Source organism: Rhinolophus sinicus, linkage group LG09 (assembly GCF_036562045.2).
Source record: "Rhinolophus sinicus isolate RSC01 linkage group LG09, ASM3656204v1, whole genome shotgun sequence".
In the NCBI taxonomy this organism is placed as follows: domain Eukaryota; kingdom Metazoa; phylum Chordata; class Mammalia; order Chiroptera; family Rhinolophidae; genus Rhinolophus; species Rhinolophus sinicus.
Window position 1 is genome coordinate 108304211 of NC_133758.1, and position 144179 is coordinate 108448389.

Genomic DNA, 144179 nt, shown 5'->3' on the forward strand with positions numbered 1-144179 from the left:
AGACTTCAGTAGTTTTGAAGCTCAAGTCATTTCGGATGTGCAGGCAAGTCTGAGAACGACTGCCATAGGTCTTGGTGAGAAAAAGGCAAATGCATCACAGATATAAAGGACCGGAAGGATTACCAAACTGCACTTGCTAGGAGGAGGATGCTCTAGGGCAAGGGGGAGGCCTCTGCATCTGGGCTGTGGTCAATAAGCAGACACCAAGAGTGAAGATCTGAGGGGCCTGGCCAGCAAGCAGGGTACCATCCCCCAGAGGACACAGCCAGAGCTGTGACCTGGGTCAGAAAGCGGAGCTGAGGAGCTGGCCTTCAGGTGCCTTTTTTTAAAGATCAGTGTTGATGGCCTGATGTCAAATCTACTTGGAAACAGTGATTTATTTTCATTTCTATTTTTTTTTTAGAAATAGGAAATCCAAAAGCTTAAAGGACAATCAGAACAAAACCAAATGAGCTAAATTTTGCTTCAACCTTCTTTCAAATTAAATATGCATGCAGAAAAAAAATGCCCCGGTACTTAAAAATCAATGAAAGGAGATTATGCTGAATTAAAAACATGCCTGCATAAACAGAATACTCAGTAGCACTGCCATTTCTGTGAAAGTCATTTTGACAACATCTTGCTTATTTAATTAGAATTTTGGGTTAGAGATCGTCAAGTACAGAAAACACTGCTCTGAAAACAGAGCCAATACCAATCTCTACAAAAAAACAAAAATCTACCTTTTAACTACACCACAGTGACTCAAAATCCTAAGAGAAAAAGTCTAACTCTTCGATTCATTCAGAATTTTAAAATCTCTCTCATGGGAGGAAAGTTAAAAGGAAAGAGTTTTCAAGACCTTTCTATAAGTTAATGTCCTTCTCACCTTCAAATGTAAAAATGTGTTTGTCCTGATACAGTACTGTGAAATAAAGACCGATTTAAGAATGTAATGAAGTATAAAAGCAGCTCCTCCTTTCCTGCATAAGGCAGTTTTTACTGATTTAAACCAGAAACTTCTACTTGGAGGAAGAGAAAGGGAAGGCAGAAGAGAAACAAGTGATGTGTGACCCAGAGCTGATCCTGACCAGCTCTCTAACAGAGGGAGAAGAGGAAGCGCTTCGTTCCTGGGGCCCAACGAAAGCAATAAAGTGGAAAATGGAAATCCACACACGTCACTGACTTATCTATTTTCTTCCAGACATAGTCATTTTACAAAAGGAAGTCCCATTTCAAAGGATTTCACTCTTTTTCCACCTCTAAATTGAAACAGGTCCAGGCCCAGTCTAGTTTACAGCTTCAAAATATTTAAATGACCCATAACTCGCCTATTTGGCAAATACAATGCGAAAAAGCTGTATGATGTTCTGGTGGGAAATTACCGTATCTGTGCTTTGCTCCTTGCAAGTTCCACTGAAGCAATGTCCTCTAAGACACAAAAAGGGACTCCGCAAACTTCACTTCCCAATAGTGACCTATGGGTAAGTGTTGCCGGAATGGAGCGTCCCCGAGAGGCTTCATTCAGTCCTTTCCCGTCCATTAGAGCAGGGTTTTCAAGTGTGGTCCCTGGAATAACATCATCAATCAGCATTACCCGGAACTTGTTAGAAAGGCCGATTCTGGGGCCCTACCTGCCTTAGTCTGTTTGGGCTGCTATCACAGAATACCACAGACTGGGTATCTTATACACAACACAGTTCTGGAGGCTGGACGTCCCAAACGAAGGCGCTGGCTGATTCAGTGGTGAGTCCGTATCCTGGTTCACAGAGGGCATCTTGGAGCTATAACCATACCTGGTAGGTGGGGCGAGGGAGCTTTCTCTCACCTTTTTCTAAGGGCACTAATGCCCTTCATGAGGGATCCACCCTCATGATCTAATCACCTCCCAAATGTCCCACGCCCTAACATGTAATCCACCTTAGGGGTTAGGATTTCAACATATAAATTTGAGGGGACACACAAATATTGAAACCACAGCACCATCTGAGGCCAGTTGACTCCGAAACCTCTGTTGTAGGACCACAGTACATTTGAGAGCCACCGGACTGGAACACTTCATTCCCAAAGATGTCACAGAACGAAGGTGTCAGCGTGTAAAGAAATTAATTATACAGGCAAGAACTAAGCTCAACTGTCTTCCTTCCAGGCAGACACACAAATAAAGCTGATGCGTGTATCAAGCAAAAACACGGAGCTGTAATTTAGGAAACACCATGAGACTGAACTGTGGTTGCATGCGTGAGAAAAAGATTTCAGCAAGTCTGGAATTATCCCCAAAGCGTGGCTTTAAAGAATGTGTCCCTTGATGTAATGGATAAAATAATGTAAGTGGGCAAGGCCATAAACAGAGTATGGGTGACCCCAATCACTACACCAGCACCACTGGAGAGGGCTAAGTAGCCTCGTCGCCCCACTGTTACATCTCTTCCCATCACTCAGGACGGCAATCTGCCAGACCAGCCACGGTCACATGACTACACACAGGCTGAACATGTTCACAGTCCAGGCGGAAATGAAAATAACAATCCCAAACCACTTTCCATATCTTTCATGATCATTTTTATTTAACATACATAGTACATGTAAACAACTGGCATAAAATTCATAAAAATACAATACTCCTATGTATTATCACTTTACTCCTGAAACATCCGTTCATTTCCTCCTTAATATCTTTGTCTTATTTTAACACGACAACTTTTCTGCTAAGCATGTCTAGAGACTTGTCTTTTTATAGAAATACTGCCCCAACTTTGTTTTCCATGTCATAGCAATAGCTGTTTTTATCGCCTCCTGGCCCATCCTTACCTTCCTCACATAAAAGCAAAAATATTTTTAAATGCATGAAATACTGCGCTGTAATACTGCTTTGTCATGTATATCAAACGTACTACTACACTATGTTGCCATAAAAGAGATTTATGATCTACAGCACCGGCTGCTACCAGTTGTGACCCAGACTGAGTGTGCAGCTTAGCTCACGGCCCTGTTCTGAACTGTCTGGCCTACAATAGAATCACAGCTTGCTGGTGGAGTTCCATTCATAAATACTGCTACAAAAGGATGCTTCTCAAGTCAAGTAGTCAACAAACTTGACTACTTTTACCCTTTCCCAACAGTATTTTAATGTTTTTGCCCGTACAGAATTTCCAGTCATTACATGTGAACTTATTAGGAAGGAAATGATCAGAAGGTGAGAAGAACAGAGACTAACTCTAAAAGTACCATTTTTTTAAAAACAGTTAACTGCTGAACGTACGAAACAGCCATATTTGGGTGAGAAACAGTTGTAGACAGAGCGGAGCAGACTTCCCTCTTCCCGCCCCGGCGACGCTCATCTACCTGGGCTACTTCCCTATTTTCTGAAACAGGCAAAAGCCAAAGAAATAAAAGTCACTCAGCAAGCGGAAAAAGAGGGGGCAGACACCTGAAGACACTGATGGAACTCCGGGGCTGGCAGGAGGCTCCCCGGACATGCGGGCTGCGGGCGGGGAGGCCAGGGGCCGCACACTCCTGAGCCGAGGCTGGGTCTGCAGCTGTCTGCTCTGAGCGAGCTGGTGCCTGCTCCAGACCAGGCCTGTCCTTAGGCTCTGGAGAGAAGGCAGAAAGAGGACAGCTCTTCAGTGGCTCCCAGGAGTGGGCACCGGAAACCATCCCTGAGGACTCGGCTCTTAAGGACAATCCACAGTGAGGTTAATCTGCCTGTGGTTAATAAAGAAAACACTGTATAATTAAAGGTGTAGTCTGCCAGAGTCACGGCTGGCTTAGAATTGAACATCTTAGAGCCATTTTTCAGAACTAAAAGGATTCACTGTTTTGAAGAATCTCATTTCACACAAATTAACTTCTAGAAAACAAAAATTCATACTAGGAATTCAAAGTAGGTTTGGAAATTTTTCAAAATAAACATAAATGGGGAGAAACATATTAAGAGGAAGGCTGAATATATTCATTCCTCATACTGAAATGATGGTTTCCGGAACCAAAATTATAAGGCTTAAGGCTTTGTCTTATTAAAGACAGGCAATTTTAAAAGTAAACTATAAAAATACCATTCGCTTATCATTTTTCACTCACTTTTTGACAGAAAAATTAGTCATGTTTTATTATATCTTAATAGTAAAATTACCACATACTACAGTCTACTGCCACCATAAGTTATATCTACAGAAATATACACTAGATTCTAATGTGAGGTTGTTCAAAATAGTTTTTCTTAAAACTACAATTATACATGAAAAAATTTTAAAGTGGTTTAAAGGTATTAAAACGTACACATTTGAATAACACTAAAAACGAGAAAAATACACAATTGCCATTAATTTTTTTTTTAACCAAGAATAAGTACTTGCTAAGGAACTAAATGAGTATACACCACTTATTCGAATATTGTGAGAGGAAGGGAGCGGGGAGAGAGAGAGGAGAGACACGCTAATACCACACGCTGATAAGTACAGGAATTTGGTCCTGACCACTAGGTGCAAGAGTTTGGAAGTGATGGGCAGGAAATGGCTCACACACAAAGGCAACAGAGAACAAAAGAACATGAAGACATGAAATTAACAGATGACTCCACATGGTAAACACCCACGTCTGCCCCATCTACACAGGGACCAGCGTGACTGAGGAGCTCACAATAGTCACTGAAATGTCCAAAAGAGGCAAAAAAAAACAGTACGGGTCATCAACAACAGTCCATGAACTGTAAAACCAGCCCCGACACAGTTCAGAGTTGACTATGTTTTCATATCATCCTTGTCATGACCCATCGTGTTTTGGATGCACATAGCTTTGCTCATTTTAGCACGAATAATTCAAGTCAAGTACAAGCACATACTCATTTGCATAGCAAATTGTAAGGGGTGCATTGAAAGAGTACCCAAATTGATAATAGTGTATTTTTACAATCAGAATGACATTCAAATTGAGCAGCTAAAACATTTTCTACTTGAAAACAGTTACCTATAAAAGTTTTTGGGATTTGAATTAAAAACAAGGCATGAGTTATTAGCAAAACATGAAAACCATTACTGATGTGGTTCTCTGTGGCAGCAGTCACTCTTCTATAACTTCTAAGACTTTGTAAACACTGTTCTGGAATACAGTGGTAAAGTGAGGCTGCGAGTCCTGCACCAAGAGGCTGCATAAGGGGGGTTTCCCGGCATTAGCGGGGTCTTCCACGTCCCAAATTTCAGGCATACTGCAACCAGGCCTAGAAAAAGGAATGCACAGCTTAAAATCCATGTACATTATATAATGGCAAAGAAAGCAGAGCACAATTTTTATATTCCTGCCCTCATTTCATTTTCTTCTGTTTAATTTAACTTGGTTTTTCAAAAATCTTATCCTAGTTATTTCTATTTATGTAAGCTGCCATAAATCCTCTTTAGAACAAGTTGAACGCAGCAAAGATGACGCTAAAGAAAGACACTGACTTACAAAAGAGGTGAATTCAGGTGGTGGGATAAAAGAGATCTCGGCTAAATGCTGCCTCAGCTAGTTGCCAAGAATGTGGTGGTGGATGGTTGACTCAGTCTCACTCTCCATGTTCGTAAAATGGGACATACCCATGACATAGCTGCATTCCAAGGATTAAGAGAGAGACTGGATCTAGCATTGTGCCCCGTACATAGTAAGAGGTAATATATTAATTTTTAAAATTATAATTGGCAAATATACTTAGTTCATACTTATGCAACTTCCCATTAATTGTATGCCAGAATGAGTCAATTTAAAGAAAATCCAGTAGTGTTAAGTTTACATCTTAACTAAATGCATAATTAAATCTTAAAAATAATATATATATTTTATTATGTGATATTTGCCCAAATAAGTTCTTCAAGATAACTGTAACATTTACTTTAAATCTAGAACGGTTTTACAAATGTAACTGTTGGCTTTTGCTAGGGTTCACAATTTCTTGCTTTCTTCTTTTTTTTGGACTTTTGTTATATTGAAGATTTTTATATTAGTATACTCCAAAATGTTAGTCTTTTCTTTTAGGGCTTATGATTTTTATGTCTCGTTCAAAGAATCCTTCCCATCACAATTCATCAAAATATGCATTGTGTATTCTCCTGTGAAAGTTTTAGAGTTTTGCTTTTCACAGTTAGAACTATAACTCATCTGGAATTAATCTTTCAGTATGGTGTGAGGTAGAGATTTAATTTAAATTTTTTCCACATAGATAGCCCAACAGCTCTAGGTCCATTTATTATTTATTATTATTTATCAAATCCATCCTTACCTCCACTAAGCAATAGGTGATATGTGACTTTCAAATCTATATTGACTATTTTATAATCTGATGTAGTGACAGATTCAGCCAAGAATGAAAACTGGATGGAAGAACTCTCTGGTGAAATGTTGCTGAGAAAGCGGATAAACAAATGGCCTCTAAGTATCACTCTATCAACTTCTTATTCATTATAAAGTAAATCTGTCTTCTTATAATGGAGACTTGGGGGACATATTTGAATTGACTGATTCAAATTTGCCATCACTAATAACAGAACAAGAGAAGTGTACCTCCAGAAGTGACGTAACAGAAACTACACAGCACCCCCCATGTAGTATTCTTGCCCAAGTTTGTCAAACTGCATCTAACCACGAGGAATGAATTAGGTAAATCCACTCCTGAGACATTCTCACAGGACAACTGGCCTGGACGCCTCCAAAATATCGGTAAAAACAAAACAGGGGAAAGGGAGTTCGCAATTTCTTATTTGTTTTTTGGGAAATTTTAAAAAATTGAAAAATGTAAGGAAAAACTATAGAGAATTGACAACTGCTTATGTTTTATCATAGTTGCCTCGCTTTTCTTTTTTCACAAGACAAAGAACCATTCCCAGCAAGTCCCTTTTATTCCCAATGGCAATTCCCCTCCCTGCTTTCCACCCAGAGGCAAGCAGCAGGGCAGGAAGGCACACGCCTTCTCCATTTAAGTAACATGTTTAAAGGTAACTAATCATCCAAAAAGTGTCAAAATACAGGCCTAACAAAATAACAAGGTGAACGACATCGTCCCCTCCAGTGCCATATCTCAGAGGTGACTTGTGTGAACAACCCAGCATACATTCTGCTAGACTGTATGTTCAGACACACACGCATACAAATATAGGCACAGACATGCTCATATACACAAATGCTCTGGGTTGCTTTTACAAAAATGAGATTATTCTGGGTCTCCTCACTTAACAATAAATGTGGCCATTTTTCCATCTCAGTACACACAGACCTACTTTATTCTTTTTAATTGTTGTTAGTACGCCTATGTATTACTTAACCACTCTTTTATGGGTGGATATTTTCATTGTTTCCCATTTTACCATTATAAAACAAGGCTTACATAAACATGTCTGCGCCTACGCGTATATCGTTCTGCAAGCTGAACTTCTAAAAGTAGCTCTATTGCTATGTCAAAAGACTACACAATTTTCACTCTGCCTCTGTCAAATTATCTCCCAAAAAGGTTTTCCCAATGAGTGTTCCCATGAAGAGTATTCAGTGCACATTTTTTGCACACCCTGGCAAGCACCAGATTCTACTGACATTGAACACATATGATAACACTGGGCTTGGGTTTCCTACTTTTTAATTTTCTCACACATGCCAAGGCCAAACTGTTACTACACTGTTGGCCAATGGCAGTAGAAAGTGAAATATACAGGAAATAGAAAATGTCCCAGCTCCTGGGTTCAGTGCTTTCAGGAATAAAAGAGAGGGCGAAGCCGCCTCTGCGAGCTCTGTCTGCCTAAGTGTAACATCCTCTAACCCTTCTCTGAGTTTCCTAAAGTTTCCCCAGACCAGCCAACCACATCTTTACACAGCATTAGTGAAAACCTGAATCATTTTCTTCTGAATTCATGTATTTTAATTTTATGTCAACTCTATTATTGGGATTAATGAAAAAGAAAGCCGAGAACTGAGAATAAAAGAGTAGTTAATTAAAAACTCATCTACAACTTGCATTGGAGTGTATTTTCGTACTTGTATTTGAATACAGGGTGTTGAGTGTTTAAGGAATAATCAAGCTACACAATTAAGACCCTTGTAAATGAGATCACACAAATACAGTGCTCAGCAACATGCCGGGCACAGTTTAAGCATAAGATAAATACTAGTCCGTCTTCCATTTCTTCTCCTATGTGGGTCCCTCACTGGCTCCCCTGCTCTGACATATTTTTCAAAATGCCATGCAAGGGTCCAGGAAAAAAATGGAAGAATCGTGAACCAAGGCTCATCATTAGCTTGGGGGAAAAGGTCATGAAACATCACTCTTCTTCTCCAGCTGTGTCAGGCTGGCAAACCTGAACGGGAAGCGAGGGCCCAGGCAACAAAGCAGATCTCGATGCTGCTGGAAATCTGTCAAGAAACCCAGTTCTTCCGATGGCAACTATCAGCCCACCATTCATTTATTACAATGTCCTTCTAAATTGTTATGAGAGATGCTTATGACTTCTTTGTCCTAAATTTATGCAGCAAAGTTAATTGAAGGTGAGTATATGAATTTCATATATATTCCTATGTTCAGAGGACTTCCAGCATTTTCTAAATTATGACTCTAAGAACAATAACATATCTATAGCTCTTGATTAAATTCAAGTCACTTGGGACATGTTCACAGAAAACCAATCAACAATGAACAATTGTTTGAGTTTCCTTGTGGGCACTGCTGATACTGTGTCACAGAACTGTTTTCACTCCTGAGTCAATATTTAATATTTTGTATCAACTCTCTTGTGTACCATTGAAGTACATTGTGAATGAGTATGATTAAGCCATAGACATAGCAATCTCCTGAAGGCTTCTGTTTAAAGACTAGTGAGGATTTTTAAAATAGCATTCCATAAAATATCTTGATTTCTGATGAAAATGCTGATGTCTGTGCTCCTTGTGGAGCAAATGCTTTGATATTTTAATAGCAAGCTACTGTCATCTGCCATCTAGTCACCCAGACCCAACATTTCTAAATAGTCAACTTCAGAGCTCACATTAGCTTTTAAGATCTTACTCTTGTTGCCACACTCTGCTTAGTGAACTTCTCTGTGGAAGTAGATACTTTTTAAAACCAGAAACCCAAGAGAACATGGGTCAGAGTGAAGTTAATTATTTTCCCACCCAAATAAGATGTGAAACAGCAAGAAGGAAGTTTCACTCTAAGTGGCCACTGTGAGGGTCCCGTCCACCACAGGACACTGTGTGGCTGGTGCAGGCATGTGGTTCTGGACAAATGAGGCTTTGACCCTCAGCAGCCCGACGTACTTCATTACAATGAGACGCTCTGTTACTTGGTCTCAGACTCCACAAGTCTTTTGAAAGAAAATACATCCACCTTGAAATAAAAGATCTTGAAAACATCACAGGCATATATGAATACTTTGGGAAATTACCAATCAGTGCCAATATCATACCTGTAAGTGTACACGGTGTACACATGGAAATCACTACAAAAGAAACAGATATTTATAACGACTAGAAAAGAAAAAAACTCCAAATGACTATCTAAAAATGTTTTTTTCCACTTACACTTTGCTAAATGTTACATACATCCCACACATACGATTAGTAACGCACTTGCCATGACACTGAGTGAACTTTTCATGTTCCACGAAGTGAAATATCAACTGTGTTGAATACTCACTTGGATCTTCTTACACACCATGACTCTTCTAGGATGTAATAATTCACTTGTAACTTTATCAGTTCTCGCTTCACTTCCTCTGCTGCTTTTCGACTATACATGGAGTACACTATTTTCGTTCTGGCTCTTTAAAGAAAAATAATTGGGTGGAAGGATGTCAAGATTAGAAGGACGCAACCAAGAAGGCACTGAATGGGGCTGGAGGAAGACGACACAGAAGATTCCCCAGAGTTCTGCTAGGGGGCACAGGGAGGTCAAAAGAAAAAGGCAGAAGTGGCACAGTGACAGTGGTTCTGGGGGAAGAGATTCCGTTACATGCAGCCCTTCACTTCCACACTTAAGTCTGGTTCTGAGCTTGTTTTTGTTTTAAATTCTTTACCACTGTATCACAAATAAGAGTAAGGTCCTGTGTGGGGACGGGATGAGCTACACAAACACAACCACAGGACCACGGTAAAGCTGCACTGGCTCCAACTTTTGATACTGACAGTAATTGGCATTAAATGGCTCTCCATTTTAGTCTGAGATTTTTTAAAAGCTGAATTTACTCAATATAATTGTGCTGGAAATTAGCTTGCCGAAATTGATTTTTTAATGAAAAAGCTTTTTATTTATAAAATGTATGTCCCACGGTTAGCCAAAAGACTATATTAATAGGATTCACCCAGTTACTTAGGAAATTTGTAAGTTGACCTACACTAGAAATTGCATGAAAATTAAGTCTATTTCCTTTTCAAAGAGAATACATTTAACGTGTTTATGAAAAAAATAGTAAAAAACAAAAAACAAGATCATTCTAGCAGGGTAATTTGTGAAAAACAGAATAAAACCTTCTTTGAATGCTATTCCATTTCAACTGATTCCTGAGAATTCAAGAACAATGGCCCACACGCAGCCTTAATAAAACCCAAAGGCTAATGCATTTTTGGGGGAATGTGAGGGTGGTGGTAACTACCAGGGCCCTGCAGCTTGTGGAGCCCTGGAAACCTGTACAAAACCGATACGTGGGGTTTCTTTCTGCTGCCTGGTAGAGAAGATGACCCCAAGGGTGGTAGTTTTACTGCCCCATGGAGCCTTATCAGTTTTGTGTCTAATTTAGCATCTTATTTCAACATTCCACCCTAACTATAAATCCCAATTCACCATATCCTTTTTGAAACATGTCTCATATTTTGCTGGTTCTCGCACTCACTATTTAGAGGAAAAGTTTGTTTCCAGCAACGTGAGAATTGTGTACTAACCTCAAACCTGCATCTTCGTAATGCGGATGATTCACAATGGGCCGCAGTGCGGACAGTTTGACACTTGCCATCGTGGGCATGGCGCCCGCAAACACCGCGTCTGCAAAGCAGGAAGCGAGGGCTCAGGAAGACACTCGGTGAGCATTACACGGGGTCTCCTCCTCGTCAATTCAATTACTTCCCAGTGAAAAGCTGAGACCCAGAGAGGTTTGTAACTTAAAGATCTAGTGGCAGAACCAGAATGAAGTCTGATGGCTGACAATGTAGTAAGCAGTCAGCAACCAAGCTTGGGTAACTGTTTTCCTTGGAAAATAGAGCCTCATGGTTTCACCAATGAGAATCTCTGGGTTTTGGTTTTTTCTTTTGTAAGATTTTGGAAATCTTTCCTGATTCTAGGAATGAAGCATCAAATTCACTTAAGAAAGTTTCATAGCACCAAGGAATTATGGAGGGTGATTTAATATCCAGTTATCTGATACATGAGTGACAACAAAATCTCCTTTTCCAAACATGAATAAATTTAAGATTCTATGGGCTTATTTCAAGACAGAATTTGAAGGACTAAGATTAAAACTTCATTAAGGAAGTAAGCATAAAAATTATTTTAAATTACGGCATGTAGAACTTTGAAAAAAATTAGAATTTGTAGAAAATAGCAAAATTAATTACTAAGAAAACACGTATAACATTGCCTTTGCAAAGCACTTAAGTAAAATTGACATCTCTCTTTTTCTGGATAATCTAGAAGCAACACTAATTAGAAAGAGTAACACCATTGAAAGTTATTTGGGCTTAGGATTTTGCAGTGGTATATAAAATTTGGGAAAAACACCACCTAAATAACATTTTTTTTTTTTACCTGGTTTGGTACTGTATTTGATCCATTCTATAAGTTCTTCTTGTGGCAAATTGCTGAATTCCCCTACAATATTCCACTGGGTTTGCAGATTTGCTGAACCTTGTATGGACATGGCTGCTAATACAGCAAGAACAACAGCGCCAGGATGCACTTTGCAAAAGAGCCGTCCGAACAGCTGAAACCAAATCCAAAACACATGGATAATTATTAATACGAAGCAGCACGTGTCCAATAACCAAACAGAGAAGAAACTGCTAGGGTCCCAGATTAATTTCCAGAAGGAAAAATTCCAGAAACAATGACATAGTAGGAATCAAAAGAATTCTACCCTTTGCCTTATACAAGTGGGACATGATTTAAGAAGCTCTCCCTTCAACTTGCTCTCTCCTACTCCAGATTCAGGGGAGGCCAGGCCTACCTACATGATTTGCCAGGCCCCGTGCAAAATGAAAATGTGGGGCTCCTTGTTCGAAAATTAGGAAGAAATCCAAAACAGCAACGGCAGAACAACACTCGGTACAGGGTCCTTCTCAGTGTGGACACCTGTGCACAGAAGTCCCACCTGTCAGGTCAGCCTGGGGCACCCACCTCCAGCAGTCACACTGCAGGTGGGATTTAGGAGGCGACGCTTCCAACCAGCCTCCTTTCCTGTCCAGGCCTGGATGAGCCAGGAACGGCGGCCTCACCCTTGAATCAGCCTCCGGAAAGCAGTGCGTCTCCAACTAATAACATTCCACCTGGGAGCCTTGAGACTGGCTCATTTTTTCCATATTCAGTGATATGGAAAAATTAATCATTACAGTGTCTCCATCACTCTCTCCTTATGATTATTTCTCTACATGTCTGTAGCGCTAGATTTGAAGCTTCTTGAGGACACATATAAAAACCTTTGCTTTTGGATTTTTCTATCTACCACTCTGCCCTCATCCCTAGGGTGGTTTAGATGCTTAGTAAATATTTGCTAAATTTAAAAGAGGAACTGCTGGTGCACCTTGGCTGGTTGATTGATGAAAAGGTGACACCGTGTAGAAGCATCAATCTATGAATACAGAGCAAGGAGGCAGTTACCCGGGAAAAACAAGCAGCACATAACCAAGATGGCTTGAGCTAAATTTAAAAAGTAAAGTCAGGGCTGTGTAAGCAAGTGTATACTCAAATAAATAAAAAATAATTTTTAAAGCTGAATACTAAAAAAGAACATATAATTTAAAAGTACTTGTAACTCGAAATCAGTTGTTAAAATTCTTTGTGATATGAATGTCAAAACAAAACAAAATTTCTACAATTAAGCTCTGCTTTCTATCAATATCTATAGTAATCATTTATGAATTCAGATTGCACTGAGTGTTTGCTGTATGTCAAGGACTCTATCAGAAGTTAGAAGAATAAAAAATGATCACTTCTGACCCTTTAGGAAAGATGAGCACAAAACTTTAACTGTAACAGTTTAAAGGACTTAGGGTAATTGAATATTATTTTAGGGTCACTCAATAACAAAGGCTGTAAAATTATTATAGCAGCTATAATGCCAATGTAAATTACCTGTCTTGAGCAGATCAAGGAAGCCATAACACACATGTGTGGTGTCAGAAAGAGTTTCAGTCTCATAATTAAAATGCCAAGCACTGTATACGCTAACAGTTGTAATGCATGATAAACCAGCTGAAAGAAAAAGAAGGCATTTTTTACTCCTATGACTTGTGAAGTTGAAGACTATATTGTTAAGACTGTGAATATACAGAAAAGGGTGCTTTTTCTTCGTAACAGCACTTTGATTTCTGAAATAAGTCCTAAAATTCACTTTCAAACTCCTGCCTTTGATTAGAGGACTAACATAAAATCACTAAGGCCTGTGGTCCTGCAGCTCTGCTCAGAGCCAAGCCTGTGGGTGATAAGCACACATTTCTGAATCTCCCTTGAGGCTCCCATGAGATCCAGGAAGGAAAGTGGTAACCAGAAGTAACTGCTGCTGAAGATCCCGGAGCTCCACCGTGGGAAGAGCCATCAAAACCAGACTGAATATGCAATACAGTAGTATTAACTATAGTTACCATGCTGTTGCTAAGAGAGTAAACCTTAAGAGTCGTCATCAGAAGAAAAAGAAAAATAATAATGTTTGTAATTAAGTTTGGTGACAGATGTTAACTAGACTTGCTGTGATGATTTCGCAATGTATACAAATTCAAATCATTATGAAACTCATATAATATGTTACATGTCAATTACACCTCAATTAAAAAAAGAGGGGAAAAAAAAAAAAAAAAAAAAACCAGGCTGAAACACCAGGGATGGGAGCTGCAAGCAGTCACATCCCTGAAGCCTGAGGCAAGGTGAGCAGAGAGGAAAGTTATTGCCAATCATGCAAAAGACAATCCACATATGCGTCTAAATGGGCTCCAGAAATAAGCTGCTGTTACACTGAGGAGGATCAGAGCAGAGCAAGTGCATTTCCTACTTGTTTTTTTTTTGTTTGTTTGTTTGTTTATTTTCCAGTTTTATTGAGAAATACTTGACATACATCACTGTATATGTTTAAAGCATACCATATGATGGTTTGATTTACATATATTGTGAAATGATTACCAGAATAGGTTTAGTTAACATCCATCTTCTCATATAGTACAATACAAAGAAAATAAAGGAAAACAATTTCTCCTTGTGATGAGAACTCATAGTATTTACTCTCTTAAGCATTTCCTACTTGTTTTAACAAATGAATGGTCACGCTTGTAGTGTTATTATAAGAATATATGCAGGCTTATTCTGTAGATGATTAGGGATGATGACCAATAACTTCAGAAACCGGAACTCAAAAGAAAAGTCCAAATACATAAAAACATTAAAATAAGGTACATTTCAGTAATGTTATGTCTTTACCTCTCCATGATCAAACTGGTGTTTTCTGAAATGAAGAAAGAAATACTATTATTGAATCATTGTTGAAGCACTTCAATTATTTGCATTTTTGTCTTACAACTTCTATAACATTCCCAGGATACATATATGTAAATCAAAGTAAGTTAAGAGTCATGACCCCAAACTGGTGCTACAATCTTTTAAGACGGTTTACTGGAACAAGCGACAATGTTGCACAGTCTTCCTATGAGACTACACAGACATTTATGAGGCCAACAAAAGGCTTGCTGGCCATATCCTGGCAAAGCAGGGGGTGAAGCGGAACTCTGAAGCCTGCAGTCCCCACCCCCTGCTTCCCATCCCGGTGGTCCCTCCGCTCCCCCCAAAACTGTAGCTGCTATGGAGACAATTCAGGAAGCCACACAGGAGGATTTTCTCAGCAGCAGCTCTGGAATGTAGACACGGCCTCAAAGTCCCACCTTTAGCTTTGCTTGGCAGTTTTAATTTCCTGAGAAAGGAAACATGCTTAGAGCCCCCCTTATCCTCCTCACGTCTCACTCTGGCCCTCCCTCCATCCATTCTCATCACTGTAGTGAGAGCAAGCTTGTGAAAACGGGAATCCAGTCATGTCACTCCCTTACTTAAAACCCTCTAACAGCTCTTTTGCAATTAGACTGAAGTCCAAAATCCTCACACATGGTGCTCCTGTTCCTAAGCTGCTCCCCACTTCTCATCCTTGAAACTCACTTTCTACCACGTGCCCTCTCAACCGCCAGGCTCCAGTCACACTAGACTAATGTTACTCTTTCAAACATCAGAGCGGCTCCTGCGACTCCCACAGGAGTGCCGCTCTCCTTGACTGCTCTACTCCATTCTATCTTCTCACAGAAAATGGTATTTTCATTTATTGGTTTATTGATTATCATCTGTCTCCCCCTACTAAATTGAACATTTTTGGAGTATGGAGTACAAATCCATCCATCCTCTCAATTTCACTGAGTACTGATGACACTGCAGATAGTAGTAAACAAGTTGGAAAAACCCTTTGTCCTCGCAGAGCTTACATATAAGTCAAAGGCGACAAAAAGCAAATAAACATGTCATATAGTGATAAGTACTGTGGAGTAAAAGATGGAGGGAGTGCTGTTTGACCCAGAAGGCATATATTCATCAGGGTCACCAGCTGAGTGACCTTGGAGCTGGGCCTGAAGGAGCTGTGAGCGGAGCCTAAGGATCCCTCTGAGCAGGGCAGAGGCAGACCATGCAAAGCGCCAGTGCAGGAAGGTCCTTGGTGGCTCACAACACAGACAGCAGGATTAGAGAGGAGAGAGCTTGGTGGAGGATAGTGGTACCATCTGGGCCCAGGAAGATCCAGAATACACTCAGAGGTCCAATTTTGTGTTCATAAAATTTAACATTCTCACTAGACACCCAAGTAGAGATGACAAACAGGAAGTCCATGTATAAATCTGGAGTTCAAGGGCAAAGTCTGGGTCAGAGGCACAAATGTGTGAGTTGATAACACACACCTTCTCTATCTTAAGCACTGATATATTTCTAAGACCTAGAACAATGCCCGGCATATAGAGCTCAATTTTTTTTTTTGAACCAATGAATAAATGATTCAATTAACTCTTAATCCAGATAGCACATGATCTTATTGGAGAATTTGGTAAAGCCAAGTCTTTATTTTGACTGATTTCAGAGCCAACATATTTTCTACTATATCATGGTGCCTCTCTCCTACTTTACCCTCAGGTCCTGAATAAAGAGGATGCTAGCATTCCCATCTGGATAATTAAAATGTACCTCCTATCCCTTCCCTTTTTATACTGGCATATGACTTTGATAATTATACAGAATGAAATATCAAAGTGCCATCCTCCTTTCAAAAAAGCTCTGATCCTACCTAAAAGGGCAACCCCCATGACGTTCAGTGGTTTTCTGTAACTATTTCTATAGTTTAATTATTCTTGAAAGGACAGCTTTGTTTCCATGAAATGTTCCACCTTTTTCTTCCAGAGCTGCATATACTACAGCTGTAACTTCATAGCCCCTTACCAGGCAATTCAGAAAAAAAAAGTCACCTCAAATAAAGAGAAATTTTGGCATCATACATCAGTCCCCAAAGGCTGCAGTTATAAACAAGGGCTCAGTTACAGCAAATTGTTTCTAAATGAGAACAAGGATTGTGTCAGAGGTACATGCAATAATTTATCACTGGTTGGTAGAAATCTGTAGGTGAGAGAATAATATATAAGGCTGTGTGTATTCAAGTCATAAAAGAAAATACAGACACATCAATTCAACAATCTCTACACCCCAAAAAATCCAAGAAAAGAATGAAAGAATTAAAATTTCCTTTACTCCATCCTTCAATCCCATGCTCTTAATTGTTATAGGTTTTATCTTTCCACATCCCTCCTATACACAAATAAACACAAAATCTTCATATTTTAAACAAAAGTGTAATCATCCTATATATTGTTTTGTAAATTTTTTTATATTCAATGATGTATGATGAAAAGATTTCCATAAACGTGGCCCAGCATTCTACTCAATGACTGGATCATAATTAAACCCTTCTTGGTGGGTCTTTTGGTTGCTTCCATTTTTCACATTACACAGAACACCCCATGAGCATCTCTGCACCATCACCCGTGCATTCCTGGGAGCACACTTAGAGGATAACATTGCATTGGTGAAGGGCTGGGTCAGCAAACAGGCCCATTTTATGTTTTGCTAGGTATGGCCAAACTGCACTCTCATCTACTTCCACCCTTGCAAGCAGTGGGTATTATTCACCTTTACAAATATGGTTAAGTACAAAGGTTTTCACTTTACCATGGGATTAGGCACTTTTCTGTGTATCTATTTGTCGTGTGTAAGTCTTCATTGATGCAATTACTATTCTTCACTATGTGCCAGGCATGGCACACATAAACACTGAATTGAACAACAAAAAAGACCCCTCCCTTCAGGAACTACAGTATTTAAGTGTAAATGGTGATAAATGCTGAGAGACATAAAGTGTGTGATGGAGGAACATAAGCAAGGAGACAAGGAATCTACTCAGAAATGATGGTCCGGAAAGGCTTCCTGGAGGAGGAAGCATTTACATAAGGATTGAAGGAGTAGCCACTCAGAGAGCAGGGCTGTGGGGAACGTGGGGCACAGTTATGGGCTTAGGGCACAACCACTGCCAAACTGCAGAGGCAGGAAACAACTTCCACGGTTCAAGGGCAGAAAGAAGGGTCACAGGACACCAGTGTGGTGGGAGAGGGAAAATGAGAACTTACTTTTCTCTCAATTGCCTGTTTGTGTCCTTCATTCATTTTTCTAATGGGCTTTTAGCATTTTTCTTATATATTTATAGCTCTGTATATGTGAGGGTCATGAATCCTTTGTCATATATTACAAATATTTCTCCCAATTTGTCTTTCTCTTTGAACAATGCTTACAGTATCGTCCCAAACCAAAGTATTTATCTGGTCAACCTTGTCAATCTCCCCTCGTAGCTCACAGGTTTTATGTCGTACTGCACAAGGCCTCTCTAACCCTAAAATTATAAAAATAATCTCCTGGTCAATTAGGGTTTCATTTTTTTCTATATTTAAATCTTTGTTCCATCTGGAATTTATTTTGTGTAAAAAGTGAGGTATGGATCCAGTTTTATACTTCCCTGCTCTTCTCTCAAGAGAGAGTCCATTGGTCCTAAAGCCAACAAAAGAATAATTTATTTTCCCTGCTAAACAGAGGCAGAAAGCTGCGCCCTGCACGTATAGATTACGTGTAGAGCTGCTGTCAGGGTGTCGCGGGTGGGACCTGAGGTACGAGAAAATGACGTGCTGAGCTCTGCACAGAGGAGAAACAATGAGGAGAGCAAAGAAGAGGGACGACAACAACAGAAAGCGTCAATTGTCGAATGCTGAGTATATGACTATGAAATTAACACATGATAAATATCGGCTTAATAAATGGACAAAGTAACAAAATCATTAATAGCATATTTACCTTATATGTGTCTGTTGTTTAGTTAAGACACCCCACATGTCACTAATAATCTGCAAATAGATTTTTAAACAATTTAGAAGAGGTGTTTCGGGAAAAGCAAAATTTTAACTAAAGCATCTTCTAAACTTACAAATTTTTACTGATATGGAGATAAGAGGTAACTCAGAAAGTAATAATTACAAAAACAAAATCTTAAATTTGCACAGTTGCACCTGATCACATCTCATACCCAACAACCCTGTCCAGGTAGACGTTATGATCCTCATTTAAGAGCCACAGGCTCCGATGAATTAAACGATCTCCCTGAAGGTGGACAGCAACGAGGAAGCACTGCTGGACCTGGAAACCCGATCTTTCGGCTTCTGGTTCACACTCAGTGAATTCCAGCACAGCCCGGTGGTCGGCAAGGCCTCTCCTTGATTCTGGACACAGGTAACTAACTGGCCCAGAGACTCAGTAGCACAGCCACCTACCATTGTGTTTTCACACTTCGCAGTCACGGAAGGTCATCTAACCTGAAATCCTATCCCCAGTATGATGTCCTCTGTGCCATGCTGACAGGTTTTCATCCAGCCCGTGGACGAACCACCCAGTCACTCGCTGCCTGACTCTACGACACGTTCCCACTCAGTCCAGTCAGTCCAGATCAGTTCTGCTCAAAAGTCCCACCTCCTGGAATTGGCCGCAACTCTCAGGAGCCGAAATGAATGTAATTTTATTTCCAAGAGGCAGGCTTTGAAATATGTGAAAATACTGATCCTCTTTCCATTGGAATCTTTCTTCCTTAAATCGAACATCCCCGCTTCTTTCACCCAATCTAATAATTTGCGCCATCTCGAGCCATCCAGGTTGCTGTCTTGTTAACGCATTCTGGATTGCCAACATCTAGGATTTTCCTGCCTGCTAGGTGCACACCCACACACAGTGTGCACGAGTGCAAAGGCAGCATCGAGCTGGCAAACAGCAGGCACTGACTCACCACACCTGACTAGGTTTGAAAAGGGCTGTGAGACTACAAAGCAGAATCCTATACAAAGCCCAATAGGGCGGGGGAGAGGAGGACCATTTCAGAGTCTGATTCTCGCTCTTCCCTTGCTTTTTCATGAACATGATATGAGACCGGTAACAGCCTCTCTGATCTTTCAATTCTGCATCTGTCAAAATGGGGATAATAATGTGTATGTGCACCTCATAAGCTTGTCAAATAACCAACTGAAATAATACATATGAGATGTTTTGGGATAGTACAAATATGTATATATAATGTAAACAATAATCACAGTACAGAAAATTCTGTAAATATATGACACTGTGTTAACACAGAAATCACTAGCTACGAATCAGAAAACTTTTAGGGTCTATCATCTATTTTTCAATAACAGATTAATCTCAGTTCAGTCTCTTAAGGCACTTGCAGTTAAGAGTTCACTGACCATTAAAAGAAAAAAGAGAGACTAACACACCTGCTCTTTGCAAAAGATTATAACTTCCCTGGCCTTAGAGTTTCATTATTAAAGCCAAGTTGGGGGTCTAACTATTTTATTGAGTTTAACAGTGCATTGTGAATATTCTATTTTTTCCTTTTGATTAATAATAAACTCGATCCAGGAGTTAGTGAACACTGCACACATGACTTAGAAGGGCGTATATTAAATATATTAGGTAAATGTTACATACAGGTTAAAAGCAAGTCAGGTATAATTTACATAGGGAAAAACAACTGTATCTGGGTCAATAAGGTCTCTTTGATCATGTCTTTCAAATATGTGACTATCAAAACTTGAGCCATCCTTTCCCTATGTCTATTTTATGTTGGCAGATAGCAGAATATTTTTAAAGCTTGTAAATGTTCATCAAAGGCTACTAGCAAGAAAAACAGAATGTGTTCCATTAAATGTATGCAAAATATTGTGTCAGATTAACACAGAGCCTCGTACATGTAACTGCCACGTAGAAAAAGGAAATGTTTTATTGTAAGAAAGAGCGCTTAAGGGACAGACGTACCTTTCTAACAATCGCAAGAAACACAACAAGAACGACTGGAAGCAGCAACGTCTTCGTGTATCTTAGTGGAGTCTGAAATTCAGAGATGTTTTGTTAGAGTAAAATGGTATTTTAAAAACACAAAATTTCATTTCAAATGATGAACCAAGTGAATTTTTAAAGTATAAATACAGAAACGTTCACCCACCTAGGGTCCAACCTGCCCACTGACTCCCGTCATAAACATGAAGTTGCATTTCCAATGGAAACAAACTTCCCCAAAAGGTTGCGTTGACAACACTAATAAATACAGTTCCGAAACCCTTGGAAGTGTAAACTGTGACAGAAGGGGCTCCTGCTCACTTTTTGCACACTGCTTTCCTAACTGGGGGGCCCAACTTAATATTCATCAAACGTTAGCGAAAAGAACTTCTTTAAATCGCATGAGCTTTTCCTATACATTTTGTGGAGGATAAAAAATCTTAATCATGATCCCATGACACACACACACACACACACACACACACACACACGAATAAAAACATTTTTACGTTTTCTTTAGTAGCTGATAAACTACAGGAAAAATTTAAATAACAAAGCTCTGTGCAATCCTAACCACCTCTCAATAACTGGAGGTCACAGTCTTAAACAATCCTGAACTGGAAATTTCTAAATTGTCACTGATTTGCTTATTACCAACACTTTCCCTTACAAAATAATCCCACATTATTAAGTCAAATAAAGTATACTTTCCCAGATATGTTTGTAAAGATAAATCTAGCTTAACCATACTAAAAATACTGGTACATTTTAATTCTACAAAGTATACAGTAAGTAGCATTTTCTGATTGTCCCTCTCATTAGCCCAATCTTTTCCATTTATTATTCTGTGTTAGACAAGTAATTTTGATTAAGTTATTACACAAAATGCATATTTCATGAGTTAGAAGTCCTATTAAAAGAGACATTTTATGTTTTTATCTTACTATTTACCTTTATAAACATTTGCATAGTACTTAATGTTTTTAAATACATATGTATATTGTAAAATTTAAATTGTCATTAAGCAACAATAATATAACTTAAACTGTTTTATTATTTTAAAAATTAGGTATTTACTAATAACAACTAACAATAAATTTAACAAAAATTGCAAGATACAGGTGTTTACCTTAAAAAAAGCAATGTGTCAAAATTGTGTTAAAAGTTTTTAACGAAATTTAACAAAAGAGTTCAAACAATTTTAATACTCCAAAAGTTTGAAAGGTATTTAAAAAACATTTCTCTTAAAAAAATCAGATTAGCATCAGACTTTGACAGCAATATTTCAAACCAGAAGACAGCAGAGTAACTTATGTAAGATACTCAAGCAAGAAACTTGAGCGAAAGCTTTGTGTCTAGCCAAACTGACCTTCATGTATAAAAGACACTGATAAAATATTTTGAACATGTAAAAACTCAGGGCTTATTTCGATAAATGAGCCCTTCCTGAGGAATCCACTGGTGAGCAAGCTTCACACAACCAAGAAACGGCAGGAGGGGCTTCACAGTGAGCTTTAAAAATACTGAACTATGAAAATAATGGGGAAATAAAGGTGACAGGATAGTCGAGTGGTCATATGTGTGGACACTGCAGATACAGGGGGACTCTCAAAAATGGGGCTCGAGGGGGAAGAGTACAGAGGAAGTAAAATAATGTCCCTGACTGCAGTATTACAATACATTAGAAATGAGTGAGCATAAGGGAGGAGCAAGAAGTGACTAGCTAAGCTCAGTATAACGCTCAGCAGGAAACTAACAGAACAGACTAAGGTTAACATATGAAAGTATAATATAAAACAAAATTATTGCACTCCCTCTATATCAAAAGATATACCAGAGAGAGTTCATGCACAAGAACAAATGCAAAGGAAATAAAACACAGCGAGAGATGTGTGTGCATGTGTGTTCTATTACAATTACAAATTCTTTCATTTTACTATTTCTTTGTAATTCTTGATTTTATTCTAAGCATATATAGTGAGTTATATGTGCTCACTGTAAAAGCTAGAGAATGCAGGAAAAACAGAGGAGATCATCAATTTCACATTTAATCAGCTGTTCAGCATTTCCTCCTCGATGCACTGTCTGCTCGCATCCTTCACCTTTCTCTGCACGTGTCTGAGGGGGGGATGTGTTTTTGGTGGCGGGGGAAGGATGAGTCCTTGCTCATTTTTTTATTCATCCAAACAAGCTCCTATACTAATTGCATTAATCTCGTTTCATTTGTTATATTTATGGCAAGAATCATCCCAGTTAGTCGTTTTTCTATTTTTACAGTATTTAATGGTCAGATGTTTTAAGTTACATGCAGACAAATCTATTAATCATTCTCATATGCGTTTTGCACTGGTATCATGCTCATTAAAAAATGAAGTTACTGTTCATTGAAATGTCTCTCAAATTTATTTTTCAGGCTTCATTTATTTTTAACATGTTAATTAACTGAAATGAAGTTTGGTGTATAATGTGATACAAGGCTTTAACATGACTCCACACCCCAAATGCAATTTTTCAATTAATGTTCAAGAAATAATACATCTTTTATCCATTTATCTGTGATATCCTCTTCATTTCACATTAAGTCCATACACACATAGTTAAGAATACACATGGGTCTATCCAGCATGGTCTATTTTGGGCCATAAAATTGTTCCTGTCTTAGTATCCCTGTACTTTAAATCCTGTTGCTATCCATTTTCATGTCTGAAAGGGAAAGATCCCCATAATTTTTTTTAATTTTCTTTTAACAGTATAATACACTTCATACATGATTACTGTAGAAAATTTAGGAGATGCAAATTACAAAAAAAACCACGTCATCTATCATCTGTCTACCCAAAAAACAGTGTTAAAATTTTGCTCTTACACTTTATTCTCTGTGTGCTAATTGTAGGTAAATAAGGTCGTACCATTTTGCTCACTCCAATACACATCTTAATTGTCTTCGGTATCAGTAAGACATCATGTTAAATTGCTCCCTCCCCACCACCATAGGGACGTACCATACAATGGACGCACTCTCTGAACTGGCACCATGACCCGTCTCTACAGCACGGTCTCTGTGAAGATACCCAGGGAGAGGGCGTGGCAGGCTGGAAACAGCTCTGCCATTTTCTCCAGTGACCGAAGTCATGGTGTGTCTCAATAAAGTTTCTTCTATCACGTAGCTGACAGTTCGTACTCTGAGGTTGCAGTGACACGTACACCCTCATTAATCTCAAAGGACTTCTGCTGTGCCCTCATTCCCTGCTGGTGCTTGCCCTGTGCTCCCTTTACTGCTTCCCTGAGGAGCCTTCCTATGCTACAACACGCGTTTTAATGCCTTTCAACAGACTCTTCCTCAGTTTCTTTCGGCAGGGTGCACACTATCACTCGTATACTTTACTCAGCCACTGTGTCAGAACCGTCTGCCAGAACACGGGGAATGAAGTCAGATAGGCCACTGGCAGTAAACACCACATGTGCAGGACATGCCCCACTCAGAACGTCTGGTGGATAAGAGTCTGCAGTGTGGTGCGCTCTCATCCACTGGTCTGTAACTCAGGACACGGGGCTCGTCCAGTGGGGGGCAAGGGCGAAAGTGATGTGTCAACAGAGTATGTTGGCCAGTTTAACACATACACACACACAGCTCTGAAGGAAAATGTTTCACACATAGTATCATCATAAATCAGGGCCACATAGGTAATGTTAAAAAAGAAACATACACCAGGATGCCAAAACAATGTATGCAAGGGGACACTTTGGCCAACGTTGCTCAAGCAGTAGTTCGCCATCATCAGAAGTGTCTGGACGCTGAGGGTAACCACTTTGAGCACCGCTTGTAATTGCAGAAGTCAAACGTGACTTGTATTCATCTTTTGTTATTGGTATATTTTGAGTATTATAATTTTAATACAGGTTTTTCCTTTCTTAAAATGTGTATACATTTTTTGGCACCTTCAGTTTACATAACTGTTGAACCAAACCAGCTCCTAAAGTAGTGCAAAATAATATTTTATATAAAATACCATTAAACTATCAAAGTATTTTCCTGTGTATCTCAATTTGTCGTCACACTATCTGTTTGTAGCACACTACTAGAAACTAGTAGCTATGACACAAAGAATGAGAGTCACTTGCTCAAGTACATTAAGTAGTACTGCAGACTTCTGTCTCCATCTAAACATCTGAATACAATTTTGGAAAGAAAAACGTTATTGGAATGAAAAATGTACTCAATGATATTTCAAAGCAATGAGATCATTCAAACAAACCACCACAAAGTGAGTGGAAATGTAAGAACATGAGCTTTGCTGAGTTAATGCTACCCCTAAAAAGCAGCAAGTTGAAATGCCGCTGTTTCCTCATCCACAAAACCACTGCTAGTCTGAATGCATGTTTCTGAATTACTAAAATGGGAAAAGATCATGTATTTCAGGGAGCTATACTAATGTAAATAGGAACATCTTTCTCTAAGCTGCCAGATTTTCCTTTCCCTTCAAACTTAGATAACACAGAGAGCTAAGAGTCTGAAATAACAGGAATACCCTTTTAAAAAATGAATGAGCTAAAAACCTAAGGGGAAAAAATAACTTAGAAATCACATCTTACCTCCTTTTCCATAAAGTCAAACTCTGCTGCACAGGTATATAATAAAGTATCAAAATCCTTGTAACTGAAGAATTTTGATGTCAATAAGTTGCCAATATGAGCCTAGCAAGGGGAAAAAAAAAAGAGGTACCATGAGATTAGGCCATGCATGGTCATGACGCATTTGAATCTTAATGGCATCTAAGAATAATCCTCACTACATCACACAGCTCACTGTTCTCATACAGTGAGCCTTCGCTAAAGCAGAAAGTACTGTCCCCTCAACTCCAGTTCTCCCTTCCTTTGCAGATAAATGATAGCTCCAACCGTACCCTGGTTTTGGTATGTTGATTTATCATCAAAGAATGAGAGTCACTTGCTCAAGTACGTTGATCTGTCATCAACATACCACAGTCTTTTATCCTTGGGTTTTCCCTGCTCAATGTGCTAAACCTGGCGAAATACAGTCTCTCCTTGGCTACCGGGAGAGATGGGCTTGGTAACACAAGGATGTGTGTCCGTCATAAAGGGGCAAAGTGTGAGAGAGTAAAGAAAAGGAAACACTACTTCAGATTTCTGAAAAGGGGACTGAAGGAACTGAAAAGACCTTTTGCAAGAAGTAGAAAATGGGCAGGCCTATCAGCATGCACCTTTTGACTGACAAGCAACATCTGTGTAATTCTTTACATATTCCCGAATGCTCTCACTTAGATCCCCTCTTCTCCCCACAAAAACCATGCGAGGATGGTGGAATTACTTCCATTTAATAAATGAGACAATGTTGGCCAAACTTTTAATTCATTATTGTCTAAAAAAACAGGGATCCAAGAAAAGGGGGAAATTACACCTAAAACAAACTACAACTAAAATCCCAAATGGTATCTCGATAAGGTGAGAGTAGGAACTAACGGGTGGTGGGAATGTGCTGAAGAGTTTCAAAACACTGCCTTGTTGGGGAAGAAATGCATGCTGGTAAGTTTAAGAAATCAACAGGGAGATTATACAGCGCCTAAAATAGCATACGGAAATTATCTGCCCAACTAAAAGTAGAAAAAAAATTTAAAAAGTAAAATAGTTGGTAAATCTCAAATACAACAGAAGAAACAGGTCCCCAAATAATGATAATTGCCTTGCCATATATGTAAAGAGCTTAAATTTACTGAAGGACAAATGCTCTAATTGGACTTAAGGGGGAAAATCCAATATTATATTGTCTATAAAAAGACACACTTAAAATAGAAGTATGCAGGAAAGTTCAAAATAAAAGAAAACAAGATACACCAAAAAGATTGAACCAAAGAAATCTAGGTTAGCAATTGTAAAGTCTCATGAAATTGCATTCAAGCAAAAAAAATTATGTAAAAACCAATGAATGACATTATATGCTGGTAAAATAAATAGCAAAGCACGATTATATATATATATATACATCATGCACATATTTTCAGTTAACAGTATAGATTCAAAGTGTATAAAAAAACTGAAGAAACTGTAGGAAGAAATAGATAAATTGACAGTGTTTAATAGAAATGTTAAATATTTGTCTCTAAAAGAGAAAATGCAGACAAACATTAATATAAAACCTGAATATTAAGCTCACAAATATAGAGTACAAATTTCACAAAGAATACATGTTATCTTAAACACAAAATACATTTTTTAAATGTTCACAGATCATGCTACAATAAATTTCAAAGTCATATAATACAAATTATTTTTTCTAATCATAAATGCAATGAAATTGGAAATGATAACCAGAAATGGCTTTAAAAATCCTTTGGGGTAGAAACTAAGTAATGAAATTTAATAACCTTAGGTTAAAAAGAAAATCATAAAACAGTTAATTTGTAAGACACACAAAAGTGCTACTTATAGGGAAATTTATAGATTTAAATGCATTTATCGGAAAATAAAAGGTTGAAAACAAAAGAGCCAAGCATTTTCACTCAAGCATCAGAAAAAGCTACAGAACAAGCATAAAGAAAAGGAAGGAAATGAGGATGACAGAATTTGGTGACAAACAGAAATACAACAAAGCCAAAATGGACTTATAAAAAGGTGGTACTTTGAAAATATTAATACAATAAATAGAAAGTAGGAAAACAGCAAAAACAAACAAAAAGCACATCTCTTTATGACTAACATAATATTAGTATAAAGAAATTTAAATAAAAAACCATAAAAGACCATTTCACATATATGTAAATATTTCAGTAAGAATTTTTCACTAATTGAATTCTACAACATATTTTTTAAAAAGACACAATCCATTTGATGACATATATGAAATGGATAGGTGACCTCTAAAGACATAAAACTACCAAGAACTTCTGAAAGAAACTGGATTCATAGCTGAAAATCCTCCCATGAAGAAAACTCCAGGTCTTGAGGGCTTCACTGTCGAATTCCACCAAACATTTAAGGAAGAAATAATGCCAATTCTGCACAAATTCTCTTTGAAAATATGAGATTGAATGTGTCCCAATAATTTTAGGAAGCTAGTATTGCCTTCAACCCAAAATGTGACAAAAACATTACAAGAAAATAAAACTACAGAATAAAACTCATGAATATAGGCAAAAATCCTTAAAAATAGTAGCCAACCAATCCAATGATACATAGAAAGAATAACATCATGAGCAAGTGAGGTTATCTGGGAAATACAGGCGGGATCAACACTCAAAACTCAGTGAGTAGGGGACTTTCAGACGTGGCAGAGGGAGAAGCTGGCAAATCCCCTCCCCCACTAAAAACTATAACATCGGACAGAACTGTCAAAAACAACCATGTCAGGTTCTAGAAATTAAGCCCAAGTAAAACAATTTGAGATGCATTCATTCTTAAAGAACACTGACGCACTCTGGGCAGGAATCTGGGGGTCTTGCCCAGGCTGCCCCCTTCCACCATCGGCAGCACCATCACCTCCCCTACTGGGCTGACCCAATAGTTCTCCCAAGGCGGGGCTGGCCTAGAAAAGCAAAATATTTGCTACTGTTGGGAGCTGATGTGTTTGGGGGCAGAGAGCAAAAACATCTATGCTCAGGGGCATTGCCGGTAGAAGTAGAAACTCAGTTAGGAAATGCCCAGTGAAAGCTCACAGCTCTGCCAGCCTAAGGCTGCAGTGCCAGTGCAGCGAACAGCAGACTAGCTAGAAATTTCAGGGATTCTGGAAATGAGACAACCAACGAGGGGTAGATAAGTTCTCACACACGTGCTAGTAGAGCCAAGAGCCCAAGCTCTCCCCAAATCTACGACCGAATCCACCACCGACTGGAGGTGGTGGTGTGCACACTTATGGAGGAGCCAAGGAGGTGTGGCAGGTAGGAACAGGGGGGACACACCTGACGTTCCAATCAGAGTTAACTCAGGAGGCCTGCTTGCAAGGCTGGCCCGAGGCTGGCGTCCGGGAACTTGGATTTCGGAAGGCTCCCGCCACCTACATGATAACAGTGGCTCACTGAACCTAAACTGTACAAACAGTGTGGTTTACGCTCAACACCTACAATCCTTCTGGGAGCCGGGAATTTTGATACGCACTGGGCAGAGGGTGCCTAAGTTACCAGCACCCAGTAAAAACCTTGGGGCACTGAGCTTCCCTGGCAGACAACGTGAGGCTTCTACCAACCAGTGTTGATACTAGGAGCAGGGATGGGAAATCCAGATGACACTGTGAAAGGCTCACTGGATCCCCTGAGGACAGGGAGGTGTGGCTAATTATCTCAATAGACAAGGGTGGGAGGAAATGCTTGTCAAGAGCTGTGCGGCTGGGCCATTTATGAGCTGATGTCCTTGATTAATGTTACAGATTTCTAGAAATATCAAGTTGCCACTGAATTATTTCTAATTTGGAAATAACTGTTTTTGTAGCCCTTTTTGGGGGCCCAACACAAAATTCGGCTGTGAGAGAAAATGACAATAGTCATTTTAACCTGAATCAATACCTTAACTGGTTTGTCTTCCCCCAGTGAAGACACAGATTCCAAAAACCTAAGACTTGGGCCCTTTCACTTTCCTTCCTGCTCACTCTCTGCATCCTGGTGACGCACTCGCCTTTCAGCCCTCACTGTCACAGCTGGCTTCTGGAAGCTTCCAACTGTCCTCTGTACATTCCTGCTGTACTTATGTGTATCACAGCTTTCATTCCACTGTATAGCAGTTGCTACGATTTGTTCTGATCTCCCACTAGACCATGTCTTATTCAGTTTTGTATCTCTAGGATTCATTCTACCGCCAGGCACACAGCAGGTACACACTGAATGAAGGAATAAATAAATACATTTTAGACCACAGTTTTATACTTTCAAAAATCTTTCAACAGGTTGTAAACTACCCATCTAACAGCCCAGTTGTTTTCAATCTTTTTCAGCAAAAAATTCCCTTTTCATGTGAAAACCTGTATAAATGTCCAATACGTAAGAGATTAAAGCTAAAGTGCCCTGGTGAAAGAGGGGTGGGCGGGGGGACTGGGAAGTGACAGACCCCACGGAAGAGTTCACAGAAGGCCGAGATGTCACAGAACCCAGTCGCAAAACCACAGCGTTAATCTATTACTGGAGGATCAAAGACAGCCGTTAAAATATATTACAGAAAAAATATGTGGTTTACTTTACTCTTTCCATGTGGGTTCCTATGTTGCCTTTTTTTTCCCCTTTTTTTACTAAAATACCAAAGTAAAATAGGCAAAGCAAAATAATGGACAGCTAGAATCCTTAAAGTTATAAAACAGAATTATTCTCATTTTATTTTGTCTCCTACCCAAACAGCAAAACAAAACAAAACAAGAACTTCTCTCCAAAAACTTGGATGAAATGACTTATAATGGCTTATAAATAAACCTTTTACAAACACTGACCATAAAATTGAGGCAAGAAAGAATAAGGCTATAACATGAGCGACAGTTTAAGAGACTCTGAAGATAGTGTCTTTATCTGTTACAAAAGGGAATTATAAAGAAACCAGAGAAAAATGACTACATACAATTTGAGCGTTAAGTCTCTAAAGCTTTCTTGCTTCAGTATTTTAAAATCTTTGTGATATAGAAAGACCAATAAAATAACTGTGTCAAGAAATTAATTTTGGAGAATACAGACTGTATACAGTGACACCTTCTGTTATATTAAACATAAAATAACAGACTTCATCTTAGAATTTGGTTTAAGTAGTGGTTTTAATAACTCTTGTAATTCATTTTCAGCCTGTTTGATTCTTTTCAAGCTTAAGCAAAATGCACTTACATCATCTGCAATGCCAAAGATTTTAGATGTCAGGTACTTGAGTACGACAGTTCCAAATAACCAAAAACATCCTTGGATAACCTACAAAACAAAAATACAACAAAAAATAAATAAACTGATGCTTCATATAGCCATTCCACAGACACAGTCTAGGAAGAAAAAAATAAATACTTTAATCACACTTGAAATAAATCTCCATACCCAAGGAAAAAACGCTAAAAAATGCACCTAAGTTAAAATAAATAATGTTACTCCCAAATCAAGCGGCTATCACTAAAAACAAAAATATAAACACATAATCTTATTATCAAAATTAATATATCTTATAGAATATTTATACAGCAATTAGTTAAATCCCCTTTTACTAACAGTTTCTTACACATGCACTGTTCCTTAGGAAAGAAACATGGAATTCTTTACCTATCAAATATTAATCTTAACTTGCTTATGAAAGGGCAATTTGGCACATTAAAACTGAGCCTTAATATGTTATAAAATTGTTAGATGCCCTGCATTCCATAGATCATTTCTTTCAAAGTAAAACATTAAACCAATGACATATTTTAGAGAAGGAAAAAACGTATGCATTCAAATAGATTGATTCTTACCCATAAACTAAGTTCAGAGACATTTATTTTCAAGAAATGTGGTTTCACTGCCAGTATACCCTGCATGGAGAAAATTACATAGCATACAGTTAATACTTACTGACATAAATTCAAGTACCAAAGAATACTTCTGACTAATAAGACTCTCAAGAAACTAAAATTCAGTACACTGTTGATGGTCCACACAGCATCCCCACAAGCTCACTGCCTTGAAGGAACAGCCCCACTTTAACTGCAGTAGATGAGGTCAGTCAGTGGCTTCGTCAAGTTGAAAACAGAATAACCACGTATAAAATTTTATGGCTGATTTTACACCTCCCTGATTTACCTAAGAACCAAGAAGTATAAAGTAATTTCAGAATTGTATGAGTTCTCCTTAAGTTAAATATTAACTCTTAGAATAGACTACAAATGAGTTTTTCATGAATCAACTAAATACTCCTCTATCAAATCTTACGGTAAATAGACTCCCAAAATACAGTACCTATAGGGGTCTAAATCTATTATACTTCAAAGTTTGCAAAAATATGGTTGGAGACCAAAACGTAAATATAAGAACCCACATTAAATCTTTCCAGAAGTTTCTGAATATCCGAGAACACAAAATGTGCTAAGATTCAGGTTTCAAAGTGATAACTATAAATAAAAATAGGCAAATGTTTGTTTATAGTTCAATATGCAGAAACATGCTATATTCTGTAACTGTTGGCATCATTTATTTTTATATACCAAAATCTATGAAGTACATAAAATATGCAAAATTCATAGCTAAGATCCACCTCAGTGTCATGCACCCTAGTAGGAAACCTGACACACTGTAGGTGCACAAATGAACAAAAAGAAATTTCCTGCAAAATGCACTTAGATTCAATTTTATCGTACGTGATCTTCCCTCCAATGGCTCCCGGGTACAGAGTCCCAACAGTCACGTACTTTTACCTGAGTCATAGCAGTCCCTGTATACACATGTAAAATAGGGAACTGAGTACCTTTTCACAGTTCCTAATTACAAACGGAATTCACTAACTGTAAGAACTATCATTAATCTCAAAGCACAGCAACTCAGCTAACGATTCCTTTTGTCATTGGTGAAAACACAGCATCACCGCATGGTCACTGATAATTTCTATGACTAAGTACACTTAAGTCACACAACCTGAAAAGGGTGGTGGTCCAGATTGGGAAGAGGCATATCCCTGGGAAAGGCGACCTTAAGGAAACATTATTTATAAAATGGGACAAGCAAACAGATTTGCTAATGAGATCTAGAAATCAAGACAGCCAAAATGATCTGAGTAACTTAAATGACTATTTAGGAAGTAGAATACATTTCAATTAAGACAGTGCAGTATTTGTTTGTCTTCAGGACATGAGCCTCTGCTAAAGCACATGCATTTTATATGTAAGGAATAAATTCTTTCCTCTTAGGGTTGCAAAACACTGGACTGGTGAACCAAATTGATAAAAATGGCATAAACATCTCTGGAAATCCTTAAATTCAGGGAGATTTACATTTAGAAGGTCATCCTGCCAAAAGTGTCAGAGGAGATAGGTGACCTTCCAGCATTTGCTCTAATTCTGTAAGACAGGCTCCCGATAATCTAAATGTGTAGTGATTTAGCAAAATATAACTGAATCATCACCTGGTCTGAACTATCTGAATATTTCATACTAACAAACATGGTGGGGCGGGGAACCTACAAAACCAATGCCTCTGATCACAGCCATACAAGGAGGAGACACTGCTGTGATGATGCCACAGGGGAGGAAAGGGGGGCTGGAGAGTGGAGCGGAAACAGGATAAAAACTACAAAGAGAGGAAAAAGAAATCTTTCTGAAACCAACCCTGGGACCAAAACTTAGGTGACAGAAAAGATGAGGATGGAGAACGGTAGGACAAATTACACTGAGGTCAAGCGCTCTGCTTTCCAATATTACCCTTTGTTGTGTTTCTTTCCTGTTCTGGAAGTGAGTACTTGAGTACTCTATCACGTATAGATGCATTCCGTAAAACACCGAGATGGTTCTTATAGAAAAACCACCACGAATCCCAAGCCCGTGATAAAGAGATGAACCATTAGTTTCAAAAACAGGCGTGAGCCATGTACTTAAAGAACACTTACCCAAATAATCACCAAAGAGGAAGCATAATAAGAAGTTAATAACATTGAGTTTCCAAACATCAAAACAAAACAAAGTGCAAGAGAAACCTGGAAAAATCCAAGAAAAATATAATTAATGCACATAAAACAAAACAAAACAAAAAAACATTGCACATGCCCACAATAAAATTCAAACTGTTCGAAAGAGAATATGTAATGAAAATAGCCCATGTCCTATCCCACACTTCAAACCCCGAAAGATCACTATCAGTAGTTTCCTGGGTCTCATTCCAGGCATTCAACGTACAAATTCTAGTTTCTAGTTTTTAAAAACCACAAATGGAAACTTAACCCATAAGTTACACTATTGCTTTCTTTTACAGTTGTTTCAGAGAGCTTTCCATAACAACCCAAACCAATCTAATTATTTTTGTTGAATAACTGAAAAAAGTATTTTACTCTAGACTTTTACCATAATTTAATTAACTGCTCCTCTGACCGCTGCTAAACATTAAATACCTTCCAGGTTTGTTTCATTGTTATTTTGTTTTTCCTATTTCAAACTCGGCTATGATAAACACCCTTATGAGTGTATCTTATGTGCATTTCAACACATCTATGGGATAAATTACTGGAAGTGGAATTGATGGATTAGGGGTACACACATTTTAAAATATGAAAAAAATATCGAAAAATTGTCATACAAAATATTGTACGAATTTACTCTCTGACCAACAGGGTATGGGAGTTCCTACTGATACATTCCTGCCAAACCCATGTACTATTCTTTTAAATATCTGCCAATCTAATATGAGAAAAATGTGCCTTCACTGTTTCACTTTCCATTCGTTTACTGGAGGGTAGGATACAGCATCTTTTCTTCTATTTGTTGATTATCTTTGCGATGTATGTGTGTGTGTATGAACTGCCTACTCCTGTTGCCCATTTTTTTGGTTATTTTCCTTAAGAGCTCTCTTTACGTATTTTAGAAAATAGCTTCTTATCAAGCAAACATTGTAAATAATTTTATACACATGGATATTGAAAATGTCTTATATATGAATATTATTCGGCCATAAAAAAGGAAGTCCTGCCATTTGCATCAACATAAACGGACCTTGAGAATATAATACTAACTGAAAAAACCCATTCAGAAAAAGATAAGTACTGCATGATTTTACTTATATGAGGTACCTAGAGCAGTTAAAATCACAGACATGGAAAGCAGAATGGGCAGTTTCCAGGGACTGGGGGGAGGAAGTAGAATAAGGAATTAGTGTTTAATGGGTACAGAGTTTCAGTTCCGCAAGATGAAAACAGCTGTGGAGCTGGATGGTGGTGACGGTTACACAACAATATGAATGTACTTAATGCCACTGATATGTACCCTTAAAAAGATTAATATGGTAAATTATATGTTATGTAGTTTACCACAATAAAGTGGGGGGAAATCCTGTTTGGAGACAAAGTCTATGTATTTTTTTCCTTTACGTAACTATAGGACTTTGTAAAATGATAATGAAAAAAGATATTCCACAGTTAGTAACGAGTTCCACAGTTAGTCACACCATAAAGCATATACCATTTACCCAAAGTAGGTCTACTACAAAGTAAATCTGTGTCAGGTTAGTACTTTTATACCTATAACTTTGACTCAACGTCCTCATCCACATTTGCCTGCGTCACTGTGTGATTGACCATCTAAATGCTTAATAATTATTCTGATTTTTACTGCAATGTAAAACAAAGAAACAAACCGATATGAAACAATTTGGGGGGGAAATTAAGCCAAGTGCAAAAAAAAAAGATGAATTACTGCCCAATCCCATTCATGAACAGGTATTTAAAAATCCTAACAAAATGCAAGCAAAGTGAATCCAGTAATGTATAAAAATTGTGTTTACTCTAGAAAAGCGAGGTTTCTTAGTGTAGAAAATCAATCAATAGAATTCATCATTGTAGTATATTAAGGAGTAAAAAATATAGAGGATCATCTAGAAAGATGTAGAAAAGCGTTTGATGAAGTTTAGCCTTTATTAATTTCTTTTAAAAAGCGCTGAAAGCATGAAGAGGACATGTTAAAAGGATAAAGAGGCCAGCTTGAAGGAGGAGGCCAAATCGGGACCAATTCAAGCATCAAAATAAATAATGAAACAAGTGGATTATGCTGCAGAGCATAAAACAGATGCCATTTTCTCTTAGACATAAAAGAAAAATTGGTAAAAGATATGAATAGAAATGTCGCAGCAAAAGGAAATACAGAATCCATAAAAATACCCAAAGATGTTCAGCTTTACTAAAGAAAAAATACAAATTAAGACAAGATACCATTTTATACTTACCAGACTGATGAAATATAAAAGGCTATAGAAAAACATGAACTGTTATATATTACTGCTTGAAGCAGTCCAATCACTTTGAAAAACGATGTAGTATTAAATGATGAAATTGAACATGTATATAATTTACCACCCAGAAAGTCTACTACCAGGTAAATGTTCAAGAGAAACTTGACGCATATGCCCCGCAGGTATGTATAAGAATGTGCAGCATTATTTAAAAAAAAGAGAGAAAAAAAATCTAAATCCCTTCAATAAGAAAACAGATAAATAAACTGTGCTTTATTTATACAATGGAAAATATAAAGCAAAGAAAACATCTAAACTCTAGTAACATACAAATCTCAGAAACCTGAGTAAAACTGTTAAGTCTCATAAAAGGACACCATTTCTACAAACCTTAAAAACAGTACTAATATTTAATAATAAAAATACACTATTTGGGAACACATATGGCAGTCATAAAGAAAAGCAAGTGAATTATAATTTAAAGTCAGGATAGTGGTTCTCACTAGGAGATGTAAGGGGGATGTGTTCAGGGCACCCCGGGGCTTGTTCAAAGTAACGACTGTCCTGTGTTTCAGCTGGAGGATAAGCTCATGGTGTTCATTTTATAACTTTGTTCCTAACTTCGTTATATATTATAAATGTCCTTTTATATGTATCAATTATTAGAGAATGAATAATTATAATGGCATATTATAATAACATTAAAACTATAGGGAGAAAAATCATCAAAATTGTAAGAACTAATGACAAAGAGAAGACAAAATGTTTTTAAAGAATAAGCACTCATCAAAACTGACCATCCAGCCTTAGGACCTTTGCTCCAGCTGTCCCACCAACCTAGAATATTCTTCTCTGTGATATCTGCTTGGCTAACTTCCAGTCTTTGCTCCACTGCCCCCTTCTCAATAAGACCTGCCCTGACCGCCTCATTTGATACCTCAACCTCCCACGCCGACCTGGCACTCCTGATCTTCCTGGGGTACCATGACTTGATCTTTCCTTTTTTTCTATAGTCCTATCGCCTTCAAACATACTGTACAATTTACCTACTTACTGTATTTATCATTTGTCATCTCCCCTTCCTCTACTAGACTGTAACCAACATGTGTAGCTATACTCACTGGTATGTCCCATGTGCCCGGACATCTGGCACTCAGTAAATGAACATTCCACTTCATTTTAACAGAAGGCTCCTGGATAATATGCCATTCCATTTTCTCTTTCATGAATGTTCTCTTTTAATGATAACATGTAAGTAGGGCACAACTTCAATCAGATAATGCACCCCAAAGTAAAATTTTCTGGGTGGCCTATGTTAATTATATTACAGTTTTTGATTGACATTTGTTTTAATTATGGAATCATGTTATGACCTGTTTCAACCAAAACTAAATAAAATACTAATCAGGAATTTGTTTTAAGGTCAAATTCAATGGGGAAAAAAAACAAATTTAAAAACCATTACCATGTGTATATAAATGATCTTCTGTAGTTTGCATATATCAATGTATCCCACAACATGTACTGTGAATAAAGATGCAATCTGAAATTTAAAAAGAAGTTAAGTTAAAAATAAAAACTATACATACAATGACTATAAGAATGAAAGAAAGATTATCTTTATTTTTCTTTCAAATTGATTTTATTTATTTTGAAAGTGAATTCTTCAGTTTCCATCATCTTATCTGCCAACTTATAATTTAATTGGTTCATATATTAATATAGCAAATACTGGTTGATATTTTCGCTTCCATACGCAGCTCTCTCAATTAACCATGTAAATTATCTCCTTTGTGGATTATCCAAAGCAATACTCATTTTAATGTCAGGATGACTCTACTGTCAACATGTATAACTAAATTACAAAGTGCCTTGCCAAATCAAAAAATATGAAAATTTAATTACAACATATGACAATTAGAACATAATTGTAGAAGATACATTAAACTGAAAAAATGATTATGTAATAATGCATGGGTGTGTAAAAATACATTAACTCCTGCTTGTTAGTCACTCTTTACAAGTATCTCCATTAGTGTTCTCTTTCCTTTATTCAAATATTCAAGGGTTCGTTATAATCAAATTTATCAAATGTAAAATTAGAAGTACTTAACAAAGGTATTTTTAACTTTCTTTACAGTTTGGAGAAAACTGTGTACATATTTACCAAGAACTCTAAGAATGCTGGCATGATTTAGATGAATTGATTAAAATGATGATAATGCACCTCTTAGTAAAACATAGAGATATCATCCCAAACAATACTTCTCCGCCCTCATTCATGGAGAAAGCAATTCAAATTAAATTCTGTGCTTCTCCTACTACGCAAACATGGTTTAAACTAACTGTTAAACAGCTAAATACTTAATCATATAACTTAAGTTCCCTTCATCAAGTGTTTAATCTCCAAATAATCTACTACAAATGTTCCCATTAGCAAGAAAACCAAGGTTTGCCTTTATCCAGGCTTATCCCTGGGGAACACTGCACTGCTTACGAGTGACAGATGTGAGTAAATGTGGAAAAGTGTGTGTTGTTATTCCACATAAACCCCACAGAGAAGCACACTACCTCCTCCCCTCGTCCATGCAAACCCCCACCCCCACCCCCCAAAAAGCAGGCCACCGCCACTAACTGGAAGTAACAGGAACTGAGCGAGTTCCTGCTGATTCCAGTTAGTGGAGGTGGCCTGCTTTTTGCACCCCAGGGTCTCAGCAATACACAGCAGCCTACTGGGTCGAATTTTAAGGAGTGACTCTCAGGGACATTTTAAACCAAAAACATTTGAAATGTGATCACACTAAAGAAGACAAAAGAGTCTAAGAGATGCTATCAAAGAAAGAATTAAGTGCAAACAGAGCCTGCTTTTTACTTATTTTTTACTTTTTAAATTATTTCTTTTTTTTTCAGTTACAGTTGACATTCAATCTTATTTTATATTAGTTTCAGTGGTTAGACATTTATATAATTTGTGCAGTGATCCCCTCGATTAGTCTCATACCCACCTGGCACTATATGAGGTGTGAGCAAACAATACGGCGAATGTTTAAAATAAAATAAAAATGTATTACAGTAAAAGACACATTGTCATTAATCCCCCTCAAAATACTCCCCCTCATTTCGAACACACTTATCCCATCATTCTTGCCACTTTCTGAAGCAGTTCTGGAAGTCCTCTTTCCTGAGTGCCTTTACTTCATCTTCAATCATGACAACACTGCATGTCTCACTTCTGGTACAGCCATTTCTGTCAAATAAAAGCATTATGGTGTATCCTCATCCACCTTATTCACCGGATGACTCTTCTGACTCTTTCACCAAAGTCAAAATGACCACGAAAGGAAAACATTTTGAATCGATTTGGGACATCGAGGCAGCCACGACAGCACAACTAAAGACACTCACAAAAGAGGACTTCCAGAACTGCTTTAGAAAGTGGCAGGAACTATGGGATAAGTGTGTTCAAAGGGAGGGGGAGTGTTTTGAGGGGAATTAATGGCATGTGTCTTTTTCTGCAATAAATTCTTTTTAAACATTCACCGTATATTTTGATCACACCTCGTACATAGTTGTTGCAACATTGACTATATTCTCTATGCTGTACTTTACATCCCCATGACTAAGTTGTAACTACCAATTTGTACGTCTTAATCCTTTCACCTTTTTCACCCAGCTCCCCTAACTGACATCTTGCTAAGTAGCAGGTAATGTGTTAAGAGTTTTATGTACATTATCTCATCTAATCCTAACCACGACCAATAAAGTAGATTCTTAAATTTCTCTATTTCACAAATGAGGAAACTGAAACTAAGAAAAGGTAAGCAGTTTGTCCAAGTCAAGAAACTAGTAAACAGAGTTAAGACTCAAATCCAGGTCTGACTTCATTCCTCAAGCAAGACTTCTCAAAGAACGTTAAAAAGCAACTCTTAAACTGCTGGATATGAATACGAATGTGAACATGGCCGACACAATGAAGAAGTACAGGCAGTGGGGAGGGCAGGGAGAGATAAACACACGGTTTGCTCCCTCTCTCCACAAGCTAGCTTCACCGTGTTTTACAGACCTCTGTTTGAAGAGCAGGAGAGATGAGTACATGAAAAGACGACACATAAATTACAGATTGGCAGGGGAGTTATATGGAGTATGAACTGTTTAGGTTTTTATCCTGGTACCTATGTGTATTTTTCCTAGGCATTAAGAATTTACAGTATTATTCATAAAAGGAATGCCTTTTACTGAAGAGAAATATTTAAGGTTGTAGCACCAGTCTGCTTTCAAGCACACTAACAAATATTGAATAACAAAGATAAAAGCACTCTTGCAAATTTGAGTTCAATAAATGCATTCTACTAGTATATAAATAATTAATACCCATTAATAAATAAATTTTATGTACTTTCCTACCCTAAACTTTGTTTAATAGTATTAATTACAAAAACATTTTAGGACTCAGAATCATATAACATGTCAGTTCTATAATTTTGTACAAACAAGTTCACATAATTAAACACACTAAGCTTAATAAAGTTGAAATACATCAAAGCATCTTACCTGAGTAAGAAGTACGAACTGAGCAAACTGCCAGGGAAGCATGAAAAACACATTGGAAATGCAGAGAGCAATCAGGCTTCCTCGATAAAGTTTTGTAGCCCTAGAAAGACAAATAAAGACCAGTAAGTTTAACCACCAAATATTCATGCATGGCTCCAAACCACTGCATCTGAGAATCTCGAAACACAATCTGGTTAAAACATACACCAGACATAAAGTGAACCAGTGGGTCAGAAAGTACACCTCCTGACACTCAATTACAATTTTCTATGAAACAAACAAAGCCAGCCTAAGAGAGAGAGGGCATCTGGGTCAGCATATCCATTGAATTTTTTCAAACTATATTTTGGTGAATTCATAATCAACCATATTTAACGCTTCATTCAACAGATTCACGTGGAGAGACAGAGGATGTCTATGAAAAAGAAATCACAGAGAGCAGCACATTCTAGGTGTAAGGACAGTGCAGAAAAGCACTGCAAGAACTCAGAACATGGGCTAAGCAGCTGGGGGCGCGCGGGGGTGGGGGGTCTGTGGAGGATGTGGATGTGGGATAAAAGCTGGGTCCTGTACAGGTAAGTGACAGAAAAGAGAAGAGGAAAAGATGGGGGCATTCTGGACCCCCCTGCAGAGGCCTCGCTTTGGTTCTGACATGTCATTTCGGAGATTTTTAAGAGGGTGAAGTGACCTTATCTTTCATGTTGGTTTGAAGAACTACTTTCTCCCAAATCAGTGAGCCAATACAAAGCCGCCAACATATGTAGGAGCTCCATTAAGTGAAGTGTGTGCCGACAAACGGAGGTTACAAGGTAGGTCGGTACCGTGGACTGAATAAGACCTTTTCCTTAGCATAAACCGACTGGGGCACTGCGTGTCACCATGGAACGCCTTTCTGTATTTCCTTAAGTATCCCTTCTCCAAAGAGCACCTCTAGTCTAATCCAACTCTTTCTATCACACCCCTAAGTCAAGCAGTTTAAAATCCAGGTAACCTACTAATGAGTTACAAAATTAATCTATTAGATAAGAACGAGCCTTTTTAATAAGAGTGTGAAGCAGGGGTTCTAGTCCATGAAACTTCTGTTTCAGGTATTTGTGTACACGTGTGTATGGGAATATTGGGTCACAATGTAAAATGTATTTTTTATTTCTTGTACATCACAGTCAAAACGGTGGAAAGCCATTGTCTAAAATAAAGCCTTTCCCCACCGCTATTGAACACTGAATGTGGTTTTCATTTCATGGGTAATGAGACAGAGTTCTGAGCTGAATTTACTACTAATCTGGCTGCTGGGTACAGAATGCACTGGGGGGAGAGAGGGATAAAGGGAGAGCAAGGAAATCCCACCTGGTGACGGCATGATCAGTACTGAGCCAAGGAAACAGAAATACAAACATAAGTAAGTGGCCAGAACAACGAAGAACCAGGTAACACTGTGGCTGCTACTAGGTGATGTACATAAAACTGAATTTCTAAAAAGATTTAGAACACAAATCCAGTTTCACATAAAACACCTTTCTCACCTTATTTGTGAGTCAGTCCTGGCATCAGGAAGAGTCTCTTTTCCAGCTCTGTGCCAGGCCCTCAGTACCCGCAGCCTACGGCAGCAATGCTCACCTGAGCCATTCACCCGGTGACCCTGACATCGTGAGATGTCAACGACAGGTGGAAACCGGGAGCTAAACAAAATGGCTACGCCAGCAAAGGAGACGGAATTCACTGATAAGGACGAACTATGAGAAGATTCAGATGAGCAACAGAGAGAAGGCTGCCATCCTTCGCAAGAAAGGCAAGAAGTCTGCTATGACTCCAGGAAAGGAGGACGTGGTCTGCCCAGGCTAAAAGGTCCCATTTACCAGGAAAGCAGCTGACACCCCAGGGAAATGAAAGCAGCCGCCATACTTCCGCACCCATGAAAAATCCCCTAAAACTTTGCTGCAAAAACCAAAAGTAAAGACAGGAATGAGCAGGCGGATGAGGCTAACACAACAATGAGTAGGAGGTAAAGACAACATAAAGAGCCTGCCCCCAAAGCCCTGGAGAACAAGACAGAAGACTCTAACAGGAAGGGCAGCCCCACGCCGGCCGGCCGAATAATGGCCTCCAAAGAGCTCCGCGTTCCCCAAAAATTGTACGTCACATTACCTGACAAAGGGGAATTAAGGTTACAAATCAGCTGACCTTCAGATAGGGAGACTATCCTGGATTATCCAGGCCAAAGGTAATCACAGAGGTCCTTACAAGTCAGAGACCAAGGCTGGAGTAAACTGACGGGAGAGAGACTCACTGCACCACTGCTAGCTTTGAAGAAAGAAGGGGCCACAAGCCACGGATGCAGTGGCCTCCAGAAGCTGGAAAGGGTAAGGAAACTGACCCTTGAGCCTCCAGGAGAGCAGCCCTGCTGACCCCTCGAGTTTCGGGTTTCTGACCTACAGAACTGTCAGAGGCAAGACGATAAACCTGCTTGCGGTGATTTGCTAAGGCAGCAAGAGGAAACCAGCAGAACCTCCTGCAGTACATCCCTCAGGGGGCACAGGTAGCTGTGCTTGGCAGGTACAGCAGTGCCACCCACGCTGCCCAGGTCAGAGCAGATGAGCCAGGGAGTGTGAGGAGAAGCAAAGGCTCTCCTTTGGGTTGAAGACAGGAGCAGAGGTCAAAGCAAAGCAAAAATCGGAGACTGACAGGCAGTCTGCTGTGTGTATTATGTTGGAGAAACGAGCTAAGATTCTGGCAGCGGGGAGTTCGACGACGTTCGTACACACAGCATTTCTCCCTGGGGTGTCTGAGAAGGGAACATCGACGCAGGTGCCTCAGAGCTAAAGCGTATGAGTTCACAGAACTCTTGATCTTTATTTGAAGATGCTAAAGAAGCTTGAAATCCCACAGTAAGAGGAATTTAGGAGACAACAATCAGGCTGGAGTTGCAGAGACTGAGAGCTAACATAGAATTCGCCACCCACCTCACATTCTGTGAAAGGCCTGTCTAAAAACACTGCATAATAGCCAAAGCCAAGCAATGGCTCTATTCATGCTGAGATCGTCACAGAGGGGATCGGCCCACCCCGTGTTTGGCGTAACAGACTTCAACCCGGTTCCCCTGAATTCTTCAGATCACTGGTGGGATTGCTTAGTCCGAGTCACCTTCATGTTTTCGTCATGCTTCATTCTTTTTCATAGGCCCCATTTTGTTTTGTTTTTACCCTCTGAATGAAGGCTGCACTCATCTAAACTCCATATTGTCAGCAGAAGAGGAGACAGACAACTGTTCAGTCCGCTCTTCCCACTTGTGTGTTTCTGGATCTCTGCTGGGTCTCTGCTGAAGGCTAGACACACATGGACAGCCCAGTCTAATCCTGAATTTTCAGCAGGAATTCTCCTAACACATCGTTGGTCTACTGAGGCGGTTTCTTTGTATCCCTAACATCTGATTCTCAGGCATCCTAAACAAACGTAGGATGAAGACTTACATGTGTTCATGTGTTTGACCACAACTATTCTACGAACTGTTCTCTGCTTTGAAGGACTTTGTCTCTCTCATAGGGTACACTCTACTGCCACCTGCTTTCCCCTTTCTTCCTGCCTACTGTTGGGAGACTGTGGTGGCAGCAGAAAATGACCTGGGAAAGTGCAGATGGCAGAAGAAGTAGACGCAGATTTGCTGCTCCTCAAGCAGTATCTGCACAGCACCAAGAAAAAGGAAGAAGACTGGAAGGCACATTAGGAAAATGTTTTTGGCAGTGAATAGTTTGAAATTATACTATTAAAATACCTTTATGAATTCAATCTCGCATCAGCATCATCTTAATTATTTTATTGTATTGCTTGTTTTTATTATGGAAGCTTAAAAATTCTAGCGTAAGTTGTTGAATGCAGAACAAACTTGACAACAACTACCAAGGACAAGTCCAAGTTACCTGAGAATATGAGTCACCAGCAACATCTGAAGTACAAGGAATGGATACGAGAAGCTTTCTCGCAGAGGTGGCGTCCACATCACACGGGTACACTGAAAAAAATTCATGGTTATGGTCTATTTGCTAAATTTGCTAAGTGAGATACACCAAGTGAAAGCTACTTGTAAGTACAAAGAGAAGGTTTTTCCCCCCATAAATTGAAATGGTGTGTTACAAAACACCATTTAATAATTACTACTTAATAATAATTAACAATAATAATCAAAGTTTAATATAAATACATTAAAATACAAACTCGACAGAGCTGCTACACACCAAAAAGTTATTCCCACACAAGGAAGTTAACTATACCCATGGCTAGCTTATGTCTATTACAGCTAACACGTGAACTTTCAGTTTAAAATTATAGAAAGAATTGATACAGAATCACTATTTCTTCAAATTATTAAGAGGTATATCACATAAAAGATATTATGATCATGAAAAGTTGACTTAAAATAAATGCTAGTGTTTAAAATTTGAATCAAAGTAAGATCAAACATTTAAAGAATGTTACTGTAGATTTTAAAGAAATTAAATTTTAAAAAGAAACCTATAATTCTGTAAGTAAACGCTCCTAAATTTAAAAAGACTATTTGACTATCTAAAGAAGAAACTTGTATTTCTAGAAGGAAAACCCATAAAGATTTTAGAAGTAAATACTTGTTGACGACCTACCTCTCCATGATTGAAAAAGAAGCACAACACCGTAACCAGGCCTCCTAATTGGCTGCCGCTGGAAAAGAGAGTATGAAAATGTAACTCAAATAACAGAAACCCAGGTCAGTCCTAATAAAACCTTGAGATAATGTAACATATAACCTTCCATCACTACAAACATGTTAGCCACAGTAGAACTCTACTATGCTTATTTACAAAAATAGCTTATTTCCTCTAAAGTACGGTAGTCAAAATAAGTTTCATTTTTTAACAATCACTTCCATCTTCGAATGTACAGAACACACAAACTGACAGGGAATAAGAAATTTTTAAGTCATATTACTGAGCATCATGCAACCTGAACGTTCTTTTTCTTTTTATTTACCCTTTAGAACCACATATTTATGGTGTCCTTCAGCATTTCTCACACTATTGTCCTTGGGATACATGCTATACATTCAGGAAAAGGGAGGGGGGGAGCGTACAGAAAAGGGCTTAATAGTCATAAAGTTGGAAAATACCACACTCCATCCCCGAGCTACTATTCTACAGGACATGCTTGTGAAACATTAGGTTTCAGCTAAATTTTTATCTTTCATTTGTTTTCAAAAAATGAAATACAACACAAATCAGCACAGGTGGCCGGTCAGACTTGGAAGAAGACGGGGTGATGTCTGCAGGTTCAGTGGAGTTGCCTCTTTCCCTACAGAGTTGGAGTCACAGCCACTTGCTGCTCAAGAGAAGAGGAAAGGAGGGAAAACAGAAGGGCCGCAGAGCTGTCTTTAAAGGATCAACTGAAGTTCAAAGCCACAAATTCACAGAGACACTAATGGTAGGATTACGTGATTTTTCCCCACTGGTTATCGACCAGGACTGGCAGAAACGGAACATAAAGGGGCAAAGAAACAGCATATTGGCCAGAGAGTAGTTGAAGTGATGGATCACAGAAATAACAGGGACAGATAAAGTTGCTAGAAAGTAGTGAGAACAGCATAGGCCAGGGAGCGGAAGTCAGTCAGGGGCCTCTCCTCAGAGACGCAGCACGTCTCCTTCAAAAGACTCCAGGCTTCATTGGGGGATGAGACAACGCAAAGGTTAAGAATGAGGTAGAGAGAGAGAGAGAGAGAGAGAGAGAGAGAGAGAGGGAGGGAGGGAGGGAGGGAGGGAGGGAGGGAGGGAGGGAGGGAGGGAGGGAGGGAGGGAGGGAGGGAGGGAGGGAGGAGAGAGAGAGAGAGGCTGATTTATATTATCATAATATTCTGAATTTATTCCAACAAGAGAAAAAGTACAGAGATCAACATATTTTTTAAAAACGGTTTCCTCCTTGCCACCCTCCCCCACAGTATTCACCTGAGAGAATCAGTATTAACATTTGTGTGTGTGCCCATCCTTCCAAATCTTTTTCTAAGCCATGCAAACATATATTTTAATGTGATCATAGTATTAACATCCCTCTGAAATTTGTTCCTCTTCTAATTAATCTATTGTGAATACACGTAACCCAAGGTACTCTTTTTAAGAGAAGTCAAATATTACATAGTGTAAATATACTGCAATTTGTTCATCCCTTTCCCTGTTATTGGACATACAGATATTTCTCAATTCCTTGCTATGATGATAAAAAAAGTTAAAATAAATATCCTTGTGCATGTAGATACTGGTGCTTTTATTTCTACAGGATGGACTGGGAGACTGCCAAGTCAAAGACTGAACTCTCCACACACGCCGCCCCCCAGCGCAGGAGGGGCCTGCTTCTCTTTCACAGGGCACCTGATAGGCCCAGACCCTGTCACGTTTTGCCCGTCAGGTAGGTGGAAACTTTTTTCTCACTGTTATTTTGATTTGTATGTCCTGCCTAGTTGTACAGATCATCAGTTTAGTGGGTTTGTTTTTTGTTTTTTTGACAATGTGCATTTTCTTTTCTGTCAATTGTCTGTTCACATTCTTGTACATTTTTCAGTTGGACTGTCTGTATCCCTATTTAAAGATCAAGGATATCAATTTTTTTACTATTATGTTATGCTTAACTAACCAGGGAGGCAGATTTTCTGGTACCATTTCATGCTTTGTTTATCTACAAGGAATGCTCTGAGTTATAATCACTATCAAAGGATGTGACTTGCAATAATTCTACAATAGTTCCCTAGCATTTACATCCCTCCCCTGCAATCCTTAGAGACTACCGCAGAGGTCATTTCATTTTGCTAAACAGAAAAGATGCAGTAATCAAATACTTAAAATTAATTTTTTTTCATTATAGTTGATCAGCTGATATTTCAGCATTCTCTAGTGGTTTAAAAAAAAAAAAAGATTTTTCTGCAATATTACCACCAACTGTCAGAAAATATGTAAGTTCCTATGATGCAAAACATTGTAAGCTTGCTAAACACATTTACCACACTTACTCATGTCTCCTTCACCTTTGCACCTCCATTGCCTCAGATATAAAATGAGAGGGTAAGAATGTAAAAGACCTTAAAAATACTTTTCAGTTCTGACATTTAATAATTTGATGATTTTCTTCTTAAGTGACACATGGATTGAAAGCAATTGTCACATTTTGGTAAGCTTCATTAATCAGTGAGGGTTTTCCCTCTAGTATTTACCAAAGAATGATGAAACATGCAAAGTTCAACATTCAAACAAAAAAAGAAAAAGAATCACAGCTAATTCAAAATGACATTAAATAACTCGGGCAGTTAGTTTTCTCGCTGTGTAAATGCTTGAGAGAGAGAACATGAGAGAATCATTTGGAAATCACTAAATCAAGAGAACCCAGCCTCCAGGTTGAGATGTAAGGCTTCAGCCCGCAGCAGCCAGGTGAGGAAGTGCGCAGCAGGCCTGCCTGAGAGCTGAGCATCTTCCCCAAACCTGCGGGAGGGGACACTGGAGCACCGAGGGAAGAGACGGTGGGGAAGAGAATGAGAAGCAGGAAGGCTGAGAAACGTTCTCGGCTTAGCCCTCCCACTCAATCTGTTATAAGCAACTAATTAATGGCTTTAATTTCATCTTTGTCTGCCAGGGCCAAGAAACAGAATATTTTATTTACTCGCTTGTGAAGTTCCCAATTCTTCACTGTAGCTGCCCTCGTGTCTAGTACTGAGCTTTGCCCACGGCAGAGACCCAAAAGGTAGCTGAGGAGTCAATGAAAACATAAAAGGAAACATAAGAATTATTCAATCTCAAGATGGATGGTGTCTTTTTTATGAAACTTGAGGTCAAATGTCCCTCACCTTCCTGTCATTACTTCCCTGGGTCCCCGGCCCAGACGTAGGCGCCTGCTGCTCATCAGCGCCCTGTGTTCCATGGAGCCTCTGCTGGGACCCAGCCCCGACCCTCCATCCACACGCTGACGGGGCCTCCAGAATCTCCAGCCCATGGTGAACACTTCCTTCCCGGCACCCTCGGCCTCTAGCCAGGGGCTCCCCTTTCCTCCCGCCCCGAAACATCATTGTCCTCCGAGAAAATGCTCCGCGCGCTCCCTGACCGCTCCAGGCCCGAGGTGACGCCAGGAGCTGCGTCTAGGGCCACTTCCACACCCTGCGCCTGGACCTTTTGTTAAACCCTGCTCTCTCTAGAAGTGCAAGGATGCCAGAGATGTTCTGGCGGAAGAAACCAACAGAATTTTGTGACGAGTTGGATTTAGGATATAACTCAAGGGGAAAGTGATATAATGACATGAAAAGGGGCAGGTTTTCGAGTAAAGACGCCAATATTTTCAACCAATAACTCTCATCAATTTATGCATACTGAAGAGAAATACTTATCTTTTAAATATTCATATACAACTGTTAGGCCAGATGATTAAAGATGTGCTAGCGGGCCAAGCTACTAGAACATGCCAAAAAAAAACAACAAAAAAAAAACAACCCACGGAGCTGGAAAAGTTTGAGCTGGTACAATCCACAACCTATTTAAGACACACCTGCCGCCGAAAATGCAGCCTGCATAAACAGTGAAAGCTTGAATTTTTAAAATGAAAACCAAAAAAAGGTCAAATGAAACAATGGAAGCAAAACTGGCATAAAGAATATGAAATTCAACTTTTCTTAAAATAGGTGGGTACGGGGGAGGAGTAAGAATCGATATAAAAAGCTAGTCTGTGCGAAACCAAAGCCTAAAAAGAATACCGAGTCACTGCGCAGGTAACTTGGGTTGGGTAAGGAGAAGAGAGAAGAGGAAAACTGGGTATATTACCTACGACTGTTCACTTCAGGATAGAAAGGGGACATTGAGCAAAATTAAAAGGGAGGTTTGACATAGAGACTAATCTTTCAGGCCCTCAGGGCTTCTAGAACACATCTAGAAATAAAATAGTGCTAACAGAATTCTTTCTGGAATCAAAGAAGCCACTATGAACTTCTAGTAACCACAGAAAAGGGAGAAAAACAGAAAATCAGAAGATGAACGCAGGGTGCTCTCTGACTGGTTGGTTCCTCAGGCAGAAGAAAAGGCGTCTTTCTGATGACTAGCTATGTCTGCAGAAGAACAGCCAGGTTTTCTCACAAACGCTGAGAAGCAATGGAGAACTGAGTGAAGACAGATCAAGAAAGGTAAATATTCAAAAGAGGAGGAAAAGGTCAGAGTGGCCACAGTGACACTGAGCAGCAAACAGTAAATGTATAGGAATTCATAAAAAGATCATTACAAAGTTTTCTTAAATAACCACCTCAGTACATTAGAGGGAACGGAAAAGAGGGACGCGAATACTGGCCCCTGCCTGGGTGAGTGTGCTCAGGCCTTCTCATGGTAAGTGTCCACAGACAAGAGGCGGGGGCAGGGAACGGTCACTGGTACCCAATGTCACTCCTGCACGAGGAGGTTAAGAATCCTGAGCCCCCTAGACTCTCTTTACCCGTCTGCTGGTAAACAAAGGAGCTACAAGATGAAAGGAGCCTGGGTCTCCTCCCCGCCCCCAAAGCGGCTTACGGTTTGAATGTTCTGATAGAAAACCCACTCCGCAGTAAGTCCCAGCCACCTTACAACCTTCTAACTACCTTTTCCAAGCCGCCTCATTTTAAATATAAATTGCAGATTAAGGATCCACAGACTGTGAGAAAGCTTTCAATGGAAAAATAGAGCCCAATACAAATTCAAGGGGGACCTGGAGGTATAAAGAGACAATGCAAGAGGCAGAAAAAAACTGCAAACTCAAAATTCAGTAGGAAAGTTGGAATCTCTCAGAAAGTACAATAAAAAAATAACATAGAAAAAAAACCCTAAGAAAATTAGGTTTCAATCCAAGAGTTCCACTGTCCAAACAATAGGATTCTGAGAAAAACGAAGACAGTGGAGAAGAGAAAGTCACCAAAGGAATAATACTAGTAAAAGTTTTCCCCAGAATGGAAGAATGGAACTGTCCAGATCAAAAGAATGAAACAATATTTATCACATCATGACCTTTGGGACACTATAGAGAAAAAAAAACCTAAAAGCTGCCAGAAGGAAAAAATAAGCCACATTCCAAAGAACGTGATGGCAGGTTGAACAACACTCAACTTTTGAAAAGCTATACTGAATCTTAGAAGACAGTGGAACAAAGTCTAAGGAAAAATGAAATTCTAAAACTAGCCAAATCAGTCAACAACTATAAAAGTAAAATAAAATTCCAACATAAAAGGTATTTTTTTAATTACCTCCATCGACTCTTTCTTGGGAATTGCTTGAGGATGGGATCCTCCAAAATGAAGGAATAATCAAGAAAGAAGACAGTGTAGGACTCAGGCAACAGTAAATGAACAGGAGAGAACAGGGGGCATTCTCAGGATGGTGGTGACCACATGTCCCAGGACAACAGCTGGGTGATAAGCCTAGAGAAGGACCAGTCTGGGGTCAAACCAGGAGACGGAGGGGTCCAGGAAGGAGGCACCAGAGGTGCGCGAGGGAGAGTTGAAATGATGGATGTTATACATTTGGCAAAGTATAAAAGTTTTACACTTCAGTTGTAGATTTGGAGTTACCTGGCATATAGAAAACTACAGGAAAAAATCTGTTACCAAGTAAACGATGATTTATACTACTTGACTCAGCAGGAAGCAATATGTGTACCATCATAATAACGTGAATATGGGCTACTGGTTTACACACTAGAATCACTGAGGTTTCAGAGACCTGAAAGTGGTTTTTCTGGACAAAGGGATGGTGGATGGTAGAGACAGATGGGGCAAGGGACGGCTGCTTCGTTTCATCACAAAGAGTCAAATAATGCCACAGTCGTTTACGTGTGCACAAAATAATGACAACTAATTTTTAAAACATACTAGTAATATCATACCCAGCTGTCGAACAAAGGAACAGAAAGAAAATTGTTCAATTAACTTATTTGGGGACTTGTTGATATTTGTCAGACAAAAAGCTATGAGGGAAAAAAAAAAATCATAAGAAATTTCCAGGTAACATTAAAACAGATGTTCGTATTCACCATGAAAGAAAACAAAACAGTACATTTTACTAATTTTGGCTTGGAAACCATTAGAAGAGAACCTTTCAAAAAACAAACTTAACCACCAGAAACTGTCGAACCATTCAAAATGCTGGTGTTAGGAGCACAATACTATGTGGAGGATGACAAATCATGGAGATGTATGATCACAAAAACTGACATTCAAGGGAACAGAAATGCCACACACAACATGTTACCTGTCATTCAAATTTATAAAACAGCAACAAAATGAGTCTAAGAAAAATTAATTGATGGAGAAACTATTAGAATAACTATAAAATCACACACATGTATGAGAACTAAAAATGGAGCAAAATAGGATCCTGATAAATGGAAACACTAGAAAGAGTAAACTTCCACATATCAAACGAAAATAAACAATGCCTACAGAAGTACTAGTGTAAGAACAGCAAAATCCTGGCAACCTCAGAACCTCTAGGAAATGAACTATTCCAGAAAAGATAGTGTTAAGTCTAGATCCTTCTAAGTGCCATGCTCTTTTGAAATATTTTTATAAAACGTTTTTCTGAAATGTAAATTCTACTCTCTTTGGAAAGTAACAGCTTTTTCTTCATTACTTGGTGTCTTTGAATACATATTAACTAAAGCTGCAAATAACTGAGTTACTATTAGAAAGAAGATTTCAAATGTATTCATAAAGATAGCAGAACACGGCAGTTGAAAACACACACACTGGAGCCTGTGTTCAAATCCCAACTCTGCAACTGACTAGCTATGTGACCTTGGGAGACATATTTAATGTCCTCATGCCTCAGTTTCCTCATCTATCAAATGGTTAACCTATCTCAGAGGGCTAATCCTCAGGGTTAAATGAGTGTATGATCGTAAAGAGTATGATTGTAAAGAGCTTAGACTAGAGCTGGTACATAAAGTGCTATAGATGTGTTTCTTCAATAAACAAACAGTCCTAAGTAATAGCCTACAGCGGGAAAGCTTCACAAGAGTCCATTGGAGAAGAATCCCTGAATTGGTAAAGGCCAATAAAGCATATGTGATAGATAATAATATATTATTACTGTGCTTTTCATATATGGCAACCAAGAGCTACGTTTTTCTTTTCCATAGTTTATTTACTTCATTCAATTAAAAAATATTGTATGAAGGCAGGCATTCTTCTAGTGCCTTGTAAATGGTACCTTACTCTATTCTCACATAGAAGACAGTGCCTCCTAACTCACTGAGGTCTTCTTCTTCCTTCCCAATCACTTCTTAAAAACTCTGTAAGTCTTCCATTTCAGTTAACCTGATAAAACACTTCACCACCCCGTCACAACCCTGAAAGACCTTTGTTACATTATATTTTCTTTTATATCTAAAAGCAAACCAAAGAACTGGCAGTGATTCTAAGTTCTTCCCACGTCACTGATTCAAATTATATTAAAACTCAATGTTAGCAGGTTCTGCCCACGATTTAGAGCGTCCATAGAGCTCTTGTGTCCTCCAGTCTTAATCATGACAGCCCAGGATAGCCAGACACCCAGGGAAATTCTCTGCAACAGAAATTGTACCTTCAGTCTTTGAAACGATGGTTGTCACAGGCATTTTTAAGAGAATGATACTGAATGATGACTTTAATAAATATATAGAGATTCTTCCTTCAATGAAAAAAGTAGCATAACTATAGATTAGCAAATTGGCAATGCCATGTTCCATATTTTAACTTCTCTTAGTTAACATCTAATCTCCCAAACATAATAAAGCTATCAACAAGACGGATGGACAGTACGCAGCAAAATGAATAAATGGCCCCAAGTTTCTCTTCTTTCGGTTCATCATGATACGCCCTGGCCTCACTTTCCCTAAATCAGCCTCCTCTCCTGATTACCATATACTTAGGTTAAGTTATTTCTGTGTCGTTTCAAAGCCAAAAATTTTCACATCATCTTTTAATCGTGCACTTTCATTTCAGCCTCCCCCCAATTAAATAACTAAAAGAACTTTCTTAGAGCTTAGTCAGAAATGTTAACATGAAAGTACCTTAAATCTATATGCAAATGTATTTTAAATTGATCTAATAACTAGCTCACTTGATAAATATTTGTCAAGGAACGCTACATATTCAAACACTGAGCTAAGAATTCAACAGGTCTTCGAGGAACTAAAATGAAAATGCCACACTTCCAAAGCAAAGAAGCTAATGGGAGAACAGCAGATTCAAGCTCCTTCCCTCCAACTGAAACTCATACACCTATGCTCCTAGGGCTGTACTACAAAGGATCCCTAAGCAGTGAAAAGAAAGAATTCTAAAGATACTCTCATGGTAAAACAGTTCGACAAGTATACAAGGTGGGGCATCGTCAAAAAAAGAGAGACATAAACATAAAAACCCTTAGAAAATGTGTCAGTCTTTAGCTTTAGGAATGTTGCTCCACTACAAAGTAGGTCAGGTCAGACAGTAAATATCTGCATAAAACATGTTTCTATTTTAACATTAGCAAAGAGCCATTAACACCATTTGACAATGGGTGGTCCTTCCCTTTATAGTTTATGGAAACAATATATATTGCTGATGCTCAGATGCCTATGAATATTTAAAAAATTATCATATATCTTCACCATGTTCTATTTAAGCCTCTAAAATTATTTTCAGTTTGGCTAGCCGTGACAATGGTGAAACCATCCAAATGGGAAGTCATTTTATATCTACAAGTAGATATTAGAAAGGACATTGCTATAAAGTTGAACCAAAAGTTAATGATAATCTCACTATTTATATTATTCTAATATATATTATTATAAATGCATATTAAAATATTTTCAATTAATAGTCTTACCTTAAATATGTGCCATATATGAAGAATAATGCCATCATTAGTCCATTCAAAATAAAAATTACAGCAACATAAAAGCAAGCAGGATCTCCCAGTCCTTTAAAAATAAACAAAACATGTGTTTTATAAGTTACTGTAGGTGTCCGGCAATTTATATTAAAACATGCTTATTTTAAAAATAGTCACACTATGCACCAACTGACTGCCTTGGTTCGCAAACAAATATAAGACATTATTGCAAAACATAGATGGAAGAGGGTAGTACCTGTGTGGTTTTAAAAGAGGGCTGCAGATTCAGACACTCCTCCTGCAGAAGTATGGGGTGTGCACCCCAGATTTGAGTCTGGTTGGGATTGAGTATGGCGGAAGCCATTGTATAAGACTTCTGAGGCTAGGTCATATGAGGCCACAGAGTGTCCAGCTTGAGCGCTGAGCTACTGTAGGAAAAGCCCGACTACCCTGGGGTACCATGCTCTACAAAAGCTCGAGATGAATGAACAGGAGATGCAGGTGGTCAGCTGACAGTCCCAGCTGAGCCCTTGCAGCCACCCCAGCCCCAGAGCCAGAGTGTAAGTGTAGCAGCCCCCAGGTAATTGCAGGCTCCCCAGCCATTTGAGTCTAGCAGAGGCCTCTGACATCACGGAAACAACCAGACTTACTATGCCCTGCCCACAATCCTGACTTGCAGAATTCATCAGCATAATAAAATGCTTGCTATTTATACCATAAGTTTGGGGTAACTTTATTCTACTGCAACAGATAACTAGACGATATCACAGACAGAAACTTGCCTTCACAGCTTTCAATTGGACTGAGTCCTTCCCCTCTGGTAACCGTCCAACATATCTTGGTTTGAATGCCAATCAAGTCCATTACTTTGGTATAAATCCGGTACCAGCTGGCTAAGATTACCTAATTTTAAAGAAATAGAGACATTATGGGAAAAGATATTGTCCTTAACAGTTCCATTACCGAACTATTTTTAAAATACTTGATAATTATCAAATTTTCCCTTCTGGTACCAACCACTCGGTGATTTTGAAATCTAATAAGAAGAGCCTCACAACCCCCTACACAGACTCTGCACTGCTGAGTCCTCAACTGTTCACCCACAGGCAAGAATAAAATATAAGCAGGAACGTACAAAATTTATATGTTCAAAAACTACAGAATTCTACTAAGGAATATAACAGATTTGAACAAATTGAAAGATACTATGTCTTCCCGAATAGATCTAATTTTTCAAGATATGAGCTCTCCCTCTAATTCATTCATTCTTAAAACAATACTAACCCAAATCCGACACGTCTGCCTAGAACTGTGATCCAGGAGAATACCAAAAGGAGACAACTGAAGAGAAGGTCCGAACAGATGTTAAAATGTACTACTTACCATTAAAACAGTGCTAGTGGCACAAGAACAGCCCGACAGGTCACAGTAAGGGTTGTGCCAGTGGTGGCCCAGGCCCCCTCTGGGGCTGAGGTGCTCCTTCCCCCTCCCCCCAGCAGCTGGGAGGGTTGGTAGCTGACAGCTCTCAGCAAAGTCCCTCTCTGGGAACTACCCTCTGCTAAGGAGAGTACATTCACTAAAGGTCACACCAGCTACCCAAGGACAACTGCATCCTTTGTCTGACTAGTCAACGGGGGAGGGTGAAGGCCAGCCAGGGCCCTTGCCTCAGGTAGGACAACTCTGCAGGGCTGCCCCAGCTCCAGAACTCCCAGGGGAGTGGCTGAGTCCTTTGCTGTGACTGTGTCACAGCCCAACTCCTCCTGCCTTATTCTGCTTCCTCTTCCCCGGCAGGCACTGACCCCACGGGCTCCTCCCTATACACTTTCTGCATGGAGACCTCCATCTCAAAGCCTGCTTCCGGGGACCTCAACCTAAAGCGACAGTAAACACAAAGTCCAAAAACAAACACGAGCACATATGTATAACAATGTTGTATATAATAATGAATGCTTTTTCAAATCAGTGGGGAGAAGATGCACCATTCATCAAAGTGTTAGGTTTCACAGACGACCATTTTGAAAAAACATAAGATTACATTCCTACCTTTCACTACACAAATTCTAGGTAAATTAAAAATGTAAATATCAAAATCATAATTCTAACAACTAAAAAGAATGAAGATGTTTTACACATAGGAATAAAAGAAAAACCATAAATAAAAAGGATTCATACATATGACATTTCTTACAGAAAAAAATACATACACATACACAAAGCTAAACGGCAAACAAAAAGCTGGGGAAAATGTTTTATCCGTGCAACATAGTGTTAACATCCTCCAGATAATAAATGAGCTCTTACAAAATTTCAATGAAAATATAGACAAAGGACACGAACAACCCATTATTTTTAAAAGTGAAAATGCATTTTTTATAAATAGCATTTAATGAGTGATACAAACACACACACACACACACACACACACACACACACACACACAGAGCAAACGATTAAACAAATTAGCAAGGATTCAGGTAAATAAGCATTTTCAAAAACAACACTGGTGGGAATTTCAATTAGTATAACCTATCTGGAAAGCATTTTGGCAACATGCACCACAATCATTAAAATGCATATTCTGTTGAATTTAATGGTTCCACATCAACACATTTATAGTGTAAAAAAATAAGGATATGTGTAAAACCAGCTTTAAAGATGCTTCCTACAGCTTTAGAATATTTTAAAAGGTCAAAAACAAGCAGAATTTTCATGAATGATGAACTAAATAAACAATGGTATATTGTGCAAAAAAATAGCCATTAAAAATGATGCTGGGGAAGAAAAAATGACAGCGGAAGGTGGCTATAAATAGTCTTAAAAGACAAAAGGAACTTATTTTAAAAAAGCATATGCCATGTGATGCCAATTGTTTTGTGTGATCCTATTTCTGTAAAAGTAAATGTGTACATGGTTACAGAAAATACTCCATAAGCAGTAAGGAGATCAGTAGGAAAACACTGAACCTCGGTGGTTACTTATTGGTCTCTATCTCCTCCACCTCACTCGTCAATCAGGCTAACGCAATGATCTGGAAGGTCACGTCTTCTTCACGCTCAATGGGAGATGAATGACCCAGAGCCCGGCTAAGTGCTGGCATTGAGCCAGGACCTGGGGGCCCTGCAGAGACCAAGGTAGCCATGGCCCTGGCTCAGGCTGGGCTGGCTAGGGCAGCATCATGCTAAGAAGGGTGGGAGGGGGCTTCACTGGAGAACCTCCTGTCAAGTCCAGGAGGGCTTCCTTGAGGAAGGCACATCTCAGCTCAGCCCTGGAGAAGGCTTAGGGAGGTGTCACATGAAGACAGGGACGGTAAGGGAGAGGCCAAGAGAAGTTACTGACGTCACTGCCTTCCTCCCTCACCTCCTGGGTGGGCCCACCTTCCCCCCCCCACCCCCACCCAGAGAAAGCACATTCAGTTAAAGGAAGAATCTCAGCTACGGAAGAAACACTGTTTGGCAAATGACATGTGAAAGTAATGGCGTTCCCCTGCTATAATCCCTACAAGCACACTGAATCTGGACGATTTTCACGTTTTCTATATGACACAATCACCAAAATAATTCCCACAGAATCACTTTAAAGCCCTTCAAACTTAATAATGATAGTCCTTTCCAAAAAAAGACGTATGTTTTCTTTTCCGAAATGAAATAAAATTTAATGTATTGAACCATACCTTAGATTTAGAAGTAACATTTAATACAAATAACACTTATTTAAAAAGCTAAAAAAAAAAGTTTACAATTGAAAAAGTAACTTACCTCAGGGTAAAGATTGAACCTTTTTAACGTATTGATAACAAGGGGGTATTCAGTCAGCTTATCATTCATAATCATCCATACTCCATTCAAAAACGAGGGTGCTTCCACAATAGTCTTGAAGTAGGAATAATATAACCCCTGAAATAAGCACATGTTATAGTTGTAATAAAAAGGACATAATAACTATTAGCTTTAGAAAAGTTAAAAGACACTGTTTTTGAAACAGCAAGCAAGCAAATAATAACTATAATCAATTCCAGACTTCTAACCACTGACAAATTCTTAGGTTGCAAAAAAACCTACATATTTTAGAATAACATTGTCTTCACTGAAGCAATCGAGCTCATAATAGCTGCAAAAGTAGTTTCAACATTTACAAAATAGTACAACGCAGACAGCATACTTCCTTTAAGAAAACCCTATAGCCCATAAGAATGTAAATGTTAGAAAAGGCTGCCTTACGAATGAGTAGTGATGAGCGGTTTACTATGCAACTCAAACTTACCATGAACCAAAAATTCTTCTCTAGCCAAAAATGTTTCCCCTAACTGCTTATCTGAATCCCCAAAATAGCACTATCAGCCATCTTCCCTCCAGACTTACATGTAAAACTGCAAATACATTAGGATGACTAAACATTGACCAATTACATTCTAATGCCAACTAATTTCAAAGGCTATTTTCCTTCCTATCAGCTCAGCGTAAGGTCAAAACCCTGTGGGACTGGGGGTGTGCGGGAGGGGGAGAGGGACAGTGGTGGTGCTCCCATTTTAAGGGAAATAGGTAAGTTTTTAGCTTGACATGCTAATTAGGAAAGGTCAAGGTTGGAATAATACATGGGACAAAAACCGAGCAAATACGAGAAGCCTTATGAGGGAGTCTAAATGGCAGTATGAAAGCAAGACTGATAAAACACAGGGAAGAAACTCCGTCTTCTGTACAATTTTGCCTAGAGCTACCCCGGTAGCCAGAACCATGAGCTGCCAAACTGTAACACGGGTTTAAGCACCATGAATATGAAAGTGATCCGCCTACCCAGGTATTTACTGAAAAAGGAAAAAATGCTTCTTGATACTATAGGGTTCTAGTTCTCATGTCACTGTTTTAAAAATTAACTTCCTACTGTCCTGGGTTGAATAATGTCTCCCAAAATCTCATGTCCACTGGAACCTGCGAATGTGACCTTATTTGGAAACAGGGTCCTTGCAGATGTAAACAAGTGAAGAGGAGGTTGTACCGCAATAAGATAGACTAACAATCCAATATAATTGGTATCCTCATAATAAGAGGGAGAGTTAGACACAGAGACACAGGGCAAGAGGCCACATGATGACAGAGCAGAGACCGGAGCGACTGCATGTCCAGTGCAAACCAGGGAGCACCAAGAATGGCCAGAAATGACAAGGAGCCAGGAAGAGGCGAGGAAGGATTCGCCCCTATAGCTTTCAGAGGGAACCTGGCCCTACCGACACCTTGATTTCAGACTTGTGGCCTCCAGAACTGTGACAGAATAAATTTCTGCTCTTTTAAGCCACCCAGCTTATTACACTTTGTTATGACAGCCCTATTACAACCTACCTTGTTTTGTAGGTTTGATTATGGAATCATGTAAATATCTTATTCAATTGTAAAATAAAACATTTTTAATTGCTAAATATGAAAAGACAAAAAATAAATTAACTATCAAGTTAGGAGGATTTCTAATAACTGTAAGATATAGTAATTTTACTGTATATATAATATATCCTAAAGTCAAAAAGAAATGTGAGGAAGTCTTAAATTATTCTCAGAAATCATATTTTAATATCTCTGGTACTATTATTCCTCAAAAGTAAGTACTTTCACACCAAGATTCTCAGGCTGACAGAGAAGATACAAATTTAATATAAAATAAGTAAAAACAATCTAATCCTAAATTTGAACTTAAAAATATGAATATAAATCAATGATTTACTTTCTTTTAAAAAAATTGTTTCCTAATTCTGTTCATTAAAAAGACCCATCTAGTATAAAATAGCAGCACTGCACTCTCTAAATACCATTTGCCACTGAAAGGAATTAGGGCTTCTTAGAAAACTAGATTCTGGGTCGGAGATCAAATGACTCGTAATACCGGAAAGCAAGGAAGCTATAGAATACTAGTGAGGTCATGTGAAGGAACACAGAGCCAACTGCAGGGGTTCTCACCACCTAGGGACAGGTAAGTTTACAAAACATGTCCAAATCCATCAGATCATAATGCTACTCTAAAAGAAGGAACTCCGTTAGTCACCAGGAGAAGATGCTAGGCAACCAACTCATTTTTCTGAAAAGTGGTAACTAGAAAGAATAAAGCAGTAACTTGTCTTACCTGTATGAATGTACCTCAGAGAAACCAAAGAGGTATTTTAGGAAAGTTCTTCTTTTTAGGAATTACAGGTAATAATGTAGAAGATAACAGAATAGATAACCACCATTTGGAAATCCTAACGAAATAACTGCTCTAGGCTGATGGCTAGGCTATCATGGAGGGATCAACATGACAACACATGAAGCCACTGATCAATCAAAACATCACAGAAAGTGAGACAACCAGATATGGTGTGACTCTTCAGATGGTACAATAAATGCATAGCACCACTTATGAAGTATTCCTGCCCTCCCCCCAAAAATCAAACCTTCAGCTATCAAGACTCTTATCTATCAATTTTCAGGAAACTTGGGAGTGTAGGACATAATAAATAACATGAATTACTGTGGGTAATTCTACAGGACCAATGGCCAGGACTCTTCAAAAAATTAATAGCAAGGTAAACAAAACAACAAAAATGGGAAGAGGAATTTATAGATTTAAAGATTTAAAGAGCTGTATCAACTAAATGCAATGTATAAACACTGTTTTGGATCCTGATTCAAACATACCAACACACCAACTGTTAAAAAAAAAAAAAAGGGAAAGAAAGAAAAGCCAATTGAGCATTTAAATACTGATTGATATTTGATGATAATTAAGCAACAGCTGTTCATTGTTTTCAATTGTGACAATAGTGCTGTGGTTAACAAAAAAGTCCTTTCTTTTGCGATCCATGCTTGAAAGTATTTACAGATGAAATGATATAGTATCTGAAGCTTTCATTAAAAAGATGGGTGTGTGGAGGTGTGGATGAAAAATAAGTGGCTGTGTCCTCAGATGCTAAAGATGTAGGATGGGTAGACGGGAGGTGTGGACTCTTTCTACTGAACATCTTTGAAAATTGCCATAAGAAAAGGCTTAAAATTTTTAGATTCCTAAATGCAACAATAAAATACCATGTGAAAACTAACCATTTCAGTGCGAAAAGCCATCTCTCTTTCCAATGTTGAGAGGTGAGAAAAATGCCGATCATTTTCGAAAAGGTGTGTTATATGGCTCCTGCAAAAACAAAAGTGCGACAAAGCAAGTATTGAAACTTACTCTACGTGTTATTTAAAAAAAAAAAAACTCTAAAAGCAAAACTAAAAATATCTATAAATTTGCAGATAATTTTGTAATACAACTCAAATAGTGGTACCCATATTTGTTTTTCCACTCAGTATGTCTTACATTTATACTAAAATTTCTCTCTATAAGAAAACATTCAAATTAGATATTAAAATTAGAATGAACCAGAATAATGATATTTTAAGTACAATAAAAATACAAACTATAAATGTCACTGGGTTACCATTTCAGAAAAGTCTGATTAATGAAATTCATATTTCTCTCTATCCAGAAGATTAAAAAAATTAATCTTCCTCTCAACGTGAACACTAACTAATGTTAAGCAAAGTAGTTTCATATATAACCTCTTAAATAATGAATCTCTTTTTTATTAGAATATATATTTTCTGACCCTGATTTATCAATTGAACTACTTTTCCAGACTATCGTGTTGCATATGATAATATGCACTCATCCTTTACATATGAAATTATTCCCTTACGCAGGGGAAGTAGCTATGGTAAGGTACAAACGTGCATAAAATATACCACAGGAGAAGAGCAATCTTACCAGTGCAACACGGCTGCCAAGGCAGCTGGAAGAGAAAAAAATTAAATTATGTTAGCATAAAGAAATGTTTTCAATTTATAGAAAAGCATTACAAATATAAGTATGGTCAAGTTTGGGATGTGTAAATGTTGGACTTTTAAGGGATTGGGGCAGAATACTGACTCTTCAAAAGAAGCCCCAGGGCTATGCTTAAAATACTAATAGGCTGGATTGTAAAGGAATTAGGCACATATCTACCATTTTCATTCACTCTCTCCTTCAACAAAATATATGAGGGCCTATAATTTGCCAAAGACCGTACAAGGTACCGTCTGATGAGAACTTCCACAAGCAGAACTGAGAGAGGAACAGAACCAGTGGTGAGAGGTAACTTAGGGGAGAGGTCCTTTAGAATAAAGAAATACGGTGACTTCAGGGAACAGGACTGGGGATGGATAAAAACAGGGAATTATCACTTTTTATATACTGCTGCAATATCTGAATTTATGAAAAATTTTACTATTTTCTATGAAAGAAGTAGAGAAGGAACAAATGGATGGAGAGGGAAAAGGAAGAAAATGTCAGAGAGAGAAAACAAGCTAATAATAAAATCATTCTCATATGAGAATTATTAAAGACAAAACAAAAACAAACAAACAGGCCCAAAATGGAGTCACTTGTGCTAACCAAGTGAGCAAACCAAGACTTACTGCCTAACCTAATTGCAGCTTCAGCTTCTCCAGGAATGCACCCTTTAACCAGTCAACCTGGAACTACCTGGGCAGCACTAGTGAGGTGTCCACAGATAGGCCTCTTCCCTTCCCCTTGTCCTTCCCCAGGTAAGGAGCACTTTACCTGAGACAATGCACTCTTTGCTAATAATTTCTTCCTTCCGCCCCCTTTCTGCCTTTAAAAACCTTTCCTTTTCTACAGCTCAGTGGAGCTCCTTTCTACTTCCTAGATGGGATGCTGCCCGACTCATGAATCATTCAATAAAGCCAATTATATCTTTAAAATTTACTCTGTTGAATTCTTGTTACTTAACAGAATCAATAGTTTGCTTTCTGTCCAAGTACAAAGAACATATTAAGATGAATCCATAAAATACGATTCAATTTTCTTACATCATAAAATTCGCCTTATTCTATGCAGGCTTCTGATTAAGTAACTACTAACTAAGGAATTCAACTATCAAAATACTCTTAGAAATGAAAACCAAATAGCTCAGATCTTTTGCCTTATTCTTAAAGAAGTATGTATATTTAAAAAAAGAATGCATTTTGCCTAGGAGATACTAATGTTTATAAAAGACAGAGTCACTCTTGTGAAACAGCAAATATTTAACTAGGTTTGTCATTTGACATTTGTTTGTATATGGCACTCTGACATTTAGAAATTTTGATTTTTTCTTGTTGACAAATCTACCAGCCACTTCCTTTTCGGTTAAAGATTTCACCCACCATAATAAAATCTGGGCTTTATTTTCTCAATGATCTAACTATCATGTTCTGAGGAAGCCATTCTTTTCTCACCGAATGTAAATGCCACCGTTATCATACTGAAGGTTTGTCATACTCATACTTTGGTAATCCCTGTGAGATTATAATTGGGATTTCATTTATAAATTAATTTGGGAAGAATCTCCATGTTTACAATACAAATCCATATATTCACATCCATAAACATGATATATACCTTCAATTACTCATCTTGCTTTTCAATTGCCCTTGACAAAAATCCTATTAGTAGAGTTAATACATATTTAATACACAGTCAATTCGTATTTCTTATTATGTCTTCCTGGGAGTTTAACATTTTTTTTTCTGCTAATATCCATAAAAAAATTTTTCCATTATACTTGACTGGATATTGTTAACGTACACATATTTATTTTTGAAGTATATTTATTTTGAGCTCATTTACTAGTTTTTTTTTAGGTTTATCATCCTCAATTCTCCATTTTCAGCAATATTATTTTAAAATAATAATGCTGCTCCCATTTTATAATTTTACTTTAGTTTTTCATTCCCATTTGACAATAATCAACTTCTAGAACAACATGAACAATTCTCTAAAAGAAGGCATCCTGTCCTCTGCTGACTGTAACAGCAAGGCAGGCCACATGAGGCCTTTAAATAGGCCCTTGACCCTCACAATCCTGGAGGGATAAGTAGGATTTCTCAAGGTCATCACCCCTCCACTTCCTCAGAATACCACAATTTCTCAGGAGAAGAATGGAAGGTACTTCAATGCCTTTAACTCAACTCCTGCAGCACTAAAAGATTCTTGGGGTCCTTGGCATTTCAATGGCACTGTTTCATAGTCAATTCATAATATGCCCAATGTTTTGAATTCCTTTGTTCATTTCAATTATTAGTAATAATAACAAAGCAGTTAACATTTGAATTCTCATCACATGCCAGGCACTTTGTGTTTTACTTGAACTAACGCAACAAATCCTTACAACTCTCCTATCTGGTAGGTACAAATATTTCCCCGGTACACAGATGAAAAACGGAGGCCCAGAGAACTTGAGTCACCTGCCCAAGGAAACAAAGCCTGTACACAGAGAAAAGGAAGCTGCGGCAGGAACTTGCCCTGAGAGCCACGCTGCAAGTGCTCTGGAGGAGGATGGAGGGAGGGAGGCAAAGGCCAAAACCTCCTCACCCTCATGTACCATGTTAGTCCCCCTCCCTCCTTTGTTCATTTTAAAGATAAAAAGGAAAGAAAAGTTGCAATTCATTGTTGATATAGGCAGTATGTTTCATAGAAGCTATTTTTATATAAAAATGTAGAGCCATTCAAAGTTGAAATAAATTGTATGTATATATCATTTGAAAGCCCAAGTAAAGCAGATTCTGCCTTGTGAGCACGTAATTCAAGCACAAACATGTAAAATGACAGACACTTCTGAGGGCACCCCTCAAGAGCTTTTCTTACCTTCTTGCCTACAGAAGAGATTAAAATCGATTTTCTCTAAATGTATTCCAGTGATTATCAACCTGTTTATAGTCTTTTGGGAGCGTCACAAAATTGACAATTCTTTTTTTTCCATTTTAACACATATGCTATATTTTGTCATTCTAAGATACTGAGGTAAGTAGAGCAAGTTATTTTTAAAAACCAGAATATAAAAAAACTACATTTCTAAAAAATCCAAACATATCCTGGTAAGAAAAAGGTATTCAAGAAAAGGTTTTCTTTGTCATCTAATTCAAAAGATTGCAATCCTATGGCTGAGAATTTTGCTGGAAGCACATAAATGACCAACTCTAAAACTAAACTGAACACTCTCCACTTTCTGATTCAAGAAATTTGTGCCAGATTATACGTCATATTACATCAACTTTCAGTCTCATGGGATTTGAGCAGCCTCTTCACTGAAAAGTCTTCTTCTGTTATTAGAATCTTGTTTACAAAAAATAGAATGTAACTCCCTGAGGTTAGAAACAACATTTTACTGAACTCTATTAGCGCACGCAGGTGAGTATACAGCCAGACTCCGATGTTTGCTGAATTAATGCATACAACTTGCTATGACTAAGGGGAAAAAGGAAATGATCCTAAATCAACTCCACATAATAAACCAAAGTTGAATGTACTTTGATGGATTCTCTTTCTCTCTCCCTCTCTAAGAGTTTTTTCCAAAAAAGAGTCCCCACTGACTGAGCACAAATTAGATCCCTGGTCTATGAGCAGCCAGCTGCTTACACAGCCTGTTCTTCGCAGCCCGGAGCTGGGGGACCAGGAGCGGGGTGCAGGGCTGTGCTCCCTTCCACGAGATTCCCATGGTCCTGTGGCAGCTGGCGCTCCCTCTGCCCCTCCTTCCAGCTGCAGCCCCCAAGACCAGTTGCAGCCTTTGTTCTTTCCCTCTGGATCACCACACACAGGCCTGTCCAGTGCCCTCGGAAAGTGGGGAGGGGACGCCCCTTGCCCCGCTCCCAGGCCTGGCCCCAGCATCAGCAGCAATAAGGAGGACAGGAGGAACCGAGAAAGAAATGGGAGAGGGTTCTTCCCTGCCATTTTGATCAACCCTCAAGAGCTCCTAAACCCTATTCCCTCTCTGCCCAGCACCAGAGCCCCACAGCTCTCACCTCCTCCCCCTGACTTCTGCCCTCCTCCAAGGCTCCCCGCCCCAGCGGGTGGCTCAGAAGTCCTGGATCCTTCTCCAGGCCCTCCCCCACCCCGCCTTCAGGACCACTGAGATCTACATTTTTGAGATTCCTCACGTGGTCTTCTGCACGCTGAAGTCCTTCTTTCTCTCTTCCTCCTCAAAGTGTGAGAGCGAGACCTGGAAGCCAAGGTGGGCTACTTCTCCATGTGCCCTCTGGTTACCTGCGGGCAGCTCTTGCACAACTGCAGCCGGCGACATCTATTCCTGACCACGAACACATTTTCCCGTCCTTGTGACAATTTTTTCCCTGACATGTGTGCTTCATAACTGGTATGTGACTTAAAATTCACAGAGCACCTTCACAGGCTCTCTCATTGGAGTCTCGCAACAACCTTGGCGAGTATCTACTCCCATTTTCTACTCTCATTATCTACAAATGAAAAGCTGGCATACAAGAGGTTTTTCCTACAGGCACACAGCTGGGAAATGGCAAGAACCATGGGAACCCAGGGGTTCTAATTCCAAACCTCAGTTTCTTTCTGCCATGGTGACAGGGCTGCCTTCTTTCCCATTTGTGGTCATTTGTATATAGATAGAGACATGCATTCTAAGTCCAAAATGACTTGCAAATTTTAAAAATATAATTTATTCCTAAATTGAGGTTAATCCGTACTTAAAGCATTCTGAAGAGTTTTAGCCTCCCTCACCCTCAAGTGACAAAATAACATCAAAAGAGGGTGAGGATGCTCCTTAAATCTACTGGACAAGGTTTTCAAGTCAACCTTGACAAGTTCTATTTTCAACTCCTCGCTAATACTACTAACAATTTCTTACTGTTCTCAAGGGTCCATTCAGAGTTTAAATGAAGCTGAAGTCACCGGGTTCCACATCTCCATTCACCCTGGAGAATGACGTCAGTGTTTGCACGGACAGACCTAGCATCTCATCCCCATGACTTCCCATGGCTCATACCCTGGAGCCCACGCATGAACCGGCCTATTTCCGGTTATCCCCACTACACAGCCTTCAGCTGGCTGCACTGGGCCACAATCCCCTAAAATACCAAGTGCCTTTGTTTGGGCCTAAAAATTCCTAATTCATCCTTCAAAGCCCAAGGAATTCCAATATGGCATCTTGTGAACCTTGTCCTGTCACCCCAGCTACAGTACCTTTTTTACAGCCCCCGAACAGCTTCTCACCGGACACCGTTTCCTCTGCTAGGATTCAAAAGCCTCGAGGCTATGCTTGTGTTTAATTCATCTTAGTACCTACAACTCCTAGCACCCTGCCGGCACGTCCCTGGGCTGAACCATTAAATGACTATCACTATGTAAGAGAAATTATGGAAGGTATCAATTAAATAAAAACCTAAACACCTAAACATTCCAAAGTGCCCAAAGGGTTCTCACTATATATACTTTATGTATATATTATGTATTATATGTAATACATATTATAATGTATATAATTTATATATAATAAAATATATTGAAATAAATCACATTGCTAGTTTATAGGACCTAGAATGAAACAACGCCCAATTTCTGTGAATGAAGTGACAAGACATTTTTCAAGACCAGTTTGGGAAAGAGAAAACAGCCATGAGCCACAAGCTCAGCTCCTTCCTTCTTCTCAGCACCTAGATTTTTGTGTGAGTTACAAGTTCTTTCAAGTCAACAAGTATGTAAATGCCTACTAGACACACGATGCATTTTCCTAGAAACCAAGAAGAACATTAAAGAAATATCAGCCATCATCTGTGCACTTAAAAATAAAATCTGAGAGATAAGATTTAGGTACATAAAATAATGAGAGAACACATTAGGCAAGCGAGCAAATAGCACAGTGTGTATGAACTGCACGAAATCTGAGAAGGCAGATCAGTAATGACCCTCTCAGGTCAGGGTTTATTAAAGTGGGATGGGAGGGGGGACCTCAAGATATGATTCCAACTTAGGTGGGATTTATGGTGGGTAGCCAGAAAGAAGACAGCTATAATAAAGCTGGCTGTGGACATGGAGCTAACAAGACAAAAGACTTCCCACCACTAATACTGATGGTACAGAATATATGTGGTAATGACAATGACGAGATAATATTTACTGAGGGCCCACAGGCTCTCAGGGCGCCAGGAGCACCAGAAGGGTTTTAGCAGAGCTCCCCAACCAGGGGGCCTGAAGCACCAAGAATGGGAATGCAAGCGTCCTTGGGGCCAGTAAGCTCTAGACTTTGAAGAGACCATCGTATATGCCGCCCCCCCCACACACACAAATATTATCATTTTCTATGTGTCTGCCATGATGTGAAAGAGTGGGAAGCACTGAGCACGTCAATAAAGAAACAGAACAAGTTTCAGAGAGAATATCCTAATGCAGCAAATAGAGCACAGTGGTCGAAACCCTGGCGTTGCATTAGAATCACGGCATGAAATGAAACTAGAGATACCTGAGTATTAATCCAGGGCCCCTAACTCTGAAACTCCAGAGATTTTTTTTTTTTTTTAATTCACGTGATTCTGATGTACAGTCAAGATTAATGATCACGGGTACAGAAAGGACTGGGGCAAAACAGAGGTCGTTGTCCACAAACGTTAACGTGAGAACTAACGCCTCTGCAGGCCAGGTGTCCTCCAGCAGTGATGGCACCACCTGAGAGCTTGTCGGAGATGCAGACTCTCAGGTCCTATCGGGACCCCTGATTGCAAGTTGACATTTTCACAAGACCCTTCCGGCGGCTTAGAAACACTGCTAAGGGCAATGTCTCCACACTGCAATGGCTTGGAGCTTTGCACACCGCTTGGCCGTGCACTGTGCTTGAGAACAACGATCCAGGACGCTGACGTGAAGACGCATCCCTGGGCCCCCACGCTCACAGACCCTCCTTCAATAGATCTCACTTGGGGCTTGGAAATCTACATTTTTTTTACCATTTTTATTAGGAAAAGGGAAATATAAATTCAAAAAATACTTTGATGGGAAAATTGTCAAAGTCCTGATAGCTGAAAACAATGATTAAGAAAGGAAAAGAATTAAAATTAAAAATCAAATTCTGTATTTCCCCTGGTAAGTCATTCTTACAAAAGAAATAGTCCTTGGATTTCATCTGACTTAGCCTGTCTGAGTCTCATCTTCATCCAACATGGAAAGAAGGATTTTTACTTGGTCACGTGTGTTCCTAGCACTAATTCTTCAGACTTCATCCTCTCCAAGGTGACTCCATGTTTATTTTCTGTTTTCACTTTGATTTTCCCGATCACCAAACTAAAAGCCTCGGTAGGTTTGGCCCTTTTAATTTGTTTTCTTTTTTGAAAGGAGCAAACATTTCTTTTTTGAATGGGATAAAAAGGAATGTATTCTATTAATAGAGATATTGAGTCTCAAAGTGAGAAGCAGGACTGCTTTAAAATTCAGTCACAGCTTCAAGAAACCACTGCTCCCAGTAACACCTAACATTCACAGTGGTGTATGTGATGATTGTATGGTTGACTTTAGTTAATATGAATCTCCTCCATATATTTAGCATTGAGTAAAACCATACCTTACAACAGCTAGGAAAAAATTAGGAAACTCCCAGTTACAACGACAACATCTAACATGTTTGTCAGGTGCAGTTTACAGAGTCCTTTCACACATTAAGCAAAAAGATCCAGGGGTCCTCGGAAGACAAATATGTCTCTTATTTTCCCATCAGGCCTGAGGTCACAGCCTGCGCTCCGTGCTTCCAGCCACTACTGTCCTTCTGGCTGGAAGCTCAAGCATGAAAATGTTAACAAGTACATTTAACCAAAAGGATGAATTGACTAGAGGGAGGAAATTTCTTAGAAATACTTTTAAAATCCACGACTTAGAAATCTAAACAAAGAAATAAAACTGAAAACTATCCCACTTGGAAACAGGCCTGCAGTCCCTATGATAATATAAATATCTCATTAACATACACTTTGAGACATTAATACAGCCTAGCTGCTAAATGTGTCAAACTTATAAAACAGCTATAGTTCAAATTTTAGCAACATCCAAAGACACACATGTATATAAAATTGTTTCCGCTTTTAGTATTGATGCCATATGACGGACCAAAAATCAATCACGAATTGGTAATATATCCTTACGTTTACACAAACTAAACCCATCGCGTTATTTGCACACTCGTAAATATCACAATTTCAGAACCCATCTATTTGTATCTCTTCATAATATAATGTTTAAGTGATTATAAACATTCTTTAGGGTTAACCAGAAGTCTGTTTTAGAAAGGGGGAAAAAACGGTTTTAAACACTGGGAAAACTCTTTAAAAGTCCCAAATTCCCATCCTATTCACTGACTTTCCAGGGAAAGGTATGGGGCCCACACCTTCCTATGAACAGACCCACAGAGCTGGTGCTTAGCGCCTAAGGGTTTGAAAGCAAACCCACTAAGATGGCCAGTGGCCCGTGCCTCACACTTCCTCAGCTTTCCTGTGCCTACGCCACCCCTAATATGCTCTTTCCACTTCTTATTCCCGTATCTCTATGAATGGTCCCTCTTTCCCTTATTTCCCCTGAAGCAGCAAGCAGCAAGAACGGTAACCCTTACTGAGTACTACACACTGGGTTCTCAGAGCTGGGTCCTGGGGCTGCCTTTCTTCCCTCGCTTCACTCGCCCCCTACAACAGACAAAACACAGCACAGCCGTGCGGAGCATGAGTCTGGAGCCACGTTACCTGCGTTCAAATCCGGGCCCTTCCACATTCGAGGGGTGATCTGGAGCAAGTTACCTAACACTGCATACCTCAGATCCCCCAGCTGGCAAAATGGGTATGACAGTCACAGTGTCACAGTGAGGACTGAGCCCGCAGTTCAATGAGTTTATCTAAAGCACTTAGAACTCTGCATGGCACCGAGTAAATCCCGTATCAGTAGAAGATGCTACTACGGAGCCCCATGAATTTAGTACCACCCATGTGCTGATGACTCCCCATTTAGTCTCCCCTCAAGACCTCTTCTCGTATGTCCCACCACCTACGTGACACTTCTACTCAGACATCCCACAAACGTCTCAAAGGTAACATGCCCAAGATAAGACAGAGTTCTGGGTCTTTTCCTCCAGTGACCCCGTCAGTGGCTCCCCATAAAAGCCGAGCTCCTGAGGAGGACCTGGTTCGTGCCCACCTAGGGATGATGCTCCACCAGCCTGTCTTCTTTCAACATGCTAAGCTCTGCCCTGCAGCAGCTCACCGCACCCGCCATGCTCTTCCCCTTACTATGTGCGTCTTCTCTTCCTGTACGGCTCAGCTTCCAGGCTCTCCCTCCCAGAGCCTATCCTGACCCCATTTCAAGTGGGTAGTTCCTGTTTTTTCTGTGTCAGCCTCTTGTTTTTTTCCTCCACTGCACTCACAGCAATGCGCAATTACTTTTATTTATTTGCAGCCACAACCCCCACATTCTAGAATGGAAGTTCCACAGAGGCAGGCGCTACAGCGGTCTTGTTCTCCATTTTCTCCCCAACAAACAGCACCTGGCACAGTAGACATTCAGTAACTGGTGGATGTACATGATTTTATTTACAGTTGTTTTATTTGTATTGTTTTATTTATTCTTTACCATACCCAGGTGAAGCACTCATTATCCCTATTTTAAAGATGAGGCAACTGAGAGTCAGACATTTTGGCGGTCACACTAGGAAGGCACTATGGGCATCTACTAGGTAGAGGCCAATGATGCCCTAAACATCCCGCAAAGCACAGGACAGCCCCCCAGAGAAAGAACTATTCGACCCAAAATGTGAGTGCTGAGGCTGAGAAGCCCTGTGGGCACAGAACCAGCTGAGAGCAGCGGTGCAGTTGCCACGGGCCACAGGAGCCAGGCAGGTAAGGACAATGAGTCAAGCAGGACAGAGGCAAGGGAAGAAAACACTACTTTTTACCATCTAACCTGTCCATTTTCAGGTCCATTTTTACTGGTTTGCTTTGTAAACAGCGTCTTACACTATAGTCTTTCACCACAAACTGTTTGCAGCTTTAACAAGGACAGCCTTTACTTCCCCAAAGGAAACGCAGAGCCCTCTGCAGCTATCCTTTGTCTTCCCTCTGTGCTAAGGGTCACGGGTACAGGAAACATATCACTCTTCTCTCAACTCTAAAATAACAGCTGTATCAGATGATAAATGGCAACTCAGAGCCCCCATTTTGGAAAAACAATAGAGATTAGGACAAACTTTCGCAAACTGCACTGTGTCCCTTTGAAAAGGGGGCAGAAGATTTGCCATGGCGGAAGGTCAGCTCAGTGATGCCAGATAGTGCTTCTAAAGAGAGGCAGCACAGCTGACCTTAAAACTACCGACGCCGCCCTCACTCCACCCCACCCCCAGATTCTGATACCACGGTTCTGATGTGCAGCCAGGTTACCTGGATTTTTAAAGTTGCCAGGTGACTATAGTTTAAAGCAAAGACTGAGAACCACTGGTCTAGTCTGGGTCTTCCATTTTCACGTGTGTACAATCTGAGACTCAAAAGAAGCTAAATGCTTTGCTCAGACACCTAACTAGTTTGAAGCAGGTATGGAATCAGAACGCAGTTCTTCTGAGGCAGTGTTCTCAAACTATGGGCCGTACACTAGATATGAAATCATCTGAAGGGCTTATAAACAGCACTAAGGGGAAAAAAAGGACAGAACAGAAAATCAGCGTGTACTACACATAACGGGGGTAGGTACTCTTACATGATACTGTTGTTTTAATTAAATATACGCACATAGGAGCTGGTCAGTCTCCATTTGCCTCTCCAAATCCATTCTCCTCCCTTCTCTGCCTTGTTCCCAGGCCCAGGAGGCTGACCCTGCAGAATACTGGAGCTGGGCCCCTTCCCGAAGGGGTCACAGTTGATCGGCCAGAGAGAGGCACCAGCCGATCTCAGAGCGGAGGACAGTGTTTGGGGTCACTCTTCTCCAGTGAGCCTGCTTCCTTCACAGCACAGCCCTCCCTGCGTTCAGCTCCTGATGAAACCCCCGCCCTTTCCCTACAGGCCCAGAGATGGTCACACCTTCCCATTGTTGATACTCCCTGGGTGCCTCAAAATCCTGTGTGAATTCCTTAAACCTGCTCACACTTAGGCAAAGAGTCATTTTATTAAATCATTTCCTGTCAGGCCACTGACATCCATAAATAGACAAACACATGCATATATGTACTGTGTTGCATATTCAGAAGTGTGAGCAGTTTTCATGTAAATTGTACTACTTTCTGTGGACTGTGGTCAAAAAAGTTTGAGAAACACTGTCATGGTTCTTCCTGCACCACTGCCTCCCTGGAGGATACAGGGAGCTACTGGGTTGAGATCTCTAAAAATAAACATTTCAAGAATGCTTCTTCACAACTGTTTCCATTAAATAAATAGTAAATGATTGTCAAAAATAAGAAAAAGATGTTCATTAAAATGGATTTTTAAACAATGTTTAACACTTCCCAACAGTGGAGAGGCCCTCCTTGGTAGCTAGTGAGCTCCTCACCAGTGCTTAGCACATATGGAGATGAGAGTAACTGAACTAGGGACCCCTAGTCAGTTCCTGTCTCTTAACAATTTGTGCTTCTATTGAGGAGCCTCAACTCTTAAAATTTCTTCCTAAACATAAATTAAGCAATTTTTGTCATAGCAAAGTTCCATCCATACTAAAGAACTACTGTAAACAGTCCGCCACAGCAGATGTTTCCAGGCTCAACTCTCACTCATTCTGGGAGGGGGAAGAAGGAAAGAAATGAGGCGGCTTTCAAAAATGTCTACACTCTGCTCCTCTTTGCATGATCCAAGGATACAGGGCCAGAGAAAGAATCAAACATCCCTCATCTATCAAGCTGCACGGTAGCCTTATGTAGATGGTTAGCAAAAAACAGAAAATCTCTAGACCTTGGTGTGGTCATCTGAGCTCCACACCTGGTGGCCAGTGGCCAGAGTACATCCAAGAACATGGGACAGCTCCTTCATTGTACCTCCTTCCAATGGCCAAAGAGGTGAGTCAAATAAAATGCCACCCTGTTATAGTAGAACAAACCTATACTTAGGTATGGACATTACTAAACCCAAATACAAGCCATCCAATATAAAGATTCAACAAAAATACAATTACAAGAAAACGTGCACAAAAGAAAATGGGAATAGATATTATTCTGATTTGTTATTGTAATCTCCCTGATAAAGTGATGCCATTCCATGTTTCACTAGAAAATTTTTATACTAGCCATTCAAGAAAAAGGCAACTTCATTCTGTCACCAGATCTCAAATTGGTATTATGCATGTGCTTTTAAAATAGCAACTAAAACTTGGAAATGCTTTAGATACAATGTGCCTTCCCATATTTTACCCACTCTGTAGTTCTGCTCCTCAGCACGTGCCCATGGAGGAAGCAGAGACGTGATAATCCCATGTCAGAGAGAATGAAAGGTTCACAAAGGAAATAACTTGAAAGAAACTTAAACCAAACTTCACCACTGTCAACAGAAGCTGGAGTCTGTCTCATCCACTGTACCATGCTGCCTCCCCAAGGTGAACTTACCTAACCTGCACAGCAGCAAGGCTTTTCAAGCTTGCTACTGAAAAAAAAGGAGGAACGGACAGTACTGAAAATGCTGAATTTTCCTAGGCTTGAATCTACAATAGGAAAAAAATGTACCCCAATAATATCAATCTTTCTGAGCCCATTAACACACACACACAGGGTGATGATGCTGGGTTTTTATGATTGCATGGCTTCTCCTGGTGGCTGTGATCTCAAGGGGAAGTCAATTTGCTGTGTTCTATTTCTCGGCCTATATTGAACTCCAAACTCTCTTGGGTCAATAAGGGAATGTGAAAGATTAATAAGGGATAAATCACCAATAGTTAAATAATTCAGTAGCCAAAGTCCATTAATGGCATTATGTAGGAATGGCAATGTTATAGCACTTCACTGGCTAACTTAGAAAAATTAGGCCTATTATGCAAACTGCTATAACTTGTCTTATCGTAATGCATATCAGGAAACAAAGGAAACCTTAAGTCGGTCCACAACCTGTGAAGGTTTCAACTTTATTTTGTGCAGCACCTCCTTACACATCAACCGTTTGGTGCGTAGCAGCCGAGGAAAAGGGGCGGGGGGGGGGATGTGGGGAGTCCGCCACACCACATGTTCGCAGGGACATTAATCAGCAGGGAAGATTAAGGCTTGGGCACCCAAACTACCCTGGAAAGTGACTTGCCGAGGAGAATCACAAAGTGCCACCGGCAATGTTTGCAGCTTAGAATTTTTTTAAAAAACACGCTAAAATTTAATTATAAGTTAAGCAACTTTCTAGGACAAGGAACACGCTTTTGCTTTGAGCTCTAAGGAACTGCTTCCATCCCAAAGCAAAGTACCCTCCGGGGCAGGGGCTGAGATAACGGGAAGGCGGCCGGTCCGCGCCAATCGGCAGCGCCCAAGTCTCGTTAGCGCAGACCTGCCAGTTCGCGGCCAGGCCGGGCAGCTGTTGATCTCGGAGCCATTTTTTTTTTAATTTTTTTTTAAGCAGAGACAGAGAGCGGGTCGGAATGAAACGAGGCGGGCTGAGCGGAGGGGAGGGGAGGAGAGGAGGCGGTAAGGGCGTCCCAGGAAAAGTCAGAGAGGGCTGCAAACTGGCTGGGACCGGCCGGCGGAGCTCGGAGGCGCGAAAGCGGAGGGGAGAGGAGGGCTGGGGGCCCGCGCCTTAAAGTTCCGTGTCCGGCGGCGCGCGAGCGCTGGGGCTGCTCACCTAGCAGGAGCGTGGTCCAGGTCCGGCCGCGCCCCGCGCGCCGCAGGCCCAGCGCCCCGCGCAGCCAGGCGGCCAAGCGCCCCCCGAGACCGCCCCGGGAGGGCGGCGCGGCGGGCTCGGCGCGGGGCCCCTTCCTGCTCGCGGCGCCCTTGCGCCCGGGGGACTGAAGCGCGCGCTCGGGCCCGGGCTCCCCGGCGCCGGCGTCCGGCGCCCCCCTCAGCGGCGACTGCGAGGCGCGGGACGGCTGGGGCGGCTTGGGGGCCGCCTCCCGGTGCTTGTTCCGCGCCTGCAGGACCATTTTGGCATAGTCGCGCCCGCTGGCTGCGCGCGCCCGGACGGCGGCCGAGGACCAGCGGGCTGGCTGGGCGGCCCGGGCGCCGCTCACACTCGGCGGAGGGCGGGCCGGTCCCTCCCCGCGGGGCCGGGAGGCGGGGAGAGCTGCAAGGCCGGGCGGCGGCTGCCTGCCTGGCGCTGCGGCCGGGAGGCGGCGCCGGACTCGCGCGCCCGCCGCCGTTCAGGTTGTCACGGCGACCGCGGAACGCCGGGGGGCGGGGGCGGGGACACCCTTCGAGCGGCCGCGGCCCCGCCCCCGCCGCCCCTCCGCGCCGGACGCGCGCTCCCGGCCGACCAGCGCGCACGCGCTGACTTCCGGCGCGGGCGGGAGGCTCCCCTTTGGCTGCCCTGCGACCCCCGGTCAGCGCCCGGCCCTCGTGGACGTTGGCCGGGGCGAGTGCACAGGCCGCATTCCGGGAGCAGCGGCCCCGCTCTTGGGGAGTGGCGGGAACGAAGGCCGGGCCCATCTCGAGGCGGGAGCCGCCGGCCGAAGTTTTGACCCGATTAAGTGTGCGCGTGGAGCCCTGCGGAACCCGCGTGGCCCAGGCGCTGCGGCGCGGGGGCGGGTAGACCGGGAGGAGGCTCTCGGAAACGACCACGTGGGGGCGCTGTGCGTGCGCTCTGGAGCCTCGGTGGCCCGGCCGCTGGCAGGCGAGTGGATAAAAGTGGAGCCACGGTGCAACATTCACCCCACGACGTGTGGCCTCGCAATTTGCAATCTGGGACGCTGCGGAGCACAGCTCCCTGCTTCACGGGTGCGACGCACGGTGCGACCTGGCTTACAGTGACAACAGAGTTGTCAGGGAGAGCTGATAGGGGTCGAGGCACAAGTGTGTGGTGACATTAAAACCGTAAACACCACCAGGGTGGGAGCCCCGGCTGTCGGTGATAAAAGTGAACTGAACGGCCCGAAGGGAAGATTATCAAGTACTATGTTCTGTTCATTTCATATTGTGTAACCTTGTGGCTTAAAAGAAAGAAAGTAGGAGAAATTTATTCACTAATAAAATAGAAAACTTTAGTTGAAAGCGTCTTTTCCTTCACATAGCCGCGGAATGCGCTAGGAAAGAAAGCCCTCCTCCCCTCCGACCCCGCACCCTGCGCAAACCTCCAAAGCCTCCTGGATAACAAGGAAGGAGTTCCTGTCCTTGCGGTGTCCAGTGGGCTTGTTCCAAAAAGTTGTCCTTAAGCCACATCGTCCTGATCACCTTCGCTGTACTTCCAGGTTCTTCACGTGCCTGTGGAGCCTCTTAAATTTCTCTGCCCAGAGATTTCTTCATTAAGGAAGATAACCGGCATTCCTAAAAAGGCTATTATTTCTTTTTAAGGGACAATTAATTTGTAAAGGGAAATTTTTTTTGCCATGCTAATTAATAATCCCTTATACTTTATATTTCCTGACTTTGCGTTTTCAGATGTCTTAATTGGAGCAGGGTACAACTATTTTTAGACACTTAAAAAAATGAAAGTGATACCGGAATGCTTGGATTCTAAAACAATATATCAAATGGATTCAGTGTTACCCTCTTGGATTAATTTTGAATTTATTACCCATTAGATTTAAAGAAAAACACCAATGTCTATTAAAGGTAATACAAATAATTTGTTGACTAATTTTTTAAATGATTAGGAAAACACATGGGAAAAGGTTCAATATTTGAAGTATCAGATTGTTAGTACATCTCCTCCTGTACATGATAGCCGTGGATTCAGGAATTGCCTTTTGTCTAGTACTATTTTTCCAGACAAAACACTTGTTGGATGAATAAATGAGTGATCTGATGAATGAATGCAGGAGATAACATCATCAAATGATTCATCAGGCTGTGTTCTGTAGTGCACTTGAAAGTCACTTGCTTCTAGCCCTCCTCTCCCATTGTCTTGCATTTCTAGAGGACAGAGAATCTTCTCTACTCAATTTCATCTTGTCCCACAGAGCCTAACCCAGAGCTTAGCTATGGAAGCTTGTTGAATTGAATTGAAAGAGTAACAGCGATGTTGAAGACACACTCAGTGGGTTTTTATCAATTCCACCAGTGCTGACTGAGTCCCCCACTTTGCTCGGCCACAAAGGGGAGAATCCCAGAGAGGGGCATTGTAAGGTATGAGTTAAAAACATGGTAACTTTAGGCCCAGGTTCCAGTCTTTGCTCTGACACCCTGTGACCTTGGCCAAGTTACTAGACCTTTTTGAGTCTTGGTTTTCTCATCCCTAAAATGAGAGTAATAAACACATCTACCCTCCAGATTAGTAGATGTTAAATAAAACAATGTATGGCAAATATCTAACAATTACTTCTAAATAATTGTTCAGTAAGTGTTCAAAGCAGTGGATGCTGTATAAGGAGGATGGCAGGTCCTCTGTCTCCCAAAGCTTGAGGCTGACAGTCTAGGGTAGGTGGGAGGACACAGGGGAGTGGAGTGTAAAAGAGCAAGGACAGCTGTGTGATCTTTGGACCAGTCCCACTGGGCTTCAAGCTTCTCAGCTGTCTGAGCAGTTGCTCTTTCCCTGAGGTTCCCTGCTTACCACATGCAATGCCCATGTGGCCGGTCATTAAGCCTGGATACAACAGAAGGCAATTCCTCTTGTCCTCCTTCTGCCCCCAAAAGAAGGATGTTTCACACACAGGGAGGGGGGAGGAGCAGAAACTAGAATACTCACAGAAGGTTACATGCCAGATTTCATTTCCTCTTTATAACTATGAGATCCACCAGAGCAGCAAATGCCGCTTCTTCATCTCTGTGTCTGTAGGCTAGTGCCTGCCGCCTAGTGGTGGATGCTCGGAAAAGCAAAAAGAAGCTGAAAGCTGCTTTGAAAGACTGTGTTGAACGCTGCGCACAGATGAGCCTATGAATTAATTGATTCAAGAGTATAAAGATATGTAGATTAAGCATTACACTTACTGGCCTCCTTTAATGTGCTTTTCAGGAGTTCCAGATGCACACACTACAGAAACACGGGGCCACGGCAGACAGATTCCAAGGACGGGGACCCATCTGAGCAACCACTCGTGAGGAAGCCCTGGTCTGGTCCCCAGACTGCAAACCCAATCCTTTTCTCACTACGAGCTCCACTGTGGGCATTTGAAATAAAAACTGTAATTTAAAAAATTACTTGTAAAAACTTTGAGGATGGGGTGAGAGGAGAATAAAAGGAAGAAATGAGCATAAAACAAAGAAGGTGAGCATAAAATAATAGAGGAAAACAATTCAATGCCCAAAAGAAGTCTTAGCAATATTAAAGTATAAGGACCAGGAGGAACATTGTTAAATGGGCAAAGAAAAGTGAAATTTGGTCAAGAGAAGACTATGCTGGGATCCGATTTCCTTATTCTTTACGTTGGCATTTTAAAGGCCCCATGTAAAACTTCCAGGTTTCTCCCTTTTCCTCCCACTTTCTCTCCTGCTCACAGAGGGACAACAAAAGGAGAATCTTGACTGTGGCATCCAATTCTCACTTCCTTGGACTAGGTCCCTTGGAAAAGTGTCTTGGGGTCAAGTTCTAGACTCTGGCAGTTGTGTCCCTCAGCAGCTGCTCCTATCACGAGAGGAACCTGCATACTTCACAGAACCTGAAAATGGGTGCAACCAAGTATATCTGTGTAACACTCACCTCTCAACGGATCAACATTAACTTGTCACTGTGTTATATTCCTTTAGTCTCTGATGAGGACAAATGTAAATTGCTACTTTATTGCTTTTCACATTTTATCTACTGTCTTTCTCATAGCTGACCTTGTAATTTAAACTGTTCACACTCCAGTGAGCGTTCCTGAGAAACTGAGAGTTCATTATCAGTCCTAGTCAAGAACCACTTCTTTGCAGAGGGGCCTGTCTCTCTAAAATGCAATTCCAGTTATTGAGGCCTTACTATGTCCTTAGTGCCTTAGTAGATATTAGCGATGCTAAAAATTGACATAATAAATCCCCATCCTCAAAAGTCTCACAGTTTTGTTGGAGAGGCAGGGTAAGGTAGAACAAAATCTAGTTATATAGGAAAATACATGATTCAGAGCGTAAGTACTGAAAGAGCTCCAAAAAAAAAGACCATGGCTGACACAACTGAGGACTTTCCAGGGAGAAGATGAAATTTCTCAGGCCTTGTCAGGTGGTAGATTTTATTTGAACAGAAGGAACCATGAAAAGTCATTTATAGATAGGAAACAGCATAGTTCCAAAACCCTGTGTGCCTGGCACATAGTAGGTGCTCATATGAGCCTCTTAAACTTTGGAATGAGGAAGAAACAACAAATGTAAGTTTGAGGAATAAACAAATGGATTTAAAAGTGAATAAGTGAATGGAGTAACAACTGGAGCATAAAATGCCCCAAGTGCCCCAATACGGTCCCTGGTTCTCAGAGCTCCATGAACCAAGCTAGACCTGAGCAGAGTCTTCCCTGAAGGATGCTGGGCTCCCCTCACACCCTGGTGGCCTTAGGAATATTGGGAACCAATGAATTTCACCTCCAGCTTCTATTCTGGGCCAGGACTTGCTTGCATCCAGCGGGCCTTTGCTCACACCTAGCCAGAAGCCTAAGCCTCCCTCTCACCTGTCCCCAGACACAGATAAGCTGGGGGACTGATTCATATAGACATCTGTGGTCAGTCATCCATCCTCCATTCTCCAGGGTAAGCACCTGGGTGTACCACATGATTTATTCTCTCACTCCCAAGCTGTTCCCTTTACCCAACCTCATCCTGTGCTCCCTGCAAATATTTAAAAAAAAATCAGTCCGCTTTATTGCAACCTTATGTGTCCTAAGTTTCTTTTCTTTTATGACGATTTGGACAAAGGCATGTGTTTCCGAAGCTATTGCATGAATAAGATGGTGAGAAAGAAAGAGTACGGTGAGATGAGAAGAGGACGGAGGTCCTTAACAAGGACGGCCCGTGCAGTGGCGAGAAGGCAGACAGACAGCAGCAAGGCAACAAGTTAGAGGCTAGGGAGCTCAATGGAAGTGCAGAGGCAGAGGACACAGATGTTTGGAGACCCTCAAGCGGCTGCGTGTGGAACCTCAGGAAAGTGTTCCTGAACCTCCATGACAGACCACCTGCTGAACCCCAAGCCTGCCTCCTCATGACATCGTTCAACTAGAGGAGCCCCACCTGCACCAGTTAATGTACTGGGATTCCATGCACAATTTTATTTTGAAGATGGCACTGCTGCATTAAAAAATAAAGTCAAGCAACATACCTAGGAAGCTTGCAGCTGATTGGTCCCTGCCCTAAAGAGTGGGGGCATTGGGGTGAGGCCACAGGTAGCCTGCATTTCTAGCTAAAAGGCTCCTCACCACACCTTGCAAGACCTGGCCTGGATGGTGGTTTAAGACTCATTTACTCCAAATGAATCAGTTCTGAGTGTTTGGAGATCACACTTCCCAGTAAAGTACGATTCTTTTGCTTATACATTGCATATTTTGGAGACAAACATTTTCTCAAATTCCTCTATTATTAATATTGAATGATCTATACATTTGTGATGCAGACACTCAGGAGAAGCAAACAGTTTGCCTGTAGAAAAAATAAAAAGAGCAATAGACAAACATTTTCACTAAGTTTACCCTTTATCCTTCTTTTTGTAATCACATTTTGGATGAATAGCTATTGAATACCCGTAATAATTCTTCTGCAGTAGTTTAAGACAGATTTTAGAAACAAGTCTTGAAAATTCTGCAAAGAAAATGAGGTAGGTAACAATGGGTCATGTACTATTTATAAACCTCTGTTAAGAGGTTACACAGATATATTATTTTGGGTTCTGTGGGAAGCGTCTTTGGTGTCACCTGGCCCTTTTTTTGGAACCTGGAAGGAGGAGTGGGCAGACACGCACAGCTGCTCTGTGCAGACCCACAGGCCTGCCAGGTCTCACTCCTAGAGACTGAGCAACACTAACATTACCTGGAAGCCTCTTAGAAACGCAGATGCCTAGACCTCAACCAGACCAATGGCATCAGAGGGCAGAAAATCTGTACCTTTTAGAAACTCGCTATGTGACTCTGCCAAATGGTAAGCCTGAGACCCACAACTTCAGGGAAAGAAGAAATCATCTCTATTCTTATTGCTTGGTTATACTCATACGATAGATTTTAAACATATATTCATTTATCTTTATGCTGGGTCTGTATGGTAAAAGAAAATAACAAAGAGGTGATGAGGAATGCAGGACGTCAGTCTGATCACACCAGAAGCAGCTTTCAATCATCAGTGGCAGACCTTTGTCCTTGGCACTGGTCTCTATTTGAGTCCCTCCTTTGTAGCCTCTCCAGCACTCAGATCAGGTTGCAAATGCTCATTTCACCCCCGGTGCAAAGCAGTACACAGCATTGATTGGAAAACAGTTTGGAACTTCAACCTGGAATGCCAGGATGTGCTACCTACTCTTAGATTTCTGCTCCTCTTCTGGGCCCAGAGCCAGCTTTGCTACAGCTTGGAAAACCTGAGCAGGAATCTCCCCTTCCCCCTTCTCTCTGGACTGGCCAGAAACAGAATGAGCTCGAAAGTGATAGATGTAGGGAAAGAGGAATGAATCAAGGTGCAAGTGAGGAGCCAGTGAAGAGAGTCATGAAATACTTTGGAGAAAGCTCCTTGTGCCCACTTCCACTTTTCTGGAGCAACCCAATCTTCTGGAGTCAGCCCAGGAAGAGGCCTATGGAATTATAGCATCTTGAGATCCAGGTGGAGATGCCCTACGTATTTATGGGCAGGTGTGAGTCAACGTAGGAATGATGCATTTGTTCTTTACACCCGAAGACAAAATTACTTAAAACATCAAGGAAAACCCTTGGGAAAGGAAAAGCATCACGAGAACAAATACCAATAGCTACTATAAAACTAGCTTTGGCTGGGTCCCAGGCACTGTTCTCTGTGTTCCGTACACATTATTTACTCCTCACAACAACCTGCAAGGTGTGTGCTTTTATTATTTCCAATTTACAGGGCAAAAAACAGAGAGGCTGAGTAACTCACTCACGGTCAGAGAGCTAGTTAGAGGGGATGCTGGGATACGAACACAGATGGGGTCACTCTGCCCAACCCTTGACTCTAGAGTCTCGTGAGATGGAACAGTCATAAAAGATAGACACTATGAGTGGTGGCTTCCCTTAAGAGCTAAAAATTGCTTCCTTAAAAATAAAGTCCATAAAAACCCATCCAACAATTATGGGCTTTCACAAGAAAACATGTTTAGGGCAACTGAGTGTGGCATGGGGATTAACCTGGGTTCTCTTTAATTTATGTATTGAAAAGTCATCATTTGCAGACTTTGGAACTCTATTATTAGGAACAAATGACTTGTGCCACCACTGACAGCCTAATGCAATACCCCGGCGGGTTGCGACACCATCACTGCGGTGACTACCAGCCTGGAAAATAGACCTAAGCAGGAAGATATGTATACGACTGAGTTGGAAAAGGTAGCTGGAAGGTGAATAAAACTAGACATCAGCTTAGTGCTATTCTGGAAAAGGGGGTTGGTTAGGAGAGTGGTGGGTGGAAGAGGGAAGCCATCACAGGGTGAAGCTTCAGGGCACCCTGCTGCCTGCCTACTACTGGACAAAAGTCTCAGAAGCCACAGCATTTATTGCATATGATTCAATCACTCCTGGCTGAGAACACTCCCCTTTGAAACAGCAATGGCAGGCATTGGCAGGGAAAGAGCCTTTTCTCCCAGGACATCTGCATGCCACTCCCCGTCAGCTAGGCGCCTGGTCATGTCACTTCATGACACTGTGAGGGGATGAAATACATGATTCCTTAAGTCCCTTCTTGCTCAAAAAAAAAAAAAAACCCACAAAAACTGATGCTTTCATTAAAATGAGGCTGTTGCATAATTTTGGTTCCCTTTGCGAAGGGCTAGCTTGATTGCTAGATTTTCACTGCACGCTTTCCTCCTGCCTTCAATCTTCTCCCAATAATCCACCCCCTTTTCCTTTTTCATTTCAGATGAATAGATTTTTTGAAGCTCTAGTGTGTCTCTGGTCCACAGACTCTAAAACATACATTGTTGTATTCCATCCACATTAGCATTACTTAGATGATTAACCCAAGTCCTCATTACACATTCTTTGCCATTCATTACAAACAGTAAAAATCCCACTGAAAAGGCATCTTGTGACATTTCATTGAAGAGAAGAAATCATACTGGAGAAGTTTGTTTTCCAACACCAACACGTGCCTTTTGGCTACATTTCAAATGATCGAGATGGACTTAAAAGAGCCCCACTTAGCGGGCTAATTACCACAAGGTGATCAAAGTCTGTACCCATGACCAAAGCTCTAGGTGGCTGTGTTATTTAAGAAATGTGACAGCAAAAATGCCATTCATAAATCCAGCATGCATTGAGTATTTACTATGTATGCCATTGTACTTGATATTGATGGAACAAATGAATGAAACATAGTCCTGCCCTGAAGTCTAGTAAAACGAGACACGGTTGAGTAAATTATTGTGAGTACATAAGTTGTAGTAGCCACCCTCTGGAGTGTCCCTGCCTTTCAGAAGGAATCCCTGAGCCCCTCCCCACCCTCATGCTCCTCCTTGGCCCACCTACACCCAGGGACCTGCAGCTTTTCTATGTGACTTGACCCCCTCCACTCCTGATGAATGGACGTGGACCCACACAGGGCCAAGCATGTCATCTCTCCCCAGAACATGACCTATAACTAATAGGTCTAATTGAGTCTGGGCAAGTCTGCTAACTGAAAGGCTCAAGACAGGAAATGACGGAACACCTACCTTCTGCTTGTCATGTCAGCTGAGAAGTAGAAAAAAAAAATCAGTCTGCAGAAAGAGTGGGAATGCAGCAGACACAGGGAGAAGCAGGGGTGGGGTGGAGGGAGGCATATGGACACATCCTGGAGGATCCTGCTTTCCACCAGTTGGTTGCAGACCCTCCCTGAGGTCTGGCCATATTCCAACACTCCAGGGCCTGAGGTATCCTGCAGTTCTCTTCACTGTGAAACCTGCTAACAATTTTTTTTTAATGATTACAGTCAAGAGTTCTAACTAATAAATTAGTGCAATTAATTGTTATTAGTATAAGAGCTGAAGTGGTACAGGACAAATTTTTACTTATCTTATTTCTACACATAGAATAAAAACGACGATTGTATTTAATAACAAATAGGCCAAAGGCAACTCATTTTTGTTTTTCAAGTCTTTCCATTATAAACATGTATATGCAGTTACATTTGCAAGACAATGACTTTGGCAGTAACAAGATGACCTTGGGGGTAACAAGACAATGACTTTGGGGGTAACAAGATGCATAGCATCTGTGGGCAACCTGATTTTGATCAAGGGCAAATTCAGGAAAAAACCATAAATGCTTACAGGCTGTATTTCTCTTTCATTCAAAATGGCTTTATTATTGATCCCATGGGGGGAATTATATTCTTACATCTCAGGTGATCTCTTTATAGAAGAGAAGAATGTCAATGAAAAAACTACATTTTCTTTTCAGCCTCTGAAACATTATAGCATGTTCCAATTTGAGAGTTAGTATCACGAGACAGCTTTTCCTAATTGTCCATCTCTTATGTTTGGACAGCACCTTAACTTTCACCACATGAAAGCGTGAGACTTTCATCTGCATTAGCCCCATTTATCCTCCCATTCCCACCCCCCCAAAGATCTAGCCTGAGAAGCATTATTATTCCCATTTAACATATGGAGAAACAGGCTCTTTGGAGGTTTCAAATCATGGCTGTAAATTCTTTGAGACTCTTCACATCAAGAAGAAGGACGTATATCTCCTCCCCTGGTACATGGGCAGGACTTGAGACAGGCTCCATGAAAACAGTGCGGTGGAAGTTACACTGTGTGACCTGTGAGGCTGGTCACAAAAGGCAGTGGACTTCCACTTGCCTCTGTCCGGGGATAAGCACCCTCGGAGCCTGAGCCTCTTTGTAGAAGTCCAGCTGCCCCAAAGCCACCATGCAGGAGAGTCCACAGGAGGGGACATCAGCATGCTATGATGGGGAGAGGTGCCTGAGGAGCCCGATTCCAGTCCCCAGCTATTTAAAACTCCCCTGGCCAGACATACGAATGGAAAGGCCTCTAAGAGAATTCTAGCACAGCCACGGTGTGACTAGCATTGCAGAAGGACCAGAAACTGTTTAGCTGGGCCCTGCCAACCGCCAAACAGTGGAAGATAATACATGCCTGTCCTATTTTTAAGCCACTAAATGTGGGATGGTTTGTTGTGCAGCAGGCTCCAAGAGAAGTAACCTTCCAAGGTCACTCAGGCACTTCCCAGGGGAACTGGGCTCCAATCAGTTCACTCCATTCAACGCACTACTAACCAGACAGCTATGGGCCCTGGGGACCAGAGAATAGAGTGCTGCCCGAGCCCCCCACTCTGGGCCACCTCCTCCACTCCATCCTCCAGGCAGCTCCTCCTTGCTGGAGGTGGGCGGGGTGGATGAGCCCCAGCACTGCTGGTTTCTAGAAGGAATTGGCTCCCGGGCACTCTGGCTAGTCGTGGGCACCGTGCTGTGTGCAGGTGGCTTCTGGCAGTGACAGGCGCCAAGCCTGCTGCCAGCCCTGGCTTCCCCTCCAGTCCTTCTCTAATAAGCTGCTTGGAAGGGTTTGCAGTTGAAGGCAGGTCATGTTGCAAAGGTAGGAGGGCACCGTACAACCGGCCTGCAGAGTGTCCCCTGGCTGTAGGAATTACGTCCAGTCCCTGCTCTCCCATTTGGCTACATCTACAGGAAAAATATGTGTGTTCTGAGCCCCAGCTCATCTTTTAATCTAGCTTCCGTTCTAAAGTAAACATTGTGCGTTACAATTGTAAAATTTCATCCGCTTCTTCCAAGTGGATCAGTAAAAAGGTATGAAATATATAAAAATCATTTTTATTTATAATGAACTCAGGGCTGCTGGGAGGCCAGCCCTCACCCAGCCAGTGTCCTGCCGTTGTCCGGAGGCACGAGGGGGACATTTCCACAGAAAACCATGGGAATGGTGCCCCCGGTAGTATTGTGCACTAGACAAAAATAAGCAGTCTTATTCATTTCTGGGGTATATGTAATATATGTTTATTTAACATCCACATGTTCTGTGAATTAAATCAACAAATATTTACCAAGTATTTGTTTTACTAAATATGTTTCTTTAAATGAGAGCAAGCTTAGTTTTGTCTGTCATAAAATCAAAGCCCAATAAAAAGATTCATGGCCAAATTTATATCTCTGCTTTCTAGGTTTCCTTTAATCAAGGTATTCCTTATAATGAAGCAGGAGGGGGAGGAGAGGGAGAGAGGGGTTAGGAGTAAATAATGTGTTAAGAATAGTAAGCGTCATGCCTGGCCCGTGATAGGTGCTCAATAAATGGCAATTACTGATCATTACTGTTCCTGCCTTATCTTTGCAGGGCTTCTCCAGCAGCTGCATACAAATGAGGTCAAATGAACAAAACCATGTAAATTTCACTGACTGGTTGGCCTGCTCACGTCTGCGGGACCTGCCCATCTCCTGCTGCTCTGTGTTCCGTGCCGGTATTCCTGGGACTTTACCTAGCATGTCTCACAGGTGTGCAAGAACTAGCCTCTGCCCATGCCCTGCAGGGCACCTTGTGCCCTCCTGTCACCGGAACGCCCTGCTGTCAGCTGTCACAGCCTAGGAAGCTACTCCTGATGAGAGTACAGCCACTCTGCCAGCACCCACTCTGATGTCCAGAGAACAAAGCCGTGGCCTGTGACCTTGAGTGTGGAGAGAGAAGGACAAGCTCTGTGTGACCAGCTGGTGGAGGGATAGAGAGCAGGGCCACTTGTGACCTCCTGTGTTAGAACTTACAGACAAGATTACTCGTTAAAAACATGTATCGTCTTTCCTCTCCCTAGGACAGAGAACTGCAGCTGCATTCCAGGGGCGGGCCTGGGACAGGGGTGAGTCAGTCGCTGCCTTGAGACCCACTCAGAATCTCCGCTCTCTTAAGCACTGAAGCCTTTGTCATCAGGCCCACATCCCTTCTCCTGGCAGGTCTTCTTCCCTGGGGTCTATTCAGCTCCCTGCAAAGAGCAGCCCAATTGTGGGCCTGGCCTGCATCCTTCTCTGGAGGCTCTTCTGCCTGTACGAACAGGTTGCTGCAGGTCTACCCTCATTGGGCTGCTCTCTTAGGCCCAGGCCCCCCACCCTCCACTTTGGGGCTGTTCTATGTAGCACCCCTCCTACATCTCCCTCCTTCTCAAGGGACTGGCCACTATGGCTGCCACAGGTTCTGCCTGGCTTCTGCTGGAACTCAGCTCTTTCTGCCCCAGAGCGACAATTCTGACAAATGACCTTGGGTAGCCTGGCCTCTCAGGGGGGTGCGGGGCATTATGTCTAGCCACTTTCCCTCCTAGCTGCACTGGACTCCCCTTTTATAGTGCAGGTGACAGGGATTTACTTGGCCCCGGACAGGAGCCAGGCCTTGACCCTAGCTCTGGCTAAATCAGAAGTCCATGCTTCCCAGAGACTCTCTGTCTCTGTGTTCTCTGAGGGAAACTTTGTTCGTCAATGGTCACACCTCCTGGTGCCATGAGAGTTATTAGAACTCCCTCAGGAGCTGAGCTAAGCATGACTCAGTGCGACATAATCCTGGACACTGTGGTCCCCTCACAGGCCCTAAGCTGGCCCTCAGCCCAGGCTCCACCCATTCGTTACACTGGCACCTTTCCGGGGTCTGCAGGGTCTGCAGTAACTGGCCACGGCCCTTCTGTGAGTGTGGCTCTCCATCCTGAGGTCCAAGGACCTGATAATCTTCTCCAGTGAACTCCCAGCTTCTCCAAGAGATCCAGGTTCCCTGAGGACACGGGACCCCTGGTGACCCTCCTAGACACAATCCACTCTCTCATTCCTGACACTAGTCTCTCTCTCTCTCTCTCTCTCTCTCTCTCTCTCTCTCTCTGTTAGTTTAGTGAGAGTTTTATCCATCTCATTGACATTTTCATTGACTTTGTCTATTGTTCTGGTTTCACTTTCATTGAATTTTTTTGGCTCTTATCTTTCTTATTTCCTCCCTTTTGCTTGCTTTGGGTTTAGTTTGTTCTTTTCTTGTTTCTTAATGTAGAAGCTTAGATTATTGATTTGAGATTTTTTTTTAATATGAGTATTTAATGCTATACTTTTCTCTCTAAATATTTCCTACCATTATAATGAGTTGCATTTTCATTGTTATTCATTTAAAATTATTTTCTTATTTCTCTCAAAACTTCTTTGACCGATGGGATGTTTAGAATTGTGTTGTTTAATTTCCAAATATTTGGGCATTTTTCAGATATCTGTTTTTGATTTTTTTCTTTAGTTATCTTGTGGTCATACATACTTATTATTGCTGATATATGTACTTGATAAGCTTTCAATTATTTAAAAATTTAAAGTTTATTTAATGGTCCAGAATATGGTCTATATAGGGCACTTGAACTCTTTTGCTGCGTTGATTTCAAGTTTTTTTTCAAAATGTGTTAGAAATCCACAAAAAGTAAAAAGTTGATATTTTGACTATTTTATGCATTTAATAATAACAATTTGAGCTGCTCTGTATATAAATGACATTATTTTTATGTATAAAAATATCAGATATATTCATTTGGATATATCTGACCGTTGTGGCAAAAGGGTTAAAAGAATGTGCATTTTGCTGTTTTGGAGTCAATTGACATCTGTTGATAGATTTTCCCCTTGAGAACTAGTCATATTTTCCTGGTTCTTTGTTAACGAATTTTAGATTTCATTCTAAACAATTTGATATTATGTTCTGAGACACTGGATCCTGTTAAAATCCTCTGGAGATTGTTACTTTTTTTTTTTCTTCAGAAAAAACTCTGGAGAATGTTGATTTTTGGTTGGGTGGTTGGTTGGTTGGTTGGTTGGTTGGTTGGTTGGTTGGTTGGTTGGTTGGTTGGTTTTAAAAGCTTCCTAACCTGGTGAGGTACAGATCACAGGTTCTGTGGAACAATGGGCTCCCTGTCAGGTCAGGTGTCACTGCCAGGCTGCCATGTTCTTTGGGTCTGTTTCATGCACGTGCAGAGTGCTCACTAGCCCAGAACGTGTCTCGGTTTGGACACAGAATTAGAGCATTCCCTTTTCCAGGTCTGACCCCTCCAGGACTTCCATTCCAGGGGCATCTGTACCTGATTCCTTGGACCAGAAAGATGGGTTCCTCTTAGAATGTGTTCGGACCACTCTGCTGTGCAATTCCATGCGACTGGTACTGCATTCGGAACAATGTAGTGAGAGAAAAGAGAAAAAACAATAGTTTGGGATTTTTTTCCGTCTTCTTGGACCACAGAGAACCCTTTTGCCAGATCCTCTGACCAGAGAGACTGTTTGTTTTTGTTCTTTTCTCAGGGCTTTCAGTTCTCATGCTATAGCTGCTACCATCAAGTTCTAGACAGTGGCCACTCTTGTGTTAGAGGTAAAAGGGGAAAAAGCGAAAAAAAATGGGCCGTTTCTCACACTTTTCAGCTTGAGGGGGAGTAGGGAGGCTTTCCTGCCCTGGTTGAAAAAGGAGGTTTTTCTCAGAGTTCTGACGTCTGTACCTGTTGCACAGTTCCCATAATGGACCACTTTCAGGTCAAGGTTTTGAGCTAAGGGCAGAAAAAGAACCCAAAATACTCACCCCACCCCCTACTGGTTTCCCTTCAATTTTTCACTTTCCACTCCAACCTGCCTTCTGTTGTTTACTCTCCAGATTCCTTAAGTAGTTGGGGGTTTTTGTATTGGTTTTTAGCTGTAATTCATGTGCGAGATCTTACTTCCTCTTGCTCAGCAATGGTAGTCCGGGTAATATTTAACATCTAACGATTATTGAACTCTGTATACGATTTGCATCTCCCTGTCCTTCCGTCTTCAGGAGGGCTTTTAAGAATGCCGGATATGTGGGAATTGGGGAGCTGTTGTGGGAACCCAAACTGTGTTTTCTCTGGGCGAGGTGCCCACAGCTCTGCTGGGGGTGTGTTGTCTGTTCATCCACATGTGACTCATTTGCATATTGGTAGCTTCAATCTCCCACGAGTCAGAATGGGCCAGTCCCATGTTTATGTTCACATGCTGGAAACACACCTCACGACTACTACCACTATTCCCTGTCATACTTAGCGTAATTGTTGGCTCATATTTCTGTTTCCTCCTTGAAGGTAGGGAATTTATCTCTGCCCTCTGAGCTCCTTCCGGTTCCTGGCACATAGCAGGAATGTGATCATTTTTATGTTTCATTGTCTGACTTTGCCTTAAAATTGACTTTCAGATTCTTGGCATGAGTGATAGCATTTTCTTGTCTTGTTACACTCATTTGGTAACAATAATACATCCTCCATCTCTGAGAACTATCCTGTCATCCCAGCTCTCTTGTCCCTGAGAGAGGGTCAACACTTCACAAACATCAGCGTCCTGGAGCTGGCAGGAGTGGTCACCCCTGAATCTTCTCTCCTTCAGAGACAGATACACTAAAGCCTGGGGAGGCCAGATGTCTTTCTACTCAACCTAAATTTATTAATCACCATGAAGAAATTGAAATGGGGCATCTGGGTCAATCCAGTCTCACAGTGGCCGTTCTGGTCTCCACTTCCCTCAGCGGCACAGCAGACAGCTCAATAGACATTTACCAGTCACCCATCTTTACTTTTGCATGAAGACCTCATTTGAGAACTGATTTTCTGACTCCCTGTGTGTCTCTGACTGAATTAACAATCAAATGAGTGGTGTGTCATGCTTCATGACATGACTGTGCTCCTGCAAAAGCCTGAAAAATGTTTTTTAGTTAAAAAAAAAAGGAAAGCACTTACAATCTGCTGGTGTATGAGTGCATTCAAGGCAATCTCATGTTATCTTCCAAGGCTTTTACATACTTGGGGAACTTTGCATTGAGAGATTTCAGCAAGATGTCGTCTCGGTCATTCACCTACATGTTCTAAATTGAGCGCCCACACTGTCTGGCTGAATGCTACATTCATCCTCTTGCTGGGAACAAGTCCACACCCTCGGGAGTCACACCAAATCCCCCTCACACATCTCACACGGTCACAAAACTGCCTCAGAGGGCAATTCCATTTTCTCCAGGGACTGTTTAATTCCAGCGAATGGATGCTCGCAAACAAGTAAGTAGGAAATGCTTCAGAGGCCTGTGCCCTAGACGTCTGCTTCATGCAAGTCCTGTGTGTGAGCACATCTGGCAGGCAATCTCGGTCGTCTGCAGAACAGAAACCTGAGGTTCCCCAGGAGGAAGCAGGAGCCTCTCAAGTTGGCCAGTGAGCCCGCTGCAGCGTTGTCAGCGGTCACTCTCAGTGCCCCTCTCTGCAGCTCCCTGCGAACTAGCTGCTCACTGTGGGAATAGAAAGGACAGGGTCCTGCGGTGGGTGGGAGCTCCTGGGCTTACACAGGCCCTGTTCTCCTGCTTCCCTGTCCCGTCCACTGTGCCCCTGGTCAGCCTGCCCTGTACTTCCAGGCCTATACCAACCCTGAGAAGGTTGGGGTTGAGAAGAGCTGCGCCATTTACTGGGTCAGCAATGTTTGAGACAATTCTCGTGATGACCTTTGGAAGCCAAGGTCTCTAACTACAGGGTGTCTATCTCATTGCTTCCTTACAGAAGTGCCAATGCCTGTTCTCAGCCAGCTGTTCTTTGCCCTTCACATCCTTCACCACATGGCCCTACATAGAATATGACAACTTCTCGGTCTCTTACTTTCTAGACCTCCAGTTCTATCCCCTTAGATAAATGACTTCCACCATGGTAGTTTGGTTTTCATTTGATTGTATATCGGTGGTTCAGACTGATCCGAAACTAATTTCTGGCCTTGCCCCTTTCTTGTTGGGGAATCATAGGAAGGCACTTGACATCTCGGAGACTCAATTTTCTCATCTGTAAAACATTACTCAGTTGTCTTAAAGAATAAATGTACAATGAATAAAGTATCTAGTACAGAGTACACTATAAATTATAGCTTTCTATCCTCATCATCTTCATCATTTCAGTAGTATCTGCCTGTCCATTTCCTCCTTGACTGTCGGCCTGGTTTCCAGTCTTCTTCAGATTCACCTTGGATCACACATCACCTAAGTCATGGCTTAAAGAGTTAGTCCTTGGCCCAGCTCCCACATTCAGAATTGTTCTTTACTTTCCTCTGAATTTCGTAATCATCCATGGATTACTGGTCCTACCTGAATTATTTCTCCCACCTTTTTTCTGCCTGGCATGTCCTTTTATTTCCTGAGCCTCTAATTTATTCACATGTGAGGGGAAAATTGCACAATATAAATTCTGCTTCACTGGAAGGTAAATTATACCTTGTATTATTCAGTAAATGGCTGAATGTTGATGGTTATGCATCTCATCTACTAAAACAGTGGAATGAATGGTTTAGATACTTGAGAAATGGATTGTTCTTTTTTTTTTTCTCCTTAACTGATGAGCTTTTTATACCAGAACAAATATTCACACTATTATATGGCCAGTGGTTTTGTGGATGTAACCAATGGTCAAGTTTTTATTGTCTTTGGATCTGAGTTAGTTCACATTTACTCTCTGAGATGGAAAAGCCTTTAATGGGATTGCCACATGAAGCATCAGATAGAGATCAGACAGTGATGAACCTTACACTGAATCTGAAGAACAAGACTCTTTATCTGGGCACTAGAATCATGACTGCAGGGGTAGGATGGGGTCACCAAACTGTAACACCAGAAAGGCTCTCTAAATCAACTTTATGGAGATAATAAAGGTATAGTTAAGGATGATTGTACACACAGAGAAAAAGAAGTGTGTAAAGTTCATTATAGCATTAACTTGAGCAACAGTATAGGCATTATATTTGCATCTCTCCTCCCATGAAAGGAAAAGATGGCTCTTTTCAAGGATGGATTGCTTATCTCCTTTTCCTCCGTGTGCTTTGTGTCATTCATATCCCATGCAAGCTACGGTAGGAAGGTGGCATTTTTGTGTGTGTCAAATCTAGTTTTAATTACTGCAAAATGATCAAACTTTAAATTTTAAAGAAAAGAATTTCTGTCCTGTGCATTGCTAACAGGCCCTTTTCCTTCCTTCCTTCCTTCCTTCCTTTTTTTCTTTTCTCAACCTCTCCTTCTCTTCCTTCTTCTACTTCTTCTTTATAAAACACATGCTGTTAAGTAGGTGTTATAGGTTGAATTGTTCTCCCCACCCAACTCATATGTAAGGAGTCCTAACCCTCAGTACCTTAAAATGTGACTGTATTTGGGGATAGGATCTTTAAAGAGGTGATTAAGGTAAAATGTGGTCATGAGGGCGGGGCCTAATCCAATGTGACTCCTTTTATAAGAAGAGATCAGGATATAGAAACACACAGAGGAAAGACCATGTGAGGACAGCCACTTGTAAGCCAAGGAGCGAGGCCTCAGAAGAAACTGACCCTACTGTGGGGAGAGGGAGGAGAGGAGGAGAAACTTTTCTCTATCCTCCTGGGTTCTTTCAACTGATCTAATAATTAAATCTATATGGGACAGATTAACAAGAGAATAAAACCAAGTTTAATTACATACATATATGTGGGAACCCTGCATACGTGAGAGAGTCAGGGACAGAAAGGTAAAACAAGGTTGAGCTTTGGAAGCCAAGTTCTTTAACTGCAGGTATAGATGACATCCTGAGCTAAGGAATCAGGTAAGGCACCTGGGACTTCTGAGGGGAGGAGGGCAATTCACAGGATGATGAGAAGAGCAGATGAGAAGTTTGCTCTGCGACATAGAAAGGTCATAAAAACTTATCTCTGGTAATAACTCTTATTATGAGCAAGGCCACCTGATTTAGAATCTTCTGGGTAGTTAAGGATGAGAGGCAGACATTTCTCTTGCCCCCTCAGGGTTTGCCTTCAGCTCAAAATAATCCACGTACCATAGTGGCACATTTTGGGGAGGCCTGTTCTGAACCCTTGCACTGCCAACACCTTGATCTCAGACATTTGGACTCCAGAACTGTGAGAAAGTAAATTTCTGTTGTTTAGACTACTGAGTCTGTGGTACTTTGTGAAGACTTATAAGAATTTTAATATCTTAACTTGTGGCCCTATGTCATGCAGGGTGTCATGAGGGATCTCAGCTCCCGCTCCCCACATAAAAATGCAGGATGTGGCTAGGCCAAAAAAGAACACCCACGGAGCCATAGGTAGGGGAGTCATACCACTATAGTCTCACTGGAGGCTGGATTCACACGACGTGCTACCTGCTATCTGCTTTTCTGCCTGCCAACAGACCCCTTGCTAACTGCAATCCACTGTGCTAACTGCAATCCGCGCTTGCCAGCCACCATCTTCTTGCTAGCCCCCATTTTTTTCCTAGCATAGCCATAGCAGTTATATTAATGGCCAATGGCTCACTGGTTACAGCTGACGGCCAACTAGCCACAGTTGATGGCCATTTACTACCTGAGCCAGCATCTTTCCACGTGAGGCTAAGAGCCTGGAAACTGCACCCCTGGCTCTGCCCCCACACCCAACATTTGGATTTTTGCAGCTTGAGCTCTGAAGCTACTTACAAAGCATATCTTTGCCCTTTGGGGATCTGAAACTACTTGCAGAGCAAGCAGCGCCACCCCCCCACACACACACCCGTGCTGATTGTACTGTTTGATAAATTGTAATTCTTGCATCACTGTTAAATAACATACCCTGTACTGTATCTGCATGATCACAAAATAGCCTTTTCTTATTTTTATGACTAGAGGAAAAGACCACCCAAGTAAAGTTATTTTAAAACTTAAAACCATATGATACCACTACACTATTGCAACCCACTATTTTGCAAAATAAGCTATAGTCATATATTTAGGCTGTGTACATTTTCTGTTTTCAGCAAATGGCTCCTTAAAATTAAATATATAAATTAGACCTCCTCGGTGTGGACAAAAGAACATCCAGCCTAAGAAAAAGTCTTATAAGAGTTTATTTGAGATTACTGGTCAAGATGGCAGAGTAAGTAAATACTGTGCTCACCTACTATCATGACCACATCAAAATTACAACTTAAATACAGAACAACCATCGTTGAGAACCACCTGAAGTCCAGCTGAATCAAAGCCCTACAACTAAGGACATGCAGAACAAGCCACCTCGTGACTGGTAGGAGCAGCAGAGACACAGAACAGGCTCCTCCCATGCCCACATGTGGCAGTTAAAAATCAGAAGGGTATCTTGGCTGCAGAAGTCCCCCGCCCCAGGAGCGAGGGGTCCCAGCCCCACACAAATCTACCCAGCCCAGTGTTCCAGGGTCAAGAAGTGAAGTCCCCGTAACTTCTGTTTGTGAAAAACCAGCAGAGATTGTGGCTGAGCAAGACAGAGGGCAGGGAGTCCCAGGGGTTTCTCCTTAAGGGCCCACACATGGACTTACTTGCTGACGGACTCACTGGCTCTGAACTCCAGCACTGGGGCAGCAGCTTGAAAGGTGCCAGGGACATACAGGGAGGAACTGAGATGTTTGGCTGCAGAATGAGGGCTGGAAGGGCAGCTTTGTCCTAGACAGGAGAACTGGCAGAAGCCATTGTTCCTTTGTTGAGCTCTCCCCTCTTCAGCGTACAGACACAGGTGGCCACTATATCTGAGTCTCCATCAATGTGGCCAACACCACTCATTTGCCCTGATTCCCTGAGACCCTACCCCACCCCACTTGTGGACCCACCCAAGCTGCTTCCAGTGGCTTTTCCATATAAATGGGTTATCTTGGCTCATGCTGTGAACATTCCTAAAAATCTCTCAAAGATTCACAAACCCCAAACAAGCAGCATCTGGCCTCAGCATGCCCCATACTTCTTGCTAAGCAGCCCCAAGGCCAGCAATGCCAGCAGCGGTTTGGGTTTGCAGCTTGGCCTCTCCCAGGTACCTCCAAGCCCAGCACAGGTGGCAGCCATCTGCAGATCACTTTGTACCTCATGCCAGGTGGCCAAGGGCAGAGAACAGGCAGCAACTGAACTTGGCCTGTGGTGGGGCCCTGCCCAGAAGACCCCAGAGCCAGCACACCCAGGCCAGCTTAGACCCCACTGGAGCACTATCCAGCTGCCACCATGGACAATACACCCAACGGGCAGACTGGGCAGGCCCCAGAGCCCTGCTAAAGCAAATCCTGCTCATAGGGTCAGCCCCTGCACAGCCACTCCTCCACTGCAGTCACGGCCAGTCCTCACAACCAATTATCCTGAGGATCAATCCCTCCCACTGATGTGCAAACAGCCACCAAGGCTCAACTACAATAGCAGGGCACACAGAACCCAAACATGGGACACACCTGGAGCACCTGGGTCAGGAGACCAGGGAGATGTGCCACTGGGCCCCATAGGGCACCTACTACATAAGGCCACTCTACTCAGACCAGAAGACATAGCAGCCCTGCCTAATACATAGAAACAAACACAGTATTATTTACAATAGCCAAGATATGGAAGCAACCTAAATACCCATCAATAGATGAGTGGATAAAGAAGTGGTACATATATACAACGGAATATTACTCAGCCATAAAAAGGAATGCAATCTTGCCATCTGTAGCAACATTGATGGACCTAGAGGGTATTGTGCTAAACGAAATAAGTCAGACAGAGAAAGACAAATACCATATGTTTCACTTATATGTGGATCTAAAAAACAAAATAAATGAACAAACAAAACAGAAACAAACTCATGGATATAGAGAAGATTTTCATGGCTGCCAGATGGAAGAGGGGTGAGAAGCTCTGTAAAATAAAGGGGGGGAAGGGATTAAGAAGTACAGATTAGCAGTTACAAAATAGTCACAAGGAAGTAAAGTACAGCATAGGGAATATAGTCAATTATATTGTAGTAACTATGTATGGTGCCCGGTGGGTGCTACCCTGTTTCTCCAAAAATAAGACCTGGCCAGACAATCAGCTCTAATGCGTCTTTTGGAGCAAAAATTAATATAAGACCCAGTATATTATATTGTATTGTATTGTATTATATTATATTATATTATTATTATATTAATTATATTATATTATATGACCCAGTCTTATATTATAATAAAATAAGACCGGGACTTATATTAATTTTTGCTCCAAAAGATGCATTAGAACTGATTGTCTGGCTAGGTCTTATTTTTGGGGAAACATGGTAGACTTATTAAAGTGATCACTTCATACATTATATAAATGTCTAACCACTGTGTTGTACACCTGAAACTAATATAATATGTAACTGTAATTGAAAAATACAAAATATTTTTTTAAAAAAAGTTTATTTGAGCCAAACTGATGACAACTGGTGGGAAGAAAAATCTCAATGGATTGAGGAAAAACTCTGGAGAATGGCAGTTTTACAGCTTATTTTATATATTAAGACCAAAGGAGGAAACATAGGGAGGGTTACATGAAATCCATTGGTGGCAGGAGAAAGCAAAGCAGGGAAATCTCTGGGATTGGATAAAAAGTAAAACAGAGGGACACATTTCTTTTGGACTCTGGTGAGTACAGTATAGTTAATAATTAACATTTACAGCACATAGAGATGGTATGTGGGAACAAAGTAACAGGAGGGGTTCTGTGGTCTCCTGCTCTGGTGAGGTGGGTTGTGCCCTGAGGGGTCTGGAAAAGGAGATTACTCTGACATTTCAAAGGTATGTCACCTTAGATGCAAACACATAACAGACAGTTTCACTTAAGGTAAAGACTGACCTTTGTCCAGGAAGCTACAGGCCTAGAACGTGACTACCTGCCATGGCCCTCTTTTAATTAGGAATTTTTATGTGCAGGCCGTCCTATGTGGTTACTTTCGGTCTCTGAGTTCGTAAGGCCTCCCCTGAGCTTGTCAGGTTTAGTGTGTGGCCCCTTTTTCATCTACATCAGAGAAATAATAGTAAAGCTTCCCAAAGGCTCTAGAGGGACAGACAGTTCCCTAAGGAATAAACAAACTATTGAATGGAGAATAGAAACCCCATCCAGTCAGAAGTGTTCAATGCTTTGACTTTAGCAAGAACAACAACAAAAAGAAAGAACAAGCAACCTATTGGGCGCTTTTATTTTATATGAGTTACATGTATTACCTTATTTTTTCCTTCAAAAGACCATTTTGAGGTGTAAAAGAACACAATCCAACCGAGTAAAAGTGAAGATCTAATGGGCTTTATTAAGCGATTCCTGAGTCAGGCAGCCTCCCCTCTAGCGACTAGAAGGGCGCTCCCAGGGGTTGGACAGAATGGGAGGAGGGAGCTATGAACCAAAGAAAGGATTATTTTAGACCTGCACCTCTTCTTTTTTTGGGGAAGGGAACAACTGGCAAGGGTCTTTATCATGCAGATTGCCCCTTCTTTCTCTGGGGGTGGAGAGGGGCCACATGACAGATGACTTCATTGGTGTTGACCAGAAAATTCCAGACGGGTGGATTAACATTATATTTCTGGGAGAGTTGGGAACAGCAATAGGTCAGGTATTAAATCTGGGCTTAGTATCATGGGCTGTAGCACAGGTGACACCATTTGGGTCCAGTGGTTTTCTCTTTAACATAAGGATATACCTTTAATGTTTCCATTTTGCATATGAGAAAAATTTTAAGTGCTAAATAAATTGCCCAGCTAGTAAAGAGCAGGAATCCAAACCCAGTCTCAATCTACATATTAATATTTTGTATTTGATCCTCAGGACACCCAAAACAGTGTTAGAGACCTAAACCATAATTAAGACTATGTGGATCCATTTTAGGGATAATTCAGTCATACAGTAGGGACAGCAAACAGTAAAAATTACCCAGTGGGATCACCAACCACCTATCTTTAATTGTTTTCTATATTCTAACCAACTACTTTCCATGTTATTCTTCATGCAACATTTATTGAGCACCTACTATGTGCCAAGTACTGTGCTGAGTGAAACACAGAAAATAAATAAGACACAAATCCTATATTTAAGTGGCTCATAGGTCAGTAAGAGACTCCCAAAGGTAAACAGATCATTTTTAAATGGCCAAACAATATGACAAGTGGAGTGGCACTAGCAGACCATGGAGGAGAGGGTCGGAGTGGCTTCCAGGAGGAGAGGACTTCTGAACAGAGGTGAAGGACGGCAGGAAGAGGAAGTGGGAGAAGGGCAGGTAAGACTTTAACAGCCTGAGGGGACAGTGTGAGCACAGGCAGGAACAAGAGATGCTGGAGATTTCCATCAGTTCACTGTTGCTGAAATCCAAACGTCATGTTGGGAGTGTCAGTCATCCTGGACGGGGAGGCAGGAACCCACGCGGAGAGAACTTCCTTAAGGGACTGGAGGAGGGAGAGAGGTAGAGGAAACAGCACAGACGTGGTGGGTAAGGGAGAAAACAGCCAGGAATTACTGTCCTATTACTATCTGCGGAGCTATTCACAACTACAGAGAAGCATAGTCCATGTCCTTGAGATCTCTTTGTTTCTCCCATTTTCTATTAAAATATATGCAAACTAGCTCCTTAATCTTTTTGCGGCTTGATGACAAATGTCATAATATTTCATGACCAGCAGATGGCGCTAAGACTATATAAAATAATCATTTTGCGCACTAGAACATTTTTAGCGGGCATTTCCTCGTTTTAAAAGAAAGTAATTGCTTTTATAATACAGTAAATCATTTCATTAAACATGGGGAATAAACAAGAACTGTTTTTCAGATTAAGATAGTTTTGCTTTTTACAACTTTGTAAAAAGAGTCTAATAAAGCCCCATGTTCATTTAAAAGAATGACTTGGCTGGAGTAATTTTCTGCCCCAATTTCAATGTTTAACTCTTCATAGACGTGTACAATGTGTACATACCATGCCTTCGTGGTTTGGGTGCCTGGACTGTACCGCTCTCAAAGGGCTTTTCTCCATTCTGGGAGCTCTTGAGATTTGACAAGGGTCTGGAACTGTGAGGAAGGATGGGCGTCTCAAGCACACAGTCGTGACAATACCTGCTACAAGTTGGGTAAATAAATGTTGACCTTTTAAAAAAATAAAAGCAAATTTAATTTGCGTGTTTCCTATATATTATAGAACATGGGTGTTTGATACACAAAAACCATCAAATACAACTGATGTGTTGAGTTGCAGAAACAGAATTCGCATCATATGGAGACTATTTTAGGGCCAGGAAGAAGCCACGTTACATTGTACATCTTGACTTATTAACAAAAAGAATCGAATAATTAGTGAATTGTAAATCAATTTCTCCGAATGATGTCTTTCTTCAAAGTCCTGTGAACCATGATGTGGTCATTTTTAAGAAGCTGAACTACTACTGAAAGATCGTTGATTTTCTTCTCACTACTATCCAGTATGTTCCAGCTTCCCCTTAATGAACGTGAATGACTTTCACAAAAAAATTTAAAGATTAAACAAATTTAAAAAATAATCACTTTCTATCCAGTTTGTGTTGTTCAACAAAGGCACAAGCATGTCATCTCCCATTTGAAGAAAACTAAATAATAAATGACGCTAATGTAAATAAAATAAAATGCTCCATAAAATCTACAATTTGTAAATTTGTTTGGCCGGACCTCCGTCCTCAGAACAATTGCTGACGCTTGTTTAAGCACCCTGAAAGAGAATCTGAGGTTTAAGAACCACTGATGTGATATCAAAGCCTTCGTTTGAAGGGTGTAAAATATATTAAACATTATAAAGTATATGCATGTCTTAAGGAATGATCAAATGAACTTACGTACTTAAAGAACTGGAATGGCAACGCTGACGCGCAGAGTCCCTCCTGGATTGTGTTCTCCTAGGCGTGATCCCCAGCCTAGGTTCTGCCTTAATTATGCCTCTGCTTTTGCTGTTTTGCCACACGTGTCTCCTAATATTAATGTTTTATTTGCTTTTAGGCTATATATAAATGGCGTATTCACATACACACACCCCACCTTTGACAACTTAGTTTTTATTCTTAACATTTGCGATTCAGTCCTGTTGGTGCATGAATAGATCCTTTTAATACTCCTGTACAATGTTCCATTGTATGGAAATACTTCTTTTATCCATTCTATTTGTAGCTTTTTAGGTTGTTTTCAGGTCCTTCCTTCCCCGCCGTATGAATAAAGCTCACATGAACATTCTTGTAATTGTTTTCCCTGGCATATTTGTACAGGCATTTCGTCAGGGTGAGAGTTACATGAACTACATACTTTAAAATTAGGTAATATAAAACCATCTTCCAGTTGGTGGCTGTACCAATTTATACTCCTGCAGTGTCATGAGTATTGTTGTGGCTCCTTATTCTCATCCATTATCAGATTTGTACACTTTGTCATGTGGTTTTAATTTCCATTTGTCTATGTTCTTCTAAAAATAAAGTTCTGCCTTTCTAAGTCCTTAACTTACCTAAATTTGATGTTTGTTCATGAAGTTATATATCTACCTGTTCTTCTCAAATTTTCCTTTTATTTCTCATGGTAAAAAAGAATTTTCTGAGAGATTTTCTTCTCCCTTAGCTTTAACCCCATCTCTTTAGAGGAGACTCAGTGGATTTATCAGAGAATATGACGTGAGCTCCAGAGAATGTATTACACTTGCTAAAGATTAAGAATATAGTGAGTTCTTAGTGGACAATGATGGAACTAGAGACCCACTAGTCCACACGTAGCCAAAAACTGGAAAATTTAATTTTGTTTTCTAGATCCTATAAAACACAGTCCAGATTTAATACTTCAAGAAATTTCATAAAAGTAATTTACAAAGTTGATAGTGTCCAACCATGAACTTATGATCACTGAGTCCTTCTTTCAGCAGCTGAGGCACTGAGATTTTTACACTTGATGTTTACTATTAAATGTGACACACTGAATACAGTACAAATTATAAACTATTTTAGACAGCTGGAAGCATAATCTCCAGCCTACGGAGTAGTAAGGATATGCAAACATATACGGCATCGCCATCAGCTTTACTGAACACTGAGTGACAAGACAGACTCACTAACAGTGAGGATCTCTGACACACACTCTCAGGGCTGGGCACACAAGAATGTGGATAAAGAGGCAATGCACAGGAGGAAATGCAAGCATTTGACAAACGCGAACGAGTGCACAATCTCACAAACCATGGAATAAATGCAATAATACCGAAAAGCATTTTGGGTGTCACCAATTAGCAAAAAATACTCTTTAATAAGGCTAACCCATGCTAATGAGTGTTGTGAAATGAGCCTTGTCACTGATGTTTGGTGGTGTAGACAATTCTTTGCAAAGGCAATTTGAGGCAAACTGTATTGAAGCCTCTAAGAGGATGATACCACATTCTTTGACTGAAATTTAACTTTATGAAATCTATCCTAAAGAAATAATTTGAAAATTTAAAAAAAAAATCCTAATGCACTAAGATATTTCAGGTTTCTACATATACATACATGTAGTACCAAAAATGGAAATAGCTCCGCAATGGGTAAGATATACGCTTATATACTCAGATATCTGTCTGTCTGTGTTACTACCTACCTATCTACACATACACATAAAATAGGATATTAGGTTGGTGCAAAAATAATTGCAGTTTTTGCCATTTTTAACCTTTTAAACCACAATTTGTTTTGCACCAACCTAATATGTAGCCATTAAAAAGTCTATATATAACGTTCCCATTTTTATTGTATGAAGAACAAAACATAAAACTGTTTAAACTATGTTAAAACAAGCAAAAAAATGCATGCCTAAAAGTAAGGTTGGGAGAAAAACATGAGATGTTAATAGTGCCTGTTGAATAATTTTTCCCTTCTTTCAAGGTTCCTTTTTTTCAAAACGGAATTTCTATAATGACTTTTATATTGCTTGTGTAATACAAACATATAAAATATAAACACAATTTTATTATTAAAATTAACATGAAGGTACTCAATGGTTTTTGATGTGGTGTCTGTTAGAAGCAAAAGGGAACACACATATTATTCACTGAAGCCACACATCGACCTCTGACAGCGGGGTGCTGGAGGGAATGGCTGTGGCTTGTGCGCAACTCACTCCTCACCATGGTTTCAAATAAGTGTGCAAAAATATGATAATAGGAAACTAAGGAAAACTCTTCCCTGCACTGAGGAAAAAGCTACCCATCACTCAACCAACGGTGTTCAAGTGTGGTCTCCACATTTCAAAAGAATAAACAATAAAATATATGCAGGCCAGAAGCCAGTGGCATTATTTGTATAAAAGTAAGCTGTAGTCCAGTATTCCTATTTATTGACACAAACTAAAGGCAGGACATTTGGGATTCTGAGATGCGATAACCTACCATGTGACTTGATATTACTGAACTGGTTATTTAGTGAGCAGGGGAGAGGGAGCAAGTGGAACTAACGTTAGTTGAGGGCCTATATGTGCCAAGTACTTTCACACATTCTTACTAATCCTCATAGTGACCCTGCCAAGTAGACATTGTGAATTCTGCTTTACAGGGAAAGAAACTGAAGCTCAGAGAGTCAAGAAACACGACCAAGCTTAGCACAGTGCCTGGCGTCCAGTAAGTGCTCAATAAATATCTTCTGAGTGGATGGTAGGTAATACACCTAGTAAATGGAAGTGCGAGGATTCCAGCTCAGATCCACCTGGTTTCAAAGCCCATGCTGTTTCCATCACAGGGCACTGCCTCCTGCGTGAGACTATGCAGAATTGTTTTAAAATGGCCATGAAATACCACCAATGCAAATGTGGTAAATAAATCCAGGAAGCCGTGATTTCTACTTTATGTCAGAATAATTTCTATTTCAAAATGTATGCTTGGCAAAGGATGAGGAAAAAGAAAACACACGTAGGATCTTGAAGGGCTTTTTTAATTTTTAAACATACCCAGTACATGAAAATAACATAAATCCACATTAACACATTATATTTGTATGGAACATTTTCTTAGTACAATACGTCCCATTTTTGTTGTTGAATTCTGCCAAGTTCTTTAAAACATGTTTCCAATAAAAACACCATCCAATGTGTCACATTAATTTTATGAGTGTTAGGTGTTATGTCTCCTTTCCTTCTTTGTCTCACATACCAAAACAAATTACTCGAAAATGCCAAAATAAGTAAAATGCGGTATGCTTTCTTAGCTGCTTTGTATCCTGTATTAAAATATTTTACAACTTACAGATGAAAAACAATTGTATTGGTTTTCCTGTATATAACTCCTACTTACTGTAAGTGATCTGATCTATGAAATTAAGTCATTTTGTTACATCAAATGTAACAAGAACATAAGGGAATTATAAAAATTCCAAGATGTTAACTTAAAGTAGATGTACATTAAAATGCTATAGATGTGGCATATTTGATGTCTACCAAGCAGAGAAAGAGAGTGTTTATCTTTGCATTCAGCAACAATAGCTTCAAGATAACTATTTATCACTTCCCAAAGCATTATTGTTGGGTAGGTTTTATATTTGGGAGTGGATTTATAAAACATCACCTTCCTCATCCAAAGCCAAAAATAATTGAGGACTTAAAAATAAGTTATCACAAAAGATGGTGACCAGAAAGAAAGACTATGTCCAATGAAGTCCAGGGCCGAGATGAAATGCCTTTGTTTCATCCAAGATCTAGAATCTTTAAATCTCCTTTGATAAATTTAACTAGATTTTCTTTTCTAATTATGTTTAACCCCCACATTTGGTCATCTGCAATAGTCATTTTTATTTTACCTGGATATTACAAGAAAAAACACTGCATTTTAAAGACAGATTAATAACCTCTTGAATTTAGGCTGAGAACTAATCAATGGAAAAAATACTGGTTGGGTAAATAAATGCAAGAGGTTCAAAACATTACAAAATAATAAGCTGTCTTTAAAAATATTTAGCTTGAAATGATAAAAAGTTATTGAAAGCTATTAAAGATCTTTCCTGAAGGCCGGTAAAGCAAAAGCAGCCCTAATGAACACAGTTACTAACAAATCTCCTCCACGGAAGAAGTTGTGATCCGTATCGGAATCTGAAGGAAATGTCATTTCTCAAATGGCATTAGTTGATTCTAAGTGGTTTGCGGAGTTTGAGCTGGTACATCCTGATACTACAGAAAATCTGAAGCAATCCACCTAGCTGGGTACAAAAGGACTAACATACCTTTGATTTATTAAATTTCACTGTTCTTTTACATACATTTTTCTTTAAGATTTTAAAATGAACATTTGTTTGTGCGGCACGAAACGATTTAGTTATTTAAATGACAAGCTTCACGAGGCTGACATTCAATGGAAAACGGTGAAATAATTTACCTTTTAGTAATGAGAAAAGCCTAAATCATTTTATCTTCTTTTTAAGGATCCCTTATTAAAGCCTGTGGTCTGGATTAATGTAAATAAGCCAAAGTGATGGTTCTCTGTGCACTTCTTTGCGTCCCAGGGTGATGGGAAGGCTTAGCCTCAGTTAACCTTTAATACTCTGTACATACTATTCTGAAACACCGTGGAGAAGTAAGGTCTCTCATTCTTGAGCAAGATGCTACATAAAGGAGGGTTAGCTGCGTTGGAAGGGTCTTCTACATCCCAAATTTCAAGCAGACTGCAACCAGGCCTGAAACAAAGGCACAGTAAGTCGTATAAAAAAATGCATTCCTAGCCAGAGAAAATGTATTAATTATAGAGCAGCTCCTAGGTTTTGAGAGACTAATTTATTCAAAGAATTAAAGATTTTAAAGCATCATTTTAAAAAGCATAAGTTTAATATTTAGAGGTAAAAATGAAATTAAGTATGTTGCATTCTCATGTTCCACTTAACCAAGTAACCAATATATTATTGAATCTAATAATAAAGGTTCAGTATATATTTGGAAATATACATTTAAAACTTCATTTTCAAAATGAAATGTAAATCAATATATTTTCTAAGTGATATCACCAACCAAATATAAGGTCCATTAGTGATAGAATGAGACAAATTAAAGATAACACAATTCCTGAGGAATTTTACATTTTTGAGCTTCAGTTGACATGGAATAGCATGAAAACGTCTAGTCCATGACAGGGAAGCAAAGCTCTTACGTGAAGTTTGTTCTCCTCAACCCTTCCTCATTTGGGTGGCTCTATGAGTAGAATGAATGAGATAATACTTCTCATTAGAGAATATTTCCCCCAATTCTTTGAATATGTTTATAATAGCAGCTTTACGGATTTTGACTGCTGAATGCAACATCTGGGCCTACTTCAATCAGTTTCTACTAATTCTCTTCCTGAGTTTTGGTCACACTGTCCTATAGATTTGCAGGTCTGAGAACTTTTGGCTGGAAACTGCACGCTGGAGATTATAAATTGTAGTGACTCTGGAATCTGTTTTGTTCTTCTCATGATTATGAGTTTGCTGTTTTTCTGATTGATAGTCAGTTAACTTGCCTGGCTCTCCAGTCATGGGCAGAAGCTGTCAGATTCCAGCGACTTCTCTTTCGCCCTGGAATTTTCCTTGTGTATTTTATCAGACAGGCTTTGGGTGGGAGTAATACTCAAATTCAGAGGCCCATCTTCTCTGTATTTCCCTTGCTTCTGGGATTTTCCTCTAAATGTGTGTGCAAGTCGGGGAATGCATTTAGTCAAATGCACAGGAAATTCACAAATCTCAAGGACAGACATCCTGCCTTCCTTTCCACCTGGGAGGAGTAACTCCACCTCTTCCTGTCGATATTAACTAAAATCCCTCCCAAACTGGTTTCTTATGGGTCCTATGTTCAAGTTCTGTGGGCCAGACACATTAATAAGTCCTTAGTTCAGCTTGTCCAAACCATAAAATCCAGTTAGCACTTTACATTATTTTCCTTATATGTCACAGCCTGAGGGCCTTTCAGCAAGGAATATGTAATATCTAACAGCGTGAAGAAAAGTAGAAGCAGCCAGGTTTGTAAAAATGAGCTGTAACCTAGTGCTCTCTGTCTAAGAGACGGCAAATACCTTGTATGCACCTATCTGGTTGTTACTACTGAGCATATGACAGGAATTACTAATCAGTAGCTATTTTTCAGTCTGAGCCCAGATATGTTTTCAGACGTGAGCCACACTACTACCACCAATGAGAAGTGCCTTGAGAGATGATTTGCTACCCCTTCTCTAGACCTGATTCCTGGTGTTCTCAGGCTATTAGCAATAGTTCCAAAACATTTAAGTCCCAGAACTTTAGAAGAATTCTTCTTTGCATAAACCTTTGTGTATTTAGAGTAATATTTGATTGGGGTATCATTATATAAGTAAAACCACACAGATCTTAGTGTACAGTTGCATGAGTCCGGACAAAGGCATGTACCCTGCTAACAAACATGGCAATCAAAACGAGCACTGCCATCATTCTAGAAAGAAATAGTTCCAGTGTACCCTCCCACCCCTTACTCCGCCACAGCCAACCAACCACTGCTCTGATTCCTATTCCCACTGATCAGTTTTGCATGTTTTTAACTTCACAGAAATAGAATCATATGGTATGTACACGTTTGTGTTGGGCTTCTTTCACTCAGCGTGTTTTTGAGATTCACCCTTTTCCCCCCATATATCAGTAGTTTGTTCCTTTTTATTGCTGAGTAGTATCCTGTTATATTAACATACTGCAATTTGTTTATCCCTTCTTCTCTTGATAAGATATCTGGGTTGTTTCCAGCTTGAGTTATTGTGAGTAAAGCCGCTATTACATCCTTTGTGGACAGATGTTAATATCTCTTGTTTAGATTTCTAGGAATGGAACTGCTGAGTAAGAGTACATACGAGTATATGCTTAAATTTTATAAAAAGCCTCCAAATACTTCTCCAAAGTGGTTATCATTTTCACTCCCATTAGCAACATAAGCCTGTATCCTCCAACATGTGGTATTTTAGATTTAAAAATGTTATGTGTCCGTGAGTATGTGTTATGGTATCCAATTGTGGTTTTAATTTGCATGTCCCTGAACACTGACGATATTGAGCATCTTTTTATGTATTGACTAGTCATTCACACATTTTCTTTGGTGATTTATGTCTGTCAAGTCTGTTGCCCATTTTCAATTGTATTGTCATTTTATTATTAACCTGTAAAATTTCTTTATACAAACTATATGTGTAAGTCCTTTATCAGATACATACTTTGCAAATATTGTCTCCCAGTCTGTGGTTTGCCTTTTCATTTTCTGAACATCTTTTGAGGAAAAGATTTCAATTTTGATGTATATAATGTACTTATTTTTTTATGGTTAGTGCTCTGTGTTTTAAGAAATCTTTATAATTTTAGTTTTTACATTTAGTTCTGCAATCCCTGTCAATTTTTGTGTATGTCATTGTATGGATCATGGTTCAATTTTGCTTCTATTCAGATATACAGTTACATCAAGCAACATTGTTGAAATGATCCCTTTTCCATTCAAGTAAAAATATGATTTTTAAAGTTTCTTTTGTTTTTTCATTTAACCCATAAGTTATCCATAAATTTATTGTCTAATTTCAAAAAATGTATGGATTTACCACGTCTTTTTATTATTGATTTCTAATTTAATGCTGTATGATTTCAAACCTTTTAAACATTTTCAGACCCTTTTTATAGCCCAAAATGTTCTCTCTTGCTGAGCATTCCATGTGCCCTTTAAATGACTGTGTATTCTCCCGCTTTCCCTGTAGTGTTCTATAAATGCCAGTTCGATCAGGTCATTTGATACCATTTGTTGTTCACATCCTGTATGCCTTTACTGACATTTTATCTACTTTTCTCAGTAGAAAAAGGAATGTTAATTAACATTTCCAACTATGACTGAAGATTTGCTTAATTTTTCTTTTAGTTCTGCATATGTTTACTTTGTGTACTTAGAAGCTCTGTTTAAATGCATACACATTTAGAATTGTCATGTATTTTTTGATAAATTAATCCTTTTATCCTTATAAAATATCTATATCTGTGGTAGTATGACTTGTTTTGAAGTCTACTTTGTTTTATTCAATTTTAAATGAATATAATGTGCACATATATTAACATTATAAGGTTCCTGTTTTCTCCTTTCGCAAGATGCCATTTCTTCCTAGATATACTTGATATTAAAATTATATATAAAAATTAGCTACTAAAATTTCTGAACTTAGCTTTTCAACAATGTGTTATAGACTAATTCCTAATTATCCATAGAAGAAATGAAAAATGTTAATGCTAAAATTAATACAACTAAGGACCTTTTAAATCAAGGAGTCCAAAAAAGGCCTCAAGATATCAATTAAATATTATAGAATTTTACAATTTTCAGAGATTCAAAATTCAGAAATTTTACAATTGTAATTAGAAATGTTTTTACTATGTGCTTTTGAGTTACAGTGAATCTTTTCTCATAAGTCTTATAAATCCAATGTAAATCAGCTGTAGGAGCAGAATGTTAATATCTCACTCTGCTGTACATTCAAACCTGTATTTCACACATCTAATAAAAATTATCATAAAAACAAAAAAAAAAATGAAGAAAAAGGCTGCATTTAAGATATTAAAATTTAAAAATCAGGAAACTAAAACACACTATAATTTTTTGAAATTAGATTCTACTTAAATGTTATTACAATTTTACTTTTCTACATAAAATTATTTTAAATAAAATACCAGGGTAATATTTTAATGAAATATATTTAGAATAAAAGTTCTTAAATAAGGGCTACTGTAATAAAGGAAAACAGTTGTAGTTTAAAAATACACCATATAATATAGCACAGGGCTCATACTCACTTAGTTCTTACAACACACCACGCCTCTTCTAAAATGTAATAATTCACATGTAACTCCAATAATTTATCTCTTACTTCTTTTGCAGATTTTCGACTATATATGGAATAAACTATTTTTGTCCGGGCCCTTTAAATTAAAAAACAGGTTAGATTTTTTTACCATATGATAATAGAATGAACTAAAGAAATTTTGCTAGCAAATTAAAATCTCAATGCTCGCTGGATGGTGCATTTATATATATGACCCCAAACAGCATGAATGAATTTTGGGATAGCAGTTTCCACAGTCCTACTTATATTTTGCACATGCTAAAACTTAATAGTAGTGTTAATTTTGCATGTAATGCTTGTTATTGTATAAGCCAGTTTAAAGTCTAGAGTTGGAAGCAGAATAATTATTCAAAATATGAAATTTGCTTTGCATAATTCATAAAATAATTAGTGTGCTGATGGAACACATCAGATAGAGGCTGAATACAATGAAAACATAAATTTCAGTAGATAATTTCACCTATAGAAGCTCTGAAAAGCATATGAGTTGAAGCTGACTGTAACAAATTGAGCACTCAGACACTGGCCCCAAGGGTAGCAGTCAGATAAAGTACTTTCACAAAAGCTTGAGAAATGGATGTTCACCAAAGTATGGTACCTGATTTAGCCCTAAATGGGAGTGTTTATGAAACCTTGAACAAGTAACTGCTTATGCATTTGATATTTCTTAGGATTTCAAGCATAGGGAATGCCCAACCTCCACAATCAGACATAAAACTTTAAATAATTTAAAAATTTACACCTAACAATAGGCCAAAAATGCATTAAAAGGAAAAGATTACCCTGACAATTACTAGAATGATTAAAATGATTTTTTAAGTCAGTCATTTATGGAAAACAAAACTTTCTGACCTCAATGGAAACTAGTGTTGTAACTAGGTAGCAAAAGCACACCCTGAATTTTTATAAAAGCATGTCATATAGCAAATTTCACAGCTTTTTCTCTGTTACAAAAAAGCTAATCAGTGGCCAGCAAAGTAAAATGGAGAATAGTTTGTTAAAACAAGCAAAGGGGCTTTTCAAGTCTAGAGCAGGGGCTGGCAAACTATGGCCAGGGGCCAAACCCACTGCACCTCCTATTACTATGGAGGCGTTTTACTGGAGCAAACAGACACGCATGCACGTACACACACACATACATGCACACACATGTGCACACAGGCTAGTCATAAATATGAGACACATTTTCCACTTTGAGAAAAATTGGCTTTTGCTTGTTTTCAGTTTCAGAGGTCTGGTAAGTGGCCAACCTCAGGTCTGCATCCTCATAATGCGGGTGATTCACAATCGGGTGCAGGGTAGACAGCTTGACACTCGCCATTATAGGCATGGCACCCGCAAAAACAGCGTCTGAAAAAGATCATATTCATTACGTTTTAAAGAAAAGCAAAAGTTACTCTTCTGTAGTATTTGAACCCAAATTAAAACAAATGAAGTACAGTTAAATAATAACCATGGGCATCATTATTTTTCTTCACTCAGTATTTACTGACTGTCCACTGTAATAAGAGCCAACTTTTGTTACAAGTAATCTTAATGCCAGGAACTGTGCTAATATTGTTAGGAGGATTACACAATTTAATGTGCACAACTTCGTAAGGTGGGTTCTATGGTATTCTTATTCTGTAGGTGAGGAAGCTGAGACCCAGCAAAGTTAAGTGACTTGCCCTCGACTATCCAGCTAGGAAGAATCACAGCCCTCCATCTTAGCACTTCACTACAGCTTCCTGCCACAGCAGCTCTGTGCGAAGAAACTACTGGAAAGACACCAAGAGACTGTTAGGCTAAAGGGCAAATCTCATGGTTCACTGTTTAGAATGACGTTCGTGAGTCATGAACTATACGTAGTTCTGAGGACTTGCCAGAGGAAAGCCTTGTTTTCTTCCCCTCAGCTTACCTTTAAATATTCATAATTAAGATTTCTTAGTTTCTGTTTGACTTTGTATAATTTACACATTTCATTACTTTTTGTAGTAATGACATGTATAAAAGCATTGCCTTTTGTATAACTAGAGATTCACCAAAATCTACTATCTGGCTTCAGCTGCAATTTTGTATTTTGGAAGATAAAAGACCAAATGCTTAGCTCCTGGCACCTTTGTATAATAAATGACGATAAAATTAAGAAGGTTGTTATCCTTTTAAGTCGGCACAATAAAATCATCAATAAGAACAAGCACGTTATTTAGATCTACTATAAACAATTCAATGTTTACTTTCAAATATAACTAGGCATTCTAAATGTGACTGAATTAAAATCTCTTTATGTCTTAAATTTGGAAATATGTAAGTCAATTGAAGTAGAAATATTTATTTATTATTGCAAGGGTCAGGAATTAATAATGAAAAGCTCTTAAGCTAGAGCTGTGGTTCTCACCAGGGGTGATTTTGTTTCCTAGGTATATTGCCACCTTCTGGAGACATTTGTCGTGGAGGAGAGGTGCTACTGGTGTCTGGTGGGTAGAAGGAAGCGATGCTGCTAACTATTCTGCAATGCACAGGACAGCCCTGATGTCACCAGTGACAATGCTGAGAAACCCTGGACTGGACGGACCTAAAGCCCAGGACCAGGTTATCAGGAAGAAACTATGGAGGCCTGTCCAGACAAAGCTGGAACCACTGAGGAGAAACCATCACAGGCAGAGACGGGGAGAAATAGAAATACTCTCCACATTCTTCTTTCCTCTTGGCAGTAAAGAAAACATGAACACGACAGGAAAAAATATTTTCCTATAAATACTGAAGTCTCTACTTAGCCTACTGTACAGATTAGAAAAAAGCACCTCTTGTGACTTCACAGAGCTTCACTAACACATGACTTGGTGAGTGGACCATAGGCTGGATTTCAGTTACCGCCATCCTCTCACCTGAGCACCTTTGTGCAGTGCACAAACTATACAACCCTACATGGTGGACCTGAATGTAAGCACCCATCCCACCCGTTCCACAGAATAAGCTTCATGCTGCTTCTAATAAACACGTGGCAACCATGAGAGAACTCAGAATACAGCGATGAAAAAGTCTTCTAAGAAAATCAAAGAAGAGGTGGAAAAAATGAGGTAGGAGTTTGTGAGCATTATCTTAGAAAATGGTAAGTTGCCAAACAGGCACTCTGCCGCGGACCCAAGACAAACACTGGAACAAACAAAGACACAAGATTTAAAAAGCAGGTATCTCAAAGCTTGTGAAGAAATAATTGTAACTGGGGCAGGGGAAGAGAGAGTAAAGGGTGTGCCTACTTTGTACTCCCACAGGGAAAAATTCAGTAGAGGATTAATTTTAAAAATCTGATTAAACTGGCCTGGAATTTCTAAGTGATGAGGCACTGTCACCTTTGAAAGCCACAGACACAATATCTGAGTTGAAGCTTATAAAAGTTTACCTTAATGATGCTAATTAGTAAAGCAGTGACTATCAAATAAGAGATAAGAGGAAATTTTGAGTAAAGGAGTCACAGGATAAATTTAAATAGACCATACTAAAGAAGTTGTACCAGAGAAAATTATCAATATCAAAAATAGTCTTGGACAAGATTATAGATTACTTATAAAAAATACTGTAGAACATACATATTCTCTAGAAAGGCATTTAGAAATGAAATAAATATCTGCTTGAGGTGGTTTTGGAAAAAGATAGGAAGAAAAAAGGTCAGGTAAAAATAACATTTTTGAGTATTTAAAAGAGGGTGTATGCTCATCTCTTTTAAATGATTTAGTGAAGAAGATATCCAAGATTTTAACTCTTCTGCAAGTGACTGGTTTTGCAGAGGTGGAGCAGAAGGCACTGACTGAAGTCACAGATCTGTCACAAGGTTGATATTTTGTCATTAAAGACATATTTCTTTGACTTGTAATTTTTTTAGGATTAAAATATGATAACAATCTCAGTTACAGCGTATAACTGAACACTTATTAATTCCCAATGTTAATGAAAATTCTTTTCGAGAGTTCCCCAAGGAGGAATTTAAAGAGGGCACAAAATCAGTTTTTTGAAAAGGTTTGGTTTGGTGCACAATGCATTTAGCAGGCTCAGGATCTGTGAGAGTATAAATGACACTACGTGTGTGTGTGTTTTTAAATGTGTGATACAAAACCAGCTGCACACAGAACTAAACAGCTACATACCTGGCCTGGTGTTGTACTGGATCCACTGGATCAGCTCTTCCTGAGGCAAATTATTAAATTCTCCCATTATGCTCCATTGATTATGGAGGTTTGCACAACCTTGTAGCGACATTACTGTTAGAAGGCTGAAGATAACATTCTCAAAACGAACTCTGCAAAAAAGCCATCCAAAGAGCTGCAATGAAAGAAACCATTTATTTATAATTCTTATATGAAGAGTGCTATTGGGTCAATAATAAATTCTCACCTTGCTACTAAAACCACGATGGGTTACCATTTGATACTGCCAAGTATACTAATAACATAAGAACTATCACCTATTGTTTAAAAACAACAAATATTTTGGAACTACAGAGTCCAGTTAAAAATGAAGCTTTCTTTCCTCTCGAAAGAATGAAGGAAGGAACACCGATCCTTCTAGTACTGATTCTAGTACTGATTCTGATACTGCTTCACTAGTACTGATTCACTACCAGGAATTAAGATGAGCAAATCACAGTTTTGAGATATCCCAGAACTAAATCCTGTAACATCTGGCTGCCTTTTATGGACATTTTGAATAACTAGGGACACCCTACTAATATGGACATGTACGTGCATTACGATATTCTAAGACAAGACTCCCATAATCAAAATGAGATAAAGTGTTTCTAGAAGGACCTTGGTCCCAAAATTCTAGCTACTTTGTCTAGTTCTTTTGCATATTAGCTACAGTAGTGGAACCCCAGAATTGACAACGTTTCCTAGGGATTCTCTGAGCCAAACAGGACAATACTAGAGCAATTACACTGCACCTACTCTAGTATTAAATTAAAAGAACACCAGAGGGGAGTTTTGATGGGCCAAGAAACTTGCATAGACCTGCACTCCAAAAAAGACATTTGTGGATAGATACTAAGAGAGGAGAAAGGGAGCTTCATCACTTGTCACAGAAATATCATTTAAAGTCTAGGATTAATTTTCGAAGCTACTTGAAGTTGCTTTTCTTACTCTATGAACTTAGTTTAAATCATCGAAGACAAAAACACTTATTTTTATGTTCTGAATTTCTCAGCCAAATCATGGTAACTACATTGCAGTTGCTACGGTCGTTAGGGTGTGGTTCTATAGGAATGAGCGCTTACCCGTCGGGAGCATATCAGAGAGGCCATCACACACATGTGAGGTGTCAGAAACAGCTTCAGCCGCATAATTAAAATGGCAAGAGCAGCAAATGCTCCCAACTGCAGGGTGTGGAAAACTAGCTAAAAACACAAAACAAAATGACATTTTCACTTTATATACTTTTAAATTAATATATGAAAGTATATTAAACCTGTTCTTACAGATTAGGACAAGGATCATAGTAATAAGTCTTAGTATTTATTCACTTATTCAATAAAGTTTTATTGAACGCCTACTATATGCCAGGTACTGCTCTGGGTGCTTCAGACTCATCAATGAACAAAACAACAGTGAGCGATTTCTGCTCTTGTGAAGCTTGTATTTCGGTGTATTTCTTAAAAGAGAGATAGAAAATGAATATACAAAGCAAAACCAAATCCATTACATAGTCTATTAGAAAGTGGTAAGTGCAGTGGGAGAGAAAACGGAGCAGGGAAAGGAGACTGGGGGTGCAGGGTGTGATGTGAGGCCACAGGTGAGAGGAGTGACAAGTGAGGGTGAGCCCCAGAGAAGACGGTGTTTGAGCAAGGACCCACCCAGGGTGAGGAAGTGAGCCACAGAGACAGACTTAAAGATGGGCCATGCTTCCCAAATTTGCGTGTCATTCAGTCAGCAACAAACATCACAGCAAAAACAAACCAGATTATTTGAAAAGTAGTAGAATTATATAAATATTGGTACTAATTAGCAGGATTTCCCATTTTGATTAAGATGGGGTTTCACTGAGCAAAGGTTTCAAACAAAACTTTTCTTACAGACATATTCATTAAAATATCAACCAACTCCTCACTAGAACAAGGAACAAAGAATTATTGCAACGAAAAGTAAGTGGCAACCAAATATTCATGTTTTAACATTCAAACAAATTAAATGTGAAAGATAATATGGTATATAAAATTGAAAAATATTAAATTAATAGTGAATGTTAGAAAGGATGCCACGAAACACACACCGAAAAGCTGGCTGGTACATTTCTGTAATTACTCTAGAAAAGAGCCAATCCCTTTTACTTAAATTTCTACAAAGATGATTACTGAAGTGAATTTTCAGTAGCAAAAATAGAAACAACCTAAGTGACCAATATGGCGGAATAAGTAACTAAATTACTGCCTTTCCTTATGTATACAGCCATTACAAGATTACATATCAGCAGATTATTTGTGTGGAAAAGTGCTCAGAGTATAAGACACGGTACATACAGAATATTAATTGTGAAAACTACACACACACACACACACACACGTTCATATGCACCAGGTGGGGCTGTAAAAATATATACCTAAAAAGTTAACAGAGGTTATTTCTGAATGGTTATTTTTCTGCAGTTTCCAAACATTGTAAACGCGTCATTTTTATAAGCAGAAATATATAATTTCTATTTGAAACAATACCAAAACTGTACCCAAAGTTGTTTCTTTTCCTGTTTTAAGATATTAAAAATGGAATTTGTTACTTAATTTTTCCTATTTCTGGGACCCAAAGTTGGAATGTGGAGCATTTATTTCAAAATCAATCCTTCATTTTTTTCTTTAGTAAAACTCATCTTTGGGCAAAATCAGGGGCATGACGTGGAGAGGCCAAAAGACACCAACACACTTCAGACCCAAATAGGCCCTTTAGTTGAGGACCACAACATCACAGGTGGGTCGATCACACAGGCCACCTACTTTCGTCGTCTCCCCAGAACAGGGATCCCGTCTATAAATGTACCTAAGACTGGACACACACTATTTCCTCCATAGGAGCACGCCGTGATGATGCCTACTGTTGACGACCGACAGTTGCAAACACAAGCAAAGCTTTTCTGAAACGGAACCAATGTTTCCTTGTAACTTCCACACCTGTGGAACTGCACAAAATTAGTGTGAACGCATTTGGACATGACAGTCCTGTATTTTTTAAATACTATAATTATGACTTTATACTACCCCAACCTACACCCTTAGAAAACTTTCTATTTTTAGGCTAAATATTTAGAAAACTTCGGTCATTTTAGTTCTGTGTTGTCACAATTCTGACTGCCTTACTCTGGACATGGTAATGGATTGTTCATGCTTTTCCTAAAACGTGGCTTCTAGAAATGGACTATAATAGATATGGTTCAATAAATACAAGTACCTATCTGACTTCTCCCAATATTCCTTCCTGTGGTTATTTTGAGCCACAGGATGACATTCTCATTTCTCTCCTTATTCCTGTCACCTCTACCTTAGCAACAACTTCTCACAACACCAATATTAAATCCATAGTAGTAATCCTTGAATTTCCTCTATCACTTAAAAGCTGAAAAAAGATTGTTTTCACGTGGACACTGGAAAGAGCCTCACTGTTTCCTTCCCTTCCTTGCATGATGTTTTCTTGCAGCTGGTGACATAGAAGAGCTGTCGCGAGTGGCACCACTTGTGTTTGTTTTCTATTCTCGTGGAAACGCTCCTAAGCATCCTGCACTCACATGGTGCTCTCTTGCCGCAGCCATTTGATCTCCCATTCTATCAAACAGCTTTCTTTTCCAAAAATCACTACCATGTACACTATTGTTAATTTGCTAGTACCTCTTTCCACATAAAAATCACTAGAAAAATCTCCACAATATTTTTTAGTGACAGGAAGCAAAAAAGGAACAGACTTCAGGACACCATTCAGTATCCATCTTTCGGATACGTGAGCCCCACCGGGTAAAGTGTGAGGGAGCGGCGACCGTGCAGAGAGAAAACAAGGACTAAGTGTCTAAGGCCAGCCCAAATGGTGGGCTGCTCTTGTCCAAACCACCTCCCACCCACGACGTGTGCCTTGGATGCCTTGAGAACGTGCTAAACAGCCAGCCTCCGCAGGCAGAGTCCACCGGGGGCAGCACAGCAGTCGGAGCATCCAGAAGGCAGGCAATACCTGTAAAAGTGGGCATTCTTCACACAGTGCTTACCTGACACTCAGCATCACTGTGAGCACTTTACGTATCATTCATTTAATCCCATAGCAACCATATGAGATCATTACTGTTATTATTACTATGACCAATGTTGCTGTTCTTGTTGTCCCTAGACGATGTGCAGTAACTTAGCCAGGATCACACAGGAAGTGGCAGAACAAGGAGCTGAGTCCAGCTCCCGTGTCCGTGCCTTTATCCACTAGCACTTGCTTCCTCTCCAAACAATAAACTATTCAACAACATGGTTCTATTGGTCTGTGAACACAGAGGTGTACAGACCCCCAACAGAAATCACTCCGTTTCTCAAAAGCAGTAACTCTTCCCCCAAATTCTGTATCGCTTCACTCCTTCCGTAGAATGCCTCCATATTGGTTCTGGTACTTTCACTGTGTCACAGAAAACCCTCTGACTGTAAGTAATAATAATAATTTAAAAAAGAACCTCCAAAAACCACCATTTCTAATAGAAAACACAAACTCAACCGACTTAAAATATAAAAGGTCATATACAAACTGATCCAATGATATAATAAACTACAGGGATTGGGACACAAGGGAAGGCTGATGCAGGACTGTCATGGACGAAGCGAGGTACCAGTGGTACAAACACCCTCAGCGTTCTCTCCCCCCAGCCTACCTCACACTAGTTCCTCACAGGTACTGTGACATTCTGGCAATAAATATTGTTCCTAACTCTATTCCCCTTCTTTTTCTTTCCCATCAATTACTAGATACTCCCCTTCACTAATTTCTAAGCCCACAAAAATAGATAAAAATGGTTAAAAGAAACTAATTTGATGGAATAAAACACATTAAATTATGAGGGAAAAAAATCACAACAGAGTCCTTTAACCTAACAAACTTTAATAATCAATGTCATGACAGTAGGGGTTTATTAGTGAGTGTGAGGGATGCATATTATCCCTGACTCTGGAGGGCTGGCACAAAGCAAGGAATTTAGAACTCACTCCCAGGTGACAAAAGTATCCTAAAGAATCCTGCCCTAATGCCAAAACAAGCTGGAATGTATAACCTCTTGTTATCACATCGCACTCAGAGCGAGTCCACCCCTGTACCACTCCCAGAGTTTCTGCAGTCCACGCCCTCTCAGCCCTAGGATGGAAACAGTCCCTGTCTCCCAAACCACAAAAGCAGGAATTTCTCACGTGTGAGTCACAAGTTGGAGTGGGACGGGGAGCCAGCCAGACAGAAGTTTCACACTAGAACTGCAGAGAAATCGATCATTTCCTTCCATAAGAGCTACTATTTTTCAGAAGCTTAAATCTCTAATCTGCCTATACATCAGGAGCTTAGCATACTCTCTTTAGTTTAAAAAGATGAAGAGATTTGCCATCACTGTCCTCCTTTTAGTCTGCTTGACTTCTGATTGCCTTTTAAAAAACCATCATCTTAAAAATAGATCTACCATAGGACCCAGTAATTCCCCTTCTGGATATTTATCTGAAGAAAATAAAAACACTAATTTGAAAAGATATATGCACCCCTATGTTCACTGCAGCACTATTTACACCCTTAACCAGCTCAAGATAATTTTGTCCTTACAATAGCCAAGATATGGGAGCAACTTAAGTGTTCATCATAGATGATTGGATAAAGTGTGGTACAGGAACGTATAATGGGATTTACGCAGTAACAAAAAAGAATGAAATCTTGCCATTTGTGACAACATGGACGGGCCTAGGGAGTACTATGCTAAGTGAAATAAGTCTGACAGAGAAAGACAGATGCCATGTAATTTCACTTATACGTGGAATCTAAAGAAATAAAACAAGTGAACAAACAAAACAAAAACAGACTCATAGAAACAGAGACCAAATGGATGGTTGTTAGAGGGAAGGGGAGGAGGATGATGAAAAAGGTGAAGAGGAACATAGTCAATAATATTGTAGTAAGTTTGCGGGGTGACAGATGAGCCCTCGAATTAGTGGGGTGATCACGTTGTAAGGCATACCCTGTTGAATCACTATATTGTACACCTGAAACTAATATAACTAATACAATATTGTATACCAACTATACTTAAATAAAAACAAAAAACAAAAATAAAGAAATGTAGTCTTTATTGTCAACGGACCTAAAATATCTAAAACTCAGATCTGACCAGACCATCTCCCATTTGACGTCCAGAATGAAGACCAGCCTCTTTGCATCCAAGGCCACCACAGTCTGACGCTTGCCTGCTTTTCCTGTCACGTGTTTTGCTGCCTGCTGCCTGTTTTACGCATCAGTAACAGTGATTGGCCTCAGCTCTGAACATAACTTATCGCCTTATGCCGTCTTTGCCCATGTACATCCTTTGACCTTGGTGCCTCTAAAGTCGTTTAAAAAAAACATTTCCTCAACTACCCCATCCCCTCCACACAGGTCTAATCCCTTCTGTATTACTGTATCTACTTTTGTCACTGCACATATAATTATCTGTCCACAGTTTTGGTCTTCCTCCACTACATGTTAAACTCCATAAAAGCAGGGACGTGGGGTACAGAAGGCACAAAATAAAGACTGAACTAATAAATGTACAGAATTAGTTGAGAGAAGAAAAGTGGGCAAAATAAGGATACATGGAGAAATGAAAGAGAAAGAAGACACAGTAGCACAATAATGTGAGAAGGGCAGGCAGAGAATTACGGAATCCTGCGTTTCTAAAAAGAGGGAGGTTTAAATCCTGCGTGATAAAATAGAAAGTATGACTGCGCACTAATGCCACGGTAAGTAAAACGGGGTAATGTGACATGGCCTGTTGACATACGAGCAGGTCCCATTAGGTGGCAGTAGAGTGAATGGCCCACAGCATGGATTCTGCGGTCACACTGCCTGGGCTCCTAGTCTTTGGCTCCACCAAGCTGGTCCCTTTCGCTTTGTGACCTTAGGCAAATTACTTAACCTCTCTAAGCCACAAGGTTTTTCATCTGTGAAATATAAATAATTGACCTAAATGGGTAGTTGTGAGAATGCAATGATGAATATATGTAAATCGGTTATAAAAAATACCCTGTAAATAGGAAGCAGTAAGTGCCAACGCTTACTTTGAGAGCCCTGGAAATAGACTGCTTGGGTTCAAATGCAAGCTTTACCACGAATTAGCTGTGAGACGTTACGAAGGGACTTAATTGCTCTAGGTGCCTACTTCTTGGCAGAGACCCCTTTGCTCGTCTTCCTGGGCACAAGCTAGACTCGGTTTCCATCCTGCCTGTAGTCACCCGTGGCCCTGTGCCGCGTTCTGCCATGGGCAGGAAGGGACCTGCACCCTTCCCGGGCCCAGCCCTTACAGAGCCTCCAGGGCACCATCTTCACGTTCTCCCTCCTTTGTGGGAGGCTGAGGCAGACAAGCACATCAACTCTGGAGGCCACATGTGGAAGGAGGCAGGGCCACACGTACAGGGAGTCTGGTCGCACCTCGCAGCTTGTTGGAGCGCCACCTGCTAATCAGGGAGTCCTGCTTTTAACTTCATGTGAGCAAAGAATTAAGCTTCTACTACATCAAGTCATTGAAATGTGAGTGTTTACTTACCTCTGTGACAGGTACTATCACCTAATTAGCATAATTGTCTTATTTGCCAAATGGGAATACTATTGATATGAGACTTGAACAGCACAGTACCTGGCACATAGTAACTATTCAGAAAATATTAGTTATCATCACAAGCTATTCCCACTAAGTTCAAATGTAGTTGCCCTCTCTTTTGAATAAGACCTTAAGACGTAGAGGTCTATTACTTAGGACACCGTATTTCCAGCCACGTTATTTTCCTTTATATACCCCCAAATAATTCAGCACCATGGACAATGCTGCCTTCCTTGCTTCGTATCCCCATTGACTACTTAAGCGTACCTGAGGGCAGGAACACCGCTTACCATCTTTTGTGTCCTGTAACACAGCTAAGCTTGTTAACTGACTGGCCACCAGTCACGGGGCCTCACACACCTGCCCTGAGGGGCTGCGGCTTATGAGCTTAGTGAGCTAGAAATGGACTGTAATTGTGGAATGAAGGAAAGAACGCATGAATGAAGGTAATTTAATTTAATTATGCTCCCTAGTGATAAATCAGCCTTCTGGCTGTCAAATCCTTACTACTGTTCACAACAGAGCAGAGTAAACTGTGGACAAGCTCAGCAGAAATGGACCACCACGGCTGACCCACTCCAGAACTGCCGACGGGGCTCAGCAGCAAGTTATACCTTTGTGAATTATCCTTAAATTAGAAGTTAGTGTACAAATCTCGCAGAGATTAAGATGAGAGCTTTACCTCACCATGTTCAAGGAGCTGTTTTCTGGAATAAATAAATAAATAATCCCTGTTTAATAAATGTCCATTATAATACGATCACATAAAAACAAACTTTATTTCTTCTTAGATTTTAAAATTTTGATTCTCTCTAAACTACTCAGGACCATAAATAAAAATACTAGGTGATATCATTAAAAATTATAGCAATTTAAAAGTCATTTATAGTCATCCCACTTAAGGTGTATAAAAAAGCTGTTTTGGATTAAGATAAAATAGGTTTCACTGATTCCTGGAGACTGTACCTCTGAAAAAAATAAATGAATAAAACAATCTATTATTCAGCCATGTACAGTATATATAATACTTTAAAAAGCACTGCTGGACTTTTGAGTTGTTTTCATTTTTCACAATTATAAATAACGTCCTTATACATAAAACTGTCAGCATCTCTGAGTATTTCCTCAGGATAAATTTCTAGAAGAAAAGTTACTGGGTAAAACACACAAATATTTTAGTTCCAGAAAAACTAACAAATTTACTACATTTTTATGGCACATTTACTGTGTTCTAGGTACTGTGCAGTGAACACAGAGTGAACATTATTGATACCGTTTTTCTCCTCACAGAGTTTATATTAGTTAGGTTCACATAAGAGTATAAGACTGCCTATTTTAATGTCCCATTGAAAAAACTAAATACTTTAGTTTTTTATACAAAAGCTTTACAGGATGCAGAGGCCTTCTAACATCGATTTGGGGGTTGGAAAGATAAGTAAGATAGTAAGAAGTTCAAGGACACACACAGATCTAGTTTTAAAAACAAAACAAAAACAAGGGTAGTCAGGGGAAGGCCTCTCCAGCTAGTAGTGAAATCACCAAATTACTTTGTCTCCTTCACAGTTCTTTCCTGACTTACAGAGTCAAGGTTGGGGGAAGGGGTGGATGGGTTCTCACTGGTCCTGAAATCTGCCAGTCACAACAGAATTCTGTAGTAAGTTGTTGCATGCAAGAGAGAGGCCTAGTAGGTAATTATGATATTATAACTATGAATTATAATTATTCATAATTGTAATTATGAATCAGCTGGACCCTAACAATAACTACTGATACAAATAAATCTAGTAGCTAATTTAAAATACGAATATACAACTGAATCATGAGGCACAAATAGAATGAAAGAGAAAGACAAGATGAATAAGCAAATGAACTGACCTCTTAGGAAACAGAGTTAATGCAAGAAATAAGAGAGAATTAAATGAAAATTCCAATTACTATCTTCAGAGTAGTTTAAGAGGATATTGCATACATACAATTATTACAAGCTGTCAGAAGTTCCAAGAACTTTACATGCATTAATTTTTCTAATACATAGAGTAACTCTGTGAGGTTAAGGTCATTATTTCCATTTTAGGGAAACTGGGGCACAGAGGGATTACATGACTTGCCCACACTGATAAGTAAAGATATACCATACTACTGGATTGGAAAGTCAATTATAGAAAGATTCAATTCTCTTTGAATTAATCTAAAGCTATTCAATAGCCTCTGGTGGGTGCCTGGGGGATTCTAGACACATTTATTTCAAAGTTTACCTGTAAAAGAAAATGCGAAAAACAATAACAATAAAGAAGAAATTGTGTTGTTCTGACTCTGAAACAAGCACACAGTTCAATACAAGAGAGAATTTAAAACAGAATCAAGTACATTCGAGAATTTATTAGCATGTGATTAAAACTGATATTCCAAATGACTGGAGAAAAGATAGATTACCCAGAATTGTGTTGGGACAATACCTCACTTGAGGGGGAAAACGTAGATCCCTATATTTCAACACTACAAAATGAATGCAAGATTGATTAATGATCTACATGTAAAAAATCATGGAGAATGTCAGCAAGACAGTGGAGTAAGAGAGAGCAGCCTTGGTCCCTTCAAAAAGAAACAACTAGACAGCCACCCACAAAGGAGAACTGTTCAGAAGGGCTTAAGAGTGAAATTATGAACCTATAGCAACACAGTGGAGCAAAAAATGGAGAAGAGCTGCACAGAAAGAATCGCTATGGAGATCAGCTCAGCTGACATTGGAGACAGCTAGAAACAAAGAGGGGCAAGAGCCATGGGTTTCAGCCATGGGTTTCAGCCACAGTGGTCCCCGGAGGCCTGCTCTGTGAGGACCCCAGTAGCTTTTGTCAGTGGAGACCTCAATGGCCCCCACAACAGCCATGGACTCCCTGCAGCTTTCACAGCAGAGGAGCCCACAGTGTTTGTTGGCACCGATCCCAGTGGCCTGCTGTGCAGAAGGCACTGGCTGGCACTTTTTTCCACTGAGATAACCAACAGTCATTGCTGCTGCAGATCCCCAGAGGAAGAGGTGGCTCTATTAAGTCAAGACTGAAAGAAACATGAAAACTCAAGAAAATATACGCAACCAAAGCAATGCAGTAATTTTCCAGCAACTGACCCAATAGAAATGAAGGTCTATGAATTTCTAGACAAAAAAAATTATGAAAGAAATTATGGGGAAATATTTTGATGATTTTTGATGTGGGGAAAGTGTTTCCAAGCAACAAATGAACACAGAAAATATATAGTTGCGACTGTATAAAAATTTTAAATTTCCATAAAGCAAAGATCATTGATAAACTATAAACTGATATCCTGGAAGAAACTACCCTGTACATATAATAAACAAAAGATTATTATCTGTAACATATCAATTTTCAAATGGTCAAGAAGCAATATAAATAGAGGACATATGGAAAGTCATAAAAGCTCCCTGGTAAAGACTTATGAGTTACTTTCCTTCAACCTATCAGATAGGAAAAGCACATGTGACAACAATGGCGTTCACAAGATGCAGGGAAATGGGCATTCTCCAATCTCATCACTGTAAGTTCTCAGTATTGATCAAATTATAAAATATTCATACCTTATGATCCACCCATTTCAAATATTCTAAATACTAAAAGAGTATCCAAAGATACATGTACGAAGATGTCCATTACTCATAGCAATGGATGTTACAACAGAAAGATAAATATAATCTAAATGTCTACTGATGTGGGAATGAATGGCTAAGTACGTGCTAGTCATTCATGATGAACCCTAAGATGTGAGACCATCACAAAGTTTGACAAAGATCTAGGCAGAGGCCCAAGACACACCGCTAAACCAAAATAAGAAGTGACAGAATAATAATACTATGATTCCATTTTTAAAAATACTGTGTTTTTATATGCGTTTTGTAGAGTGATACATAGAAAGCCTTTACAGTCAGCACCAATGAATATAGGAGCACATCTAAGAGAGGGGAACATTCTCTTTTCTTGATCTACTATTTTGTCTGAATACATTATAATGAGGTACTATTTTTGTGATTTAAGGGGCCGCCCTGATGCCCCCCCCACACACACACACACAGGGCTGTCACTTTTGGATATTATTTCATCACTAAGAAAGATCTCCTTATTTGAGTATCTTCCACCCATTGACCTCTTCCACATAACACCCTCTCAAATATCTGAGGACAGCTTCCATATACTACTCAAGATTCTATTTCCCATTTAAATATCCCAGGTCCCTTCATGCATTCTTTATAGTTTTCAGGGCTCTATAACTCTTTTTAGAATGTCAAGAGCTCCCTCTGAACAGAACAAAGTGGAGTGGGTCTATCAACTCTTTGGTTTGGGAACTATTTCAACAAATAAGATTCTACCATTTCAACAATATCATCCATAAAATGTAAGCATGGGGTGTGGGGTTCATGGAAACTCTCTGAACTATCTTCACAATTTTTCTGTAAATCTAAACCTGTCCTAAAAATATATTTCCTTAAACACAACAAATTTAATAACATATCTACACATATAGAATGTATTCTTAGTCAACATTTTCTCAGAAGAAAGTTTTCTTTACAATTTACTTCTCATGTCCTGTAGCAGTGTGTGATTTATGTTGCATTTTTCTTGCATATGTTTATGCCATAATCTTAGGGACTTTACTAAAACCACAAAAAATGTGGTATGACAAATAGTTGTAACAATAAATGTAGAAAAACGAATATTTTATGAATATTCAGAAAAACAAGTGATTATGCTTTCTCTGAAAGTTAAAAAAAAGAATCACTAAAATAAAACTTTACCTTATGTCTGTTTATTGACTTTAAATTCTAGTCATATATAAAATTAAACTAAACCAATTTAAATTCTGAATTAATTCACAAGTATAAATATCTCCAAAATACATAAAAGAGGCCCACATACATAAAAGAGATCCATAAGAATAATACATTCAGTCTTTTCTTTTAGAAAACATCTAAGTTTGGTTCATGTCTCTTTTCTTAATCATAATGCTGAAGTTTAATGTCCATTTGAAAAACTGATATTGTAGTAAGTTATTTAATAATTGAATATATGATTTAAAAACAACTATGATATAATTACCTTAGATAAGTGTTTGTAGATAAGACACATAAAATATCACGGAAAGTCTGTGAATAGAATCAAATCAATGAAACTTTTCTAAGAAATTATGTGACACTTAAAATGACACTCCTTAACATAAACACCCTCAGTAAAAAGAAGTATTTTCATTGTTAAAGTGAGTCCTCAGGAACAGTGTAGTCCCAGCTCTGCCCCAGGCAAATAATTTCTTCAAGTTATAACTTCCTCTAATTTAAAAAAAAAAAAGTGTTGAAGTAAATCTTTAAGGTCCATTTCAGCTCTAAAATTCTATCCACATATGTGGATAACTCCTTAGTAGAGTGTAAGTTTATATTTTACTAGGAGGAGGGTGGACTGAAGGTTGGGGATTGGTTTCCACAAAGGAGGCAGTGTCCTCCATGTATTTTCAGAGACTATTTTACCTTACTTAATCTCCCAAGTGAATGAGGAAACTAATACACACACTCGCTTTCTGTCTGTCTGTCTCTATCTCTATCTCTATATCTCTATCTCTATCTACCTAGCTACGCAGTCTTTATTCCCACTTCAAACTCCGGATTACTATAAAATTACTATGGCATATCTGCTTCCCTGATCTATCTCAGCCTGAAGTGACTGCTGCTATAGAAGGCATAAGAGCACTTAGCAAAATGTACCAGATGATAGTGAGGGTGGGAGACAGGGTGGCGTGAAGGGGAAAGTGGAGGCTAAAGTTGGTCAGAGAGGCTTTAGCAGCAATCCGATGAAACTTAAACTGTAAGATGAAAAAGTTACAGGGAACTTAAAATTTTGCACTCCTCATGATGTGTGGTTTATACTCACAGGTAAATGTTGAAAAATATAGTGAAATTTAGACTAATTTCAAATGAAATCTAAGTTTAGAATTTTTAACTCTTCTCATTGATTCAACAGCATCCTACATGGAAGATGCTCTCATTCAGATGACAGGAATGAGATTCTAGACATTTAGGCAATAAAAACCCTATTGAGGGTATAGTTAATAGAATGTGTGCATTTATAGTTTAAAGTTAAACAGTGCCACAGGAAAATCACACAATATATGCCCCGCTTCTTTTCATTCCCAGAAGTGATTTCACACAAGTGAAAATTTAAATGAACATCAGAAATATCCTTGAGATGAAAAATAAACAACAACAGGACAAATAAAACTGAGGAGTTTATATGGAAGCAGGAAGAATTTAAGCTTTAGTGGCTGCAGGCGTGGGTGGGTGTGTGTGTGTGCACGCACGCATGTGCAACTGTGTGTTTGCACCTGCTATATACTTAGTTCTTGCCACATAGTGGGCAACTAATACTTTTTTTTAAAAAAAAAAATAACTATATTTTCCAATGTGGCTTTCTTAAAAAAATCATGTAATACTAAAGAAAGATCTGAATAAACAAAATGTTTTAGGGAGGGGAAGAGTTCATCCTGAAAATAAGACAGAATTATGATGAGCTTTTAGCGTTAATCTATTCTAAGTCCTTATCTTGAACCCAAAAGCAAGTCATAAAAATTTTTAACAATACCTTTTTAAAGATAAAATAAGTAATCACCATAACAACTGGAAGCAGTAACGTCTTTGTATATCTTAAGGGAGTCTGAAATAAAACAAATTATTCAAAATTTATTTGAATTTATTAAATTGTACATTAATGAGTAAAAATCCATGTCAAATTGAGTGTCATAACAAAATTTCTTTAAAAATATCTTTGTCATTAACAGAATATATATCAACCTTCATGTTCTTATACAAGAATCAAATATATAAAAATAGTTACAGAAATTTAACAAAAGTTTTAATGATAAAACTATTAAACCAAAAATTAGCTATGTCTGTAAATTTCTCTTTTCTGGTTTTATCTTTCCTTTATTTGCATAATATTAAGTTGTATAATGTGTGTTTACTGATCACTGGACTGCAAAGTTCCATTATTTTCATTTGTGAAATTAGAACTAACAAGGATGCAAGGTAGCCTAAGTACTTACTGTAAGTATGAATAAGTATTGAAATAATATCGGCAGCTAAATAATTTTCATGACCTATTATTGTGACAGGGAGTGATTTACCACCATGTAAGTACATTATACATTTCCTGAAGGCAGGAACTGAGTTATTTTCCTCACTGCAGTTCTATAACAAACTGCCTCACAAGTGATTAGTGGCTGATGATGGTTTTTGAATGAATGTACGACTGGTTGGATACATGAGAGACTAATGTATGACTAGCAGTATACGTTTCTTGGCAACAGCTTGCTAAAAACTTTTGTAATGTTTGGGGTATTAAATGAAATTAAACTGAATTTTTTAAAAACCTAAATAAGAATTTGGATTTATTTGTCCTGAATGGTCCCATAACTGACCGAGATTATTAAAAGTAATTTAACTGTCATAACAGTAACTCACTGTGGATCATCATATAGTATGTTAAATACTCTCTCTGGATTATCTCATTTAACCATCATCAATAACTCTCTAAAATAGGGGCCATTGTTTACTGATTTTACACATAAGAAAACAGGTGAGGAAGGCCATATGGTAAGCAAACATTATAGTAAAAAAATTATAGGGTAAGAAAGTTGGGTGCCTCTCTTTTTTTGTTTGTTTTTTGTTTTGTAAGTTTAAAGTGCTTTGTTATAAAAAATACAATAAAACATCACATGCTTATTATAGAAAAGATGGAAATACAGAAAATTATGAAAAAAATTAAAATCTGTTATCCGACATTTAAAGCATAGCATTACCTTTCAGTTGCTTTGTTAGCAAACATATACATTTTTTTAAATTAGTTTCAAGTGTACAAAACAATGTAATAGACATTTACGCCTTTCACAAAGTGCTAACTCCCCTGTCCTAATCTACTGCCCTTACGATTCCATTGACTCTATTCCCTATGCTGTACTCCACATCCTGTGACCATATATATACTAAATTAAAGTTGACATTCGTTGTTATTCAGCTTCAGCCTCAGTTGTACAGCGCAATGATGAGGTATCTACACCATCCCCGAAGTGGTCTCCATCGGATACCCTACAAAATCTTTACAACATTATTGATTACATTCCCCAAACTGTTTTTCATATCCCCGTGGCAATCTTCGTGGCAATCCCCGTGGTTCTAAATGTGAATTTTGAGTTTCAGATTCAAAGGAAAACTTAAGAGCAAAAAACCCATCATACCTGTAGAGAAGGAAAAAAACAAAAAACATACCGCATTTTCCATGAAGTCAAATTCAGGCGCACAGGTGTAAATTAAAGTATCAAAATCTGTAAACCTTAAGATTCTGGCTGCTATAAGGTCACTCAGGCGAATCTGAAAGAAAAGAGAGTAAAACAAATTAAAATTATACAAATAGTTCTAGTTAATAACAACTTATTTGATGTACTAGCAATAAAGTCCACAAGACAGATAAATCCAAGGTTCATGGACGCCCCTCAAAGGAAAAAAAAAAGATAAAAAATACATGCTATGTGCTGAGTGAAAAAAACATGAAAACAAAGAGAAATATCAAGAGCAATGAAAAGTTGCAAGAGGTCAGATAAAACAGAGGTGGTAATGTAAAGGGTGAGCTAAAATCAACATTTGCTGGGCAGACACCACCATGCAGTTAACTATGAGTTTTATACTCACATCATTTGTCAAGAAAAAAAATTCAATTTAAGCCCTTTTACCAGACATTGTAAATCATGAACAGATTTTGTATGCATTGTCATTTTCAAAAAGCCTCATTGGTGACTACAATTTTTGGTGCTCCTTGAATTTTTCAGACATGCATTCAAGCAATTAAATATGAGAGCTACTCTTCATAAGAATTACAACTACACATACTACTTTGATATAGTTACTTGAGCTCCAATGCCTTTAAAACAAACACTACCAAACAAACCCCATGTAGAACTTGTATTTTCTACTGATTATTACCCACTGTCGGTGAGACAATTATTTTTCCATTGCATTCTCAGAAGGCCAGAAAAAAGGAAAATATTTGGTATATAAAAACCTCAATTCAAAAAATTTTACATGGATATAAATTATTTTATATCACGCTTATATAATTATCTGTGGTTTTCTTCTAGTCATGGTTCTCATTATCTACCAGTACCAAGGATAATTTAGAGTTTCCTTTATTTTTCTAATTCAGAGTTGGCCTAGTGACTAATAATAGTTAAAAAACACTTTAGTTTCAAGTCTTTCTCATAGCTGTCACATAAAGTCACTTAAAAGTACCAAGGGTGTGTGTGTGTGTGTGTGTGTGTGTGTGTGTGTGTGTTTAAAATTCTTAAGAGATGGGTTACAATATAAAGCAAGGAAAGAAAGAAAATAATAGACCAACTTAATAGATAAATAAATAGCTTAGGAGGCCTAAATAAAGTTGATCATAAAATATATACTCCCTAAAAAGGGAAAGAAAAAGAAAATGTATCAAACACACCAGAGAGCAGCAACAAATAAACATAATAAACCACTATGCAAAGCTAGCAGTAAATAGCAAATTAATCTTTTATATTTTAAAGTTTTATTTAATATGAACATGTATACAAGGTCAATTCTATTGGATAGTGATAGCTCTTAAACTTTTAGAGAGTAAGTACTATAATCCCTTGTTACAGCTAAAGTAATTTCAGCATTAGAGTCCCAATTGGATAGTACTAGAAAGGTAAATTTCAGAGGGTTATTGTACAATACACTCATATATGCTCATATCCATACACAAAGTGCTAAAAATCAGAAGTAAATTCATACATTGTTTTCTATTCCCTAATTTATTAAGTAGGTAATTATGTTTGAAAAAGACCATTATTTAAGGCATTAGCCTTATAACAAAAAGACCCCACATGTGAGGGACAAGTGGTCCATATATTTTCTAGAAAATAAAAAGATAGAGAACTTTTAACATTCTCTTTTTACAAGAAAAATCTTTAATATCAAATCACACCTTAATTGTAGTCCATAATTATAAACAAATAAAACTATATTGAGATTTTAAGAGTTTTATATTTCAAAGCTGAGTAGACTGCTCATATGTTAACATTTGCAATAAATAACATTATTTAAACAAATGATTACTTGTGTTTTAACTGAAATATAAACAAATACCTACTTAACATATTATTAATTTTTCCTAGAAGGCTCAGTCAGTGCTCACTGGTACATTGCTTCTTCATGAGTTGAAAAGGTCATTGAACTGCAAGATTGTAGTATTGACTCTGCCAATAACTAGGTTGGGGACCTTGAAGAAGGCACTTAACCTCAGAGGCAAAAATAGGTGGTTTCAAAGTTTTCATTCAGGTACATATTTATAGAAATTTTACAGTTTTAACTAGAAAGTACTTACATGGTCTGAGACGCCTAAGAGTTTAGATGTCAGAAATTTCAAAATGATTGTTCCACAAAACCAACCACAACCTTGAATTAGCTAAAAAATAAACAAAATAAATAGAAGTCAGGTACTATAAATTACCCAGTTAAAATATTCAATTGTATCAATAAATGGCATAGAAAAATTTTAGTCATGTGAGGTATATTAGTGATGAGGTCTAAAAAAGGATATTCCTACTGAAAATTGAATGCAGTTGACACGTGTGGCCCCCATAGTTTCAAATGGGAAGTTGGCTGTAATTCAGTTTTACCCTATAAGTAATGCATCGTTTATTTCTCTCTGCTTGCTTTCAAAATTCTTTTTTCTTTAGTTTTCAGAAGCTTATGAGGTGTCTTGGCATGGATTTTGTTGGGTTTATCCTCCTTAGGATTCACTCCGTTTCTGGAGTCTGTAGATTTATGTCTTTTACCGAATTTAAGAACTTTTCAGTCATTACTTCTTCAAATCCTCTTTCAGTCCCACTCTCTTTTTCTTCTCCTTGTGGAACTTCAATGGTACAAATATTAGATCTTTTGTTATTGTCCCACAGGTCCCTGAGCCTCTATGATTTTTTTTCCAATCTATTTTTCCTCTGTTGTTTAAATTGGGTAATTTCTATAGTTCTATCTTCCTATAGCACTGTATTGGAATTGGAGGTATAGTTATGAAATTATTTCATACATACAGATTTCATACATATAGATACATACACACATGAGTACACATACAGATACATACAATGAAAGGGTCCTGAAGAAAGCACAGACTGGTAGCAATGAGAACACTCAGCACTCAGATCTTGGTTTCTAAATACCATTCTACACTAAAAGAAACTGGGGGAAAATGGCTGATTCCAGAGCTGGGACAAGGCAAATAAAAGATGAGTCTGCAGCACCTTGTTGGGCCATAATGTAGGGAAGTGCATAAATAATTATGAAGACAGATCAAATGGGAAAAAAATCTAGCTTGAAAAGATTCACTATAGCCAAGTCTAAAACTGATATTTATGTATGATGTGAGTTCTGCAAGATAATCTTGCTATGATTACTTTGAATCTAAACATCAACTAGAGAGAACTGACATTATAGAGTCTTCCTAGGCATAAACATATTTTTCCATTTATTTTGATATTATTTACATCTTAACAATTTAAAAGTAATTTTCCCAAGCAAATACTGTATGTGTTTTTTTTAGATTTATTTAGATACAGTGTATTTTTTCTTCCTAATATACATGGCTAATTTTTAAATATATGTTTTCTGTTTGCTGCCAGAGAATAGAAATATAACTGACTTTTGAATATTAATCTTATATCTAGTGATATTATTGAATTCTTATAATTTCTATTAATTTGCCCGAAAATTATTTTGTTTTCTATGTAAATAATGTATTATAGTGAATTTTGATTCTTCCTTTCCATTCATTTCCTTCCTAATTTCTGTTATTTACTTTCTTGCTTTATTGTGATAGCTTGGACCTTTAATAAAATGTGAAAAAAATGTATTTATCTTGATATTTATTTTAAATGGAACACTTCAAATACCTGACTTGTTAAGACCAATGAATGCTGAAGAATTTTATTGGGTTAAGAAAACTCCCTGCTATTTCTACTGTACTGAGAGTTTTTGTCAGAACTGGCAGATGAGTTTTATCAAATTCATTTTCTGCATCTAATGTGATTATCATAAAGTATTTTCTCTTTTAATCTGTTAGTGTGATAATGTATATTAATGGATTTTCCAGAAACATCTTTGCATTCCTGGAATGGATCCAATTTGATGTGTGTGTGTGTGTGTGTGTGTATGTGTGTGTGGTGGCAATTTTGAGTTGCTCCTTTTCCTTTTATATTTTTATATCCATAAAGTGTTTTTAATCTAGGTAGAATTTTAAATCTATGTTCATGAGTAAGAACAGCCTTCCTCACACTGCCCTTGCCTGATGTTAGTATTGAGCTTTAGGTTGGTTACCAATGAGGTTCTGTTCCCCTTCTAGTAAGGATTCTCATCTCTCATGACACACAGTTCCTTTTGGGGTGTCTGAGTAAATTTTAGCATTAGCTCAGTTCATTAATTACCTTGCAATTAAAAATTCGAATCTCTCATTAAATACTGAATTTGCTCCTATTGAAGAAAACTATAAAGTAATTTTCATTTAGGTTAAAAGCACCTTGTTCAAGTTTTATGTTGTATTTATCTTTGCTAAAGATACATAGAAGCTAAAAATAGAGATGATTTAATACCTTGGAAGACAAAAAAAGAAAAAGAATCTTTCTTCCAACTTACCACATGATCGTTAAGAATATTAAAAATAGACTTTGATCAATCATAAGTGACAATTTTTATGTATTGTTTTACTGCCATTCAATATAAAAAAGCCCTTCCTTGTTTTCAAATTTTCCAATTATGACAGTAAGATATGCAATATAATCTTTATCCCACTACCATGAAAAAATTACTTGGAGAAATAAAAGGTGTTTGTTTGTTTTTTGTAAGAAAAAAAAAATTAGTTCACAAAAAGCATTGCTTTTCCTTTTGACTGTCTTCTGTGTTTAAAAAAAAAAAAAAAAGAAAGAAAGAAAGAAAAGAAAAGCAGCTATAAAAAGCCAGAGTATCTTTTGTGTTGTTTAGGTGACTACCATGATTTGTCACTTCTTTTTGCAAGAGACTGACTATATCAATTATATCAGTTTCAAAATATAAATATAAGCTGAACAGCCATTGTAGCTCAACTTTTCTCTTCTTAGAATTTTGTTTCTTTGAAATTGAGGTGAAAACTTAGGTTAACTCTTATTTTTTCCAGTCTAAAACTGAAATAACACAGTAAATTTTCCTTTGAGCACAGTGTTGGCAGAATTTCCTAAATGTCCATGGACTCTGTTCTATTTGTTGTCATTTTTCGATAGTTTGTAATTGAAATTTTGACTTTCTTTTGAGTTCAGTTATTAAAGAAAAATCTTTGACTTTTCCATTGATTTCTTGGTTTAATCTTTAAGAAAACAACCATTATCATTTTTTCTGAAGTAAAATACACATGTGTATGTGTGTGTATGTGTATATATATATATATATATATATATATATATATATATATATATATGTGTGTGTATATATATATATATATATATATATATATATATATATATATATATATATATATATATATATATATGAAGGGTCATGTCATCCAATAACTTAATGTACAAATATTTCTACATTTTCACTATAAGGAATGGGAGAACACTTCAAACAATGAGAAACTGGCAATTAATTCCTTTTTTCCTCTCACATTCTGAGTAGAAACCTACTTACCAAAATTTTTCCTGTTTTACCCTATCAAAGTATAATATGTAATCACATAGTTATTCAATATGGCATGTTTTATTTTTTAATAGAATTATATCAAAGACCCAGAGAAAAAGAAGGAATGTCATCTGCTGAGAGTATGATAATTAGGAATTGCAGTACCTACCTAATAATAAACTTATTTTACTTAGAAACAAAACACACAAACATAGAAGTGACACGGGCCACCCATTTGTGTATTTGGGAAGAAGTCAAACAAAGATTAGGTAGAGTCTAAGTTGAAACAAGAAGAGGCTGGGAGATTGTAGGGAAAAATGTTAGAAGGACAAAAATACTAGAGCCTCAAGTTGGAAGCAGAAGGGAAGGTAGATACTGGACAGATATGGAGAAAAGAAAAAGGGAAAGTGGGGACAGAACTACAAACTCGGTTATTTTGAAGAGAAGGTTAGTAACCTAAAGAGAGAAACCCCAGGCAAATAGAAATTTTAAAAGCACGGTAGTAGGTATAGCAGAGAGAACAGCAAAGAAGGGACTGGGGGTGGTGCTGAGACAGACGCCTGCATTTCTTACACATGCCCTGTAGATGTTACTAAAGACTATTTCCCACCTTAAGCAAGTAGCTATTTATAAAATCTATTAACTCTACATCATTTTATTTTGAAGTATATCATCTTACTCAGCTTATAGAAATAGTCTGAAGAATTGCACTAAAAATGTTGAATCTTACCCAAAAGTTGAGTTCAGAAACTCCCAATCTTTGAAGTTTATTTCTCTTTAGAATTATCACCTAAAATGCATATGATACAAAATAAAACAAATAAAATGAATATTTATATGTTATATGAATTATATGTTTCAAAAATTACACAGCCACCCACTTCCATCTTGGCTATCACCAGCCATTTTCCTTCTCAATTGTTAATTTTTCAAATTTTGAACATGGCAAAATTCCCTTGGGGTGAGAGTTAAATGCTTTGTGGGCTAAAAAGTTGCCTCTAGAATCAAGTTAATTCTTCACTGAGTTACATGAGATGATTTTTATGCAGGGCAACTCCTCTGAGGAGGTACATGTGTGTGGGTAGTGTATCCATGTAAGTGCATATGTAAGTAACCCAGCCGAATCAGTGGTCTAAATTAACATGAAAATCCTTCTTCTCTAAACTCCCAAATAAAATATTTTAAAATGTTTTTTTAAAGGCCTAACTGAACTTTAAGAAATAAAAGGAACGTTGCAGATGCCAGAGAAAAGAAGGTGATTTAAAAAAAAACTAAAGTATTAACTAGGAGGAAAACTATGGCCGTCTTTAAGGAGGATGGTAGAAAGAGGTTACAACTATGTGTTAGTATAAAAATGGAGGGCAACAGAAGAGCGCTTGGAATTATGAAAGGTAAGAAACTGGAATTGAGTCTCATTTATAAAACCAAGGTCCTCAAAAACCATACCTCAGGGCTATCAACAGAACGTTTATATCCCCCACCAAATTCACGTGTTGAAACCTTAATCTTCAATGTGACATACTGGAGGTGAAAAGTTTAGGAGGTAGTTAGATCCCGAATGAATAGGATTACTGCCCTTATAAGGAGAAACCTGAGAGAGATCATTGCTCTCTCCACCATGTGAGGATACAACAAAAGCATTCATCTACAAATCTTCTAAGAAGAGAGCCTTCACCAAGAATCAAATAGGCTGGCACCTAGATCTTGGACTTACCAGCTTCTAGAAATTTGAGAAATAAGCCAACCAGTCTATGATAGTTTTGTTATAGCAGCACCTCTATCTACCATTTTCAGTGCCCTTCATTTGTGTAGAGTCTTACTGACATGTAGTATTATATTTCTTCCATCTGAAGGACTGCCTTTAACATTTCTTTTAGTGCAAATCTGGTCATGAAGTATTTATTTTGCCTTCATTTTTGAAACATATGTTTGCTAGGTACAGAATTATAGATTGACAGTACTTTTTTTAAAGGATTTTTAAAGATGTTTAACTGCCTTTTTGCTTGCATTTTTTTCTTATGAAAAATATCTACTGATAGCCTTACCCTTTGTTCTTCTATATTTAACATGTTTTATTTCTTTGGCTGTTCTTAAGATCATCTCTTTATCACTGATTTTGAGCAATCTGGTTATAATGTGCCTTACTATACCTGTCTTAATTTGAGATTCATTTAAATTCTTCATTTCGGAGTTAATAATTTTTATCAAATTAAAAAAAATTTCTGGCCATTATTTTTTCAAATATTTTTCTACCCCCTCCCAGTTTCCCTCATTTAGATACGTACTCTACTTTTCCTCTATGAACTATAAATGAGGGACTGGAATATCATCATTTTGCCTCCCTATTGAATTAATGGATCTGGCACTAAGAATTGATGGCTGCTATCATAAAAAGAGAAGCACCAGACATTATGTGCCACCTGATGAAAGAACAATACTATAATAAAGGGATCAAACCTAAACCTGTCCAGGTTTTAGATCCAATTATTAATATATTATAAATGAAGAAGAAAAAAGATTTAAAACTACACCGTGAGGATTCAAAGAGCAAAATCTGGACCATATAGCCCTCTACATATTTGATTACCTAGACTCTTCAACCAATATATTTCCAGGGAATGAAAGTAGGCAGATGCATAAGAAACCTACTGCTAAAAATAGAAAGGTAAGTAGTTAAACTATAAAGGAAAGCTAGGAGTGATTACCATAGTCAAGATGGTCATCACTGTTTTAGAGCAGTGCAAGGGGTTATAATTAGGGCAGGCTGGTTGGGAAAGTTCTGATTTTGACTTGATAGTAGTTCAAGTATATTTGTCAAATAACAGTCCCTTAATCAGTACTTATCAGTACTAGTCAGTGCTCTCAGTACATAAAATATATTTTTATGCAGGTTTTTATATGTTTATATTTCAAAACACAAACAGTTTTCTTAAAAAGAGGTGGATGAGCACACTATTACAAGTTATCTACCTTATAATACTGAAAAAGTTTGAAAAAATATTGGAAAGAAAAAACCCCATGTCATGGGGGAGAGAGAGAAGTGATTACTTATTGTGAGGCAGAAAAACAAAAGGTGTGGGGAGCAAAAATGTTAAAACACAAGCGCTATCCCAAAAGATTCAATCAATGCACCACACACTGAAAAAGTGCTGTATTTTGGTATTACTGTGGTTGGTGTCATTCCTAATCATTGTGGAAAGAGAATACCCCAGAAACATTCCATTATAGGTTTTGGCTTATGAATATCGTAAGTGTGACTACAAAGCAATAAAACTGATTTACTGAACCACCGTTCCAACAGTATATCCGAATGACTATTATTCAATGAAAATAAGTCACATGAGGAGACTATACACTTATTCCAATTATGTTGCCATTGCTTAGAACAGTTTGGAACTCCTTTTTCTAAACTACTTTTAAAGATAATTTAGTTATGGGTGCAAGTAAGTAGATCTTATTACTTTAATGTCACACCATATTTTGATCAAGATCGCTATTACCCAGCCCAATCTCCTGCCTTACTCACAAGACTTTGGTCGTTTCCAAAAATCAAATCCACCCTTGGAAGATAAAGATTTGCCTCCATTGAGGATAGTGAAAAGAATGTGCCAGTTTGTAAAGGCAATTCAGAGGCATTCCAAAACGTTTCTGAGCAGGGGCAGTATTGCTGCAGTAAGTATTTAGCCTACTGAAGTCACTTAGAAATAATTAATTTTTACCATAAATTATGGCATGTTTTAAAAGTAAGTCTTCTTACCTAATGACTGTTTTTTAAAATATTTACTTGGGCATTGCCTTAAAAAGGTAAACTTTATACCGTGTTGTTTTACAAGGATGAGATAGAGAATAGGCGTTATTTGGGAAAAATTTATTCATGTGAGTAATAATTAGGAAAGGGCCCTATTTATTCTCCTAAACCTGTGTCAGGTGGGTTACACCTGCTATTTGACAGGTTTAAAAGAATCTTCATGAGCTTAAGAAACACTTACCCATATCATTAACAAAGATGAAGAATAATAAGAAGATAAATACATTGGGTTTCCAAACATCAACACAAAACAAAGGAGAACTGAAATCTGAAAATTGAAAAGAAACAGACGTTTTATCATTATTAGATATATATCAGAATGCATATTTTGTCTACAGGCGTATAGTGACTTCTAACACAAACTTTATTTGCATAAATAAGATTAATAAATAGATCTTGGACAAATGACAATAGGATTGCCACACGCTGACAGGTTCTAAGAATTTTCAACACCATAAATTTTGTATAGCATAATTTAATTCTTTTTCTCTATCTGCTACTTGGGCCAAAGAAAATGGGAAAAAAACACACACCAAAAAGCACTGTTTCTATTAATTCAATAATGGAATGATATAATAAGAAATACTTAGTTATAAGTATTAATCTTTTAATCTTATTTTTGTTGGACTACTTGAGCATTCCTATCACTAATGATGCTTTATTTTAAGTACTTATCAGAAGATATTTATTTTTATGTTCTTAATGAAGAAGTATTTGGAAACTAAGACAAAAACAAAAATGCAAAAATATAAAATTTACAGTGTCATATTTATGTACGGTGTTAGAAATTTCAGGTCTCAGGGAGAAAAGGCAGTTTCAAAAATAGTGACAATAATAACAAATAAAACATAAAAATAAAAAAGTTTTGGAGAGTGAAAAACATCTATACTGTAGTTGAAAGTATAATGTTACAATATGGTATCTATAATGTACATTTCATGTTTACCTTCTGAATATTATCAAAATCATACATATTGAATACTTCCTGAGAGAAGGTAACCCGTAAAACAGAATCACTTCTGTTTTATAAACCCTGAGATCTTATTTTAATATTTGACTTATTTGTAAATATGAAAAATGTTACCATGTTCATATAAATGATCTTCTGAAATTTGTTTGGCTCAATGTACCCCACAACATACATAGGAAATAATGCGGATATCTAAAATAAAAATATAAAAAAAGCAAAAGTGAAAAAAATGTAGACAATAAACACTTCACTATTCATCAACAAAGTAAATATAAGGGTAGAGTAATGTTTCTAATAATGATAGCTAAAGTTATTTCAACCAATCTTCTCACTGACAATTAGAACAGCTAGGAAAACATCTGTATGAAAGCCACAGATTACTAAAAAGTATTAGGTAGCTAAGACCAGAGGAAAGATGAAAATCTGCAGTGATGCGCATGACATTTTGGGCCACTTTTCTCCCAAAGGAATCTGCCAATTCTAATAGTAGCAGATGCCTGACAGTTGAGTGGCAGTTGAGAGATTTCCACAGATTCAGCAATGAGGTCACACCAAGAACGAGATTCCTGCTAAATCCTCAGGCTTCAGTTTGGGGCTTCAAAGGGGTATATACTATAATTAGAACCAGGAATCAAACAGCCTTCATTCAGAAAGACTAAAGCCTACCTTTGAATGATCTCATTCTCTGATTGCGTGAGAGTGATTCAAGATTGTTAGTACCTCTACTTGTCTGCTGGAAGCAAATTTAATCTGGAAGATGTTAATACCAACCTAGTCTCAAATTAACTATACAATTGCTCATTTACAATGTCCAACACCACATCAAAACTAACTAGATATAGGAAGAGATAAGACATGATCACAAACACAAAACAAACAGATCCATAAAGAATCTAGTTTAGAGGTCAGCAAACTTTTTATGTAAAAAGCCAAATAGTAATTATGTTATATTTGGAGGGTCATATATAGTCTCTATTGTATATAGTAAGTCCTCACTTAACATCATTGATAGGTTCTGCAACTTTAAGCCAAGTGACACATAGTGAAAGCAATTTTATCATAGGCTAATTGATAGAGGTATGGGAGTCAAATATATGGTAATGGAAGGAGAACTGACTGGGTGGTAAACACACAACACAAGAAATAGACTACATATTAGAATTGTACACCTGAAACATATAATTTTACTGACCAATGTCACCCCAATAAATTTAATTTAAAATTTTTAAAAATTAGTTTTTAGTATATTTTGCATACCAGACCTTTATCAGGTATGGGTTTTGCAAAGATTTTCTCACAGTCTCTGACTTCTCTTTTAATTTTCTTAATAGTGTCTTTTCAAAGCTGAGGTTTTTAATTTTAAGGAAGTCTAATTTATCAACTTTCTTCTTTCAGGGATTGTGCTTTTTATGTTATATCTAAAAACTCATCCTCAAACAAGTTCACCTAGATTTTCTCTTGTGTTAGCTTTATAATTATTCCATATTTTGAAAATCTATTAGGACACAATATAATCACATTTTAAAACTTGTACAGAAACAACCAAATACATCTTGAGTTCTACTTAAACTAGTTTAAAATCACCTTACCTGTGTAAAAAGTATAAATTGAGCAAATTGCCAGGGAAGCATAAAAGCAACATTGGAAAGACAGAGTGCAGCAAAATGCTTTCTACTACTGTTCGAGGTCCTTAATGGAGAGAAGTGACACCAATAAGTGTTACCATAAAAGCAGCCTATCACTAAACAGAAAGACTAATTGCAAAATTACCAAATCTAATGATTCCTTTATAAAATTTTATTTTCCAATAACTAAGCATGACATCTGTTATTCCAACAAGAAGGTCAGAAAATAGAATGTGATCTGCACATCAAGGTGTTTACCCTTTGAGGCAGCAATAGCTTTTACAAACCACTGCTTTTATGCTTTAAAAAGCAATGAGGAAAAATGTAAGTGCTGGTGAAGCAATAAGTTAATAACTGTAGGAAAGTTTTAAAGAAAAATATTTAAAATGACTTGAAAAGAATAATTATGGAATACAAACTACTACATATAAAATTTAAAATGCCCATTCTGCAATTATGAGGTATATCAGCAACTAACACCTTTTACCACAGAAGACTTTAGTATCTTTTAGAATATGAAAAAAGAAATGCAAACATTTTGTGTAAATAATAAAACTGTAACTATTCTTTCTGTAAAGGCTGTATTGGATTTTGATAAATCCTTATATTACGGTAAATAAATTTTCAAAAGCAAGATTTTAAATGTTCATATTGTTTATCAACATTATCACAAAACGCATTAAGTACTCAGTTATATTTATCAAACACAAATTACTTTTGGCAAAGGTACAGCATATACAGAGCACATGCACTCAACGGTATAATCCTAAATGTAGTAATGAACACATTTCATTCCACGAAACCCGACTGGTCAGGCTAATTTAACCACTTCAAAAAATAAAAAAAAATTAAAATGGCAAATAAACCATCTTTCTAGAAGTTTGAGTGGGAATGAGTGGGGATAAATGGTCAGTTTCCTCCACCATATTTGACAGAGTGATGCGCAAAGATACAGAAATCAGGATGGAGAGCAGATTCCCAAATCCAAATCCAAAAATAAACTTGTCCCGTAGGTAATAAATCAAGAGTTAGTCTGTACCTTTCTCGAAGTTGACAGCCACCCCAGTAGTCTGCTATTCACCTTCTTTAAGCTCACAGAAGAGCCTTAGATATCTGCATGGTGGTATGCTAAGTGCTCTGTGGTTACAGAGATAAATATGGCATCTCCCTGTTTCCAGTGGTATTTTAATACATTGAATGTCTATGTGGACATTTGTGTATGTGTGCATGATTAACAAATGTACAGTTTTAGGAAAGAAGCGTGAAGCTCCCTGGGAGGAAACAGTGATCAGCATTTCAGTCAGAGAGAGAGCGCACTGACATTTACGAAAATTACTTCTATGATAAAATTATTTATGGTATTCTGCTCTTTATGTCTTTGTTGGTGCTGTTTCACAGACCTCTTCAATTTCTGAAAGACTTATAAAATTAATTCCAACAGCCAAAAAAAAAAAAAAATATGTCCAAGAAAAGCAGTTAAGGTGAAACTTTGGTCAAACTGCTAGAAACTTCAGTAATCCAGAAAAATTCATAAATATATGTATACACTCCTAACCTAGCATTTCCCAAATTCATTTATAGTTAAATTCATTTATAGGAAATTTTTCTCATGGAATACACATTAATGCTCTATCAAAACCACATGAGTCAGAGTAAACAAGGAGTCAGAGTACAAAGGCTTTGACGGAAAAAAAAAGTAATAGTTTCTTAAAAACCTTTGAATCTTTGCTATATATAGACACTTATATTCTGATTTATTAAAACAATGTAATTATC

General features: G+C 39.1%; 2 protein-coding genes across 7 annotated transcripts in view; both read right to left on the reverse strand.

Annotated features, from left to right (window-relative positions):
* Nucleotides 1-2524: 2524 nt before the first annotated feature.
* Nucleotides 2525-75896, reverse strand: DPY19L1 (dpy-19 like C-mannosyltransferase 1). Of its 2 annotated transcripts, XM_074340990.1 has the most exons (23): nt 75485-75896; nt 61656-61680; nt 60950-61037; nt 57647-57784; nt 54674-54794; nt 53886-53979; nt 44667-44724; nt 43950-44041; nt 40036-40135; nt 36950-37027; nt 33158-33244; nt 31035-31094; nt 30427-30507; nt 25214-25315; nt 20600-20671; nt 18596-18645; nt 14603-14627; nt 13268-13387; nt 11726-11900; nt 10867-10966; nt 9626-9751; nt 5014-5194; nt 2525-3684 (listed from the first exon to the last, which is right to left on the reverse strand). In XM_074340990.1, exons 1-22 carry the CDS (start codon nt 75780-75782, stop codon nt 5038-5040), a joined length of 2247 nt encoding a protein of 748 aa, XP_074197091.1. In that variant the 5' UTR covers nt 75783-75896; the 3' UTR covers nt 2525-3684; nt 5014-5037. The 2 variants fall into 2 exon arrangements, with proteins under 2 accessions (XP_074197091.1, XP_074197090.1); XM_074340989.1 differs by having other exon boundaries at nt 2525-5194.
* A 28612-nt stretch (nt 75897-104508) lies between these two features.
* The window catches only part of DPY19L2 (dpy-19 like 2), a 60761-nt gene continuing 21090 nt past the window's right edge, over nt 104509-144179 (reverse strand). The window contains exons 9-22 of one of the 5 annotated variants that reach the window (XM_019726309.2): nt 142368-142467; nt 140893-140970; nt 139990-140076; nt 136731-136790; nt 132678-132758; nt 130553-130654; nt 128871-128942; nt 127341-127387; nt 122918-122942; nt 115685-115804; nt 114561-114735; nt 111687-111786; nt 110387-110512; nt 104509-106255 (exon numbers count right to left, since the gene is read on the reverse strand). In XM_019726309.2, the coding sequence (XP_019581868.2) occupies nt 106105-106255; nt 110387-110512; nt 111687-111786; nt 114561-114735; nt 115685-115804; nt 122918-122942; nt 127341-127387; nt 128871-128942; nt 130553-130654; nt 132678-132758; nt 136731-136790; nt 139990-140076; nt 140893-140970; nt 142368-142467 (1324 nt within the window). In that variant the 3' untranslated portion in view covers nt 104509-106104. The remainder of the gene's footprint in view (nt 106256-110386; nt 110513-111686; nt 111787-114560; nt 114736-115684; nt 115805-122917; nt 122943-127340; nt 127388-128870; nt 128943-130552; nt 130655-132677; nt 132759-136730; nt 136791-139989; nt 140077-140892; nt 140971-142367; nt 142468-144179) is intronic. The other 4 variants (XM_074340993.1, XM_074340991.1, XM_074340992.1 and 1 more) reach the window with 4 other exon arrangements.

Coding starts and splice junctions, on each gene's coding strand:
- DPY19L1 (XM_074340990.1), bottom strand. CDS start 75,782: ATGGTCCTGCAGGCGCGGAACAAGCACCGGGAGGCGGCCCCCAAGCCG. Junction 61,038..61,655: donor TTGGCAGCCGTGTTGCACTG/GTAAGATTGCTC, acceptor TTGTTTTTGCAG/GAGCCATATAACACACCTTT. Junction 33,245..36,949: donor AGATCATTTATATACACATG/GTAATGGTTTTT, acceptor GGATTTTTCCAG/GTTTCTCTTGCACTTTGTTT.